The sequence below is a fragment of the Panicum virgatum genome, chromosome 7K (assembly GCF_016808335.1).
Source record: "Panicum virgatum strain AP13 chromosome 7K, P.virgatum_v5, whole genome shotgun sequence".
Classification (NCBI taxonomy): domain Eukaryota; kingdom Viridiplantae; phylum Streptophyta; class Magnoliopsida; order Poales; family Poaceae; genus Panicum; species Panicum virgatum.
Genome location: NC_053142.1, coordinates 31,606,252 through 31,711,977, shown reverse-complemented (window position 1 = coordinate 31,711,977; position 105,726 = coordinate 31,606,252). Strand labels below are relative to the sequence as shown.

Sequence of the window (105,726 nt, the reverse complement as noted above, 5' to 3'; positions counted from 1 at the left end):
AGTCATCTACGAGAGCTAAGGGGTTCATGACCTTCTAACGAGATCTCCAACCGGACCATGAATAAGCCTGCACTTGCTTATGTCTTCTCCTTAGCTTCTCGCTGCACACCTGCCTCCAGACGGCTAACAGACTAACTAGTGGGGTTTAGACTAAGCCCTTGCCACACACAAGGGTTGAGTGGTTGCACGATAAATTGGGTTAGGCAAGATGACACATCGACTCAGTCCTTAAACGAGACAAGGCGGACATCTTCCATGCTCAACCACAAAGGCACGAGCCAAAACTCCCAGGCGTCCCACACAAGGAACCCTGATCCGCCCCATCTCTGGGTAATCACCAACACATAGCTGTTCATTAACACTTTCTCAAAGTTCCAACCCATTTTTACACCAACAACACACTCACACATTTTCTTGTTTGAAAACAATTGTATTATAAAGTGAGTAGTAAAGTTGTTGAATAACAGATCCTAAGCATCTAGCTAATATCAAGGAGTTCACATAAACATAGCGTATCATGTCTTGTGATAAATCCTAGGTTTTGTATATCATCAGCGAGGTAATGGCAAACAAGGAGTGGCTATCCAACCGGGTTTAAACTAGATCAAGTAGTAAAATAATTCAGGCATATATGTATATTTATAACTGGATGCAAATCATATTAGGCTTCTACGGGTTGTGTTTGAAAACTGGGATAAATATGATCAAAAGGGAATAGGTTGGACTTGCCGTCTTCAAAGCCTTCAAGAAGCTCTTGCTCGCGGTACAGGTCTTCTGGCTCCGGCTCGCGGTACTGGCCTTCGTACTCCTCGGCGCGTTCCTCCTCAATCACTCCGTCTTCTACGGGCGGAAACGGCACAACCGACAAACAAACACAAGCAAGCACAAACATAAAATAAAATGAGCTCGGAAGAAGATGAAAATAGAAGGAATACATAGTGTGTGATTTTAGAAGAACTTAGAAAAAAGAATTGATTGAACCGGAGCTTGGATGACTGAGATATTGTAGTTGTAAGGTGCCAAACTAACTCCGAAAATGGATTAACATGAATGGGAATGGGAGGAGCTGCGCGTGGGTGGTGCTTGGGTTGTTGGTTTGGGCTTTGCGGCTAGTACTTGGGCTGGTGTTTAGCTCATTTAAGTGGGCTTGCTGGGCTAAACAAAATAGAGGTGGGAGAGGGTCACGGAACGGGAACAGAGAGTGCGACGAGGTCCCTGGTGGCAGCGGTGCAGCACCCACGGTTGCTGCTCGCCGGAGCTTCGCCGGGATGGCGCTCCCGGCATCTGTTCTCGAAGGCGAGGGCACAGGGAGAGAGAGGAAGGTGAGGGGTTCCACTTTGGGCACTCCGGTCATGGGTGAGGGGGTGGAAGGTGGTTGGCCACGGGCGGCCATGATGGCGGCCATGGCAGCTCGTGGGGAGCTCGGCCTAGGTAGGGAGGGTGGATGGCACTAGTTCGGGAAGGTAGAGGAGGGTATGAGGATGCTCACCTCGAAAGGAATTGGACCAAGATGGCTGGATGGGGGAGATCTATGGGTGGTCTATTCTTGGGAAAAAACAGAGGAGGGCGAACTGAGCGAGGGAGGAGAGGCGGAGCAGGGCGGCTGGGCGAGCTTGGGCTGGTGGCGGAGCTCTGCGCGGCCTCACCCTTTTATAGGCGCGGCGGACAGCGGTGGCGTTGCGCAAGGACGGGCGGCAAGGACGACGGGCGTGGGTTGCCGCAGCTCGGCGTCAACGTGTACAGCGGCGAGCTTGTAGTTGAGGCGACGGCGGCGTTAAAGCGCGTGCGACGAGGCGGGCTTGGCCGGCGAGAAGACTGCAGCGAGGTGGGGGCTTGGCGGTGGGCGGCACGGCGTGGTGCCAGCGGCAGTGTGCTGTCCTGTCGCGGGGCCGGCGTGTCGCGCGTGCGGCGTGCTGCGAGCGCGAGCAAGGACGGCAGGAGGGGGGCCTGGCGAGCTGTAGGGGCGTGGACGCGCCAGTGAGCTGCTCGAGCATGGTGACTGCTGCCAGGCTTGCTAGTCCGTGTGTAACTTCCTAGCTGATGAGCTTGTTCGCGTGTATGCATGGGTGTGTTGCCTGGCGTGCTGAACTGCTGATGCTATTTGTTTGCTTGCTTGGGTGCTGGGTGTGTGTGTGTGCAAGCATGCAGGTGCTGCACGGTTGGACTCAACAGGAAGAAGAAGGATTAGCAAGAAGGAAGCTAGCTGGCGTGATCATGGATTAGAGGAAGAAAATAATTAGGTGATGCTTAGGCCAAGGAGAGATTAGATGACACGGGAGTTTGAGCTCAAGAGATCAATTTTGCAATAAGTTTTGAAAATAGTTTTTGAACTCGAGTGATTTTTCTAATGTGAATTTTCGAGCTATTACACGGCGTGGGCCTGCAGCCGAGGCCTGCACGGGTCCTCGGCGGCGGGGCACCGCAAGAAGACGAGCCAGCGGCGCGGAGCCGCGTGAGGACAAGGCGGCTGGCTACACAGGGCCGCGGGAGGTGGGGCGGCGCGGACCTCGAGGCCAGCTGTCCGCGGAAGGTGGCGCACGGGGCCGCGGGAGGCAGCGGCACGCGGAGCAGACGCAGGCACAGCCGCGTAGGGGAGAAGAAAGAGAGAGGAGAGGGAGATGGTGCTGACAAGTGGGCCCAGTGCCACGTGGCGTCCACGTGAACGAAACCGGCCACCAAAACAGTCTAATAGTAAAAAATGAACGGTTTTCATAGTTGAGTGGTCAAAGATACCTGGTTTTGAAGTTCAATGGCCAAAACCAAACCGAGTCAAGAGTTGGATGGCCAAAAATAAATTTTTTTTTAAAAAAAATATTTATTTAGAATAAACATAAAACAAAAGAGGGAGAAAAAAACATTAAGAGAAACCAGCCGAGGAGGTCTTATATCGGGTATCGCGGGTCCGAGGAGCCAAAATACTTGATTTTCAAGTCCAGAGTGGAGGCATAGACTCAGCTCATAGTTTAGGAAGGTAAATAAAAAAAATTTTGAAGAAAAGAAAAGGAAGAAAGGACTGATCCATCACCACTAACGCTCAGAAAGCCAGCCCACAAAACATGTTTGCGAGCGTGGAAGAAAGGCCTGAACCATCACCACTTGTGCCATATTCTAGGGAAGTCCATACACTAGCGGGCTCTTTCTCAGATTTTGTTCAAGGTCACCAACTCACCATGTTTGCGAGCGTGGAATTTTATGAGTCTTCGACGAAAGCCCCTTCATCTGCGGTCGTCATATGGCACTGACGTTTTGGGAATTTTCAACTCCAGCTAGCCGGCTGATCACCGGAAAAATCCACGCCAACTTCGCTCGGTCCAACTCGGTGATTTCTGTGCTTGCATCAACTCGCGCTCCCAACGTCAAGAGGAGGTGCTCTCGATCGATTCTGCAGATACCCCCTGCGCTAACAAAATCCCAATTTTACGCTGATAGATTCCGCCGCCATGGCTCTCGTCCTCGTCGTACTGCTCTTCGCGCTCGTCTCCTCTCCGCCGTCACGCGCTGCTTCTGCAAGGGACACCATCTCCCCCGGCGAAACGCTCGGTGGCAGCGACGAGCTCGTCTCGAGCAACGGCAGGTACAAGCTCGGCTTCTTCCAAACCGGCAGTGAGTCTCCTCGCAACGCGTCCGGCTACTGGTATTTGGGCATATGGTTCAATAGGGTCCCCACCATGACCCCGGTGTGGGTCGCAAATGGGGACGACCCGATTGCTGATCCGACTACAGCGGTGCTCACGATCTCTCCGGACGGCAACCTCGTCGTCCTAAACCCGGTCACCGGATCCACCATCTGGTCCTCCCAGGCCAACGTCACAACCAACAACACGATCGCGACGCTGTCAGACGGAGGGAATCTCATCCTGCAGAAATCTCTGGACCTCTCAGGTGTGCTATGGCAAAGCTTCGACCACCCCACGAGTAGTCTTCTCCCTGACGCGAAGCTCGGTCGGGACAAGGTCACCGGGCTGAACCGCCGCCTTGTTTCAAGAAGAACTCAGTCGACCAGGCTCCTGGATCGTACTCGTTGGAGCTCGACCCCTCAGGTACTGCTCAGTTCATCCTTGTAGAGCTAAACTCTGGCGTAACATATTGGTCCAGTGGAGTCTGGAACGGCCGGTTCTTCAACTCAATACCGGACATGGGTGCTGATTCTGAATTTATCAACAACAGCAGAGAGGTGTACTTCATATCTCCCATGGGGGATGCAAACGTCGTTGCGCGCCTTTCGTTGGAGGTTTCTGGTCAGATTAAGTCGTTCATCTGGTATGCGCAGTTACAAGATTGGGTAACTGCTGCTGTCCAACCAAAATCTCAGTGTGAGGTCTATGCACTTTGTGGGCCTTACGCAGTCTGCAACGATAATGTGATCCCATCTTGCAACTGTATGAAGGGCTTCTCCATCAAGTCACTTAAGGATTGGGAGCTAGAAGATCGAACAGGGGGATGTATAAGAAATAATCCATTAGATTCCAGTTTTAACAAGACCACGGGCTCAACAGATGGATTCTACTCCATACCATGCTTCAGATTGCCCCAAAATCCTCAGAACACAACAGGTGTCCTGAACGAAGGTGAGTGTGCCCATGTTTGCTTAAGTAGTTGCTCCTGCACCGCATACTCCTTCGGCGACTATGGCTGCTACGTCTGGCATGATGAGCTGCTTAATGTCAAAGACCAGCAGTATAGTGACCTTACTAGTACTAAGGTGGAAATTCTAAAGGTTCGCCTTGCTGCAAAAGAATTGATAAGGTGGAAAAACCATAGGAGGGAAATGCTAGTTTGGGTTGTTACCAGTACAAGTGTGGCTTTGTTTGGACTTGTCCTGCTACTGATGATTTGGAGGAACAAAAAAAAAGCAGTATTTTCGCACGATAAACAATATTCAGGGTGGCAACGGAATTGTTGCATTTAGATACACAGACTTGAAGCATGCAACTAAAAGTTTCTCAATCAAACTAGGGAGCGGTGGTTTCGGCTCTGTTTACAAGGGGGTTTTGGCTGACTCAACTGCCATAGCAGTGAAAGTTCTTGACGGTTTCCGTCAAGGGGAGAAGCAATTCAGGGCGGAAGTGAGCTCAATCGGAATCATCCAACATGTTAATTTGGTGAAATTGATTGGTTTCTGTTGTGAGGGAAATAAGAGATTGCTAGTTTACGAGTACTTGCCATATCATTCTCTTGATGCTCATCTATTTCAGAGAAGTGCCACATTTTTGAATTGGAAAACAAGGTATCAAGTGGCCCTAGGAGTTGCCAGAGGACTGGCATACTTGCACGAGAGTTGCCGGGAATACATCATACACTGTGACATTAAGCCACAAAACATACTTCTTGATGCATCATGCACTCCAAAAATTGCAGACTTCGGAATGGCAAAGTTCATGCAAAGGGACTTTAGCCGAGCCTTGACCACAATGAGAGGTACTATAGGTTATCTTGCACCTGAATGGCTTAGTGGAGTGGCTATTACAACAAAAATTGATGTTTATAGCTACGGGATGGTGTTATTCGAAATTATATCAGGAAGTAGAAACACATCTGAACAGTGCAGTAGTAGTTGTGATGACAATGATGTTTATTTTCCTCTGCTAGTCGCAAATGGTATTCTTAAGGGAGATGTGCAGGGTTTGGTAGATCCCAAGTTGTGTGGAGATGCCAATTTGGAAGAGGTAGAACGAGTTTGCAAAATTGCTTGTTGGTGCATCCAAGATAAGGACTCCGATCGACCAGCTATGGGTGAGGTTATTCAGATTTTAGAGGGTCTACGTGAGGTCGATGTGCCTCCACTTCCAAAAATACTTCAAGCTGTTGCAGGAAGCCCACATTAATGTTTTATTTCTTTTGTGGAAATAAGTATTTGTTTTTGTGTGGACAGTAAATTTGATTTGAGAGTGAACTCTTGTAATGAATGAGCGTATCTAGCATTCAAGAATTATGGACAAATATAAGAATATCTGGCATAATTCACCCCTCATCTGACTCATCATTAATTTACGCTTGGTAATTATCGACAATTGTTCCAGCAACAAAAAAAATATTTTGGAACAAAAAAAATAGTTATTAGATCTTATGTGACGATTTGACTGTCAGTCACATGTGTGGTGTGACTCCAAACATTTGCGGAAAACTAGGTTGCCAATTTGCAAATTTGCAGCCTTGAAGAAGCCCAAATTGATCTAAGCCCAATTAGCTCGAATAGTTCATACTATCTCGGCCCAGCGAAAACGCACAGGTCGTTGCTCTAACAGCCCAGCCTATAGTAAACTTATTATTTATCTATACTATAAAGATTGAAAACAATTGAAAATCTTTTTCACCCAAATTTGGCATGTCGTACCTCTCACGCTGGACCCACTCGTCGAACTTGAGGGAGGTGGGAGGAGGTGGAGACCCATAAAAACATCAAGTTGTACCCACGGTGTCCAACTCTCTTTTTTTTTTTTTTTTTTTTGCTAGACGCCCGCGGACTCCTCACCTACGTTGAGGGGAAGGGGTGCGGCACCCCGGGGACAAAACACAGGCGGCGACCGCAAACTCCGCGCGCTCGTCGAGGGGAGGAGGGGCTTCGCCGGGAAACGGGACGCCGCGCTCGAGTTCAGGGGAGGAGGTGCTGCACTGCGAGGGCGAGACGGCGGCGGCTGCCATGAGCTCCGCGCACGCACGAGGGAAGGGGCGCATCGCGAGTCCAAGTCCAAGCAGCGCCCCGCTGACTCAGATCTGCGGCCGGTGAGCAGCTCGTCTCGTTGGCGACCTCACCTAGGCCTGCAATGCAGCGGCCTCGTGCAATTGCAGTCCAATCCGTGCAGTTGTATTTCATTTTATTTCTTTTTAAGTGAGAGGGAGAGTGGATCCAATACGAATCACTTGATTTACCCATATAGAATCACGCGAATTGCATTGATTTGGCCTCGTCTAACAGCAAGACACGGCGGGGGCATAGACGATGGCGCAAGGCCTTGTGACAGCAGCACGCCTGACGGGAGAAGGAAAAAGTCATGATCTTTCTCAAGACACTGATCTTGATGACGTGATGTAGCCACCGAAGAAGGTGAGTCTTACTAATTGTTTATAGATGCAGTGCTCATCCATACTTATTTCAAGATAATGCTTTTTATTCCACACATATTTTTTTTGTTCCAACAATTATTTTACATAAATTATTGGCTACTGATTCTGTAGTTGCTTGTCTTGCTGGTTTAGTTTACTCAGTTAACTGAGCTCACTCTGCAGACATACATGCAGTTTTAAGTTAAAATGTGTTGCTTGAGATAATGATATTTCAATTTAATACCCCAATATGTCAACAGATATGCTACATAAGATTTCAGAAAAGGATATATGTTAGTGATGCCAAGAGATGTTTTGCGTACATGGTGGGCAAACAACATTTAAAGTCTCATATGTCGTTAGCTTGCTCTTTAGATTTAGGTATGTTTAATAGATTTTTGAAATATTAATTTTCAATAAGTTTTTAAAATTACGTGCGTGTCGCACGTATTACTAGTTGAAAGAAAAGAAAAAGGAAAAACCTGAGCCATCACCCACTAACGGCTCAGAAAGCCCAGGCCACAAAACATCAGCCGCCCGCAACGATGGCCGCGCCCGCGCGCAGGTGGCTGCCGTCTCCACCCATGCCCGGGAACCTTCTCCCGAGTGCTGAGTCCAGACTCCCTGAGGCAGCAAAGGCACGGCAGCATCGTGTTGGCCGTGCAGCTGAGCAGCGCGCCGGTGAGGGCCACGACGTCGATCCGCGGAGAAGGCCAGAAGGGAACGGCCATCGCGATCGACCACGGTGGTGGTGCGCCGGTGCCGGCGCCGAGCACCGTGTCCTCCCGCTCCTGACGAGGAAGCAAGGACCAGGCGGCCAGCGGGCGGCAGCTTCCGCTGGCGGTGGAGATCCCGACCGAGAGCGGCCTCGAGTTTTTCTTAGAAACTTTTATGCATGTTTCACTAACGTGGTTTCGGCACATGATCCATGAAAAATAGTAATTTTTGCTTAGGTGCTGTAGATTTTCAGAGCTTTATTTGCAAAGCCACGAGCGAACTGGACGCTGCCTTTTGTTTTGTTTTTCGGTGGTGTTATATTTTCATGAATCCGTGTCCCCGTTTGGTTAGTCCGTTAGTTGTAGCACACCTAGCGCTACAAAAAAAATTTACATACATATAGTATTAAATGAAGTTTATATGCAAAACTTTTTCACATATGACTGCAACTTTACACGATGAATCTAATGAGACTAATTAATCCTTTTAGTTAGTAGTATCACTCCCTCTTATGACTCTCTTTGTCTCTGATGACTAAACTGTTGACAGTGATCCCTGCATCTCTGGGCTGCAACGTTCGGAACGCACGCCTGTCAAACTTTATGCTTTGGGTGTGTTTAGATCATATAAAAAAAATTGGACGAAATTCACTGTAGTAATTTTCAACCGAAAATTAGGACTAAATATATTCTAATTATAAAACTAATTACACGGATTGACGGAAAATCACGAGACGAATTTGTTAAGTCTAATTAATCCATCATTAGAAGAAGTTGTTTATTGTAGCACAACATTGTCTAATTATGATCCAATTAGGATTAAAAGATTGATCTCGCAATTACATCCGAGGGTTATGGAATAGGTTTTGTTAGTTATTCACGTTTAATACTCCTAATTAGTGCTTAAACATTTCAAGTTACTGTGGCGCTGAAAATTTTTTAAGATCTAAACACACCTTTGTCTGAATGATTGCTTGCTATTATTTTAGCAGTAACAAGGCTATAAAACAATTCAGCGCCCTGCACCTCCATTGTTTGTGTTAAACAAATGCTTGCATCTGACACGCCATGCAGTCGCCACATGCCGCTGATTTCTATCAAGAACTGGGGATTTGCAGGGTAAGGGAGTTTTGTCCTTGCCCAGGAAGCTTCCTCGATGCTTCCTTCCCGTTAATCAGGGCAACTTTATGGTTATTTTTCTTCTCATGGATCAAATCAGAGCTGGGTTCAGCTTGAAAAAACCAATCCATGCAGCTATTCGCTCTCACTTTGATTTGTTCTATGTAAAAATAGTCTAAATTTGATTAAAAAATCCGGAATATGTGTTGACATTAACAATAAAAGTTATCACATAATCCGGAATATTTGATCTTGGCATGCCAAGTTCCAGAGTAAAAAGTCTAATAAACTTTGTGCAAACACAATTTAAATCTACCAATAGTATGCTTATCCACACAAAAAAATATCACCAAAACACTTTTATGATACTGTTTGACCGAGTTCTTGATGTGGCATTTTGACCGCTGCTAGGAACTGTAGCAACTTTGACTATTAATTAGATGTATTAGTCTATCAACCCGTGCTCCCGCACGAACTAGTTAGAGATATCTAATAATTTTCTATCTCACACTCTCTTTAACTAATTAAATATTCTAATCCATTATTATAAAGATATATATTTATCATTATGTAATTGTAATAAATGTAATAGGTTTAGTTACTAACAATTTTTTCTCACTTTGCATCATACATCCATATATGTTTGATATGTATTTAATTGAACACTTTGTTTGAGATATGTGGACAACATGAAAATTAGTATTCTTATCTCTTCTCTTATACATGAATATACGGTGACACACAGTATTTTTATATAAATAATAATATAAATAATAATATAATAATGATAAAAATAGTAATTTATAATTTATATCGATGCTCTTTAAGACTTTATTATAATAATATAATTTCAATTCAAATTTGGGGTTTATTTCAATTTTTTTATTATGATATCACTGGATAATATATACGAAAATTTAGGGAGTTATTAGATATTATTTTATAATGATATAAGTGGGTAATTTACATGAAGATTAGAGGGTTACTTTAGATTATTTTTATAATGACAGAGGTGAGTAATTTAGATACATGTGTAGGGGGTTACTTTAGTTTATTTTCATAATGACAAAAGTGGGTAATTTATTAGGAAAAAGATACCGGATCCCATGGCTATTATGATTAGAGTTGCCGAATTGATGGCTAGATGTTTCTGATTTTTATGAGAATTTGTAGAATTTCTCTATTTTTTTAGACTGTCCACCTAGGATACTAGGTGTCATTACCTGAAGGATTCAAAAGAAGCCTCCAATTAGTAATAGTAAGATCAAATAAATGCAGTTTGCAAAACTAACTCCATAAGCCCTGCGCTAGGAACCATGAAGAATCTAATGGGGACTTTGACTGCGTGATTAGAAGATGGTTACTATAGCATCACTGTGGCCAATCATTGATTAATTACCGTCATTAGATTCGTCGCGAAAAATTATATCTATTCTAACAAAGATTTTACAAATAAACTTTATTTAATACTGTATGCATGCAAAAGAAATTCGTGCTAGAAACTAGCACATACAAATCAAACAAGGCCTCATCTTCCTGCGATAGCGACTAGGTGCACGCCGAATGTGATCTTCCGGCGATAGCGACTAGCACACACAAATTCGTCCATGCAAATAAACTATGGCCGTGTTTAGATGCCGTAAATACAAAACTTAAATTTTTTTTAAATCGCTTGCATGGTGTATTAAATGTAGTCGAAAAATAAATCGTATTATAAAAATGGATTGTAAATCGTGAGATGAATCTAATGAGCCTAATTAGGATGCGATGAGACACTAAATTGCTACAGTAATGCTACAGTAAACATGCTTTAATGATGAATTAATTAGGCTCATTAGATTCGTCTCGCAGTTTTCAGACGAGATCTATAATTAATTTTGTGATTAGTCTATATTTAATACTTCAAATATTAAAAATTCCCTAACAAAAACGCAAAAACGCAAAATACAAAATGATCTAAACACAACTTTGCTTTCTTCTCTACGCTCCAGATGGGTCAACGATAGCGACTAGGTGCAGGCCGAATGAGATCTTCCGGCGATAGCTGCAAGCAGCCTTGGCGTGGGAGGCATGTCTACCTCCACAAGACCTTCAAGGATCTGGACCACCCTGCCCATCGCCGGCCGGTCAGCCTCGTTGTCCTGAATGCACCAGCAGGCGACCTTGCACGCCCTCTCCACCTCCTCGACGACGGCGTCGCCGCCCAGCCTCCAGTCCACGAGGCACATCACATCCCCCTCCACGAGCCTCCGCGCGACCAGGACCGGGAAGTAGACAACCTCGTCGTCATCGTCCTCGCCGCCGCCGCCTCGACAAGCCTCCGAGTTCATCCTCCCGGACACGATCTCCAGCAGCACCATCCCGTAGGCGTAGACGTCGACCTTGGGCGTGACGGGCATCCCGCTGATCCACTCCGGCGCGAGGTACCCGACGGTCCCCCTGGCCGTGGTCAGCACCCGGCTCAGGTCCCTCGCCATGAGCTTGGCCATCCCGAAGTCGGCGATCTTGGGGCGGAACGACCCGTCCAGGAGGATGTTCTGCGGCTTCACGTCGCAGTGGATGACGCAGTCCCGGCAGCTCTCGTGCAGGTACGCCAGGCCCCGGGCCACGCCGAGCGCCACCCGGTACCTGGTGCCCCAGCTCAGGGCGGCGGCGGCACCGCCGCCGCCGCCGCCCCGGAAGAGGTGGACGTCCAGGGAGAGGTTGGGCATGTGCTCGTAGACCAGCAGCCTCCTGTCGCGCTCGCAGCAGAAGCCGATCATCTTGACCAGGTTGGTGTGCTGGAGGATGCCGATGGAGCCCACCTCCGCCCTGAACTGCTTCTCCGCCCGGCACGAGCCGTGGAGCCTCTTGACGGCGATGGCCGTGGACGCGTCCAGCGACCCCTTGAACACGGACCCGAACCCGCCGGCCCCGATCTTGTCTGAAAAATCCCCGGTCGCTCGCTGCAGATCCCTGTACCTGAACGCGATCAGCCCACCGTCGCAATGTTGACGATGATGCTGCCTTCTGTTCCTCCTGGCCGTCACCACCAGCACCAGGACGAGCACCGAGACACCCAGAGCAGCAGCGCCTGCTGCAATGGCGCCTCCGATGACCATCCCTCTGCTCCTCTTCCTCGTCTGAAACTCCTTGGCAGAGAGGCGAAGGTGAAGAACCTCGCCGTTGCCGGCGGCGGCATCGGCGACCTGCAGGTGCCTCACATTGATCAGGCCACCGAGCCACACGGAGCAACCGCCGGCGCCGAAGGAGTACGCGGAGCAGGAGCAGGTGCTCAGGCAAGCCTGCTCGCATTCGGCTGCGCTGCCCACAGGTACGCTGCGTGGATCGTACGGCAACCTCACGGCCGCCACGGCGTAGAACCTGTCCGCCGCCGGCCCGGCGGCGCTGCCGTTGCCGCCGACGCCGCAATCCAACGGGACGTCCCTCTGGCATCCGGCGGTTCTGTCGCCCTGCTCCCAGTCACCGGGCGCCGCCACGGAGAAACCCCTGAGGCAGCTGCACGGCGACGGCGAGGCCGCGTCGTCGTCGCAGAGCGCGAACGGCCCGCAGGCGGCGTGCGCGTCGCATCGGAGCTCCGGGTGCCGGTAGATCTCGATCCACTCCTGCGTGCTCTCCTGCCAGAGGAGGACCTTCCGCTGGCCGGACACGTCCAGGAAGGTGTACACGTCGTCGGCCTCGTTGCGCAGGTGGTACGCGAAGGACACCTCCCGGGAATCGTCGACGAAGGTGAAGGCGAACAGGTGGCGCGCCGCCATGCCCGGCACCGAGCTGAAGTACTGGTACTGCTCGTTCCAGTCGCCGCTGGACCAGTACGGCACGGACGCGTTCCACAGCATCCGGACGACGCCGGCGAGGCCGAGCTCCATGGAGTAGACGCCGGGGGACTGGTCCAGCAGGCTCCGCCGAGAGACGAGGCGGCGCGACCAGCCGGTGGCCTTGTCCAGCCCGATCGTCGCGTCGGGGAGGAGGGTGTCCGCCGGGTGGTCGAAGCTCTGCCACAGCGCGCCGGCGGCCGAGCCGCCGCCGCGCAGGACGAGGTTCCCGGTGTCCAGGAGCACGAGCGCGGTGGCGTTGGCGGCCGCCGCCGTCACGTTGGCTCCGGTGGACCAGACGGTGGCGTTGGTGGCCCTGTCGAGCTGCACGAGGTTGCCGTCTCCGGCGAACGTGAGCTCGGATGAGCTTGGGTCCGCCAATGGCGCCTCCCTGTTTGCCACCCACACCGGAGTGAACACGGGAATCTTGTTGAACCATATGCCCAGGTGCCAGCGGTTGGTGGTGCGAGAGGACTCGCTGCCGGCGCCGGCAGGCTGGAAGAAGCCGAAGGCGAACTTGCCGTTGCGGGAGACGAGCTTGTCGCCGGCGGCGAGGGACTGGCCGGGGATGAGTGCCTTCGTGATGGTGGCGGCAGAGCTGGCGGGAGTGGTGGCTGAAGAGATGTAGCGCCGCCACTACCAGCAGGAAGAGGGGACGCATAGCGATTGTTGGCAGGCAGAGTATAGCTTGCTGCTAGGAGGAAGATAGTTGAGCGACGGCAATGGCGTGGCTGCCGGCTGCTGCTTCACCCGGTTTCAATTCATCATCACCTCCCTGGTCACAGGATGCTGAGGTGGCGTCTGTGTGGTGCTCGTTTCCCACTTGGCGGATTGTTGGTGTAAAAAATTTGTGAGCCTGGTTGGATAGCAAATTATTAGGCATGACAAGAGGGACTGATGTTGACCTCGCTATGTACGTAGAAAACCTTCTTCGGAGATTTTGCGTCTTCCAAGGTCAAATTATTCTAAGTTTGACAAAAAAATTATAGAGAAGAGTATTAATATATGCCATGTTAAAAATCATATTAAGAAAATATATTTCATAATGAATTCGATGATGCTCATTTGATAAAAAAAAATGGAATAGTTTGACTTAGAATAAACTCTTGTTCATTGCAATCTCAAAAAAGAAAACTTTAATTCCTTGTGTCCATGGCCAGGAGGAGTATCTCTGATTCTCGATTTCAACCTTCAGCCACCAATATATGCATATGCCTATGGGATCTCGAACTTTTATGTAAAAATACCATTAAAAATTTTGATACCATTTTATTTATTTTGTTTCTAAAATCATGATGTAACCAAAACCATTTGTCAAACTGACATGTTCTCCTTGAAACGATAAAAACAAAAGAAATTGAAACGAGTCAAAGTGCCATATTCGGAAAGGACGAATAGCACACTAGAATTGAAGCGCGTGGATTGAGAGGAACGCACGCGCCGCCGGCGCTGGCTTTCTCTGACCGGCGGCGGCGCCCGTGCACGGCCTGCCGGCCGAGCGAGAATCTACGCAAAACATGCATGATGCATGGAACAGTGGCCGTCTCTGTCAAATTCTAGTCAAGTCTAGCAGCAAGTGGGCATGCGGCGGCTGCGGTCACGCGGACTTGTTGTAGTCGGTCGTATCGATTGCGTGCCCCCTCCCTAACGCCAGGGGACGCACAAATCGAAGCCCCGCCGATTTGAGCTTCTCGCAAGGAAAACGGCTCCGCAATCTGGCGCGGAGATGACCAATTGTGGCAAGGCAACACTTGAGCAATCTTGGACGATTCAAGTTTCAGATAAGAGCATGGGCAATAACCCAGCCCGCGCGGTCGGCTGGGAGCTCTGCTCTGTGCCTGCTCTGCGCCTGCTGCTGGCTAGGAGTGGGCGGCAAGGGGCATGCGGGGCCACAAGCAGAGGCGCACGCGCCCGCAGCAGCCGGCGGCAAGCGAACCGCCCGTTCTCTTCTCTTTCCTCTCTTCTCTCTCCTCCACGTGAGATTCCGCCAGCTTGTAGCCTCCCATAATACCTGCTCTAAGCTAGGACACGTAATTCCGGGGAAAGGAAAATAAAAAAATGGTGTCCCATCTGATGGCCGGGCCGAAACGTAGGAGCACATTTCACAGCTGGGACAGAATGCGCACAAGTCCGGAGAGGAAGACGAGGTGATGGAGGCGGCGGATTAAAATGGGCCCAAAGTTGGTCACTTGCAGAGAATATATGGGCCGACTAAGAATAGAGGCAGAAACAAGCCCATCTCACTGGCTGTGAATGGATTGGCCCAATTCTACTGTTTATCCCCTGAATTCTAACTGTTTACAAACCGTAGGCTGAAATCGACATCAGCGACTTGATGCCTTCACAACGCGTGGTTGAAAACAGTCAAGGCAGTAGATATCGCAAGTACAAAACCATTCAGCCATTCAGGGAACGGGACCCAGATCATTTTTCCATTTAATTCGAGTGAGGCCAACATCCAGAGCACTACCAAGATACACCAACCAGGCCGGCAAGAAACGATTCCCAGTCCAGTTGTAGCAGAGCAGACTAGCAAGGCGACAGGCCAGAGAAATCGAAAGAACGCTGACGAAGAGCACCATCGCTCGCTCAGGCCCTCTCGCCCCTGATGCGGCGCGCGAGCTGGATGTCCTTGGGCATGATGGTGACGCGCTTGGCGTGGATGGCGCACAGGTTGGTGTCCTCGAAGAGCCCGACGAGGTAGGCCTCCGCGGCCTCCTGCAGCGCGGCGACGGCGGAGGACTGGAACCGGAGGTCCGTCTTGAAGTCCTGCGCGATCTCCCGGACGAGGCGCTGGAAGGGGAGCTTCCGGATCAGCAGCTCCGTGCTCTTCTGGTACTTGCGGATCTCCCGGAGCGCGACGGTGCCGGGGCGGAAGCGGTGTGGCTTCTTCACGCCGCCGGTGGCCGGCGCCGACTTGCGCGCGGCCTTGGTGGCCAGCTGCTTCCTCGGCGCCTTGCCGCCGGTCGACTTGCGCGCCGTCTGCTTCGTGCGGGCCATGATTCGACGGCTGCGCGGGGAGGTCGGAGGATCTGGGGGATTGGAAACTGGAACACGAATGGGCGGCGGACGGAATGGCGATTCGATTCGATTCGAGGTTGGCTATTTGTAGCTGTAGGAAGCCAGGAGGGCGGGATCGCCAAAATTTTGGGCGGCGCGGGCGGCGGGAGAGGTTTTGGCCGTTGGATGGAGATGGACGGTGGAGCGCTACTGCTGGTTTGGCGATCCGTGTGATGCGCGATGGAGGCGGGCCATTGGCTGAGGCGTCCTCGGCGGGGATCGCGGGGGTCCCACATGGTTGTTTCGGCCGCGGCCAGTGGGCTGAGCTCGGCGAATGCTGGAGGAACGGGCCGGTGCAGCCCAGCAGCGGACGGCCGGCCTGCCAGAGGCTGAGGCAAGGCGTCACGTTGTCGTGTGGGCCCGGGTTGGAAATGACTTGATGGAGGACAAGATCAGTTAGATGACTTGATGGAGTTCCCTCAAAAAAAAAAAAAGATGACTTGATGGAGGATTTTACATCAGTCATCTGATACCTTCCATGATCTAACAACCTCCACTCACGGACTCACATCACCACCTACCTGATCACAAGCTAATCTTCTTTTATGAACTGACCCATCTCCCTTGTGTTAGGCACCAGCTTTCTCACGGCGCAAAAACATAGGATGTCCTTTTGAGCTAGCTTGAGTGAGACAAATCTAGTTCGTCGCCACCTCTCCACACTTTCATCAGATAAAACTGGGAGAGTAAACGGAGTCAGGTAAAACTGAAAAGAGATCCACAACGAACTTCTTTTCAATGTATATAAGGAGTATGGAACATTAAAAAAATTGTGATTGCATTGCGCTAGGTTTTACGAGAAATTCTATTCCTCACGCGCGATGCTGCGTGCTATCCTGTCGTAGAAGACGAGCGCGACCCACTGTTTATCTTCCTCACAGAGACTAGCGCATTTGCACTGCGGAACTACGACCTAGGGGAGAGGGAGAGGGTGAAGCAGCTGCCGGCGAGGGTCAGGATGGCAACGGCGCCCCGTCCCGACCCCGAATTAAGAATCGGTCAAATATTGGCCCGGTCCTAACCCCCAGTGGATCCTCGAAATCTTTCGAGGACTCCGTGGGTATGTCGGTCACTGACGTATATACTCTTTAAATCATCTTATCGCATCACACTTCGAGCATGTTTCATCACAAAACAAAAATTATCTTGAGATTCGACATACACATAATACACCATCATTTGTACAACCCTGAATTGGAAATTCGATTTCCCAGGGTCTTGGTCAGCTCTTGATGCAGATCGTTCAGAGGTAGAGCTCGTGGTCAGAATTTGCAAGAATAAAAGAAGTGCTGCAAAAAAAAACATAATCTCCAATATTGCTCGGCGTAAGCAAGAATCAAAGTGCCGCAAAAAATGAAGCAGAACCAGCACCAAGGATGCACTTAGATCGAGAAAACAGTAGCATTCTTTAAGAAAAGGAAATCAGATCGAATAAGTGCTACTTCTAGCATACTCGCAAAAAAAAAAGTGCTACTTCTAGCAGTCTAGAAGAATAGAAGATCAGGCTTTCAAGCATATGGAAACCTGGATATCGGAGTAGCAGGGAAAGCGGTCAGAGCAGAAGCCGTGGAGGTAGGCGCGATGAGAAGGATACACAGAGTGGTCCACATCAAGCGACCTAGCTGATGTATTCTGTGGTCGTTGACAAAAGTTCCAACTTCCAAGCTTAGTCCCTCAGTGTTCCAACTTCCAAGCTTAGTCCATCAGTTTAACACTGTAACTGTTGTAACACAGTGGGTTGGCGTACGTTTCGTTGTCACCGTGCCGTGGACGATCCGTCTCGCGGAACAGAAGTACATAGCTCAACCGAAACCGGCGACAAGAGGGGGTGAATGGAAGCCGATCAAAATTTCTTTCGAAATTGATCCGTCGGTCTATATCCCGAAAATCACCACAAACCCTCAAATCCTAGATGAGGTGTGGAGTAGCTTATAGAAGAGCTAAACCAACACAAATCACCCCTAGGAACGAGCGAGAGAAAACACGGAAGCTATCGAGAAAAACTGCAGACCTTACAGTCAGGGACCGGTCAGACCGCTCGCTCTGGGCGGTCAGGCCGGTCGGGCTAGATTTGAAATTCCAGACCGATCAGACCGGTTGCTCCGACCGGTCAGACCGGTTTCTGCGACCGGTCAGACCGCTTTTGCCCAGAACAGAATTCCAGCCCGCGAACTCGAGGTGATTTCAAGATTACTCGTTCAAATCATCACCAAATAGTCTCAAAATTTGCAGGGAGGTTCCTGGGATGGAGACGAACCTCTCCACAAAAAGAATTAACCCAAAACGCAAAGGAACACTAGAATTTTGAGGAGGAAAGAGGCAAAAGAGGGTTTTCCAAAAACTCTAAAAACCTCAATCCGAGGGACTCATGATTCTCGGGAGTTTACCTCTAGGCTAGATAGTCGAGAAGCAAATCACGGAGTCTCTAAACCCACCAAGAGAAAGCTTTGATCACAAAAACCACCAAAAGAGATAAAATCAATCCATGAACAAAAGATGAACGGGAACACAAGAGAGCTGCTCAAAAGGGTCCTCGATTTCATTCAAATTCATCGTGATTTACAGAGAAAATCACCTATACAAGAGCTAGACCTCCATCCATTCATCCACCCTCTCAAATTTGTGGACCTAGCTATAATCTAGACCACGTTTTCCATGGAGACCTCGGCCTAACCCTAGAACAGAGAGAGGAGCAAGAAAAAACAGAAAAGTACTCGTGGCTTGGAGGCTCACCTATCCAAGGGGCAGGTGGGATGAATTTATACGACCTCGGGGGCGACCGGTCAGACCAGTCAGACTGGCCCCTTCTCAGAAATGACCTCCACCCTGACTCGTACACTAAAACGTCCGTAGTGGCAAAACCGGAAATGGTACAAGATCTCATCCGACGGCGGAGTTTCTTTCTTCGACTCGAAGTCTTCTCCGCGATGCCGCCACGTCAATGTAGATCTGATCCGCGGTTTTGAGGGGTCCACGAAACCCGGTGAGGTGGCCGGTTTTGTGAAAACCACCAAAACTCTACGTGCGGGAAGATTCCCGCCTCCACGCCATGGCTCTAGACGCCGTTCCCGCCTCGGCCTTCTGACGGTCCTAAACGCCGCCCGACGCCTGTCACCTCCTCGCCCGCAGCGAGGCCCTAGACGCCGTCGACGCCCGTCACCTCCGCCAGTCCCAAGACCGACGCCCGTGCCTCCACGACTTGGCATCTTCAACCGCCGTCCGCTAGCTTAGTTTTGTGGCGCAAACCAAGAAACCCGCCATCCACCGGTGCTTGCGCCCTCGATCTAGGAGTGGACGCCACAGCTGCCGCCCGGCCCGAGCTCCGGTACCGGCTGCCCTTCACCGCTGTCCACCGCACGGTCCATCGGGCACAGCACCTCCACGGCAGCTCACCGTCGACACTCGACGCCCTTGTACCTGCAACCAAAGATCAAGCACACGATCACACCGTACGGTTGACAATTCACTCATCACAGACACGAGTGAGTACTGCTCATTCCTCACATCTATGCATGACTGTTGATCGTTGATCGGGCTGTACATTTGAGTGACTTTGATCTTCAGCTCCCGTTCAAATACCCACTTCCACACGCATGTTCCTTTTCACCAGAAAAGCAATGTCCTGCAGCTTCAGTTGTTGACAATTAATCAGCAGACTGTGCTGTCAGCTTTCGCATTTCCATGTCTTTAAAGCTAGCTAGAGGCTACATCATTCAACCAAGCACCATTCCTCACATCTTGCCAACACCGGCAAGGTAGCTAGCGAATTTATCTCGGTTCTTCCATTTCTCTCTCGCCATGCGCCTCCTCCAGCTCGCCCTTGTTGCGCTCGTTTCCTCCCTGCACACACCCTCATCCTCCGCCGACACAGACACACTCTCACACGGCCGCGTGCTCGTCCACGACGAGAGGCTTGTCTCTAGCAATGGCAAGTTCGCGCTCGGCTTCTTTCAAACGGGCAAAAAGTCCTCCAGCAACACTCTCAACTCGTACCTCGGAATATGGTTCAACAAAGTCCCCAAGCTAACGCCGGTGTGGACCGCTAATGGGGATAACCCAAGTGCCGGCCCTACTTCACCGGAGTTCATGATCTCCAGTGATGGCAACCTGATCATCTTGGCTCAACGTACCATCATTTGGACTGCCCAGGCCAACGTCACAACCAACGACACTGTTGCTGTACTGGCGGACAGTGGAAACCTTATTCTGAGGAGTTCCTCGAACTCTTCTGACATATTCTGGCAGAGCTTTGACTACCCAACGGACACACTTCTTTCAGGTGCAAAGATTGGTCGAAACATGGTCACGGGTTTCAGCCACCGTTATGTTTCTAGAAAGAATGTTATTGACCAAGCTCCAGGTGTGTACTCTGCAGAGCTACGTGTCGATGATGCAATCTACCTACTTTGGAAATCATCTGAAGCATATTGGTCTAGTGGGGTGTGGAACGGCAGATTCTTCAACTTGATACCAGAGATGTCAGGTCAGTCAGGTCCCAACATGTGCAATTTTACGTTCGTCAGCAACAAACAAGAGGTTTATTTCTCCTACACATTGTTAAATGAGGAGATGATCTTTAGAAGTTTTCTAGATGTCTCTGGCCAAATGCAAACTCGCATATGGTCAGATGTCGCACAGGATTGGATCACCGCCGGCGCCGGACCGAAATATCAATGTAGTGTCTATGCTACCTGTGGACCTTTCACAATCTGCACTGATAATGCAATACCATTATGCAAATGCTTGAAGGGGTTCTCTATAAGATCGCCTGAAGATTGGGAGCTAAAGGACAGGACAGGCGGGTGCATCAGAAACACTCCACTGAATTGTGGCGGTCACAAAAACAAATCTGGTATGACAGACAAATTCTACTTTATACAAGGCGTTAGTTTGCCTCCTAATGCCAACGGTATCCAAAATGCATCAAGTGCAAATGAATGTGCACAAGTTTGTCTGGGCACGTGCTCTTGCACTGCATATACATACGGCCAAGGTGGCTGCTATTTTTGGCATGATGAGCTGATAAACATAGCTGCTGATGATAATGGAGAAACTATTTACCTTCGCCTTGCTGCAAAAGAGTTCCAGAGTTGGAAATACAGTAAAAGGGCAACGATCATCGGTGTCACCATTGGTTCAAGCACTGCCGTTTTGGGTTTAATTTTTCTAACGGTTATTTGGAGCAGGTTAAGGCGTAAATGGTCAAGCCTCACGGTGGATAATTATCAGGCCGGAATCAGGATCACTGCATTCAGCTACATTGACCTTCAACGTGCAACCAAAAAATTTTCAGAGAAGTTGGGTGGAGGGAGCTTTGGTTCTGTATTTATGGGGTGCTTAAGTGACTCAGTTATTGTAGCTGTGAAAAGGCTCGAGGGTGCCCGACAAGGAGATAAGCAATTTAGGGCAGAAGTGAGTTCAATTGGAATCATCCACCATAGAAATTTAGTGAAACTGATTGGATTTTGCTGCGAAGCTGATAAGAGGTTACTTGTGTATGAACACATGCCAAACGGCTCCCTGGATTCTCATCTATTCCAAAGTCATGGTTCAATTTTGGATTGGGCCATTAGATATCAAATAGCTCTTGGAGTCGCTAGAGGGCTTGGATACTTGCACCATGGTTGTCAAGATTGCATTATACATTGTGATATCAAACCACAAAACATACTTCTCGACGCATCTTTTGTTCCAAAAATTGCAGATTTTGGTATGGCAAAGTTTCTAGGGAGGGACTTCAGCCGTGTTGTGACTACAATGCGAGGAACTATTGGATATCTTGCTCCAGAATGGATTAGTGGAACAGCTATTACTTCCAAAGTTGATGTTTATAGTTACGGAATGGTTTTGCTAGAGATCATATCAGGAAAGATGAACTCTTCTGAACATTCATCCAGTGATGACAGTGCAGACTACTATCCTGTTCAAGTTGCACACAAGCTTCTTCATGGAGACGTTTTGAGTCTTGTGGATGCAAACTTGCACGGTGATGTGAACAAGGAGGAAGTCGAGAGGGTTTGCAAAGTTGCATGTTGGTGTATTCAAGATAGTGAGTTTGATCGACCCACAATGGTTGAGGTGGTGCAGTTTCTCGAGGGGATATGTGAACCAGAAATGCCTCCAGTGCCAAGGTTACTCCATGCGATTGCAGGCGGCTCACATTCGACCGGACTATGATCTGTAGCTTTGCAGCAAATTTAGATATCCATGAGAGATATGGGATACTGCTTATAGTGTATATATAAATTAGCAAGATGGTCCGTGCTAATAGCGCCAGTAGCTAGTCTTTTTTTAAAAAAAATCTTTTTGGTTTATTTACGTTAAAAGAAGAAATGTATTTGGTATTTCATTCGCTTCTAGTTCGCCCTAGTTCAATACTATCTACAGCTTTCTATGTATGAAGTTCATATTAATTATCAATTTTTAAGTTACTTTGTTCTATATCACATTTGAATTTTTAAGTCGCGGCTCAATGTAGGATGTTGTGCTTGAGTTAGCTTGCAAAAAAAATGCACACAGAAATGTGATTGAAATCGGGTTGCAGCAGGTTCGTTCTGCTTCTAGGGAAATCCTTCTAGATAGTTCGTCGCCACCTCTCCCGACTTTCATCATATAAAACTAGGAGAGTAAACGTGAGTCAGGTAAACTGAAAAGAGATCCACAACGAACTTCTTTTCGATTAATGTTGTGCTAGTTTTTTTTATTTGTCAAAAATTCAGATTTATGTCACGGTTAAGAGACCGTATGTATGGAATGTAAGAAAATTGTGATTACACTGCGCTAGGTTTTATGCCTTATGCTAGTTCTCATCTCTAAAAAAAACTACTATTTCTCAATCCTAAAAAACTACAATATCTCAAGGTCAATTTTCAACTTTAGATACTTCTGTGAAGCGGTACCTTATAGATTATAGAGATCAACTTAGCCTAACCTGAGTGGAGCAGCAATGTAGTTGTCACATTTCTTCAAATGGAGATAGCATATTGGATAAATCAGGGGGCCTTCGAATAGTAGTAGCACCATTACTACATTCCGGGTTAATACATAAACACTGTCATTTTGAGATGCCTGCCCATATCTTAGAGAAGAGTCATGTTTTTTTTTTAGCTAGAAGAGTCATATCTGGGTATCCATGCAGTTTCCATTTTCACAGACTTTACCGTTTTGGCAGGCAACTCATGAGACTGGATTAACACATTTTAGGCTAGCTGATTCTGCAACTGCACAAGGCATTAGCAGCTAGCTGTTGGTTTTGGACTCTGGACATTACAAGATGGCATGGCCAGAAATAAATCCTCCCATCTAGCTACATGACCTGATGATGATGATGATGGAGGATGTTACATCAGTCCCCTGGATGGATGCCTGCCCACTTGGGTGTCTTTAGTTCTTTTGGTGTAAAATTTTTGAAGTATACGAACACACATTTGAAGTGTTAATCATATACTAATAACAAAACAAATTACAAACTCCACCTGCAAACCACGAGATGAATTCATTAAGCCTAACTAATCCGTCATCAGCCGATCACCTCTCTTTACCTAGGTAGGCAAGTACCTGCTCTTCTCACAGCCTGTCATGGGATGTTGCTTGAGGAAAATGCATCACAGAAACATGATTGGAACTGATATTTTCAACATAGTTTTCATTTTAGGGAAATGCTTCTGCATAGTGTGGTATCACGTACACAGAACGCCATCGAGCATTTTTGACAGAAAATCAATTCTGTAGGCACATTAAAAAATGCTAAATTCAATTCCAGAGGATCTAATCTTTTCCGGCAGAATCAGCACGTTAATTTGACAGAACAGTTGGCATAGAACGGAGAGCGAATCTCCCATGAACAGAGCCATCCTGAAATTTAAGAAACTAGCAATCGTGTTCCATTGCAGCAAGTCCAACCGGACCAGAATCTGACTACAAGATAAGCACGGCAAGAAACAAATCCCCCCATCTAATTCTAGCGCTACGACGACAGTGCAGCAGCAGAGGCTCGGCGCTCAGGCCCTCTCGCCCCTGATGCGGCGCGCGAGCTGGATGTCCTTGGGCATGATGGTGACGCGCTTGGCGTGGATGGCGCACAGGTTGGTGTCCTCGAAGAGCCCCACCAGGTACGCCTCCGCGGCCTCCTGCAGCGCGGCGACGGCGGAGGACTGGAACCGGAGGTCCGTCTTGAAGTCCTGCGCGATCTCCCGGACGAGGCGCTGGAAGGGGAGCTTCCGGATGAGCAGCTCCGTGCTCTTCTGGTACTTGCGGATCTCCCGGAGCGCGACGGTGCCGGGGCGGAAGCGGTGCGGCTTCTTCACGCCGCCGGTGGCCGGCGCCGACTTGCGCGCGGCCTTGGTGGCCAGCTGCTTCCTCGGCGCCTTGCCGCCGGTCGACTTGCGCGCCGTCTGCTTCGTGCGGGCCATCGGAGCGGGGGCGGCGGACGGGCGGCGCGAGGAGGCGGGGAGGGTTCGGCGGATTGGATTGCGAACGCGAGCTGCTGCTGCGGCGTGGGTGGGTTGGCTTCCGCGGCGTGGTATTTGAAGCGAGCGGTGGAGGCGGGATCGTGAAATTTTTGGGGGGATGCGCGGGCGCGGAGAGGAGAAGGCTGGGTCGGTGGGTTTCAGCCGTCCGATGGGGATGGACGGTGGAGATGGCGCTCCTGGCGGTGCCGATCCGCGTGACGGGTGATGCTGCTACGCCATTGGCTGATGCAGCTGTGGAGCGGATCTCAGGGCCCACAAGGTGGTCCAACAGCGGCCCAACTTCCTTTCTCCGTAGCTTCGAGAGCGGCCCAACAGTGGGACGCCCGCCGCGCATTGCAGGCCCATTCGAAAGCTTTTATTTTTTTTGTAAAGAAAAAGAATCAGCGGTCACACGGAGAGAGGCCGACCACTTGGAACGAGAGAATCAGCGGGCGGCGGACGTTAAATCAGTCGTCTTTGTGCCTGCCATGATAGATCATAGACGGACTCTCTTTGCTGAACTCCCACTTACCTACCGATCAGCTTATCCTTCAGCTCCTTTCGGGGATGAAGCCTTTTGAGTTCCATCAGAAAATTGCCACACGGAAACACCATCGGCGATGGGATTCCGGGTCCCAGCAGCATGCGCGTTGTGCACCTACTGCGTAGTTGCCTGCACGGATCGAGTGTCATCTAAGCAGCTTTGTTCGCTGATGAAGCCTAGACTACCGTTTCCTTTTATCTTTCCAGACGATTCAAAAAAAAAAAAAGTGTTCAAGTGCCACCGTTCAAAACAAAATTGCTCACTTTCCAAAAACAAAAAGACGAAATAAAAATGTGCAGGAGGCAGCACCGCATCTGGGCGAGCGATTCATTCAAGTAGCAGCAGCACTACTACTGAATTTCTTGATCCCAATTGCAGTATTGCACAGGAGCAATACTATGTCCGGGCCAAAAAGCCGTATCATCTCTGAAGAGACTAGCGCATCTTTCTTTGAGTGGGCATCCAGGCAGCCCTCCTTTTCGGCGAGCACAAGCGAAACGCATTCTCTTCTTGTTTCTCACAGCAACTCATACGAGAACCACAAGCACGGCCGAAATAGCTGATTCTCCGGAGGCACTACTAGCTTTTAGCCTTTAGAGCAAACAGACGAAAAACCACAGGCGCACCGCGCAATGGCGGCTTGACACGTCACCTGGGCTTCTATCACTGGCCAATCTGGTCTCCTGGTGGCAGCACATCACACAAAGGAAATAGCCAGCCAGCCAATGTGCATCAGGTTTGGTTGCGTGTGGGGCAGCCTCTCTCAATTCGGGGGGCACACACACATAATTGATTCATAGCCACTAAGGCCTTGCAGAAGATTGCACAGCCCCTGATATCTCTCAATAATGGCTGTAGAATATGCTGCTCCCACTGAAACCATGAACCTTAGCAGCAAAACTGCAAAAAAGCTTGATCCCCAATCACCACAATGGACTGGTGGTGCGGCACTGCCCATATCATTAGCCCTGCCAATCATGTCTCTCTCTCTCTTTCTCTCTTTTATCTCATTTTGAAAATTCACATTGAGTTGTGATTCACAAAAGGCCCAGAGCACCTGGCATTTTCTATGGCACATTCTCCAGCAACAATTGGCACCAACACAGCAAATAGAAAACTGAGGAAATCTGTACAACTTTTTTTCAGCAACAATGTACAAGCCAGATTGGCAGTATCCTAATGATCACAATTTTTTGTTTCTACTTTTCCTCAACCTCTTGTCCTTCATGTAACAACAAAGAAGCAACTGAAGAGACTAAAAATCATATGGAGTGACCAAACCTTCAGGTCTGAGTGGCACGAGGACGGAGCGGGCAGGCACAGGCTCGACCCGGCTCGACTCAGAGCAGCCAGAGGCCTTCTCCGGAGCTCCAAACAGGGACTGCCGGCATGTCGGGCACGTCGACCGCGCCAAGAGCCATCGGTCGATGCACCTGACATGGAACCCATGGTTGCACATGGGGAGGACCCTGACATGCTCTCCAGACTCAAAGTCAGAGAGGCAGATCGCGCACATCGGGTTGGCAGCATTGAGCTTCAGCCCCGCAGAGTAGACCAGGATCGGCATGGCTCGGATGGCCTTCCTCTTCAGCCCGCTCTGAGCCAAACGTGCCACCGGGTTCGGCACGGGATCAACAACTGATCGGCTCGAGCACCGCAGCGCACACCGGACTATCGAGTTGAGCCCGAGCGCACAGATCAGTGCCCAGAGAAGAACAGCCAGGATCATGACGACGTTTGCGTCGAAGTTGCTTCCAAGAAAGCCACCATCTGTGGCGGAGGCTCCATCAACTGGCTGGCTCGAACCAGAGGGATGCCCGGAGAATGGAGTGTGCAGTAGTGTCCTTCTTGGGTACTCCATGTCCTTCTTGAGCACAAACCCCGTTTTCTTCAGAATCCTGCAAGTGCAACTCTCTCTCTCTCTCTCTCTCTCTCTCTCTCTCTCTCTCTCTCTCTCTCTCTCTCTCTCTCTCCCTCTCCCTCCCCCTCCCCCTCCCCCTCCCCCTCCCTCTCTCTCTCCCTCTCCCTCTCCCTCTCCCTCTCCCTCTCGCCCTCCCTCTCTTGTCTGCCTCAGGTAGAATCATAAGCTGGGTTTGTGCTGAAGTATTTATAGGCTCCATAAAGACTGCAATAATATGGTTACTGAATTCTTTTATTTGGTACGATACGCTACCTCTTTCACCCTTGCCCCTTTCATCTCTGCCAGCCAATTGAGACAAAAAGCATTTGGTAAAGGTTGGAAGGCAATTGGAAGCTTCTTTGCTTGTGGCAAGTGGGCTGCATCTCAGTGGGTCTCTCTGGGAATCAGAGGGCCACACGCAGCACCATTTCTTGTCTGCCTGATAATTCTGTATAAGAAGTACATATGCAAAGCGTGGATATAAGAATTGCATAAAATGGAACACGCATTTTTGTGGTTCAAGGGAAGAAGCATAGCAACTCGAATACGATAAATATGTACCGACCACTATCTGTAGCTGTATCAGTTCCATCCTCTTCAAACAAGCTCTAAGGTTATGCTAGTTGGCTGTAAAATATTGTAGGCGTCTAGCCAGCTATAGGGTCATTATGTGTGGCTGTGAAAATTATGGCTGTAATCAGCTATTTGACCTCTATTAGTGGATTCATGACTTCACAGGAACTAAGTCAGGAATGTCATAAACTCAGTGCAATCCTTCTTCATTTTATATAAAGATGACTCCTAACTAACTAGGAAAAGAACATGCTGGATGAGCTAATCATTTCAATTATCTCGACTCATGTGTAAACTACACTGTTTAAGCATTAACAGATCCAAGGAGAAAACATGACAACTTAGGATAAAATACACAGCCAACAGTGACATAATTTAACATCTAGCTACAAGAAAGATAAGGACAGCACCTAATACTAAAAAATGGAAAAGGAATCATTTAAGCTTAAATGAAAAGGAAATGGAGCAGCTACATATTCCTTGCGCACTCACGAATTACATGTTTATCCCTGGTTGCTCTGTTTTGATCCCTGCCACTTTGTGTGAACCATAGCAATCTCGCAAATTGGAGGATGATTTGTCAGCTTAGAACTGCATGGGCCATCAACAGCAATCCTACTGGGTAAAGCACCTCTTGAATGAGTGGTTAGTCGACAAAAAGCGATTTAGGCACACAAAAATAAGTTACACATGTTATCTATGAAGCATTATATAAAAACTATGAATGTTGCTTCCTCCACAAAGCTGTATGTTTCTTTCATATGGTGCCGACATCCACAAGCTTAGCTGGTAGCCAAGTCAACTATGTGCTGACACCTCGTTGATCAGTGTAGTATAGAAAGGACTGATTAAGTAATATGGTTAAAACATAACCGGGGCACTCCATTAAAATAATTTTAAGGAAGTACCTTTTTCTAAATATGGATTTGTTGATAATGAGAAGTAGCATGACTTCTGCAGCATACAAATTAGACATGTGGACTCTCTGTTTTTCTTTTGTGCTTCTTTTTATTGTATCTTCACCTCTTTTTTTGATATTAATATATAACCATTAGGGGGGCAAACCCTCCTGCTTCATTAAAAAAAGAACGTGGACTTATCAGCTGTGGTCGCTTTGATGAGAAGCAAATATCATGGTGGAGGAACCAATGATTTCCAGGAATCAAGATTTGCTCAGTTAGCCGGAGGTGTAGGTGTGCACAATATATGCTGACTATTCACCACCCAAATTTGAGTCCACTTCACAAAAAAATTGGGTGACTATTTCCTTCTTAACACAAAATCACTTGGTTCCCCTAGTTAGTCTCTTTTTATTACAATTTGAACAAATGGTTGTCGCTGAAATTTTCTGCCAAACATACTGCCTCTTTACTAATTCTGATGTAATCTTCTTAGTTTCTAATTATGCTTACCTGCAAAGAGCAAAGCTGTCGTATGAGCTCTGTAGAATATGAAAATATAACAATAGTTCCAATTTCGGATATGCAGAAAATTGCTTGTCACAAGAACTCCTTGGTGAACCATTGTGCTAATGCATCTTCAGTGCGAAGTTGTAGACATCTACGTGTAAGTCATAAGATTGTTCCAGGCTATCCATAATTAAGCTTATCTCAACCCATCACTTTATGCTTTGGAGCCTTAGATCTATCTAGTCAATCTTAAGTAGGCATAGTTCAGTGCTTATCTTAAGTTAGTCAATAAAAAATGATGAAACTAAACTGGGAAAAGAAAGGAAAACAGAACAAAAGGTATGTGTACCGATCGGTGTTCATTCATAGAAAACCTTAATAAAAATCCACATGTGCAATTACATGAATGCATCTGGCCGTTTCTGTCTTGCCTGCATTCTTGCCTAACATGGCCACAAGGATTAACAAGGTGAACAACAAGAGAAAATTACCATGGTATCCTTGCTATAAATGATAGAGAAAATTAACATGCTATTGCTATCCTTGCTATAGACACAACTCCTAAATGATAGAGAAGATAGGATAAGTTGGTAACAGAGAGAAGAAGGGAAGAGAGGACATCAATAAATTCACACGCAGATCTATCTCGCAACAAGATGGGAATAAAGCTACTACAAGACAAGGAAAAGCATCATCAATTGCAAATTTGCATTATATAATGCAGATGATAAAGCCATAAATGTTGGGCATCTCATACTACAGAAGTTTTCTAAAACACTGCGTCTTTACGTCCATATTAACATGTATAAAAGACTTTTGACTGTATGGAACACAAAAGGTCAGCAAGAGCACACTCTCACTTGTCACTTTCTGCTGTACTGCCTGTCCAAAATCAAACCATCGAGAAATACGCTTAGCATTGCTGCTGCCACCTCCAGTAAGCTAGCCACCAGATACCATACAGAAAGCCAAGAGTCTGTTGAAACATGAAAGTGCAAACCAAGGCAACATTTGATGGTAGATCCAGAATAAGAAAAACTCATAGTTACATATGCAAATTGTTTCCCTAGTAAAGGCATTCTTTAATCTAATACTTTACTCGAGAAGACCCTGAAGATAAACATGTATATTGATTGGGTGGATTCATAGCATCTTTATCCATTCTGTAGCAATTACTAGAACATCACTTTATATATAGATTGGGTGAATTCATAGCGCATATCCACACTTCTAGAAAAGGGTTCATTTGGATATCAGTGTGATACACACACACAAGTAAAATATAGTGCTATCACTTTATGTTAACTCTGGTCCGCAAGTTCACCACTGCAGATAAGGCATACACAGGTAGGGAGAAGGAGAGAGCTGGTTGAAAGACACATCTATGGTATAACTCATACAGGCCTACTATCTGAGAAGTTCCACATCATTTGTATAATGAATTTTTGGCCATAATTATTGTTAAAATACAACAATTTGAATACCACTTTACAAATTTCAGCAAAGTGTTCATCAAAGAACAATCTACCAAATCTACCTCGCTTATCTTTCATAAACCTGGGACCTACATTAGCTGCAAATACAAAGGTGGTCTAACTAATGATGCATATCAAGAGATTGCATGCCTTTGTTGATTGGGTCATCCAACGACTCATAAAAACATGATGAATCAAGGTAAAGGTGAATGTGACATCTGATCAATCGAGGGATCCTAATCTTATCCGATAGATAGATTTTTTTTTCTTTGGGGAGTAAATCCGATAGTGGTTGGTGGAACTGCATGCATTACTACTAAAGTTTATTGACTTAACAATTAACTAGATGGCAGTGATCGCTGAGGGTTGCAAACAACTAGTCAATTCTGACATCTAGGCCTCAAAATGGCACTCCCACTTCTCACCTGGATCTGCAATAGAATTTGCCACCAGGGATCTAAGAAGGCGGCTTATGTTAGTCTTTGGACCCAAGTCCACTAGCACTCAGGACAGCTAAGCTGCAACACGTACAAGAGATGTTTCTGCTACTTTTCTTTTGGATGGGTATGCATCGCTTTTTCTCGCAAAAATGAGGAAATCCTAAATTCCTCCCGAAGCAAATTGGCTGAAATTCGTGACGACAATCCTGTCTTCTATCACCGAGTTCCAAAATAATAGCCTGCTAAAGCTTTGCTCGAACCAAACAAGCAGCAGGGATCCTCGGGGAGAACGCGTCAGCGCGCAGCCTGGAGAGGAACTTGGCAGGAAGCGAGAGGGAGGCTCACGGGAGCTCACCGGCGTGGCGCTGGGTGGCTGGTGCTTCCGACTCGGCAGCGGCGGTAACCGCGCCGCGAGGGCGCCGGTCTCCCTCTCGCACCTGGCCCCCAATCGGCGGCGTCAGCAGGCTCCTTCTCTTCTCCGCGCGAAGCAGGATGTGCAATGTGCTCGAGCTCCTCCGCCACCGCCGACCACCGCGGGCAGCGGCGGTTCCAGCTCCTTCAGGAGCGGTTCCGCTTCCGCCGCCGCACTGGGCTCCGCACCATTGGGCTCGTCAAACCGGGCCTTATGAGGCAAAGGCAAAAAGCCCAATAAACAAAGAACCCGCCACTTGCTGCTCGCAACTCGCAAGGCCCAAAACTTCCTCCCAGGGTCAGGAGGAGGGCCGCGAGCGAGTCTGATCTTGTAGATCCGGATGCGTTTTGAAACTTTAATTTCATTTTTCTTTCAAACCATAATTGCGTTTTGAATTCTGTTCGAACCATGATGTTACTGTTACTTAGATTTTATACAATGAAACAAGATCCAATATGAATATATTTTATTTTTAAAAAAATAAACATTTAAAATGTATTAATTCAACATTTCGATATACATTCAACATTTTTTAGATACTATCTCAACATTTCCACATAAAATGTCGAAGTAGTTTACTAAAATTGTTGAACTACATTTGAATAAATGTTGAGTATGAAGTACACCTATCACCTTTGTTGCAGGATTTTTAGGGTACCCACAGCCGGGTGGCGGAGCGCACCCACCTATTCCCAGTGAGGGAGCACTCGGAGAAGTACTTGGCGATTAGGCTGATCTAACACTGAGACAAGCACACAGGGACACACGATTTAGAGTGGTTCGGGCCGCCGGAGCGTAATACCCTACATCCACTGGGAGAAGGATTGTTCTTGATTGTGTATGAACCTATCCTCAGCCGGGCCTTGGCTTTTACCCAGCCTGAGTTTTTCTTCTAGCGGGCGCCCCTTGTATAGACCAAGGGGTGCGGATACATAGAACGTTGGGGCCCCGACAAGTGGGCCCAACGTACTGTGCAGCATACTGCGCAGAGTACTTAAATGGCTACAGTGGTTACAAATCTTTCCTCCGATATGCTTCCATGCCCTGCTGACCCTCTGACGAAAGGAGGTCTTCTCTTGTCCCGTCAGCAAGGTGCCCGTTGGGGAAACATAGCTTGCGGCGTGACCTGTTGAGGCTATTATGTAGGCGTCATAATGGGTGAAGCCGAGCCGTCGTATCCATCTGTTATGGCAGACTGACAGGCGCGGCGTGGGCGGCGCCAGCAGCTCCACTATGCATCTTGGTAATACGCGATCAATAGTGCCCCCTGGTCAAAGAATCGCCTCGGCTTCTGCTACATCAATGCGGGCGTCCTCCTACCGCAATGAATACAGTGGTAGGTAAACCTTAATATGGAGACCAAGCAGCTTTATATACGTGTCTGTGCTTGCAGACACGTGGCAGCTACGGACCACCCCGAGGCGGGGTGTCGATTCCTTCCCTTGGCGAGGGGTCCGGTTACTATACAGGGGGTCCGAGACCCCATGGGGGTCCGGGATTCCGCGGGGATCCGGACCTCCACGGGAGGTCCGGAGCCCCCGGCTGTTCGGTTGAGCGCCTGCTTCTTCCGGAACATGTGGTGCTCCCGAACCTTTCCCAACCAGGGGACGGGTCCGGGACCGTTTGTCGGGTGAACAGGGCTTCCGGACTGCAGGGGTCCGGCCGCTGAACGTAGTTAAGGATAACTACAAAGCTCTTCTCGCCTAGACACAGCAAGAAGGGGTACCCTAGTCCTGGGGTACCGACAGTGGCCCCCGAGCCCACCTCGGGAGAGGCACGAACCCGCGAGTGGGGCCTACTATCGTGGTGTGTTTCCACGCAAACTTGATTGCGTTGGTGTGCTCATGCAAAGAGCGGGTGCTCCGGACCCCTGAGGCCGGTACACCGGTTGCCTGGTTCAGGTTCTAGAGCGCTCTACGCAGGGCAACGAAGGTGTAGGCTTAGGGTGCGGAACCAAGCTAAGCGGCTACACGAACTTCGGATCGCTTAGGGAGCAAGCACCACTTCCCGGACCCGGCTCTTGGCGACCGTAGCGAGCGATCTCCGCCGGAGCGGGTCACCGGAGTGGACTTGAGTCGACCGTGGCGAGCGGTCTCCGCCGGAGCGGGCCACCGGAGTGGACTTGGGTCGACCGTGGCGAGCGGTCTCCGCCGGAGCGGGCCACCGGAGTGGACTTGGGTCGACCGTGGCGAGCGACCTCCGCTGGAGCGGGCCACCGGAGTGGACTTGAGTCGACCGTGGCGAGCGGTCTCCGCCGGAGCGGGCCACCGGAGTGGACTTGGGCCGACCGTGGCGAGCGGTCTCCGCCGGAGCGGGCCACCGGAGTGGACTTGAGTCGTTGCTGACGATCCGATGAAATATATCACCGGACCTGAGAGTAAGGTGCGAGAAACCAAGCCTTATACTAGAAGGGAGCCCGGGGCCTCTAAAGACAGTAGTCTCGGATACTAGAGTACTTGTAACAAGGTAGTGAAGTACGTAAACTTAGGGTACATTACCAGGCTAAGTTACGCGGAGCTTCTCTACCCCAGGATACGAGTACTACTTCTCCGGAGCATGTCCTTAGGGGTCCGAACTGCCTTCCAGCTTGAAGGGGTGTCCCCACCTGGCCACAAGCTAGCAACTTAACTTGGATTGTTAGCAATAAAGGGAAGATTTCGCTTAAGAGGAAAGATTTGTTAAACCAAGGCGAGTAAATATAACCAAGGTGGAGCCTAGATAAGACTGGAAAAGAAAATCTCCTTTATTATTGTGGTTGTCACGGTATACATCAGAGGTCGGGATTACGAGTTCGGACCTCTACCGCTCCGGACCGCTTTTTGCCTGTTTGTGTGATAGGGCCAGAGGTCGGGTTTACAAGGCCAGACCTTGACCGCTCTGGACTCACATGTAGGCGCCACGTTATTACAAAAGAGGAACTCTCTTAGTCCTTTCTTAGGAGTAACCTACGGCTGCATGCTATATAGCATGTTCTTCTTGGGTTAGAAGCGGTACCGCTTCTCCTGGATTCTGTATAGTCGTCGGAGGCGAAGGCGCCCTGGATGAGCCCGAACTGCATCATCCAGCATCACCTCGGGAGCTCGGGGGGCTACTCCTTGCCTAAGAGCTGTCATATGCTTAGGTAGCATGAGACAAATTCTTCGGCTTTGAATGGGAGAGGCCCCCTGCCGCCGCCGTCCGCCACCGGGTGCCATTCCGCCCGCCACTCGCTGTGGCAGGTACTGGCTTTCCGTCCTGGCGCAGCGGGAGAATGTGTGCTCGTATGGACGAGCACGGAGTGCGGAGAAGGGCGGTCGTTCGCCGGCTTGTCCTTGGTGCTCGCGCCAGGAGCCCCCGCGCCTGGCGGGGTCCTGTCTGCAGCAGCACCAAGTACCTCGGGTGGTGCCGGAGACGATACGACGACACGGCCAACTTCCTCCGGGATGGCCGTCGGCTCCAGGCGTCATGTTGAGAGAAAACCTTGAGCCGACTCCATGCTGCCGCAGAGGAAGCATGGCCGTTGCTTGAGAGAAAACCTTGAGCCGACGTAGGGGTAGCAGCACCTAGCGGCGCCTCCGCTGTGCGTTGCCGCGCCGGCTCTGAGGTGTCGCAGTGGCGACGCACAACAAACACCGCTGCCATGCGCCGCTGCACCGTGGGCATTGGTGCCCCAGTGCCACGGCATGTGGCATGGGTGACGCCCTGCTGAAAGCATCTAGGCCCATAATTCGAGTTTTTGTAATTAATGACAACGGTTTGTGGATTAACGATTTCATTTGAGATAATGAGTATAGGTTGATCCACGGATGAAAGAGATTTGGTTGTGAACGTATGGAGTTTTGGAGATGATGAGCAAAGCTCGGGCACAAGGCAAAGGTATAAAATAGGGCTTTTGCATTTTACCGGTCACAAGGCGTTTAGTGGATGAAAAGTGACCGAATTTGTTGGATAGATAGCCGTACTATCAAGAGGGGTTGTGTACTCATGCTTGATGGGTCTTTAGTGCCATTTTGCTCAAAATGTCTAGTTGCATGCATGAGGGCTAACGGCATTTTGAAAAGTTTTGAAATAGACTAAGTTCGAGAGCTGACTGGGTAACGGCGGACAGTCCGCACCAGAGGGGCGGACAGTCCGCGACTGTTCCAGAGAGCTTGCAGAGTCTCTGGTGGGCTCGCGGACGGTCCGGCCCAGATGGGCGGACGGTCCGCCACTGTATTTCAAACTTGTACCAGAAAGGGTGTCTATCGGTGTGGGCTTCAAAGTTGAACAGCGGACAGTCCGCCCATGGGGCGCGGACGGTCCGCCGGCTAATCTCAGGTTTGTACCAGAGAGGATGTTTCTCTGGTTTGGGCTCAAAAGTTTAACTGCGGATGGTCCGCTGCTGAGGCGCGGACGGTCCGCAGGCTAATCAAAGTTGTTCCAGAGACGATGTTAGTCTCTGGTGGTGTGGAACTCTTAACTGCGGACGGTCCACCCCTGGGGCGCGGACGGTCCGCCAGGGCTTAACGGCTAGTTCTGACACGCATTAAATGCACTCTGACTCACTGGTTTATAACGGCGGACAGTCCGGTTTTTGAACCGCGGACGGTCCGCGACTTCGCAGAAAAGAGTGTAACGGCTAGTTTTTGGAGGGATGTCTATATATACCCAATGCCCGGCCATTGGGTGGCTTGCTTGGCCATTTGGATAGCATTCTTGACACATTAGAGCTAAGGCATCCCTCTCTCACACACACTTGCTTAGAGATTGCATTTTTGAGAGTGTGAGAGCTTCCTAGTGCATTGCATCAAGAGTTTGAGCTTTGTGGCATTAGGGAAACTTCAAGCAAGCGTCATCAACTTGTTACTCTTGGGAGTTGCCGCTCCCTAGACGGCATGGAGAAGTGGATTTCGTGGAGCACCTCCAAGGAGATTGTTGAGGAGCCCCGATTTCGGTTGTGAGAGGTTTTGTGCTCACCTCACCGGAGTGGTGAAGAGCAACTCTAGTGGAATCGAGGTGTGGAGCGGTTCCTTGTTTCAAGCCGGCTCAAGATCAAGAGGTTCTTGATAGAGGAGCGGTTGATTCTTGGAATCCACCTCAACGTGGATTAGGGGTGACCGGCAAGTCATCGACACCACGGGATATATTTTTGTGTCAAGCTTGGTTACTTCTCTTGCTCACTTTTATTCTTGTCTTTACTTTGAGCAATTTACTTTACTAGAGCTTGATTTGTGTCTTGTCACCCTAGGTTGCAAACCCATCTAGAGATAGTAATAGCATAACATAGGGCTTTCCTTTGTTACTAATTAAATTTCTCTAGTGTTATTAGTTTTAGATTTTAAACCGCCTATTCACCCCCCTCTAGTCGGTGTTCTTGATCCTACAAGTGGTATCAGAGCTAAGTACTCCATTAATTGCGAATTTAACCATCTTGGAGTAGAACAATGACTAGTGATCATGGGATTCATGTTGGAAAGCCACCGTTCTTTGATGGGAACAATTATGATTATTGGAAGACTAGGATGTCGGCTCATCTCAAAGCCATGAGTAGAAAGTTATGGAGAATAGTAAATGATGGATATGTCATTTTGGACCCAAAGAGTTTGACACCCTTAGATGAGGAAAATGAGACACTAAATGATCAAGGGATTAATGTGCTATTTAGTGCTCTTGATGTAAATGAATTTAATAGAGTCAAGAGCCTCACAAATGCAAATGGCATATGGAAGAAGCTCATGGAAATTCATGAGGGTACATCAACTGTGAAGGAGGCCAAGTTATATTTGCTTAAAGGGAATTTTAGCGAATTTACCATGAAGAAGGATGAGAGTATAGCCGAGATGTTCAACCGGCTAAATGACATTGTGAATGACCTCAAGGGACTTGGATTTGAGGTACCGGATGGGGATTTCAACCACAAGTTTCTTAGATGTCTTTCGGAAAGATATGACACAATTGTGACCTTACTTGTAAGGTCAAATGTGAAGACCGCAACTCCTACACAAATATTGGGAGAAATCCTCACCCATGACATGTTCAAGAAATCTCAAGATGAAGCTCATGGGGGAGAAATTGATATGAAAAAGAAAAGTGTGGCATTCAAAGCTCAAGATAGTAAAAATGAAGAAGAAAGTGGATGCCAAGAAGAAGAATCGGATGAGGAGATGGCTCTCTTTGTCAAGAGATTCAATAGAATGATGAGCAAGAAGAACTTTGGCAAGAGAGGTCAATCATCAAGAAAAAATCCTTTTGTGGACAAGACTTGCTTCAATTGTGGTGAAGTAGGTCATATCATTGTCAATTGTCCAAACAAGAAAAAGAACAAGAAAAATGATAAAAAGAAGAAGAAGAAGTTCATCAAGAATAAGAAGAATGGCCAAGCTTATTTTGTTGAATGGGATTCCGATGCAAGCTCCGATGATGATGATGATGATGACAAGCCATCCAAGGGAGTTGCCGGGATCGCCATCAAGGAGGCTCCATCACTCTTCTCTACACCACATTGTCTTATGGCAAAGGGTGGTGTAAAGGTACAACAAGATGGTGAACTTGATGAACTTTCATATGATGATCTTGTTGAAATGCTTAATGATGCCGATGAATTCATGACAAAGGAAAAGGCTAAGTTGAGGGACTTGAAGTTGAAGTTTATTTCTCTTCAAGATTTCTATGAGGAGCTAAAGACTTCTCATGAGAATCTCAAAGAAACTCATGAGAAGCTTGAGGAAGCTCACAATACCTTGCTTAGTCATGAAAGAAAAGCAACATTGAGCATTGGTGTTAGTTGTGATTTAATTGATGATAAATCTTGTGGCTCTAGCTCTACTAGTTCTTTGTGCACCAAAATTGATAACTCATCTTGCAATGAATCTCTCATTATGAAAAATGATTTGTTAAAGAAAGAGGTTACTTGCTTGACTAATGATTTGAGAAAATGCTATGATAGTAGAGCAAAGTTTAATCATTGTTGGGCAAGCCAAAAGTTCACCTTGAACAAGCAAGGGTTTGGATATATTCCTAAGAAAGGGAAGAAGGCTTTTGTGCAAACCAAAACTACCTTTGTGAAGAGTAGTGGCAAGCCATATTGTGAAAAATGCAAGAAGGTTGGCCATGTTGAGAAGAATTGCACCAACAAGAAAGTCATATCTTTTGATTCAAGTTACATGCTTATGAAAAATTCAAATGGCAATGTTAGTGCAAAATTTGTTGGGATACCTATAAATGGTGCTAAAAAGAATGTCATTTGGGTGCCAAAAGTCTTGGTCACTAATGTGGTCACTAACGTTCAAGGACCCAAGAAAGTTTGGGTACCTAAAAGAGTTACTTCCTCTTTGTAGGTGAATTACAAGTCCGGAGGAAAACATTGGGTGCTTGATAGTGGATGCACTCAACATATGACCAGAGATCAAATGATGTTTTCCTCTCTAGATGAGAATATGGGTGGCTATAGTGACATTATCTTTGGTGACAATAGCCGGGGCAAAGTCAAAGGAGTTGGTACAATTCCTATCTCAAGCAATCATTCTCTTTCAAATGTATTGTTGGTTGATTCTCTCAAGTTTAATCTCTTAGCGGTCACTCAACTTTGTGATTTTGGATATAAGTGTAGTTTCACTAAAGATGATGTTGTAGTGACTAGCTTGGATGGAAAAGATCACATCTTTACGGGATTTAGACAAGAGGATGTATATCTTGTGGATTTTGCTACTAAAGAGACAAACTTGTCCACTTGCTTATTCACTCAATCATCTTTGGGTTGGTTATGGCATAGAAGGCTTGGTCATGTTGGCATGAAGCAACTCAACCGACTTTTGAAGCATGATTTAGTAGTTAGCTTGAAGAATGTGAAGTTTGATAAAGATAAGCTTTGTAGTGCATGTCAAGCCGGAAAGCAAGTTGCAAATGCTCATCCCACTAAGAGTGTCATGTCAACCGAGAGACTATTGGAATTATTGCATATGGATTTATTTGGTCCTACAACATATAGAAGTATTGGTGGAAATTGCTATTGTCTTGTGGTAGTAGATGATTACTCAAGATATACATGGGTTTTCTTTCTTCATGACAAGGCCGATACATATGACACTTTCAAGAAATTCTTTACAAGGGCCGAAAATAAATTTGAGCTCAAGGTGAAGAAAGTGAGGAGTGACAATGGAAGTGAGTTTAGAAACACAAGAGTTGAGGAATGGTGTGATGTGAAAGGAATCAAGCATGAATTCTCAACCAAGTACACTCCGGAACAAAATGGTCTTGTTGAGAGGAAAAATAGAACCTTGATTGATATGGCAAGATCAATGCCTTCCGAATACAATGTTTCGGATAGCTTTTGGGCCGAAGCAATCAACACGGCTTGTCATGCCTCAAATAGATTGTATTGCCATAGATTTCATAACAAGACCCCATATGAGTGCTCATTGGAAGAAAGCCAAATATATCATATTTTAGAGTGTTTGGTTGCAAATGCTATATTCTCAAGAAGGGAACTCGGTTATCAAAGTTTCAAAGCAAATGTGATGAGGGTTTTCTTCTTGGATATTCATCTTGTAGCAAGACTTATCGGGTCTACAACAAAACACATGGCATTGTTGAAGAAGCATATGATGTTGAGTTTGATGAAACAAATGATTCTCATAATGAACAAGAAAATCTTGATGATGTGAGAAGTGATGGTTTGAGAAATGCAATGAAAAATATGTCAATTGGTGATGTTATACCAAGAGAAGAAGATGAAGATGAAGATGGTCCTTCTATCTCTATTAGAGTTAATCCTTCAACTTCTATCTCAAATGATCAAGCACAACAAATTGTACAAGATTCAAGTAATGATGATTCTCAAGTACAAGATCAAGTTGGTTCATCTAGTGCACCTTCTTCATCAACTCAAGAACCCATTGTTCCTCAAAGAATTCATCATGTTCTTGCAAAGGATCATCCGGTGGATCAAATCATGGGCGATATTAGTAAGGGTGTCCAAACTCGATCTCGCATTGCTTCATTTTGTGAACATTATTCTTTTGTATCTTTTCTTGAACCTAACCGTGTAGATGAAGCGTTGAGAGATCCGGATTGGGTGAATGCTATGCATGAAGAATTAAATAATTTCACCCGGAATCAAGTTTGGGATCTAGTTGAGAGGCCCAAGAATTATAATGTTATTGGCACTAAATGGGTCTTTAGAAACAAGCAAAATGAAGATGGGATGGTTGTGAGAAACAAGGCAAGATTGGTAGCTCAAGGCTTCACTCAAGTCGAAGGTCTGGATTTCGGTGAAACTTTTGCTCCCGTTGCTAGATTAGAAGCTATTAGAATTTTATTAGCTTATGCTTGCTCTCACAACATAAAACTTTTTCAAATGGATGTGAAAAGTGCTTTCTTGAATGGTAAGATTAGTGAACTTGTTTTTGTTGAGCAACCTCCCAGTTTTGAAGATCCCAAGAAGCCAAATCATGTATACTAGCTCTCTAAAGCTCTTTATGGTCTTAAGCAAACTCCACGAGCTTGGTATGAAAGATTGAGGGATTTTCTTATCTCTAAGGGCTTCAAAATTGGTAAGGTTGATACTACTTTGTTCACTAAAGATATTGGTAAAGATTTGTTTGTTTGTCAAATTTATGTTGATGATATTATCTTTGGTTCAACTAACCCAAGCTTTTGTGAGGAATTTGGTGAAATGATGTCTAGGGAATTTGAGATGTACATGATTGGTGAATTGAGTTTCTTTCTTGGACTTCAAATCAAGCAACTCAAGGAAGGCACCTTTGTGTGTCAATCAAAATATGTGAAGGATATCTTGAAGAAATTTGGTATGGAAGATGCAAAACCAATCAAGACTCCTATGGCCACAAATGGGCATCTCGACCTAGATGAGGGAGGTAACCCGGTTGACCAAAAGCTTTATCGTTCTATGATTGGTAGTTTGCTTTATTTGACCGCATCTAGGCCCGACATCATGTTTAGTGTTTGCATGTGTGCACGATTTCAAGCCGCACCTAGAGAATGTCATTTGACCGCCGTCAAAAGGATCTTGAGATACTTGAAATATTCTCCTAATATTGATTTATGGTATCCCAAGGGTGCTCATTTTGATTTGGTTGGATTCTCGGACTCGGATTATGCGGGGTGCAAGGTTGATAGGAAAAGCACCTCCGGTGGTTGTCAATTTCTTGGAAGATCTCTTGTATCTTGGTCATCAAAGAAGCAAAATTCCGTGGCTCTTTCAACCGCCGAAGCGGAATATATCTCGGCCGGAAGTTGTTGTGCACAATTATTATGGATGAAGCAAACTCTTCTAGATTATGGTGTGATATTTGATGAAATTCTCTTGTTGTGTGATAATGAAAGTGCCGTGAAGATTGCCTCTAATCCGGTTCAACATTCAAGAACCAAGCATATTGATATCCGCCATCATTTTCTTAGAGATCATGTGAACAAGGGTGATATCAAGATTGATGGTATTGGCACGGATGATCAATTAGCCGATATATTTACCAAGCCTTTGGATGAATCTCGGTTTTGCAAGTTGAGAAATGAGTTAAATATCATTGACTTCTCAAATGTGGCTTGAAAACTAGCACATGTGGTATATGGTTCTTTCATGCTCTCCTTGTTTCATTTTTCTGAATTTTTGAGGTATTTTTGAGCCATTTATGAGTTTTCATGATTCTACTCGATTTATTTTTGAATTCTTGTTGAAACTTGCTCATAGGAGTCTTTTGAAGGTTTTCATGCAATATTTGAGATTTTTGGATTTTTATATGAGCAATGATCCCAAATTGGAGTTGGAATTGAGAAAATTGGCAAATTTCTGGGCTGACTGAAATTTGGTACAGCGGACGGTCCGCGGGTAAGGGGCGGACAGTCCGCCGTTCATGAGAATTGTCCACCAGAGGTTCTGCAGAGAAGTTGTCAACCGCAAAAATACACTGCGGACAGTCCGCCAAAGGACCGCGGACGGTCCGCCAGAGACTGTGCAGAATTTAACAGAGGCAGTATCAGTCGGGCTGCAGTGTAAAGATTCAAAGGCGGACGGTCCGCCGGGATGTCGCGGACGGTCCGCCGGGATGTCGCGGACAGTCCGCGACTGGACAGAAAGGTGGGGTCGGCCAGACTTGACTTATATTGGATGTCACTCTCACTCCCCTCCACCAAACCGTACACAAACATCCAAAAGCTCTCTCTCTTTCTCTCTCAAGCATGTGGGGAGACCACAAGGTCAAGGATTTTTGGAGTGGTTCCCGGACGGTCCGAGCACATCCCCGGACTCTTCTCAAGATTGTGCATCATGTCCTCTCGGTATTTCGATGAATCCCTAACTCTTGTTTTTGGTTTTCTTTATTGGAAAGAGTTAGGGTTAGATGCTCCGATCTATTTTTGGACCATGGACTCTTGAAAATACTTGGGGGATCTTATTCCTAGTGATGAGGAGATGCTTTAGTTATAATTTGGTTGGTGGATTTGAATCAAAACTCAAAATATGGGTGAATCAAAGATAAGGGCGATTTTGTTTTCCTGCGCAGAACAGATGGGTCGCGGACAGTCCGCCTGCTGGACGCGGACGGTCTGCCGTGGTAATTCATGAACCGCCGACGGTCCGCGTGCAGAAGTGCGGACGGTCCGCCAGTATCAGATTTTTCAGAAATGCTGAATTGAGTTATATCTTTATGGATTGATTCTATTGCTTTAGTAATTGTTCTTATGGTTAAATCTTGAACTCAGGCCACCTTGGAAGATCATCAAGGCCCCTGCTTCGAAAATTAAGAAGGCAATGACTTCCAAGAGACAAAGAGACAGTGATGACTCGGATGATGTGGACTATGCTCCAAATGTCAGTGAGATGGCTGCTGTATCTTCAGTGGGAGATGTTGGTGATGAGTCTTCAGAGGAAGATACTGAGGGGGTTGACAATGATGTTACAAATTTGATGGGGCTGGATCTACCTAGTCGACAGTGGACTGCAGAAAGCTATGCAAATGCAAGAGCAGTGGATCAGTTCAGCTTGCCTCGTGACACCAACATTCTCTTCTTCAAAACCGAGGTACAAAAAGATGTTTACTTTGGTCATCTAATTAAGAAAAATGTATTCAAACATCAGACCATTGACCTAGGCTATATGAGACAACATCAAGTCATGTCTGATCTAGTGGATAGATTTCAGCAAATGGGGTTAGCTAATTTTCTGCAGCATAGGTGTGATTGGAATGAAACAGTGCTACGCCAGTTCTATGCCACTCTAGAGATCAACATGGTTGAGGAAATATTTAGGTGGACAACTGGCAAAAGAACCTATGGTGCTACATTTGCACAGTTTGCTGAGGCAAATCAATTAGATTATAATTTCATCACTAGTGAGCAAAGTGTGAATGTTGTGTTAGAAAACTCACTAGATGAGAATGACTACCCCATGTTCTATGAGCCTGCACATCTTGGTATTACTAGAACTTTTGGGGGTACTCAGGGTCTGAGGCATCATCCTGCAGTGATCAATAAAATTGTCAGATTCACATTCATGCCTAAGAGTGGCAACAAGGACAAGGTTAGAGGGCACTATTGGAATGTGATATCTCATATCATGAATGGAAATAGAATAAATGTCATTGCTCTTATCATGGATCAGCTTGCAGATTTGATGCTTAACATGGAGATGAACTTGTATTTTGCTCCATACATTATGTCTATCATCAAGGTTAAGACTAGTTTCAGAGGGATATGTGAAAGCAAGCACACACCTTTCAGGCCATTCAAGAATGACAATGCTTTTCTCTTGAGGCCTTTGACTCCCTTCCCTGGAGATGATATGGATGCTGAAGCACAAGGGCAAGATGATAGTGATGATGATGCTCACATGGGAGCAGCTGCAGCTCAGCATGCCATGCCACGACCGCATCCACTAGCACAGCAGCAGTGGGCTCCTCCAGCTGGCTATTTTGACCCATACTTTACATCCATGCAGGAGAGCATGTCCTCTCAGATTGCGGGGTTGGCTAGTCAGATGCAGAATCAAATGAACCTTAACTTTTAGAACATGCAGCAGCAGATGCTCCAGCCCATGATGGCTCAGATGCAGGGGTTTCATGAGAGTTTACTCTCAGATATAGCAGCTCTTGACTCATGTTTTGAGGATTTGCCCTCTTCTGAGCAGTTTGAGCAGCTTGAGCAGAGACAGGAGCAGCTAGAGCAGCGCTTTGATGCCTTCAGCATAGCCTTCACAGGGTTTACTGACCACTTCTACTCAGTGTTTCTGGCTCCAGTGCCGCCTCCAGAGTTCTACCCGCACCAGCCGTTCTACCCACCGCCACCTCCTCCACCGCCGATGGTTTGACTTTCTTGGCAATTGATGCCAAAGGGGGAGAAGGAGCTTTGGAGTGCTTGGATCTAGGGGGAGCTCATGGACTTCTTATGGAGATCATTCGTTTTTGGCTTCCGCTTGCCACTCATGATTACTTGTGTTGAACTATTGCCACTCATGTTTATTTGTATCTTGCATGAACTCTATTTATGAACTCTATTTGAGACTTGTGTTTGGATTTGAACCTTGGTTTGTAATGTGTGATGAACTATGTTAGTTTGTGCTACTCTTATCTATTTATGTTCATCTTGTGGTTGTGAGGTTGTGCTAACCATGCTAAAGTTTATATCATATATATCTTGTATCTTGTATACCTCGATTTCCACTTGTAGGGAAAACTCCGTCAAAAGTTTCAAATATATATATCTGTACTTGGTATTCATGAAAATTTATATGCACATATCAAGGGGGAGTTCTCTCTACTCATCGAACTTGGTGAATTTATTCATACCATATTCTGAAATTTTCAAGAAAATGAGTAAGTTCTTCCAAAGTTCAATTCCAAGTCCACCTTATGCCTAGTGTATAAAGTTGACTTGAACACTTTTATCACTCCAAAATTTAGTGTTGTCATCAATTACCAAAAAGGGAGAGATTGAAAGCATCTATGCCCATAATTCGAGTTTTGGTAATTAATGACAATGGTTTGTGGATTAACGATTTCATTTGAGATAATGAGTATAGGTTGATCCACGGATGAAAGAGATTTGGTTGTGAACGTATGGAGTTTTGGAGATGATGAGCAAAACTCGGGCACAAGGCAAAGGTATAAAATAGAGCTTTTGCATTTTACCGGTCACAAGGCGTTTAGTGGATGAAAAGTGACAGGATTTGTTGGATAGATAGCCGTACTATCAAGAGGGGTTGTGTACTCATGCTTGACGGGTCTTTAGTGCCATTTTGCTCAAAATGTCTAGTTGCATGCATGAGGGCTAACGGCGTTTTGATAAGTTTTGAAATAGACTAAGTTCGAGAGCTGACTGGGTAACGGCGGACAGTCCGCACCAGAGGGGCGGACAGTCCGCGACTGTTCCAGAGAGCTTGCAGAGTCTCTGGTGGGCTCGCGGACGGTCCGGCCCAGATGGGCGGACGGTCCGCCACTGTATTTCAAACTTGTACCAGAAAGGGTGTCTATCGGTGTGGGCTTCAAAGTTGAACGGCGGACAGTCCGCCCATGGGGCGCGGACGGTCCGCCGGCTAATCTCAGGTTTGTACCAGAGAGGATGTTTCTCTGGTTTGGACTCAAAAGTTAAACTGCGGACGGTCCGCTGCTGAGGCGCGGACGGTCCGCAGGCTAATCAAAGTTGTTCCAGAGACGATGTTAGTCTCTGGTGGTGTGGAACTCTTAACTGCGGACGGTCCGCCCTTGGGGCGCGGACGGTCCGCCAGGGCTTAATGGCTAGTTCTGACACGCATTAAATGCACTCTGACTCACTGGTTTATAACGGCGGACAGTCCGGTTTTTGAACCGCGGACGGTCCGCGACTTCGCAGAAAAGAGTGTAACGGCTAGTTTTTGGAGAGATGTCTATATATACCCAATGCCCGGCCATTGGGTGGCTTGCTTGGCCATTTGGATAGCATTCTTGACATATTAGAGCTAAGGCATCCCTTTCTCACACACACTTGCTTAGAGATTGCATTTTTGAGAGTGTGAGAGCTTCCTAGTGCATTGCATCAAGAGTTTGAGCTTTGTGGCATTAGGGAAACTTCAAGCAAGCGTCATCAACTTGTTACTCTTGGGAGTTGCCGCTCCCTAGACGGCTTGGAGAAGTGGATTTCGTGTAGCACCTCCAAGGAGATTGTTGAGGAGCCCCGATTTCGGTTGTGAGAGGTTTTGTGCTCACCTCACCGGAGTGGTGAAGAGCAACTCTAGTGGAATCGAGGTGTGGAGCGGTTCCTTGTTTCAAGCCGGCTCAAGATCAAGAGGTTCTTGATAGAGGAGCGGTTGATTCTTGGAATCCACCTCAACGTGGATTAGGGGTGACCGGCAAGTCATCGACACCACGGGATATATTCTTGTGTCAAGCTTGGCTACTTCTCTTGCTTACTTTTATTCTTGTCTTTACTTTGAGCAATTTACTTTACTAGAGCTTGATTTGTGTCTTGTCACACTAGGTTGCAAACCCATCTAGAGATAGTAATAGCATAACATAGGGCTTTCCTTTGTTACTAATTAAATTTCTCTAGTGTTATTAGTTTTAGATTTTAAACCGCCTATTCACCCCCCCTCTAGTCGGTGTTCTTGATCCTACACCTGCCTTCCTTCATCTTCTCGTTCGCCGTTGCAGAGGATGAACACAGCCCCAGAAGCCTGTAGATCCAGCCAGCGCCTGACCTTCCCCACGGACGGCGCCAAATGTTGCAGGATTTTTAGCTTACCCACAGCCGGGTGGCGGAGCGCACCCGCATATTCCCAGTGAGGGAGTACTCGGGGAAGTACTTGGCGATTAGGCTGATCTAACACTGAGACAAGCACACAGGGACACACGATTTAGAGTGGTTCGGGCCGCCGGAGCGTAATACCCTACATCCACTGGGAGAAGTATTGTTCTTGATTGTGTATGAACCTATCCTCAGCCGGGCCTTGGCTTTTACCCAGCCTGAGTTTTTCTTCTAGCGGGCGCCCCCTTTTATAGACCAAGGGGTGCGGATATATAGGACGTTGGGGCCCCGACAAGTGGGCCCAATGTACTGTGCAGCATACTGTGCAGAGTACTTAAATGGCTACAGTGGTTACAAATCTTTCCTCCGATTTGCTTCCATGCCCTGCTGACCCTCTGACGAAAGGAGGTCTTCTCTTGTCCCGTCAGCAAGGTGCCCGTTGGGGGAACGTAGCTTGCGGCGTGACCTGTTGAGGCTATTATGTAGGCGTCATAATGGGTGAAGCCGAGCCATCGTATCCATCTGTTATGGCAGACTGACAGGCGCGGCGTGGGCGGCGCCAGCAGCTCCACTATGCATCTTGGTAATACGCGATCAATAGTGCCCCCTGGTCAAAGAATCGTCTCGGCTTCTGCTACATCAATGCGGGCGTCCTCCTACCGCAATGAATACAGTGGTAGGTAAACCTTAATATGGAGACCAAGCGGCTTTATATACGTGTCTATACTTGCAGACACGTGGCAGCTCCGGACCACCCCGGGGCGGGGTGTCGATTCCTTCCTTTGGCGAGGTGTCCGGTTACTATACAGGGGTCCGAGACCCCATGGGGGGTCCGGGATTCCGCGGGGATCCGGACCTCCACGGGAGGTCCGGAGCCCCGGCTGTTCGGCTGAGCGCCTGCTTCCTCGGGAACATGTGGTGCTCCCGGACCTTTCCCAACCAGGGGACGGGTCCGGGACCGTTTGTCGGGTGAACAGGGCTTCCGGACCGCAGGGTTCCGGCCGCTGGACGTAGTTAAGGATAACTACAAAGCTCTTCTCGTCTAGACACAGCAAGAAGGGGTACCCAGTCCTGAGGTACTGACGACCTTGCTTGTACATCCGTCCGAGCTAGTTGCTGCACGATTTGCTCTACTGATAGCTATTGTCCTGCATGTGCAGCTCATAGGATTCAAAATCCAAACTTTGCATTGTCGGGCTGGACGACAGGGCAAAGCAATAATGGGCCATAGAGGGCCGTGCGCGGGCCCGTTCTATCCTAGTGCTTCGGCAGCCCGGAATTGAGCACACCGAGGACGGGCCTTGCTGCGCGCACAGTTTCCGCGATCGCCACATAAATTTGGGATTTGCGCGCACAATTTCGCGAAGAAATGAATATACTTCTCTCAATTCTTGTCCTTCCTGCGTTTGTGGTGTGTAATTAAGCATTTGTGACTTGTGAGGGATGTGTGAATTTGCGATCAGTGAATTAAATCCGTGCACGTTTAATAATGTGGTTGCTAAATCCGTGCACGTTTAATCAGGCTTTGTAAATAACGATGCCAGACTGCCAGACAGACTTGTGTAAGGAGGGTTAGATGTGAAAATGGGTGGACCAGTACACCAAGTGCAGACGTGCAGTCAGTGAAAATGGTCTACTAGTTCCTTGCTTAGCGCATCCAGATGGAGTGCTGATTCTGTTGATGAGTTACGTACTCTGTTAATTTTTTTTGTGTAGTCGATGGTCAATTTCTGTGGATGGCCTTGATTTTCGGGACTAGCCAAATAATATGGCACCAAGATGTTTGGGGTTACATGGGTTTACATTTAGCTTACATATTTCAGAGATTCTGTTTCCAGCACTAAATAGATCTTGCGTTTTTATTCATGCTTTGTGAGTTGTGATGATCATTCTTGATTAGAAAATTTGTTATGATGTTTACCCTAGGACATGCTAATATAGTCTTGCCTCCTGATTGATATGGTGTATAAGACAACCCCGAACATGACAAACACACAGCAATATGTATTACACCATTTGCAGGCACACTGTTTTAACTTTTAACACGTAGGATCCTACTGCTTAAGTTCCGTTGACAATATCTTTGCTGTTCTCTTATGGAACTTTGTAAACAATTAGTTCATCGGTTATGTATTTTCCGCTTTGATCTGTTTCGGGTAAGAATATAACATAGGAGATGATCACTGATTTGTTCGTGTAACAATATGATTGTCATGCTCTCAAGCACTTTAAGTTTGCATGATAAAGTTTGACCTTTTGAGCTTTCATATGTTATGTTAATGACTAAGCTAAATTCTGTTGTGCATTTCTTATAGAGGGTTATAAACTTATAATTCAGCAGTTCGTGAGATTTCTGTTGCTGGAATCATCGACCAGGCGAGTTCTTTTTTTTTTTGCTACTTTAGTAATCGTATTGAACACTCCCTGCATGCATCTCTCTTTCTTTTTGGGAAGGGAGAACATTTAGCATGGAGTTGTAATTCAATACGCTTTACAAAGTTTGAGCGAAATAATGTAAAAGAAGTGAAATAATAGTTCTTATGAAACAAGTCTTTGTTTATATTTGTGCTCACTGATTGAATCAACTTTTGTAGTATGATATCGGGTGCCATAACTCGAAATTTTACAATGGAGCCAATTAAGGTTATTTTTCATGTGATGTTATCAGTAATCATCAATTAGGTTAAAGAAACATATAAAATTTACTTGAACAATTGGAGAATAATGTCGTACAGGATCAAGGACTAGGAACTTTTGTAAAGTATGGTTCTCATAACATAGACACCAACTGACAAAGATACATTCTGATATAGGACTCTGACAAAGATACATTCTGATATAGGACTCCAAGAACAACATGACTTCAAGAGGTACATAATTGATTAAGTAATCTTCTTACTGGAAATGGAGAATAACGGGAAAAAAAACCAAGGCTGCCCTCAGAAGTAGCTATTGAGATTTTGATCTCTTGTGCAAAGTTCAACTGCAATCATCTTACTAATAACTCAGGTAAGTGTGTATGTGTATGTCTTGGTTCTAGCGTCAAACATACCACGGAGGTGATGCTCCATTTTGACCTGGCAGAGGCGCGTTACTAGGGGCTGCATGGTATGGGAGCTTGGGAGCTTGCTCAGATGGTGGGATGGCACTGTAATCAGCAGGTGAGGGTGCTATAGCTGAATATGGTGAACGCATTGGTGGCAGGAATTTCCTATGACCATGCGGTGGCGGCGCCTTGCCATGAGAAGGTGGTGGCGGCGACTGCTTGTGCGGTGGAGGTGCTGGGACATGCGGTGGGTAGCGGGATGGAGGTGGGGGTGGCAAGTGGTGTGCTGGGGGTGACGACGAGTGGTGAGGTGGTGGTGGTGGTGTGTGGTGGGCAGGGGGTGAAAAATGAGGTGGTGGCGAGTAGTGAGCAGGGGGCGGTGGCGCATGGGGAGCATGGGGTGGGGAATGAGGCGGTGGCGCATGGTGAGAAAGCGGTGGCGTGTAGTGAGCAGGGGGCAGTGGAGCATAGTGAGAAGGTGGTGGCGGTGAATGATGTGTAGGGGGTGGGAAATGGGGTGGTGGCGCATGGTGGTGAGGGGGCAGTGGCGCATGGGGTAGGGAATGAGGCGGTGGCGCGTAGTGAGCACGGGGCGGTGGAGCATGGTGAGAAGGTGGTGGCGGTGAATGATATGTAGGGGGTGGGAAATGGGGTGGTGGCGCATGGTGGTGAGGGGGCAGTGGCGCATGGGGTAGGGAATGAGGCGGTGGCGCGTGGTGGTGAGGGGGCGGTGGCGCATGGGGTAGGGAATGAGGCGGTGGCGCGTGGTGAGAAGGCGATGGCGCGTAGTGAGCAGCGGGCGGTGGAGCATGGTGAGAAGGTGGTGGCGGTGAATGATGTGTAGGGGGTGGGGAATGGGGTGGCGGCACGTGGTGGTGAGGGGGCGGTGGAGGGTGGTGAGACGGGGAGGGGCTTGGCGGAGCTTCATGGTGGTCGCGGTGGTGATGGCGATGGTGGCCACGATGGCCATGGTGCTTGTGGTCAGGTGAGCCGTGGAATGACGGTGGTTCTGCCGGCGCCAACTCATGGGGGTGACACTTCCCGTGCTCGGTGCCATGGCACCCTGTCAGCGGCGCCTCGGCATTGGGTGCCTGAGCTGGTGCTTCCGCCGGCGGAAAGGCACGGTGCGGCGACGAGGCGCCGCAGCACGAGGCGAGCGCAGCAGCAAGAGCGACGAGGAGGGCGATGCCCCTCATGCTTGTGGTGCTCATGCTTTGCTCCCTCGCTTCACTGGTTGGTTTGCCTCTCGGTGTCTTCCTTCTGGCGCCTTATATAGTGGCCGTTTGAAACTCCAGTTTGATGTTATACCAAACCCATTATCTTGGGTTGGGAGCTGCTGGACATCCGGAGACTGCGCGAGCGCCGTCTGGGCCGTGCTGCGCGGGGCCGCAAAGTCCATGCTGCTGGACTTCCGAGCAGGCACTTTAGCAAATTTCGAGCTTGGCTGCACGGCAATTAGCAAGGCTGTCTCTTCAAAGTGACTTCGATCTCCTGAATGAACATTAAACCTGACCTGACCTCGATACTCTCGGTACACTGCTGCAGATTTTGAAATTTAGGATTTGGATTTCTTCCTGCGGTAACATGGTAAAAAAAGATGCTTGAAGCTTGCGTGTTGGTTTGAAGTTAAATGGGCGTGATAGTCAGTAGTAACAGACCAACAGCTTTTTATAACGTTTCATTAGGATTGAAAAAAAATGCCATGTTTTGGACAAATGAAGTTGTGTACAAAATCTCATGGAGTATCTTGAGGGTCGGTTAGATTTGACATGTACCCCTGCATGAGCCCGAATGACTTGGTGCACTGAGCCACTGACGATCTGATGGGCCTTGGACCTTATCGACCATTCGACCGGTTCCGTGTGTTTGGACCAAACTGTATCCGGCTGAGTGGGCTTCAGCCTCAGTGGTCTCCGGACCGAAGAAATTTTGTGGACGTAGGGCGACTGAATGGCATGCTCATCGTCGGCGGCAGTACGGCAGGAAAAAAAAACAACTTTCGGGTGCGCGTCCAGGAAATTCTGGCCTGGTCGTCCCCTTTCCGTCACTACTGTGCATTTGACTTTGTGCTTTGCTATGCCCGTTTCCCTGGCACGTTTAGCTTGCTCCCGTTCCGTCACACAGGCTCGTGGATTATTAGCACCATCAGAAGCATGGTGAGCTCGTATCTACTCTGAACAAGAAGTTCGGCGGCCTCCAGAAATCTCACTATCTCAGACCCGCAGGTTCCTGCTAGCTAGCGCCGAATCTTATCCACAGGGGAAGCATCCAGCTCTTGATGACGACCACCATTCACCGTGTTCGGCAGACTGGAGCTGGAGGTTGGAGCTGGAATGATATGAGAGAGAAATAAGCTGAAGGGCTGGAGAGCAGATTGTTTGCTGGGACTTTGAGACGGGATGGAGGTGCTCGTCAACTCTACAGGGCTGAGGTGGGTTTATTTATTCATTTGTTATCACCACTGAAGGGATTCTTTGTAACCGTTGCCGCGTTTTGCTGTCGACGGCAAGAGCCAAGCAGGAGGGCAGTTCGGTCGTAATAATACTATAGTAGTACATTTGTAATACTAGCTAGCTAGTGGTTATGCTGGAAGCCATGTGAGGAGCACGAGGTGGCTGGTGACTGTTAGGCGGGGCTAGACACTCGTAGCTAGGAGGCAGTTCCGGCATGGACGGCACTGCCCGCCCGCTGGCGAGGTCAACCGAACCGATCGAGAAGGCATGCACGCACGCGTAATATTAGTGCAAGTGCTTTAGGTGGATGAGATCGATCAGATCGACAGATCGCGACTCATCACGACAGTAAGATCTGAATTCACACTTTCCGCCCCCAATTAATACTACGTGTCCCATGCATTCATCCGTCCGTCCGTGGTCCGTCACCGTCGCCGAGCTGTCGGCTTCCCCGCCATCCACGCGCCTCCTCCTAGAGTCCCAGCCCCGGAATTTGAGTCCAACCCAATCAGGCTCTGTTTGTATGAGAGTAGCACAATTAGCACAAAAATTTTGACTAATAATTAGAGATATTAAATAAAGATAATTTACAAAACTAACTCCACAGTCCTGTTCTATTTCGCGAGACGAACCTAATGAGACCTTTGACCGCATGATTAGAGGATGGTTACTGTAGCATCGCTGTAGCAAATCATCGTTTAATTACTATCACTAGATTCGTCGTGAAAAATTACACCCATCCGTGAAAAAGTTTTGCAAATAAACTTCATTTAGTACTCTGTGCATGTAAAATTTTTTTCTCGGGAATTATGTGCTATGCTTTACTAGAGAAAACCAAACACGGCCCCAATCAATCATCGCGGCGGGTGGGGGGCGCGCTGGCTGGCTTCATCCTCCGCATCCGCGCGCGCGCTGGCTGGCTTCATCCTCCGCATCGCACTCCCGTCAACCCAATTAATAAGTGCCGGTGCTCCCGCTCGGCCTCATCCGCGCGACCCCGCCGTGTCCCCCGGGTGGCGTCGGCGCAAATGGCCCTGGCCGCCGCCTGCCAGTCAAAGCGTCGGCTCGGCTCGCTCATCCGTGCTCTTCCGATGTACATATGCAGCAGTCAATGGTGAGTGGGCCCGCCGGCCCCAGGGCGTACTAGTAGCTCTCCTTTGCATGCGGTGAAGATGTGGAGCCGTGGCCAGCCACTGGCCGAACCCTTCTCGAGCCTTCTCACCCGTGCTCCCCCCGCCATGGCCCCCAATCGACTGACGACCGGGGTGCAGCGGCTTTTCAGGGTAGAGTACGCCAGCGTCTCTGTACACTGTAGCTGCCCCATGCCTCTGCTGCCCATGCATGGGCGGCACGACAAGTCACGCGCCGAGTGATTGGGAGCAGGTTTCATTCGGACCGGCCAAACCGTTGGGGTCCGGTACCGGTATACCGGTCCGGTTTAGTCGGAAACCGGTCGGTATCGGTCAAATTTAAATTTGAATTCAAAAAACTTAGTTCAACCGGTTCGTACAGGTATACCGGCCGGTTTGACCGGTTTACCGGTCGGTTTAACCGGTTTGAATTCAAATCTAAATTTAAAATCGCATGTGTAACCGGTTTGGAACGGTATACCGGCCGATTTGACCGGTTTACCAAGTGGGTTTTAATGGGCCGTCTCATTTTTTTCCTTTTCTTTTTTGGTTTAACTTTAAATGCCCGAAAAGTATGTTAAACGAACGATTTTTTGAGAAAATTTGACACCATTAGATTCGTCGCACCTTAAAGTATTTTTAGGATTTTTTTGAATTCAAATTTTAATTTTGAATTTGGGCCGGTTTGGTACCTGCCCAAATCGAAACCGGACCGGACCGGTTTGACCAGTAACCCCGTGGGAGAGCCCTCTAGAATATAGGAGCTGCTTGCTAACCGTGTGTTTAGGCCTGCGGCCTGCCTGATGATGATGATTCGACGCTACTTGCATCAGTCGGTCAAAACACACGCTGTTACGTGAGATGATCCAGGTGATCTACGGCGCGGGCTTTTCCGCATGGTAGGGTAGGTACATACACACAGGCGCACCGGCACAACCCGCTATTGCCCTGCCTGCACGTACGGGTCCTCTTTCCCCCCTTTTTTTTTCTCATTGGCAAAAGCTGTGGCAACTCCTGCCATGAATGCACGCTTGCCTTTCTCGTGCAATACATATGGATCGGGGCGCTAGCTTCTTTACTTTTCGTTTCATTTCGCCACACAATAATGGGTGTATGCAGCCCGTTTATGTGTGGCGCGCCACGCCACCAAACTGCCTGTGTTTATTCGTTCTTCCCTGGTTGCGCTGCTGCTGCTGCCCATGCCAGCCATTTCTTTTTTATAAAAAAAACACCGCGACGACGTATACGACGACCATGCCGTCGATCGAACCTGCACAGTAAAAACCATTTGCAGTTTCATGACGCGGTGCAAAATGACAGACGGTAGTGGGGTGGCGCTTATGGAGAAGCAGGGTGGTCGAGTAGTAACAGAGCACACGGGAAATCATTCAGATAAATTTGCGCGATGAGAGTGCATTTCCTCATCGGTTACGGCACCTCTGAATTACATTACCTCTCGGTTGTGAATCCTCTTGGCTCATCGAACAACTGCCACGGAGAGATCAAGTTTCTTAGGCCCTCTTTAGTTCCCAAAAAATTTCCTACAGTATGTGTCACATCGAATTTTTTTAGCACATGCACGAAACATTAAATAGAGTTGAAAAAATAACTAATTATACAGTCTAACTGATTAGCACGATATAAATCTTTTAAGCCTAATTAGTCCATGATCAGATATTATTTGTCAAGTAACAATGAAATGTGTTACGGTACCAAAACCCAAACTTTTTCGCGAACTGAAACTGCATCTGTATGCCATTTTGACTCCACATCTTTTTTTGTTCGTTCTTTTAATTTGTTTGCACGAAACATTCTTTTCTTCGTTCTACTTTTTTGCATGTTTGTGCCCTTTTTGCAGTGACAGAGGTATGGGTAGGACGTAGGCCCCGTTTAGTTCCCAAAAATTTTCACTCAAAAATTTTCACTTCCCCATTGAACACATGTATGAAGCACTAAATGTAATTAAATAACAAAACTAATTACACAGTTTGGATGTACACGACGAGACGAATCTTTTGAACCTAATTAGGGCATGATTAGCCATAAGTGCTACAGTAACCCACATGTGCTAATGATGCGGTCAAAGGCCTCAAAAGATTCATCTCGTGGTTTCCAAGTGAGTTCTGAAATTAGTTTTTTAATTAGTGTCCGAAAAACCCTCCCGACATCTGGTCAAAGTACTGACGTGACATCCAAAATTTTTTGGGGAAGGAACTAAACGCCCCCGTAATATAAGGTGAAGTTCTTTTTTTTCATCAAGCTAAAGGACGTAATATAAGGCGAAGTAGTACTTTTTTTTCTCTCCGGCTGTGTTTAGATCCGTAAAATAGTGGTAAAAGGGTCACATTGGACACTATAGTACTTTTTGTTTGTTTGTGGTAATTATTGTCCTTCTATGACCTAACTAGGCTCAAAAGATTCGTCTCGTCGTGTATATCAAAACTATGCAATTAGTTTTTTATTTACCTACATTTAATACTCCATGTATGAGACAAAAGATTTGATGTGATAGGTAAATAGTGAAGTTTGGAGAGAAAAATTTTAGAACTAAACACAGGCTCAAGTTAACTTTATTTCGCTCTGACATCCATCGACATGCCCACGTGGGCATGCGGCCTTAGGTAAAAAGACGTCTCATCCGTGCGAACTCGAGGTGACCGTGAGCAGCATACTGTACTAATTAACTGTGCGAAATTATGATTAGTTTGAGAAAGGACGAGAGCGTCGTGGCCACGTGGACCAATCCGCTGGTTACGGCACCAGCATAAACATGTGCTTCATCGGTTTAACGATTCTACTAATTAACTGTGCGAAATTATTGCGTGGGAGCTGGTAAAAAGACAGACAAGAGATTAACAACGGAGCATGGAATTTTATTTTTAAAATTTAGTCTTAGTTACATATCTACCTCTCCGTTCCAAATTATACTAGAATACCAATATAGAAGGAGTAGAACACAAGATTGCTCGTCTTTTTATGAACTCAATACGCGCTACAACTTTATAAAAATATTTTCTTTTAATGAAAAATATGTTCAAACACGGTCGCGAAAAAAACTTCATAAAAATGTTTCCATGTAGGGCCTACTTCTAGCCTCGTTATATCTCCATCTCATAATAATATCATGCATCATCGGGTTATCTTTCTTTTAATAGGGCCTAGCAGTGTAATCACGGCTCGCTTTTGTATTGCACTGCTAGATAGAGCAATGGATGCTCGTAGCCAGGGTTTTAAATTTCGGCGAAATTTCGCCGAAATTCGGCGAAAAATTTCGTTTTCGCTACTTACCGGGAAAAAAAATTTCGGTATTTTTCGGAAAATTTCGTTTGAAAATTCAAAATTCAAAAAATTTCGGCCAAAAGTCACCGAAATTCGCCGAAATTTACCGAAATTTCGGAACGAAATTTCGTTTCCGCTAAACACCGGGATTTGCAACGAAAACGAAATGATTAACCCTGCTCGTAGCTGGGGGCACTCTTCTGACCAGTAGACAGTAGTACGTGTTCTTGCTTATTTTTCTCCCCAGAAAGAACAAAGTAAAGAAAGGTAGTGCTGCTTTTGTCTGCTTTCTCTTGGCTCCACGCGTTCAACGTACTGTGAGTAGATTTGTTTTTTCGAAACCTCTCATCTGAATACATGCAGATGTAGTATCTGTTCGTACAAATTTGCACACCTACACAACACATGCACCGTACAAACAAATCTACACCTATACATAAACAAGAACCGCGATCTTCTTGAGATCACCGGATGACTCCGTAGACGACGGGCGCGTCGCAATACTTTTGTGGCTCCACGCGTGAGAGGCAACGACTGCAAGACGGTCCGCCAAAGAGGCCACCGAAACTCCTGCACAAGAACTCGCAGACCCGACACCGGCACCGGAGCACACACCGACGAAGGAGAGAACACCTTGTTCGGCTGGGAGATTCAGCCAGCCACAACAGTATTTTTCTCTCACGCCAAATCAGCCAGCCAGCCAGCCAACAAGCAGTATTTTCCTCTCACGCCAAATCAGCCAGCCATCCAGCCAGCCAGCCGAACAAGGCGGAAAAGTCTGGAGTACCTTATTCCATAAAAACGACACCGTCTCCCCCAACCGAGCGCCATCGGGAATCAAACCCCACAAGCTCATCGCCGACATTTGAACGAACGCCGACGCGCGACGCCGCGATATCGCCGGAACCAGCTAGGAGGACCAAAAGCGCACTGTCATGGAACCGGAGCCATGAGCAACACAGCATATGTACACCCTCACAGGGCAAACCACGAAGAACACCTCGTCGGAAATCGCCATGGAGGACTAAAAGCTTGGCTCGGCAACCGGAGAAGTAGAAGACGTCCGAGCTGAGGGCCGCACCGCCGCCGTCAGCACGAAAGAACGCCTCACGACCGTCGGAGCCGAAACCAAGAAAGCCAAAGCTCCACTCAGCTGCTTTGCCGGAGCTGACGCCGGTTGCACCGCCATCACCACCGGAGAAGAGCTGGAAGCACTTTATTGCCGGACCGGTGGCGGCACCACCGCCGGAACCTACGCATCTCCGCCATCGAGCAAAAACTAACCTACTAGATAGTACACCTAGCAGCTACTACCTACCTCGGTCGTCGATCCGCCCCGCCCCACACGCGCTCCGGCGCCGGAAAGGCCTCCAGAGGGTGGGGAGCGGACGGATCGACGCCGGAATCCGGCGTCGCCTCTGTTCCGCCCTCTGCTCTACTGTAGCGTCGAGAAGGAACGGGAGGGGCCTCAGTTGGTGTGAGTAGATTTGTTTATTTCAATCACTGGGATTGCAGTTGGTGTGAGTAGATTTGTTTATTTCAACCACTGGGATTGGGAAATCAAAGGTCATGGCCCTTGCATCAGGCTACTACCGTAGCAGTTTTCACTGAGGTTTTGACGATCACGTGACGTTTCTGAGCTAATTGCTGGGCTGATTGGCGATCGAGGAACATCGCCAAGCTTGATGCATGGCCCCCTGAAACAGGTTTGTACTACCAGATTAATCAAGTTAGCGTTCATCCAGGCACAACTGTGCACTAGCTAGCTGGAATGCACCCAGACGCATTTGCATGCCCACAATCTATCTTTGGGTCAAAGGGGTGGCGCTGGCGTCACGGGAGCTGCGAACCATGATACCAGCTCAGGCTCGCGTCGCCGCAGATTAGCAGGCACGCAGGCATGCTGCTTGCTTGCTTGCACCAGAGCGAGCAGAGGATTCAGGATTGGGTTCCGTGTATTCAATGGAGTCGCCGCTAGAGCTTGGGCAGCTTGGCTCTGCGAGTATTTAGGTCCTGTTTAGTTTCGTGAAAAAGTTTAGATTTTGGTATTGTAGAATATTTCGTTGTTATTTGACAAATAATATCTAATTATGGACTAATTAAGTTTAAAAGATTCATCTCGTACTAATCAGTTAGATTGTGTAATTAGTTATTTTTTAACTGTATTTAATGATCCATACATGTGTTCGAACATTTGATGTGACGGATACTGTACAAAATTTTTTGAGAACTAAACAGAGCTTATCATCATCTATAGATACAGTGGATGAGCGGGGGTAACCACTAGAGATACGCAACGAGCGCTGTCCATATGCCACTGCATGCCCGTGTACACCGAGCATCTCTGACATGGAAAAGTCACATCTTCTCGTCACGTGGAAAATGCGGGCTTGTTTGTTTTTAAAGACTTTTTTATTGTCACATCAAAAAAATCTTACTATTTTTATTATTTTAAAGTATCAAATAAAATCTATTTATAAATTTTTTTAACAGCTGAGTGATGAATCTAATGAGTAATTAATTCATAATTCGCTACAGTGATGCTACAGTAATCATTCGCTAATTATAGATTAATATACCTCATTGGATTTATCTCGCAGTTTAGTCCCAGAGTTCTGCAGTTAATTTTATAATTAACTTTTATTTAATACTTCTAAATATAAATATTTTTTTGATTTGACATGGACTAAAGTTTAGCCCCTAAAACCAAACAACCCGTAGACGAGATCAAGGGGCTATTATGCAGTGAACGGAGCAGGAGAACACAGTAAACATACTAGCTTTCACTTGCATTTACATGGTTATTGGTTTTACTTTCACAGTAAACCTCCTCCTGATGACACCAATAGTAGCAATACCATTACCCACACACAATACGGCTGCTAATTAAGACAGACGACACTGGCGACGAACACGAATTAAACAGACAACACAAAACAGATGGTGCTGCAGAGCTCTGCTTGCATTATTCTCTCCTCTCTAGCTAGGATAGATGGACGGCAGCGAACGTAAGAGGAGGATCAGGGAAGGCCTCTCATCTTCAGCTCATCTCTCTTGGCCGGCTGGCTGGCACAAACTCTTCCATCACCTTCGTCTGCAACACAGCAAATAAAAGAGCACCATTTTGTTAAGCAAAGATATTTCAGATGAATGAACAAAAAATACATCTGACAGAAAGGTTAGAAAATGTGTGCATGCTCGTTTCTTGTACGTACCCTATGCTCCGAGCTCGACACAGCTGAGCAGCAGAGATGTCACTTGTAGTAGGGCGGCGGCGGGCTGGGGGTGTAGGACACCGGCGGCGTCGGTTTGGGAGCCGGCTTGTAGGTCGGCGGCGTCGGCTTGGGAGCAGGCTTGTAGGTCGGCGGCGTCGGCTTGGGGGTCGGCGTGTAGGTCGGAGGAGTCGGCTTGGGGGTTGGGGTGGGCGTCGGCTTCGGCTTCGGCGACGGGGTGTAGGTCGGAGGTGTCGGCTTGGGGGTGGGGGTGGGGGTCGGCTTCGGCTTCGGCGACGGGGTATAGGTTGGCGGCGTGGGCTTCGGCTTCGGCGACGGCGTGTAGGTCGGGGGAGTGGGCTTGGGCGTGGGGGTGTAGGTAGGCGGCTTGGTCGGCGGCTTCGGCTTTGGGGCGTAGGTCGGCGGAGTGGGCTTGGGCGTCGGGGTGTAGGTCGGCGGCTTGGTCGCCGGCGGCTTGGGCGTCGGAGTGTACGTCGGCGGCGTGGGCTTGGGCGAGGGAGTGTACGTCGGCGGTGTTGGCTTGGGCGTCGGCGGCTTGGTCGCCGGCGGCTTGGGCGTCGGGGTGTACGTCGGCGGCGTGGGCTTGGGCGTGGGAGTGTAGGTGGGCGGCGTGGGCTTGGGCGTCGGCGGAGCGGGCTTGGGAGTGGGAGTGTACGTGGGCGGCGTCGGCTTCGGGCTCGGGGTGTAGCTGGGAGGCTTGTGCTCCTTGGGCGGCTTCTCGCCCTTGGGTGGCTTCTCAGGCTTGGGGCCGTGCTCCTTGGGCGGCTTGCCGCCCTTGGGTGGCTTCTCCGGCTTCGGGGTCGGGGTCGCCGGCGTGGGCGTCGGCCCGTAGCCGCCGCCGTAGCCGTAGCCGGCGTCGGCGTGGATCTCGACGGCCAGGCTCACGGCCACCAGGGCCAGCAGCAGAGCTGCCTTGCCACCCATCCTCTCGCTCTCCCTCCCGATCACTCTCACTCTCCCTCACTCACACTCCAAGCTCTCTCTGGTCAGTGTGGCTGGTGGTCCGAGGAGAAGCTCACCCTGCCACCTCTTATATACACGGCGGATAGAGTGCCGAGGGGGCCTCGGATGCCCGCTAGCTCGTGATGGAGAGGATAGGCATGTGGGGGACGGAGGCGACGCGACGCGACGCGAGGCGCCGAGGCTTCCCCGTTGGTCCCTTGGGTTCGCCGGTCACTGGTCGAGCACGGGCTAGTTACCGGGGCGGGCCCTCGCGGAGCAGGTCTATTTACGCCGCTGCATATACAAAAGCCCGTTTAGTTCCCAGACAAGAAATTTTTTTTGGTGTCACGTTAATATTTGACCAGATGTCGGGAGGGTTTTTCAAACACTAATTAAAAAACTAATTTTAGAACTCACTTGGAAACCGCGAGACGAATCTTTTGAGGCCTTTGACCGCATCATTAGCACATGTGTGTTACTGTAGCACTTATGGCTAATCATACACTAATTAGGCTCAAAAGATTCATCTCGTCGTGTACATCCAAACTGTGTAATTAGTTTTGTTATTTAATTACATTTAGTGCTTCATATATGTGTTCAAAGACGAGGCCAAAATTTTTGGTAACTAAACGGGCTCCAAGTGTTCTTTTTTTTTTCCTGCATCGCACTGTCGACTGTAGTGACTACTACTCGTAGTGGGTAAGCGCTGTTCAGAAGACCCATGTGAGACGTTTGCGCGGCCGGGGCAGGTCGCCGGGCTGCTGAGAGATCACGCGGCGTGGATCGAGCATAACTGCAGAGCTAGCAGAGAATGCTGCGTGGAAAAAGGGAAAGGAAGTAGGGTGTGTTTAGTTCGCGAAAAAGTTGCTGTAGTACGTTTTGATTTTATTTGGCAACTATTGTCCAATCATGGAGTAATTAGTCTCAAAAGATTCGTCTCGTCATTTACAACCAAACTGTGCAATTAGTTATATTTTTAACTATATTTAATACTTTATGCATGTATCGTAAGATTTAATGTGATGTGCGTCAGCGAAAATTTTTGGAAATTTTTCGCGGAACTAAACACAGCGGTGGTTTCCGCGGTTTTCTTTACTACTACTCAATGTTTCTTTTTTTGAAGTAAACTACTACTCACTCAATGTAAGTAGTTTCCTTTTTAGGAGTTGATGAACCATGGTATACCTTGATCTTGTGCTGTTCTACAGTAGTAGCTTCAGGGCTGTGGTCACAGTGACATGCTATTTACGGGCAGGTATATGGACAGCCGGGAATCATCGTGGTTCTCATAAAAATTGTTTTTTTTCTGCACGTATCCGTACGGTGGGACACCGTTTTGAGCATGTTAAGCTAGCCAAAGAAAGTGTACGCGCAAGTAGCCTTTCTGTTACGACGACGTTTCTAGAGCATTGTCTACATTGGTGATAGCATTATTAGACAGTAGCTAAAGTAGAGCATGCATGGAAGACATTTACTCGCCCACACCGCTCATCTAGTATGTTTCGAGCATGCCAGCTGACTAATCTATACATCTCATTACTACCCTAGAGTATTATTAGAACCTTCATCAACGGAGTGTTACCCTTGCTGCAGCATAATTCTACAAGCAAACTCCAACTTACGGAATTTTTCGAGATGTTTTTGTCTGTAGGAGAAAAAAGTGGCCACTGCAGCCTCAAATTGTAGGTTTGACACTGGAGATATAATTAAGCAATGAATTGATGGATCAAGATGGGACAGGAAAACACACATCTCCCACCTTGGAAAAAAACATTTTTTAGCAAATACCGGGGCTTTTTGGAACATGAGCTAAAGTAACTAGAAACGAGGCCCAACAAATCGTAAGCATGCATTAGCATGCTTTGTGCATTTCGGTTTTCGGCACTTGTTTTATCTTACCAAGAGCATTTCATCACATTCTCGTTCTGCCCAATGCTAACAAAGCTTTAGATACTTAGCACTGTACCTAGCTGTTAAGCACTCCAATATATACTGACATCCACTAGTCCTGCAAGAAGGGCTCGTGTGGTCAGTGTGAAAGGGTTTAGGGCTACACGCGGCTCTGCAGAAGGAAAGCGAGAGGTGGTTGCCCAACCAATAATGCCCACAAACGGGGCTGACGAGCACATGTGCTTTCATCTGAGCACCCCCCCCCCCCCCCCCCCCCCGAAATCGAGATGCAGATGCCTCGTGCTCAGCTCGTCCTTACTGGTGTGGCCACGAACAGTCCCCGGAAAAACGCCCGGCAGTCGGCACTAGCGTTGCTCGCCGGCCGCACCATCAATACTTCCAAGTTCCTGTTTAGATCCCAAAACGCAAAATACAATTTTTTTATAAATCGCTTGTATGGTGTACTAAATGTAATCGAAAAATAAATCGTATTACACAAATGGACTGTAAATCGCGAGACAAATCTAATGAGACTAATTAAGACGTGATTAGTCACCTAATTGCTACAGTAATGCTACAATAAACATGCTCTAGTGATGAATTAATTAGGCTCATTAGATTCGTCTCGTAGTTTACAGACAAGATCTGTAATTAGTTTTTTGATTAATATATATTTAATACTTCAAATGTTAAAAATTCTCTTCCAAAAATGCAAAAATACAAAATGCAAAGTTATCTAAACAAGGCCCAAATCCAGTGGTTACAAGTATCTGAGGCTACATAAGGCTGTCTCGGTGAGCTGCATCTTGCATTGTCGGTGGGAGTCGTCGTATTATTAGCGCCATTTTTCTAACCTGGTATTAAATATACTAGAAAGAATATTCTAGTTTCAGAAAGATGTAAGAGTTTGTCCGGGGAAAAAAATATGTCTGTTAACTCTTTCTGCAATGTTTTCTGAAATTCCTGTGTTTCAAATTAATGTGCCGCCTTGTATTATATTAGCACAGTGGCTTGGGATTGAATTCAGAAGAAAATTTTTTACATGCACAGCAATGCTCGAGTGAGCACCGTCATCAGCAGGCAATAATCGCTAATGAAACTTTGTGTGCCTCACCTAAACTTTTTCATCTGTTCATCTATGATCTATTCCACCGCCGATCTAGCTAGCAAGCTCTTTGTCATGGCTCACTACACTGTACATCACAACACATAGATGCTCATTGCTGCTGCTGCTGCTGCTGCTCAATCAGCTAGGGTTGGGCATGTCGGTGCCCCGAAGATGACAAGCAAAAGCTTCGTGCCCTGGCCAGCTAGCGTGCCAATGCATGGTATTTGACAAGAACTGGTGGCGCTGCTGAAAGGATGCCCTCGCTGCACATGCATACGGCCACGAAAATGTCACCCGCGCTTTGCCAGTGCCGCTTGTATCGATATGGCGAGCACATTCCCGCATGGCTGCTTTTCTCTTAGCCTTTTGCCAATTGCCATGCTGCAGAGTTGCAGTCTCTCATATATACCAGTACCTGCTAACATGGCCATCACGGTTAGTTTTGCTAATAACGAGATAAAATTATTGAGAGGGTGCAGCGTTTGCATATGCCTGCACATGAAAAGGTTGACTACAAAAGCATGACATCTTTCAAGCGAGGCGACTGCGATTTAGCAGTGCTTTTCTTAGATCCATCAAGGGAGCATTAGGCCGAGAAGGCACGTGCTAGTGCTTTGGATCTATTATCAGTACCTGCAAATCTACTAGCTAGTAAAATCTAGTGTACTAACATACCATCTGCTAATACTATGTAGATGCATAATTGTACTGTAAATTTTTTTAACCCATCTCTCCTGCGCTGCAGCAGACGACTGCAGGCAGGCCATGCATGTCTGTCCTTTTGGCACCGGTGAAATTCTTTCATCCGAGCAGATGAGATTCTCTCGCACTTCTAGAAAGTTCGTGAGAGGCCAATTCTCTACTAGCCCCGTAAAAAAAAAAGAGAGAAGAGAGAATGAAAGAAAAGGAATGGTAAGCACAAAGCGTGACGTATTTTATGGTCGCTTCTAGCAAAGTTAGGCGCGTGGTGATGATCATGTCCCGGGTACTTTAATCAGTGCCGTAGCGGCTAGCGTGGTCTCGCTCATGGATGCATGCATGCCTGCTTGCAGGTCGATGCCGCGATGTGTAGCTAGCTAGCTAGCTAGCTATGGTGGTGACGATAGGGGATCGAGCTCCCATCTTTGGCAAACGAAAGCACGCGGCGCCATGATTCGTGGTGTGCTTTTTAGGAGCCACGCATGGGAGGGGCACATGATGTGTGTCTCTCCGGGTTAATAAGGCCAGTCTCAATAGGAGTTTTATGGACACAGATATCTGGACTGGTAATTAGATAATCGTGCCAGATGAGTTTCATGGTGATGAAATTTTCCTCACATCCCATAAAACTACATCATTCTTTTTCCTTGCCACGTCAGTAAAATTGATAATATTTAATGTTATGAAACTCTATATAAAACTCTCATTAAAACTGGCCTAAGCAGCAGCTAGCAGCGGTAATTTCAGTGCGTCCGTTGCAGTTTCGGCACGGTAGAGATGTAGGGTGCGTGATGTCAACTACTCACCTCGGTATTTCACTGGCTATTGTGAAGAAAAGAGGAGCAGAGAAAGGGTTTTTAATTTGCCTAGCTAGGTTGTTACGGTTTTATATTAGCATCATAGCATGGTGCTGAATGTGCTCTGATCTGTACATGGTTTGAGCTTGTTACGGTTTTAGAATGGTTTCTGAATTTCACTGCCCGTTGCTCTGAATGTCACGCGACTTGCATGAAGCAGGTGCTTATTTCGCTGAGCACAAGGTAGGCTACCTAGGGTGAATGGATAATCTAGTCCGCACCGGGAATGGCCATGGGCAGGAATGGTATTCTGGGACCGCTTGTCTGACTTATTCTCTCTTTTTTTCTGACGATCAACTAGTAACATTACCAACAAAGGGCTAGTATTTCATTACTGCTAGTAGTACACTTAGTGTCAAATTCTATTCCCAGTTATCCACCGCTCTAGATTCCTGAGTGACGTGCCTGGATCAGACATCTAGTTTTTTTTTTTTTTTTTGAGATAGGCATCAGACATCTAGTAAACGGTCTGGGAAAGGAAAAACAGAAGAGAAATTCAGAGCGATGGTGTTGGATTGGATCAAGCTGCGCGTGAATGATGCAGGAGGCCGACCTGAAGGAGTTTGAGCCCAGCCCGATGCACGCTGACAGCCGGGCCGCATCCGACCCAGAGGGACACGAAGGAAGAGACCAGCCCATCTTACTAGAATTGTGGCCCATGATGAAATGACTCCGCGCCGCGCCACCTCGTGGGCTTTTTCCACCACATCATCAAGCCCCAAGGTCCTCGTCCGCCAATCCTACCTATCTTTCACAAGATTTTTTTCCCCACCATCCAGTATTTAAGATTCGTGCAATCAATCACAATCCTTGATTCACCTCAAACCCTACCCCTCTCCCCAAGCTTCTCTCCCCGCCGCCGTCGCCATCGGCCGCCGGCGCCGCACGCCCGCGGGCCGCGGCTCCCACTGCACCTACGGCCTACGGCCACTACGCGCTGCATACCCCGCCGCTGTGCGCTGCCTGCCTGCCATTGCCTGCATGCGCACTGCTTGCTTGTCGCTGCTTGCATGCGCGCTGCGCCGCGGCAGCTCGCCGCCGCCGCCGCTCACGCGCTGCTGCGCCGCCGAGCCGGCGCATGCGCTCCGTGCAATCACTCACCACAGAAGAAGCTTGGCCGGTCGCTGTTCAATATTTCGAATCTATTATCAAATGTTGAACCAGTTCAATAAAATATTGAATTAGTCATACCAAAATATTAAACATAGTTGCAAAAGTTTATATAGAATAATTAGGCCAAATGGGCTTTATAGATGGATGACTTATCTATCCTCCACAAGATAGATAGAAGCCCCCGTCCTCGTCGAGTTCCAAGCAATCTCGCAGTATGTATGGGGTGGAACTCCGGTAAAAATGAATGTGGCATAGGTTGGGGCAGTTTTATTAAAACATGCATCTAGTACCGACCCATAAGGAATTCCAATGCCGTAGGTGAAGTATGACATGCCATGGTCGGATAAAAGGGTTGTTGTAAATTAGAATCAAAACCAACACTTCGGTTATCTCTGCTGTGATTTGGCGGAACCCAAGTCGTGGTGGTAAGGATTAGCAGTGCTATGCGAGAAAATAGGCACAAAATTATTGGTCGAGTCTACAGTGTAACTCTTGCCGCTTTGGTTATCATGTAAAGATGCACGGGGCAACATAGCACTAGCCGATGCACCGGGTACACTAATACTCAAGGAAGTCGTTTTGAATTTGTCTTAAGTCAAATATTTTAAACTTCAACTATAAATAATTTTTTGTATTGAGTTTGAAAATATGAAAGCGGTGTAATTAGATTCATCTTGAAATTTAGTTTCGTAAAAATATATAGTGACTATATTGTATAGTTTTTTAATAGCAAAAAGATAGTGATGGTCAAAGTTATTTTTGGAGACTGTGTCGATGTATGAAACGACTTTATTTACCAACCTAAAGTGAGTACTTTGTATGGAAATAATGAAGCAATATGTCCAAAATGTTGAAGTACTTGTTCAAAATTTTTGAAGTATTACAATCCAAATGTTGATTGAAAAAATATATTTACATTAAATCTTATTTTGTTGCATTAATTCCAAACAACATGTTGGTTCAAATGGATTTGAAACGAATCTGTCACATTAAGAGAAAATCGTATTTTAAATTTGAAACTCACATCAGATTTTTCATCCTCCCCTCCACTCAGATGTTGACACCTATTCGGCAATCCTCCACTCATGCTCCACTCAGATGTTGACACCTATTCGGCAATCCTCCACTCATGCCGCGAACCAGCTCCGCACCTAAATATTCCCTCCATACCTACCTCTTGGCCCCTTCTTCCTTCTCCACCTTCCCCACCATCTGCTCCCCCTACCACTTGCGGCCTCGTCGTGCTGCCCACCCGCCCCCGCAACCCAACCCTTCCGAACCACTCCGCCACCCTCGGTCCCTCGCGCCCAACCATCTCTTCCCCCGCTTGCCTACCCAACCACCGGCGGCTGGCAACGATCTCGCTGTTGTGCCGACCGCCCATCGCCTGCAGCCCTGTCCTGTGTGGAACTAGATCGGTCATCACCCCCGCACTGGCCCTCCCCACAAGATGTCTTCCATCGCCCGACTAGTGGCACCCTTGCTGTCTCACCTCCCGCATCGCCATCCGCAATCACTACTTAGTTGGTCGCCGCCCTGGCCATGACTCTATGACTGTCGGCACCCCAGCGTCCCGAACCCTAAACACCTAAATCGAACCCTTCTCTTTTTTTTTATTCTGGCAGGTAAGATCTAGTTCACTGTGAGAGATGAGGGAGAACAGAGGAGGAAGGGAGAGTGAGAGTGGAGTGGGGTGTGTGTGGTGGTGTCGTCCTCGGCGCCTCCAGTACGACTTCCCCTCGCCAGTAAGGCACGTCGGGGCGCCGTCGCACGTACTGCCTCTATGAGTCCGGGGTGGTAAAGGGTCCAAGATTTTGAACTAGAAAATCTAAGGGCCAGGCTCTAAAAAGACCGGGATCTAATCTTATATAATTTTGAACTAAATAATTTAAGGGCTTTGTTAGACTTTGAAGAGGCCACTAGGGCCATGGCCCATTACCACCCCCGTGAGTCCGTCGTCGTGACGTCGTCTCCCCGCCGTTGGCGGCAGCACGCAGGATCGTGTCGTCGGTTGTTGGGCTTGGATCGGCGTCGTCGAAATCAAAGACAGATTGTTCCGTGTAGATGGGAACACACACGAGCCTAGCACGATCTAATTAAACTGGGCACGCAGTTGTTTGCTCCACTCGTGCACGTCGTGTTCAACCCCATTTGCCTATTATATGTGATGGCTGTCGTCGCATGTACTTGTGTGCTCCAATTTTATCATCAATCCTATCATCGTCGTGTTCAATCCCATTTGCCTAGGATCGGACAGGAGTGAACTCGCATGCATGCTCTAACTCACCATCAGCTCGTGATCATGTAAGTGCATGAGCACCCAGGCAACTTGCCAGCATCTCTTTTGCTAAGAGATGGTACATACATATGACCCAGGCAACTGTATTTTTTGTTTTGTCGATTCGTGAATCCTATTCGCCGACGAACCACCCTCGTTCGTTCGTCATGGCAACCTTGTTCTCCATCCTGTTGCAGGCCGCCCGTGACACATCGGCTGCGCGACACGCGCCCGCGCAGCGGCCGCCGCCGCATCCACTACTAGAAAACGGGCCTTGGGCACCGGCTGAGAAGGGCCAAAGGCACCGGTTTCCCAACCGGTGCCCCGCAACCGCGACCAATGACCTCGTCTTAAGACATCGGGTTTTTCAACCGGTGCCTTAGACTTCCATTGGTACCGGTTGGAAAGACCAACCGGTACCAAAGCATTTTTGTCAAACAAAAAAAAAAGCTTGTTCCCTCCCATCCCCTCTCTCGTTCCCCTCGCATCGCTCACCAGTAATGCCAAATCATTCGAAGAATCAACGAAAGTATATGAATCGATTGATGCAAAATCCATAGATCCCACAAATCATTCAAAAAATCAATCACAAAATAGATATAAGCCATACAATCCCACATGCTATCTCTATTTCAGGAAACTAAGGAAAAAAATCACCACGGCCGGCTCCCGTGCTCCTCAGCGGTGGCCCACGCGCTCCACGGCTCCCGCGGCGGCCGTCGGCGGCCCGTGCGCTCCACCAGCGGCGGCAAGCGGGCAGCTGCCCGTGCGCCCGGCAGTCCCCGCGCTTCATGGCGGCGGCCAGTGCCCCTTGCAGCCACAAATCAATTAGTGTTGCACGAGAGAGAGGCAAATCAATTAGTGTTGCACGAGAGAGATGAGAGCAAGCAAGTACTGCGACCCCATTAGTGTATATGAAGCGCACCTGGATGGCTTTGGCTATGAAGCCGGCGACCTGGCCGGTGGTGCCGAACTCGATGATCTCCAGCACGGCGCCCGGCGCGCTCCCCCAGCAGCGGCCGGCGGCAAGCTGCCCGCGCGCTCCGCTGCAGCGGCGGCTGGGGCCCACGGCTGCGGTTGGCGCACCGCGCGGCTCCGCGGCGGCGGCCAGCTCGCCGTACTTCCAGCAGACCTCGCCGTCGTCCCAGGGCAGGCTGAGCCTCCACGCGGACAGCGCGTAGCACCTGTCGCCGGTGGCGCGCTCCAGCCAGACCCGGCACCCGCCGTCCTCTTTATCTTTACCCTACTTTTCCAACCTCGACATGCTGTTCTCTCGTCTCCATGGCGTTTGAGGACGCCCTATCTGGCCTGCTGAGCCTAGGGCAACCCTACGCGTGCTTGCCCCGACGGGGTCCCTCCCGGGCGAGCGTTCGTCGGATCGTCATCGTTCTGCACGGCGACCGGTCTGACCGGTCCGACCACTCCATGCAGGAGGTGCTGCAAGGAGCTCCTCCTCGCGCCGCGCAACCTAGCGCGATCGTGTGTTGGCCCGTAAAAGGTGTCAACACAAATTGGTGACTCCGCTGGGGAAGAGAATCTGGCTATCATGGCCGATCTATCAGACTCCAGTGATATGATGGCACTTGAAGAATTACCTGAAGAGCTACTCAAGAAGACTTTACGTCCTCACTGTTATCGGGTAATGGAACAAGGCATCGTCATGGTGAAGATATATGTCATCAATGAGTTGAGGATGTACGATCTACCAAAGCACAGTAAATCCACAGCAAGCGCCATAAGTGGTTTTCTTAATTTTGTAGATGATCATATCAATAGAAATAAAAGTGTAGATCCAATTCCTGTTATTCAAAAATCGGTTATTCAAAAGCCGACTAATAATCCTTGCAAAAATTTGCCAACTTGTGATGTTGCTTGTCAAGATACAATTCGGCCGTCCCAAGCTGAAATTGTCGAACCAAAATCCCCTAGCAAGAGCACAGAGACTAAATCTAGTACTTTAACGCTCGGGGGGCAACAAAACAAAGGCAAACATGCTGGTTGCATTTCAACCGGTCTGACCGGTTCCACGACCGGTCTAACTGGTTCATCTAGGGTTTTGCAAAATAAATCAAAACCTAAGATGATTAAGCCAAAGAAACCTGAGATCGGTGTTTGGAAAACCGTTCAAGCTAAAGGTCATAGCAAGCATCAAAAAGCAAAGCCGAAGCCCATTGGAGAGTTTCCGACTAAACCTCAAAATCAAAGAGATACAAAAGATGCTAGTTGGCCTAATAAATCCAAACAACCAAGGTCATCTCCAAAATGCCAGTTCCATGATAAAAATCGGCAATGGAATAATTTTTCTACATCGATGCCGTTTCTGTCATATGGATCTCTTATGCATATGCCATGGGGTGCTGATTTTAATTTGTCTTATTCTTGTGCACTATGGTTTCATATTTCATATATGTCGTCTCTTCCTACATATTTATGCCCAAATTATATTACCTATAAGGAGCCGGCAATTAGTAAGCTATCACCTACAAATACTGGCCGTTTTGATCCTAAAAATCGGCATGTGCAGAAACAGAAACACATGGTGATCAAACAAGTTTATCGTGTCAAAAAAGATGGGCGATTGAATAAAAATTCAGATTTGACACAAGATAAAGAAAAGCCGACCCTTGAAGAAACATCGGCTAGTTCTGTTGCTCAGATTGTCTCCAATGGAGACTATACTTCAAATGATATAGCTGAACAATGTTCAAGTTCGGCTAGGAGACAAGATAAGGGCAACCATGTTGGTTCTGACAGGACCGGTCTGACCGGTTCATCAGACCGGTCTGAACCTGGGAAGTCTGGTGGGGCAAAAAATAGGATCAAGCCGACTATTGAGGAGCTTCTGGATAAATACAAGAAGATATCTGCGCAAAAACAAAGCAATCAATTGGAAGACAAACGAAGAAGGAGTTCTTCACCACCAAGATCAAGAAAGCATCATTGGTCATCTTATTGGACTTCATCATTTATCCCGTCGATGCACGCACCATGGACTGCATATTCAGGTGTGTTTAATCCGTGGTTTGATCATAATCCTTGGCTGCCATATTATGACTATCAATTTTATGCTTTACCAAGGAGTTATGATTTGTATAATCGGCCGCATTGGCCGTCCCAAGACTTTTGTTATTAAACATGCTAAGGAATATAAAGTCGAAATAGTTTGCTGATCTTAAGCTAGAAATTGTTACATTTGCTAGTTCTCTTATTTCGGCTATTTAGGCATGTTTAAAGATAATATATGGCCGATGCATTGCTAATCGTCGCCCTTAGACAATTTTGATTCAGAAGAATGTTTTTTGGCAAGCAAGCTTTACCAAAAAACAGGAGGGCATATGTTGACAGCCAAAATTGGCACCAACCGGTCTGACCGAGCGGTCTGACCGGTCGAGGCATTGTGGCCTGTCCGGCAGGGACCGACCGGTCTGACCGGTTCAGGTAGAGTCCGAGTACAACTAGGGTTTTTCATAGATTTAGATCTATAAACATGATTTCTTGCGGGATAAGTCCACCCCACCCTATAAATATAAAGGGTCACGGCCGATTAGGGAACCCAATCGAATCTATCAAAAACACATCTTTTATCTCTTTATCTTTACCCTACTTTTCCAACCTTGACATGCTGTTCTTCTCTCGTCTCTATGGCGTTTGAGGACGCCCTAGCTGGCCTGCCGAGCCTAGGACAACCCTACGCGCGCTTGCCCCGACGGGTCCCTCCCGGGCGAGCGTTCGTCGGATCGTCATCGTTTTGCACGGCGACCGGTCTGACCGGTCTGACCGCTCCATACTGGAGGTGCTGCAAGGAGCTCCTCCTCGCGCCGCGCGACCTAGCGCGATCGTGTGTTGGCCCGTAAAAGGTGTCAACAATTTCTTGAACTGATTCAGCTGCAATCTTGCTATCCTGGTCATGAGGTTCATTGCAGCAATGGTTGTGGTGGTGCTGTAGCTCGGCATCACAATCCGTTTCAGCTAATTCCTCAATCTCCCCATGGTCATGGTCATGGTCATGGCAATGTATTTGCAGTGTGCACAGTTTGCCGCTTAGTATGGCGCCGATGCTCGTGGTCGCGGCAAGCATGCTCAACTGCAGAATGTGCATGGCTGTGCTCTCCATAGTGGCTCATGAAGCATGCTCACCTGCAGAATCCGAGTGGTTGTGTTCTTTGCAGTAGATATATGCTCATGCTCATGGCAGCGGTGTGGCTTTTAGAATGTTGCCAAGTACACTGGCTTCTTTGAAGTGGCCAGGACCATGGTCATGGCAATCATGCCTGCTTGATGCGCAGGCTGCTCAGCTCTTTGCAGCGGTCAGGGGTAAGCATGGTTCTCGACAAGCACCTGATTGTCTGGCCCTTTGCGGTGGTCATGGCAAGCATGCTTTTCTGTAACCTCTTGGTTGTTGTTTGGCTCTTTGCAGTGGCCGGAAGCCATGGCGACGCGTGCCACCCGACCGTCTCCGATCCTTTCTCCACGGCCCACTGAAGCTAGCAACGCGTTCGATCCGGTTCAGAGTTTAAGGGTAACCATCACGCGCCGGAACGCGCTAGCTTGGACGAGAGCGCGTAGTGGTGGTGAGTGCTGAGTGGCAGAGGCAGAAGGGAGCGCGACGAGATAGACGGGGCCGAGGCGTTACCTGTCACCTCAAAATTACACAAAAACATGAATATCCGCATGGAGTACTGAATAAAGTCTATGTGCAAAAAATTTTCAAGAATGAGTGTAACTTTTTGAGATGAATCTAATGAGCCAAGTTTCACCATGATTGGCTATAGTGATACTACAGTAACTGCCCGTGATCATCCTCTAAGCATTTGGTCAAAGACCTTATTAGCTACAGCACATACTACAGTACCATAGTTTTGAAGATTATTTTGTGATGAGACTTTATTTAATACTTCTAATTAGTGATCAAAGACAAACATAGCCCAACTTGCGGAGAGGATCATTCAGGCCTTTGAGGTTGAGGGGGCAGGGTGGTCAAAAAGGAGTACCGAAAAAGAGCCGCAACACGTTCCGTCCTCGTCGCTCCCGCCTCTTCTTGTTCTTCTTCTATTCTGTGACGCGACGCGATCCGGGGAGTCAACTGTGACAGGCGTCCATATCCCCTAAACAACTACCCCAGCATTGACTCCTGTGGCTGCGGCCGACCGGCCGGCCTGGAAGTTTGGGCGTCGAAAACTTTACCCGGCCGGCTGGGTGGCTACACTTCGTCCGGTTCATCGGAACGGGAAAAGAAGCTGGCTTTAGAGGCCGGAACAGGGTAAAGATCGGGGCTTGTTTTGATCGAAGCCTGGCAGGCAGGAAGCTCGCTGGCTAGGCAGCTATCTCAGCCCCAGGCGATCAAAATCGAACATCTGGGAGCGCTATCTGGACCAAACAGCTTTACCACTGGACTAGGCAGCTTTAGGCTTGTTCGGTTGCCTACGATTTTATTTCGGGTCGGAAATAATAGAAACAATAAGAAATATAACAAAAAGACCCGAATTTATTGTGGGTCGGAAACTACTTGCAACAAAATAAGCTCATAATAATTAAAATAAGAGACCAGGAATCAATTCATGAGTCTAAAGATGGGGAATGAATCCGGATCTCTTGTTATATCTATTATGAGTTTATTTTAATTTGTTGCAAATAGTTTCCGACTCGAGTAAAAACTCTGATCTTTTGTTATATCTTTTATTGTTTATTTTTTTTAAAAAAATACACTTTTTATTGTTTATATCATTCCCGGCTCGAAATGAAACCCTGTGTAACTGAACAAGTCCTTACCTTACCGAGCTTCAAACCAAATAGGCGCTCCACCGGCCGGCCGCTCTGCCTCCCACTCACTCATTCACTTTCGTTGAGGTGCTCCACCGGCGCCTCGCCACCACCTCGCCCACCCCAGAACCGCCATGGCTAAATCCGAATAGCTCGTGCTAATCAGCTAACGGCTGAAGTTCTTCGCATGTTCTATTTTTCTCTGCAGCGCGGATGATCACTTAGCTGGAAAAGAAAAGAAAAAGATCAGCAGGCAAGCAAATGCCCCCGGCTTGCTCTGCTCAAGCTGCTGCTGTCTCCGGAAGTTCTTGGGCGATTCAGCTCCTAGTAGGTTGCAGGTTGCAGCTGAACACGACAGTTGCCGACCGGATGGTTCCTGCGGTCGGTCCAGGCATGGCGTGATGCGATGCGATGCCCCTGGCGTGTGGTGTGGGTGGAGTGATGCCCCCTGGTCAGACGGATCGTGAGCTCCGGTCAAACGCCGACGTGGAGGGAGATGCTCCATTTTAAGTAGATGTTTAGGCTTATCCTGGAGACTAGCGGCCATGCTGTACGCTTCTTCTTTTTCTTCTTTTTTTTGTGCTTTCAAGCTACGGATATGCGTAGATCTATTCTACAGTCCAGGTTACGACATTCTGGATTAGGTAAGTTTACAACCTGTTGCCCTCTCTCTCATAAGAACCTAGGCCCGTTTGGTTTGTAGCGCGTTAGTGAATAGTAAACTTTGACCGTTTATTACGGTGTCAAACAAAATCAGTTTGCAAAACTAAAACCAACTCCAGAGGCCTTTGACCGCGCGATTAGAGGATGATTACTGTAGCATCATTGTAGTAAATCATCGATTAATTACCGTCATTAGATTCTTCGCGAAAAGTTATACTCATCCCTAAAAAAAATTTGCAAATAGATTTCATTTAGTGCTTCATGCATGCGAGATTCTTTTTCCAGGAAGCGTGCGTGCTAGTATTCTTGCCGAACCAAACGAGGCGCTGGTACTACGAATTACGAACTGCAGTGTACTAGACCGATGATTCGGGTGGAAACAATTTGATGGATGTGATCGTCTCCGTCGTCGTGCAAGTTCTTCGGAGATTTTGGTCAGAGTAGCATGTGATGATTTTTGCTTGGAGCTGCAGCTTTATCGTTTCACAGCTCATGACGATCGATCATTCACCCCGTTCGGCTGGTGGACAGCCTCCAGCGTCTACAGTATTTCTCTCTCACATAACTCCAGCTCTAGGCTCCAGCCACCAGCCAGGCAACAGTGTTTTTCTCTCACAGAACTCCAGCTCCAGTCTCCAGCTCCAGCCTGCCGAACGGGGTGATTGTTTCTCTCAGAATGCAAAAATCATTACATGCTGAAAACTTTGTCAGGCACTTGCAATTGCCTTGGCCACAAAAAAAAAAAAAATCAATTCTTTGGGTTAAATTTGTCCCCTGTGCCTGTTCTGATCATGTCAAAACTCTCTCTACCCATGTACAGATTATTCATCCTCCTCCCTCCCCGCCATGAACCAATTCTTCTTTGTTTCTCTATCTATCGACTTACATCAAAAGAAAAGGGGGCAAAAAAAAAAAGCAGCAAGAAACATCATCACAGGAACAAGAACACCGTCCCCTCTGTTCCACGCGATTCGGTTGATCGGCTGGCTGCTCAGCTCAGAACGGCATGATGTGGGTGGTCTTGGAGTCGTACCCGGCGAGGCAGCTCTTGGCGTTCACCCTGTACATCTTGAGCAGCTCCAGCGCCATCTGCCGCGCCGCCGGCGAGCACCCGCTCTGCACCAGCAGCAGCAGCCTCGTCAGCCCGCCCTCGGCCGCCGCCGCCGCGTCCGCCGCCCGCCGGTCCCGGTACCGGTGGCACACCGCCCAGAGCACGGCCACCGCGGCCTCCGCGCCGTCGCGCCCGGCCTTCATCATCCTGCCCACCACCGCCGGGACGGCCTCCTCCGCGCCCTCGCACAGCGCGGCGCGGCCCTCGGCGCAGCCCACCGCGGACTCGAGCACCCGGAGCGCCTTCGCCGACGCGCGGGGCTCCGCCGTCGCGCGGAGCGCGCGCACCGCCGCCGGGACCGCGCCCAGCCGCACCATCTCGGCGCGCGCCGCGCCGCGCCGCGACCCGCAGATGGCGGCCAGGCACGAGAGCCCGGCGTCCACGGCCTCCCCGTCTAGGGCGCCCTTCCCGTCGACGGGGCCGATGAGCCGGATCAGCTCGGCCACCAGCTCCGACGACTCGGCCGCCGCCGCCCTCGCCTCCTCGGCGGCATTGGCGAGCAGGAACTCAGCCAGCCTCGCCGCGGCGACCCGCGCCTCCAGGCCGCTCCCGCCGCGCATCACGCGCGCCAGCGACGCGGCCGCGGCGGGCGCGTCCGCGGCGAGGCCCGCGGCCACCCGCTTCTTGTTCGCGTCGTCGATGCCGTCCGAAGCCACGATCGCGGCGAGCACCCTCGTGGCCGCCTCCACGGCCTCGGCGCCGGCCTCCTCCTCGCCTCTCCTCCGGAGCACCGCCGCGACCGTCTCGGCGGCGCGGCCGGCGCCCACGAGCGCGTTCTTTTCGAAGTCGTCGACGTCGTCGTCGGAGAGGTAGGCCGCCAGCTCGCGGAGGGCCGGGGAGGGGTCGGCACCGGAGGCCGCGACCTGGCGGACGAGGCTGGCGGGGGAGGCAGTCCGCGCCGCGGAGGCTCCTCCGGCGGCGGTGGGCGAGCAGGCGGCGGCCGAGGCGGCCCAGTGCGCGATGAGGCTGCGGAGGGTGAGGTTGGGGACGAGGTCGGTGGAGGGGAGCGGGAGCATGGTGGCGGGGCAGGTGGTGTTGCCGGAGTCGAGCCAGCGCTGGATGGAGGCGCGGTCGTAGGTGACGCCGGTGCAGAGGCTGACGGGCGAGCGCATGACGTCGAGCGAGATGGGGCAGCGGAAGAAGCTGGGGATCTTGACCTCCAGCCCCCGGTGCTGCGGGGGCAGCCGCATGGCCGTCTCCTTCCGGACCATGGGACGACGGGGGGAGCTGGCGACGGCTGCCGGAGGAAGAGGGAATGCGGCGGAAAGGGAAAGGCCGGAGGAGATGGTGGGGATTGTGGGTATATAGAAGGAGAAGCAAAAGCGGTGGTGGTGCTGTGGTCGTCGCGTGCTCGTGTGTAACGTAACCGTTACAATTTTTTTCGAAGAATTCTTCGCGTGTACCCCTCAAAAGACTGCGTATTTTGCTAAGAAGTATAATTTTCCGTGTGATGATGTATTTTTTACTCTTTTTTTTTGAAAAATTGGGCTTATATTTCATTTGCATATCTGATGGTTTACATCTCAAATCTTACAAAAACATTCCTGAAAGAAACAAAACTTATATCCCAGTCCTTGCAAGAAACTCCCGGTCTTCCTCTTCCCGACATAGGAATGTCAAAATTTTTGAGCGGCACCAAGAGTCGCACATCGGAAGCATCGACGTGTGTTGTAGTCGCTGAACACCCAGGCCTTGCATGATGGCTAGTAGCCATCTTCTCGCCGGAGGTAGAGGGGTCTGACGCTGTAAGCATCTAGGCCCTCAAGGTATGTTTCGGTGATTAATGAGAATCATTATTGTGACTAATGAGTTTGTGCAGCTTAATAAATTATTATCGCTCATTTGGTCATATGTCAAAAGAGGCCCCTCAATTTCATTATTCAAAAAGACGATCTCGGTATTCAACTCAATTATGTCAAGACTAAGGATCTTTGTAGTCCTAAGTGTCATAAGGTTGAGAAGGACACTTAGTTTAGTATAGGTTTTATAGTTTTGTAGTGATCGCACTATTAAGAGGGGTTAAGGCCAAGTAACTTTAGCATGGACATGGTCAATCAAAAATGGATGCACACTATGGTCACTCAGGTTCCTAGAAGTTCAAATAAGTGGCTTTCAACTTATATCTCAAGAATATTTGGATTTCATTCAAGACTAAAATCAGAAAAGACAAAATCAGAAAAAGTCTTTAACACCGGTTTAACCGACGCTCTCCCTTTTCTATACGTCGGTTAAACGAAGTCAGCAGAGTCTGGATAAGTCAATACACCGGTTAAACCGACGTGTTTGAATTTAACGTCGGTGCATTAGTCCAGAGTTGGTTTTTCCAAGGTAATTCAAGTTCTATACACCGGTTAAACCGACGCTGTTTGAATTGGAACGTCGGTGCAATTGGCCAGTGAGATGGTTTTTCCAGGGATTTCTGAAGTTGTTCTCACCGGTTAAACCGACGATGGTTTTGAGTTAATGTCGGTGCAGTTGTCCAGAGACTTGGTTTTTCAGTTGATCAGTGGACAACTACACTCACCGGTTAAACCGATGATACGTCGGTTAATCTGCCCAAGTTGTAACGGCTAGTTTTCAGAAGGGGCAGTTTACATTCATCGGTTAAACCGACGCTGACTATTGGAGGTACGTCGGATTAACCGGCGCTACGCAGTTTTCTGGCAGCTTTTCTCCAACGGCTCTATTCGTGTGAGCTGCCTATATATACCCCTCCAATGGGTCATTTTGCCACTCTTGACACCAGGCAACATCCAAACACTCATACTATAGTCAAGAGCCACCTTGAGCTTCATCTTCCACATATTTGATCATTCAATCAATCAAGAAGCAAGACTAAGGACTTGAGTAGAGAGAAGCTTATGTGCATCCGTTCTTGGTGATCGGTTCTTGCTCAAGTGAAAGCCCTAGCTTGTTACTCTTGGTGATTGGCTTCACCTAGGCGATCTTGGTGATCGGGGTGTTTCTCGCGGAGCTTGCCAAGGATTGTGGGAGCCCGGAGAAGAAGATTGTACGTGGCTTGAGCTCCACCACGCCGGGATGGTGAACGGAGACTCTTAGTGAGCGCCCAAGTCTCGGTGACATGGGAGGTGACAAGACTCTTAGTCAGTGTCACAACGTGGATTAGGGGGTGTGTGCCAATACATCGACATCACGGGAAAAAATCCGGTTGTCTCTAGCCCACTCTCTCATTTCAAGCACTTACTTTCATGCAATCTTTCATGTGCTTGACCTTAGAGATCATAGCTTAGCTCTACCTTGCTTAGTTTCATATCTTTGTTAGCTTGTGTAGTTTGCTTTGTTAGCCGGTTGGTGAATTGAGACTTACTAGCATTGCATAGGATAAGGTTGTTTTAATTATCTTAAAATTTTGAAAAAGGCCCAATTCACCCCCCCCTCTTGGTCCATCGATCCTTACAATTGATATCAGAGCCTCGTTGCTCATTTGGATCATTAGGCTTCACCGCCTAGAGCTATGGCCAAGATGGGTGGTTCGCCGCCTCACTTCGAGGGCAAGAACTTTGCCTATTGGAAAGTTCGCATGGCCGCATACCTTGATGCGATTGCCCCCGAAGTGTGGTTGGCAACAAAAACCGGATTCACCGGAACTCCCACCACGGAACAACTAAAGTGGAATGCAAAGGCTAGAAATGCAATTTTCGAAGCCATTAGTGAGGAAGTCTTTGCTAGAGTAAATGGCATGGATTTAGCAAGTGATATATGGAAAGAGCTAATTGAAATTCATGAAGGCTTCACAAAAGTTCGTGAACAAAAATATCACTTGTTTAGAGCAAAATATGATTCTTTTAAAATGCTTGCTCATGAAAATTGCAATGATATGTATTCCCGCTTGAATGTCATTGTCAAGGACATTAATGCTCTTGAAGTTTCTAAAATTGACAGTGGCTCCATCAACCGCAAGATTCTCATGCTCCTTCTGAAGCCCAAGTATAATATTATCAATGCTATGCTTCAAAAGGAGAATCTTGATACAATGGAAGTAGGAGAGCTTGTGGGCGAAATTCGCGCTCATGAAATGATTATTCTTGGTATGACCGAAGAGCCAACAACAAGCAAATCAATTGCTCTCAAAACCAAGGCCAACAAGCACCGCAAGCTCAAGATGGTAAAGCAAGAATCTAGCTCAAGCAATGAAGAAGAAGATCATCATGAAATCTCATCCGATAATGAAGAAGATGGGGAACTTGCTCTCATGATGAGAAAGTTCACACGCTTGAGCGACAAGATAAACAAGAAGGGTTACAACTTTAACCCCAAAAGAAGGATGTTCCGGTATAGGGAAGATGTCAAGTACAAAACATGCTACAATTGTGGGGGAAAAAGGACACATTTCTCCCGATTGCCCCAAGCCGGACAAGAGAAAGAAGGACAACAAAGGCAAACATCGCCATGATTCAAGCGATGATGAAGAGGATGAGAAGAAAAATAAGAACAAGAAGCTTGGGAAGAGAAGCTTCTTGGTGGAGAAACAAGAGTGGGTGACCGATATCTCATCAAGCGAAGATTCAAGTGATGAAGAAGACATAGTCACCATCACCCTCACAAATGAAGAACCATCGCTACCTCCACCTCCAATGTGCCTCATGGCCAAAGGTAACTCTAAGGTATGTGAGAGTGAAGATGATTGTGATGATGAGCTTGACCCTAATGAGTTTGCTAACCTCATTAATTAGTATACATCCGTTATCAAGAGGGAAAATGGCAAAGTCAAGGTTCTTGAGAGTGCTCGTGCCAAGTTAGAGCTTGCCCACTCCGATTTGCTTGGCAAGTACAATGACTTGCTCAAAAAGCACAATGAGTCACTTGTACTTGCTAAGCAAGTTGAAGAGAGCCACAAAAAGCTTAAACAAGAGCATAGGGAGTTGGCTCACAAGTATCAAGAACTTGAATTTGCCTATGAAGCAATTGACCCAAGTCTTAAGAACTTTGCTCATGAAACTATTGAGAAGGTCAATGCTTCTACTTCATGTGATGACCTACTCATTAATGTAAATGCTACTAATGCTTTGTCCGAGCTTGCACCTTCTAGGGAAAAAGAATTGATGGATCAAGTGGCAAGCCTCAAGAGTAGTGTGGAGAAACTCTCAAGAGGAGAATACATCCACAAGGAGATTCTCTTCAACAATGCCCGTGACTATGGCAAGAGAGGTCTTGGTTCATTTCCGGAGCCAAATCAAGGCACTACACCTTCTCTGGAGATCAAGACTAGCTTCATCAAGGAAGTTGGTTCATATTGCCAACATTGCCAAGTCACCGGTCACCACACTAGGAAGTGCACTTTACCATCACGTTCTCTTCCTAAATTACCCAAGAATTACTCATCAATGTTTCAAAATAACCATTTTCTCTTGAGTAAAGTGAAGGGTAAGGTGAAGTCCAAATTCATTGGCAAAATTGCTAAGGAGTCAAAGAAGAAGCTCCCCAAGCAACTTTGGGTCCCAAAAGCTCTTGTCACACATGTGCAAGGCCCAAAGCTTGTTTGGGTTCCTAAAACTCAAAAGTGAATTCTCATGTGTGTAGGTGAACTACAAAGCCGGTGGAAAACATTGGATACTTGATAGCGGTTGCTCCCAACACATGACCGGCAATGATAGCATGTTCACCTCTCTTGAAGACCCCGGCGATTATGAACATGTCACCTATGGTGATAATTCAAGGGGAAAAGTTTTAGGTTTGGGTAGAATAGCAATTCCTAAAGATTTATCTATTTCTAATGTCTTGTTTGTAGAAGCACTTAGTTTTAATCTCATTTCTATTGCTCAATTGTGTGATCTTGGACTAACGTGTGCCTTTGATAAGAATGGTGTTGTAGTAACTCATGAAAAAGATAAGTCATTGGTATTCACAGGGTTTAGGCATGGCAACATCTATTTAGTGGATTTTTCTTCAAAGCAAACAAGCACCATGACATGCCTCTTCACCAAGTCTTCTCTTGGGTGGCTTTGGCATAGAAGAATTGCTCATATCGGCATGAGCAACCTCAAGAAAGCCCACAAGAGAGGGATGATCACCGGCTTGAAGGATGCCACTTTTGACAAGAACAAGCTATGTAAAGCATGTCAAGCCGGGAAGCAAGTTGCAACACATCATCCCATCAAGACGATGTTGTCTACCTCCAAGCCGCTCGAGCTTCTACACATGGATCTCTTTGGTCCAACTACATACAAGAGCATTGGTGGTAACCTCTATTGCCTAGTAATTGTTGATGATTATTCACGTTACACTTGGATCATGTTTCTAGGCGATAAGGGTGAAACTCCGGAAATCTTCAAGACATTTGCAAGAAGAGCTCAAAGGGAGCACAACTCTCCAATTGTGAAGATCCGGAGTGACAACGGCACCGAGTTCAAAAATATGAAGATTGAAGAATGGTGCGATGAAGAGGGCATCAAGCATGAGTTCTCCGCCACCTACACGCCTCAACAAAATGGAGTGGTGGAAAGAAAGAACAAGACACTCATCACCCTAGCAAGAGTAATGTTGGATGATTATGGCATGTCCGAGAAGTTTTGGGCGGAAGCAATCAACACGGCGTGTCATGCATCCAACCGAGTGTATCCCCACCGACTCCTCAAGAAAACTCCATATGAGCTCATCACCGGGAGGAAACCAAATATATCCTACTTTCGAGTCTTTGGTTGCAAATGCTTCATTTACAAGAAGAAAAGGCTCGGTAAGTTTGAGAGTAGATGCGATGAAGGTTTCTTTCTTGGTTATGCATCAAACTCCAAAGCATATAGAGTATTCAATCAAACCTCCGGGTTAGTTGAAGAAACATGTGATGTGGAGTTTGATGAATCTAATGGCTCCCAAGAGGAGGTTGTTGGCTATGACAATGTAGGTGATGATGAGATTGATGAAGCTTTGAAGAAGATGTCCATTGGGGATATCAAGCCGGAAGAGGTGCATGAAGACAATGATCAAGGGGGAGGACCTTCCTCATCTACACCAAGCACCTCAACGGCACCCCAAGTGGATAAAGATCAAGAAAAGATGATCCACTACCTCAAGAAGATGTGCCAACACCAACACCCCAAGTCCAAGAACAAGAAGAGCAAAGTGTTCCACCACAAGCACAAGTCATATAAGATCCACCCCAACAAGCATCCACGCAAATACCGCTAGTGAAGCATGGTCGCATTTCCAAGGATCATCTAATTGGTCAAATCATTGGTAGTCCTTCCAAGGGAGTAAGAACTCGCTCTAAGCATGCTTCATTTTGCGAACATCACTCGTTTGTTTCTTGTATTGAACCCACTAGCATAGAGGAAGAGTTTGAGGACTCGGATTGGGTGATGGCCATGCAAGAAGAATTGAACAACTTCACCCGCAATGAAGTTTGGGTCCTCGAAGCTCCTCCGAAAGATAAGAACATCATTGGCACAAAGTGGGTCTTTCGAAACAAGCAAGATGAACATGGGGTGGTGATACGCAACAAAGCTAGACTTGTGGCAAAAGGGTTCTCTCAAGTCGAAGGTTTGGATTTTGGTGAAACTTTTGCTCCGGTCGCAAGACTTGAAGCTATCTGCATCCTTCTTGCTTACTCTTCACATCATAACCTTAAGTTGTATCAAATGGATGTGAAAAGTGCATTCTTAAATGGCGTTATTAACGAACTTGTTTATGTTGAGCAACCTCCCGGGTTTGAAGATCCGATGAATCCTAACGATGTTTATAGGTTGCACAAGGCACTCTATGGGCTCAAACAAGCTCCAAGGGCTTGGTATGAGAGGCTTCGTGACTTCCTAATCATGCAAGGCTTCAAGATCGGGAGGGTGGACACCACTTTGTTCACAAAAGACGTCAACGGGGATCTTTTCATTTGTCAAATTTATGTTGATGATATTATCTTTGGCTCAACTAATGACTTACTAAGCCATGAGTTTGCTACCATGATGTCTAGGGAATTCGAGATGTCCATGATTGGCGAATTGACATTCTTCCTTGGTTTTCAAGTCAAACAAATGAAGGAAGGGACATTCATCCATCAAGAAAAATATACTAAAGATATCTTGAAGAAGTTCAAGATGGATGAGTGCAAGCCAATCAAGACACCCATGGCAACCAATGGGCATCTCGACTTGGATGTGGACGGTAAACCGGTTGATCAATCCCTCTATCGTTCAATGATAGAGTCTTTGCTTTACCTTACCGAATCTAGGCCCGATATAATGTTTAGTGTGTGCTTGTGTGCCCGCTTTCAAGCTAACCCAAAGGAGTCACACCTTTCGGCTGTGAATAGGATCCTTCGGTATCTCAAGCACACCCCAAGCACAGGCTTGTGGTACCCCAAAGGCGCTAGCTTAGATCTCTTGGGATACTCGGATTCGGATTTTGCCGGAAGCCGTGTGGATCGCAAGAGTACCTCCGGGGGTTGCCACTTGCTTGGGCGTTCTCTAGTTTCTTGGTCAAGTAAGAAGCAAAAGTCCGTGGTTTTGTCCACCGCGGAAGCGGAATATATAGCGGCCGGTGTATGTTGTGCCCAAATCCTATATATGAAGCAAACCCTTTTGGAGTTTGGTGTGAAACTAGATAGGATCCCACTCCTTTGTGACAATGAAAGTGCCGTAAAAATTGCTAAGAATCCGGTTCAACACTCTCGCACAAAGCACATTGATATTCGCCATCACTTCTTGCGTGACCACGAAGCCAAAGGAGACATTTCTCTTCAAGGTGTGAGATCCGAGTAGCAATTGGCGGATATCTTTACAAAACCATTAGACGAGAGTACTTTTGTAAGGCTAAGGAATGAGCTAAATGTGTTAGATGCGGCAAACGTCATGTAAGTTGCCTTGTCATATAGAAAAATACATACATATAGGACACTTGTCTAACCATAGTAAGATAGTGATGAGCAAGGGTTTAGCTAGAGGCGGTGGTCCACTTGTTTTTCTCTAGGCTTGTAGAAAGGCTCATCATGAAGAAGCTTCCCGTGGGTTCAAACTTGACAAGTAGATCTTAATTTCTTGTTATTCATTTCTTGTCATATAGATATGCACTTCATGTTTACTTTACTTTCGCATGTGGTTGTAGTTTGTATTATCATTGCATGCGTAAGGGTCACAAAGGAGATCACTTGATGAAAATGAGACTTGTTTCATATACAAGATCTTAATTCAGGAAAAGTGAAAAGAGCAAAGTTTTAGGTGCGTTATTGCCTAGTGAGCAATGTCATGATGAGTTTGAAGCTTTCTATCTTCAATATTCCTATGACATGGCTCATACATTTTATTTGGCGCTTTGTCTCGCTTCGCGGCTTTTCCTTGTGTTTAAAGAGAAAATTATTTAAGCTAGTGTGCTATCCTATTTGCTTTGAGGGGTAAAGTCGCCTATGCAATTCCATTAACTTGAGTTTAGTTGAATTTTATAAGTTTATTGGACTTAGCATAGAAGAGTGAGCTGAGTGAGGGGTTTTTGGTTTCACCGGTCAAACCGACGCTCAACGGATCTATACCCATCGGTTTAACCGGTGTTACTAAGTTGTGTCTCAGCTCAGTCAGTTTCAGGCGTTCAACCGGCGAATACAAAAGTGACAGCATCGGATCAACCGGTGAACGTAACACAGTTTTGACCTGTCAATCAACCGGTGTTACCAGCGTTCAACCGGCGAGTTCAATTTACATATCGTCGGATCAACCGGCGTTAAGAAGGATTTTGTGCTTAGTCTCGGGTGAACTGCACCGATGCATTTGACCGGTGTTCTAAACCTAGTCATCGGATTAACCGGCGTTAAGGAAATTTGCGGGGCCCGCCTGTCATATATGAGTCTTGCTCGAGCCGCTGCCTCTCTTCCTTCTCTATTTCACCCGCGTCCTTCCATCTCGAACCGTCGCCGCGCCCTAACACGATCCCGCGCCGCCGCTCGCCTGCAAGACCACCGTCGCCGCTCCGCCACAGCCCACGCGCCGCCGCTCAGCACTCGCCCACGCTCACGCCGCCGCTCGCCTGCACGCCGCTAGCCCGAGCCGCCGCCGCCGCGCATTCACCGCAGCGCAGCCTGCGCCGCCCGCGCGCACGCCTCCTTCCTCCAGCGCCGCCGGCTCATCCACGCCACGCGCCGCCTCCACGCGCTCAGAGCCACTGCTCTCGCACCGCGTGCCTTCCACGCAGCAGCACCCCCACGCCGCAGCCGCAGCCGCAGCGCCTTCTCGCCAAGCGCTCGCTAAGTGTTCGAGTTTTTGCCTGATAGAGATGGGTCGCGAGAAGAGGAAGGGGAAGGAAGTCATTGTCGAGAAGCCTGTCCGCAAGCGGACTCGCGCAGAGAGAGAGGCCGAGAGGGCCGAGATGGTGGCCAAGGCCGCCGAGGAGCAGGCGTCAGGCCGTGCTCGTCCGTTCGCTATCAGGGATCCGCCAGCCAGGGGCAGGGCCAGAGGTCGAGGTATGGGCAGAGTCAGAGGTGCCAGGGCCACCAGAGCCACGACTGAGGCAGCAGTAGCAGAGTCAGATCGTTCACTTTCAGCTGCAGAGTCAGATGCAGATACAGAGGCAGAGCAGTCTGAGCAGTCCCAGGGGCAGAGCACACAAGAGTCACCGACTCTACGATGTTCTGGCCGCACTCGGCAGACGTCCCCAGCAGGAGAGTCTTCTCCGGCGACTGAGCGTCGCACTGGACCAAGTACGCGAGGAGGTCACCAGCCACAGGAGCCTCGCAGGTCCGCAGCAGCAGCAGCTCGTAGAGCCGAGGCCCTAGAGGCCGAGCGCGCAGTGTTCCGTATGGACACTGTTGTGCGTCTGGAGCCAGGTGTGCTGCTCCAGAACTTGACCAAGGCCAATGCGGCGAAGGTCTAGAGGTTCAGGTGGAGTGTTCAGGAGGAGGACTGGTTCCCCGTGACCCGTGACAGCAGGATCGACCGTAGGTTCTGGACGCTCCTACAGGCCAGTTTCTACGAGACCTACCAGAGGCGGGGCCACAGGATCTTCCCGCACAGAGTGCTTGACTGGGTGTCTCTGAGGACAGCCACAGGGGGAGCAGACGTCAGAGAGCACTTCGCTCACTTCATGGGCCTGCCCAGGTTACTCCAGATTGAGCAGAACAGATATATCGAGGACTGGGTCAGAGTCTTCTATGCACGGCCTGGATAGCTCCCGAGCGTCGAGCAGTACACTTTGTTTTTGGAGGCCAGGTCTTTGGTCTGTCGAGAGCGACTATAGCAGGGATTCTCGGAGTTGAATTGGTGGACGTCTCCCTGCACGAGATGGTTTACGGAGATGCAGATCCACCGCGCAGAGCTATGATTGGCGGGATTGCACCTTCTCACGAGGCGATCTCTCAGTGCTTCCGCCAGCCGTTCCCTGCCTCCTACGCCAGAGTTCCCAGCCTGCTGACCCCAGAGGCATACGCAGTACACATGGCACTCCGGAGGACTTTGCTACCGAGGAGTGGCTACCTAGAGGGGTTTACAGGACTGCAGCAGCTCCTGCTTCTACACATCCTCACTCACGAGCCATTTGATATAGTTGACTTCATCTTGGCTGAGATCGAGGATGTTATCACTGACGGGATGGGTGTTGTGCGTCAGTTTCCGTATGCTCACTGGATCAGCTATATCTGTTCTATGATCGTGCCAGCTGAGTCACCCGTCAGTGCAGTCTACCGTCAGGACGAGTCTCCCCGGTTCCCAGTTTACCGTCCGACAGCTCCACAGGACCGGAGGAGAGGCAGACAAGCCGATAGAGCTGCCATGGCACAGTTGTCACCGGAGGCACATGCCCGTGTGGCACAGGAGGACGAGGCACTGCTAGCCGCCGAGGCACAGCTTCCCGGAGGAGAGGATGAGATACACTGGTCTGAGCTTGAGTCAGACTCCTCCGAGGACGTGGAGTACTTCCATGCAGCAGCCCCAGCTAGTCACGACCATGAGGCAGGGGGGTCTAGAGAGCCAGCCCCAGAGTCAGCCGCTGCTACTACAGTCTCTGAGTCCCAGGTGTCTCAGCCGTCCGAGCTCACCGCACTTCTACAGCAGCTCATGACTCAGCAGAGAGAGGACCGGCTCGCACAGGAGGAGGCCAGGAGAGCCCATGAGGCTCAGCTTGCTGCTATACAGAGGGAGGCCGCCCGAGAGTGGGCTGCGACCGAGGAGCGTTTTGTCGGGCTTATTGACAGAGTCTCTCAGAGGACAGACGCTCAGTTCCAGCAGATGCAGCAGGGCATGATGGCGATGTTCGGGATGATCTCACAGCTTTACTCTCACACCGGACTCGCCCCGCAGCAGCCAGGACTTCAGGGTGTTGCAGCACCTCAGTTTGCGGTCACACCAACTCCTCCTCCAGCCCCTTCTGCAGCTCCAGCTACTACAGCGATGCCGGAGACCACGTTCTCGATGTCTGCACTACTTGGGTCTGCCGGTCGTCCACTGTTCTCGCCACTGCCAGCGACTACACTCTTCCAGGACTCACCGTCGACAGTCGCTCTCCCCGTCGTTCCACAGACACTACTTTCAGGGGGAGGAGGAGAGGGGTCCTTACTTCAGCAGTCGACACAGCCGGCAGCTTCAGCACTCACTACATCAGATGTTGACACTTCTTCTGCTGAGCCGGTTACCACGTCTATGGACCCTCTTCCAGGCAGTGCTAGCACGAGAGCCTCTACCACAGCTACACCCCCAGTCACTTCAGATCCAGCAGGCAGTTCTGACCAGCAGCTCCCGTCTGTCACCGAGGGTTCACCGTCCGACGACGACGACGATGACGACCCGGACCGCTTCCTTGCTGTGCCACGACAGCCGGATCAGTAGCTCGCCTTTTTGGTGCTTTGTTGCCAAAGGGGGAGAGAGTCAGGGGAGTTGGAGTCAGGGGGAGGGTAGAGTTAGAGAGAGCTCGTAGTTTTTCAGGACTTTGATTCTTTGTATCACATTTGGTGTAAATTCATGGATATGTACATTTGTCGCTTGAGTATGCCGTGCTTTGAGACATATCTATGGATTTCGTTTGAGCCATTGAGCTCTTTGGTTCTCTTTCGAGTTTGCTTGTGTTTATTTTGTTTTATCTTTTTCGCTCTCTCGTTATTTATGTTTGTGTTGTCATCAATCACCAAAAAGGGGGGAGATTGTAAGCATCTATGCCCTCAAGGTTAAACCGACGTGTTTGAATTTAACGTCGGTGCATTAGTCCAGAGTTGGTTTTTCCAGGGTAATTCAAGTTCTATACACCGGTTAAACCGACGCTGTTTGAATTGGAACGTCGGTGCAATTGGCCAGTGAGATGGTTTTTCCAGGGATTTCTGAAGTTGTTATCACCGGTTAAACCGACGATGGTTTTGAGTTAACGTCGGTGCAGTTGTCCAGAGACTTGGTTTTTCAGTTGATCAGTGGACAACTACACTCACCGGTTAAACCGATGATACGTCGGTTAATCTGCCCAAGTTGTAACGGCTAGTTTTCAGAAGGGGCAGTTTACATTCATCGGTTAAACCGACGCTGACTATTGGAGGTACGTCGGATTAACCGGCGCTACGCAGTTTTCTGGCAGCTTTTCTCCAACGGCTCTATTCGTGTGAGCTGCCTATATATACCCCTCCAATGGGTCATTTTGCCACTCTTGACACCAGGCAACATCCAAATACTCATACTATAGTCAAGAGCCACCTTGAGGTTCATCTTCCACATATTTGATCATTCAATCAATCAAGAAGCAAGACTAAGGACTTGAGTAGAGAGAAGCTTGTGTGCATCCGTTCTTGGTGATCGGTTCTTGCTCAAGTGAAAGCCCTAGCTTGTTACTCTTGGTGATTGGCATCACATAGGCGATCTTGGTGATCGGGGTGTTTCTCGCGGAGCTTGCCAAAGATTGTGGGAGCCCGGAGAAGAAGATTATACGTGGCTTGAGCTCCACCACGCCGGGATGGTGAACGGAGACACTTAGTGAGCGCCCAAGTCTCGGTGACATGGGAGGTGACAAGACTCTTAGTGAGTGTCACAACGTGGATTAGGGGTGTGTGCCAACACATCGACATCACGGAAAAAAAATCCGGTTGTCTCTAGCCCACTCTCTCATTTCAAGCACTTACTTTCATGCAATCTTTCATGTGCTTGACCTTAGAGATCATAGCTTAGCTCTACCTTTCTTAGTTTCATATTTTTGTTAGGTTGTGTAGTTTGCTTTGTTAGCCGGTTGGTGAATTGAGCCTTAATAGCATTGCATAGGATAAGGTTGTTTTAATTATCTTAAAATTTTGAAAAAAGCCCAATTCACCCCCCTCTTGGTCCATCGATTCTTACAATTGGTATCAGAGCCTCGTTGCTCATTTGGATCATTAGGCTTCACCGCCTAGAGCTATGGCCAAGATGGGTGGTTCGCCGCCTCACTTCGAGGGCAAGAACTTTGCCTATTGGAAAGTTCGCATGGCCACATAACTTGATGCGATTGCCCCCGAAGTGTGGTTGGCAACAAAACCGGATTCACCGGAATTCCCACCACGGAACAACTAAAGTGGAATGCAAAGGCTAGAAATGCAATTTTCGAAGCCATTAGTGAGGAAGTCTTTGTTAGAGTAAATGGCATGGCTTATGTGGGCTGGACTTCTGGGCCTGGTTTTTGGAGGCGGACGAGTTATACACGTCCGCCTCCGTTATTGATTAACCGAGGTGGTTGTTTATAACCACCTCGGTTAATCCATTTTGCGAGATGATTTTAACAAACCGCCTCGGTTAATAAAAAAAGACCACCTCGGTTAACCGAGGCGGTTAAGAATTTTGCCCGCCTCCGTGGCAATTTTGAAGTGCCTCGCAAAATAGAATTTTGTAGTAGTGGACAGATCCGCCGCCGATTCAGTCGAATCCCCTTCTCCTCCGTTGCCAGCAAGGCCAGCGAGGAGATCGACGAATCGACGGAGGAGACGAAATCGCCTCTCGAGTCGTCTGTCTGAACTGTAGAGCCTAAAAGCACAGCAGCTAGTATCGACACAATGTATTTTTTACTAGAAGATAGATTTTGTTAGCCTGTACGTATTAGTCATATATCACGTGGAACATCAAATGAACACATGATCACCCAAACCTCCTAGACCTAGTGGTGGTAAAGAATATTAAAATTTGACTTAGATAATTTAAATAACGAGCTCCAATCTTATAAAATTTTGAGCTAAAAATGTATAAGAATGAAATTGGATCGTGAAGATACTACTAGAACAATGATGTGTTACGATCTTTATCTAGACCAGCTGAAAAATTGCCATCCACGCAGCCCATCACGCTCACATGCAAATTTCCAGACGACAAGGCGGGTATTTGCAAACATGTGGTTGTCATCATCATTATTAAAAAGAAAAATGAGAAAAGGTCGTGGAACGCAACTAGGAAAAGGAGGCGGTGTTCAAAGCAGGAAAGGCAGGAGTGAAAGGAAGAAATGAGCGTGACGTATGGGGCGCGGGGTGGGTGGTCGCTTTCGCCCCCGCCCGGGCTCGCTCGCTCGCTCGCTTTGGGTGGTGGTGCCCCCTGCCTTTAATTTCTGGTCCACAGTCTCCACGGCAAGCAAAGAAAAAAAACGAAAACAAAAATCGCTCGCTGGCGCTCCCCTTTCGCCTGGAATTATTCCGGCCAGTCAACGGTCAAAGCCAAAGCGATACGGGTCGACGTCGACGCCGGCTGCCACGCGATACGGCTGGTGTTGGTGTGCCGTGGCACGGCGTCCTCTTCTTTTTTTGGGCTCTGGTTGTGTGACTGTGCCCGCCGTCGTCGTCGCCGTCGCCGGCGCCGGCGGCGCGCGTCTCGAGCAGTCGAGCTCCGTGTGCGTGTGGTCCTCCTCCGCCTCCCGTCTCGGGCTGGATTTTCTGGTTGCGGGGAGACTTTTTTTCTTCACGGGCGGTTGTTAATTTGTTACGTTTACCCGGGCCGTTGCATCCAAAATTCCAAAACTTTACAAGATTCTCTGTCACATCAAATTTTTCAACACATGCATGAAGTATTAAATCTACACGAAATAAAAAACTAATTGTATAGTTTGCTTATAAATCACGAGACAAATTTAATAAGACTAATTAATCTATGACGGGACAATAATTACCAAATATAAATAAAAATACTACAGTGTTTTACACCCTAAAATTTTTACAACTAAACACGGCGCCGGTTGTGAAAAAAAATGTTTCGGGTGGACTGTAACTGTTGATGGGACATCATGCGATGGCGCGTTCTGACTTTGCGCTGCCGCTGCTGCTCGGCGAAAGCTGTGCCGACAGTGAATCCGCTGTTGGAGGGAAGCGATGAGTTGTTGGTTCCTTCTTTTTTTAGCCCGTTTAGTTGCCAAAAATTTTCACCCAAAATTTTTTACCTCCCATTTGAACACATGTATGAAGCACTAAATATAATTAAATAATAAAACTAATTACACAGTTAGGATGTACACGACGAGACGAATCTTTCGAGCATAATTAGTGCATGATTAGCCATAAGTGCTACAGTAACACCACATGTGCTAATGATGCGGTCAAATGCCTCAAAAGATTCGTCTCGCGGTTTACAAGTGAGTTCTAAAATTAGTTTTTTAATTAGTGTCCGAAAAACCCTTCTGACATCTGGTCAAAGTTTCGATTTGACATCCAAATTTTTTTATTTTTGGAACTAAACGGTTCTTCATCTCTGACTGACAACAGTGAGTACGATGTAAAACAGTCTTCACGTCTTCGTCAGCTAGCCTTCCAGCTCCAACTCTGCCGTGTCCTTGAATTCGTCTTGCTCCAACTCTACCGCATGAAACATGAGCACCAGCAGAGAGAGAGAGACCTCCCAACTCCAAACTGCTAAACAGATTTTTGCGTGCAGGTCGTCGCTGTCGTGGCCGTGAAAGGACCTGTACTTCGGTGTTTTCTTCCCTCTTGGAAGCGTAAAAGCTCATGTTGCTAGTCGGGACCCACCTGCAGCTGTCCTTTGCGCCTGTGGGCCTGGTCTCGGCCCCGTGTTTTGTTTCTTCTGCAGTCCTGCATCCTGCTCAACAAAAGCTGGTAGTCCCGTTTGTCTCCCTGGCATTTGTTCTGTCGCGGTACGCGGTAACCAGTTGAATTCCAATTTCACCCCAAAGAAACAAGAAGAGTGACAGGCGATGCTGTGCAAAGGTATGGCCATTTGCATCAGCTGGGGCATCAAAGTACACAAACGGGACCACACGTCCGTATCGATTCCTCAGACCGGCGACTGATTTTCCTTGGGTTTTCATTTCAGTCTGAACGAGGAGGACTCGCGTTTGCATAAGTGTTCTAGTCAAGGCACAGGCACCCGATTGAGACCGAGCTTACAATAATTCTGCGTCGAGCTTGCAAATAATTCTCCAGCGATGATGCCGGCATGGACCGGCATGCAGAAATGGGCGCACACACGCTGGTGCCCAGCAGGCGTCGCGGATGCAGCTCTGGTCCTCTCAAAGACTGAAACAAAGCTTCACGGTCTCTGAAAACAGCTTCCCACCCGGCAGGGCAAAACCAGTGCTAACATGGGAGTTGGACTACGACTCTGCTTTGCATCTATCCCGTTTTTCTGTCATCTTTATCCGCTGGAAACCAGCAATCTTGAAGAAATGAATTAGACTGCATAAGCATCATTGTGTCAGTCAAATCATGGACCTGATTTCTTCTATTCTATCATGCAGAGAAAACATGCCCACCGTCTCCTCAGGGGCGCCACAAGCAAGCAGGGCTACCCATGCGTGCCAACCACCGTGCACAAGCATCATTGTGCCCGGGCCTCTTTGAGTGAGATCACGGCCAATTTGAGCCGCTTTATCGCACGAACCAAAGGAAATCAAGATAGTGTACGTGTTAGTGCACTTTTGGTTGAGGATCGGAGCCGGCCGCACCCAACGCTTCGGTTCGGCTCAACCATCTTTTGTCTCCCAAGGGAGCAGCCCTGGGCAGTAGCTGATGCTGATTAAGCTAGAGCAATGTCGTACTGATCAGCTCGGATGCGCATTTTGACCGGAAAGCAGGATCCAAAAGATCGCCCAACACCTAACCCCAATCACGACCAAAGACCCAAAGTGCCTTTCCTTTAGTTTTCAAAGTTCACGCATAGCACATCATATGCATTATGAGAGACCTGAGCTTAGAGAAGAAGAGACTGTCTACCTAATGTTTTTGGCTGATCTTCATCTGATTGGAGCCGGTTTTTCAGCCAATATATACATATCAATGCGACATGTACACTGACAGTTTTGTTGAAAAACCAGAAAAATTAACTGATTCGTTTTCATCATCTCAGTCAAGTTTTGCACACCAAACAGCTAGTTAAAAAAAAGATAATGATCTCGTTTCGGCCGGCCGTGCTTTGTGCTATTGCACGGTGGTCTAAATTTGCCATCCACCTACATGCAGTATTTACTATATGGGGCTAATGGGAGCTACTATTACACATGCAAGCAATTTCAAAATTTTAAAATGTTGTTCTTATATTGGGTCATATTTATAAAAATAGATATCAGGGACTAAAATATAAAAATGTCAACACACATAGATACAACCAGAGAAGGATCGAGAGATGAATCAATCTAGAGTTTTTCTCCGATACTTCTTCATGGCTACTGTTCCTCCTCCTCTCCCAATTCCAAATCCACCACGAATACATCCATTAAACCACGCTATCTTAAACCATCTATCAAATTTCAATTGCACAATTATATCTCTTTCCAAGACACATTTCAAAACGCCGGCAGCACCCCTCGCCCTCGTGCGCGATCGCCACGCCAGGAGCGCCTCCTGGATTGCCGGGGCGCCACCCTTCGCCGACGTCCAGTTCAAACGTCGCCCTCCTCTGCTTCTCTTCCGATCTCTCTCCAAACTGTAGGGGCTGGGCCATCCTCGCCTCTGGTGCGACCAGCGTCCCTCGGCCACTGGTGCATGGTGGTCGTGGGCGCAGGAACACGATGCCATCGCCGCCGCCACGGGCAGGTAGTGGCAGGGGCCAGAGAGGGTCACGGCGGCGCTGCTCGAGGACGGCGCGCTCATCGCAATGGGTAGCGATGGGTGGGATGGGCGAGGCCACAAGGAGTCGCGACTCCGCGTGTGGCGAGTAGCGCGCCCTAGGCGGGCATGCCGACTGGCGGGTAACAAGGCCTTGCAGGCCGATTCGGCCCCACAAAATAATGTGAGAGGGGCAGGCTGGTGCATTTTGGTCGTTTCACGGCTTGGAAAATGAACAAAAAAAAATCGATAAAAGAGGAAGAATGACAAGGAAAACGAGTTGTCAATGGTGTGAGAATTTTGCAAAGTCCATCTTGATTGTGGTAATTTTGTGACCCCCCTCCCACCACACAGACACACACACACACACACACACAATTTGTAGTGGTGAAAATTTAAATTCCTCTCCTTTTCTTGTTGATGATACTATCGTATTTCGACTCCCAGCTACTGCATTCTCTACAAGCTCAAATGGGAGAGACATATATTGTCCGACTATCTTGTAAATTTTTATGTACTTTAGAGAAATCCAGCATTCGAGCTAGATGTTGCTTAGTACTAAAAAGAGGGGAAATTGATTCGGAACATTTTCCAGGGTAAACTTTTGTCAGCTAGCTAGAAAAACGGTGATACTGAAGATCAAGGCTGCAGAAATGGAGACAGCACACAAGGATGGATGGATTTTTCGTTCCCATGAAGTTGAAGTTTATGGACCAGCCATGGATGTGTGGGACACTGGGACCCATGGAATCCTCCTAATCCTCCGTACATCGACCGTTCATCCCACAAAACTTATGATCGACTGTGGCTTTTGATACACTAGGTCAACAGCGCGCTACGCCGCGCCTGGCAGCGAGCTTAGTTTGATATTTTGTCTGAATTGGAATAGCATTTTGGACTGGGCTCTTTTGAGGTCGCTTCTGGGCTGGGCTGTGTGTATGTTTGTGTACTGGGCCGCTTATACATGTTTTGTGTGCCATTAAGTTTCTGCAGGCGTTTGTTTGACTATCCAGAATGTTTAGCAACGTTTTGTTTGCCCTGGAATGGGTACTCGAGTTGAGATAGATGTATGGAAATAAAGATTTGAATTTTTATGTCAGCAGATTAGTTTTTCACGCCATGCATACCAATCTGTAGTTTATGACACAGAACGAAATACCTATCCACAAAACGAAAGGTCGTACAAAATGAAAGGAAATTGACCACATTACTCAAGCATAGCACTTGGCATAAACAGCAGCAGAGATGATCACTATATTTCAAAAGGAATACTCGTGCATATATGATTCAGGTTTAGTTTACAGGATCACATGCACCATGCAGTTCGGTGACTGTAATACATTTTCATTCAGAAGTTCCTAGCAACATCCAATAAGCATAGCTGCTATGATGAGGCCAGATGTGGTACTACAGAATAGACATCAACTAAACACACACAAAGCTAAAACCAGCAAGGAGAGCTGAGCATGTTTTTCTGCAGCAGGATACTCAGTTGACAAATTGAGTGACATAGGCAGTTTGCTACAGCATTATGATTCAGGTTTTGCTGCCAAAATAAACAACCAAAAAGATCTAGAAGTTGGTTTCTAAGTCTTTGTGTGTGAAGTTGCTGCAGAGATGCTCTCTGAACCATGTTCTGGATCATTGTTCTGAGTGGTGCTTCATTATGCAACACCCTCACAAAATAATGCTGTAGGCCTTGTAGGTCTTTCCACCTGTTAAAGTCAAGTGCCAAAAGAAAGTGCTATACCATAGTTAGCCATGCTAAGCGGTAAAGCACGCAAAAGGAACCATCAATACATGGTTAGGCTGCTGCTATCTTTTTGAGTGGAAGACAGACGTAGTAGCAGTGGGGTGGGGGGGTGGGGGGGTATATACAATGGGCTGGACGTGCGCATCCTCCTGCAAAGATAGTTCAATAACTGACCAGGTGCTTGTGAATTTAGAAGGCCTGAAGAATCCTTTCTTGCATCAGGTTGGCAACTTACAGTACGCTGTGGTGCCGTGCTTCGTGTCATCGATAATCCCGTCGCACAGGATCTTGAGAAGAGCCAAAGCAAGCTGATCAATGCGTGATGGATTGTTCTTGCTGCCACAAAAAATGAACCCAGTCTCGGTGTATTCAGAGATGGTCTGACTATCATCAATCTTTTTAAGTGGAAGGAGATCAGCAAAGGTGTCACAGATATCAGCCAAGCCATGTATCATAGTGTTGTGGCGTTGTTTCTGAACACTGCGGCCTTGAAGCAAATTTGTTATTTTGTCTTGGAGGATCTCATAAAAGAAATTATTGCTGAGTTCATCCTGTTTCTTCTTGATGAAAGATTCACTAAGAGGTTTCACCTTCACATCTTTGTTTTGATTCTTGTTCTCAACAGAAGCAAGAGCAGCGTCACGTTCAAGCAGCAGATGCATCACTTTGTCTTGCATAGCACCACAGAAAAAATTGCTGGCCTCCAATTACTCTTGTTTCATTTTCAGAATGCTGTAACTGAAATTGTCGATGTTCACATCCCTAGCACTGCAATAGTAATTGAGGACTGCTTGGCACACACTTTCATCAGCTTCATTCTGAGAGGGTTGTGGAGTACCAAATATGACAATGCTTGTATCTGTTCCTGGCCTGTTCCCACATGGGAGATCAACATGCATCCATGCTGTTTCCATATTGAGTCCTTGTAAGGTAGTGTCATAGCCAGAGCTGTGCACCTTCAATTTGAGACTGTCCATAACATGGGCCAGTATGAGACTGCAAGACACATGAACACTTTCCTGTATCTGCAACAGAATAGTGCAAAATAAGTTGTTGTACTTGCGCTGCTATTCAAATAAGTGTGCTGTGAAAGATCAGAATGTGCAATATGAGGCAATTTGGTTTTAACACGGCATGTCTGCAACGGTAAAGGCTTTGTATGTTATATATTCCATGATCATCCTGAGTATGTGGAGCATTTGAATCAAATCCAGCACAGAGCATAGATAAGAAAGACAGCAGGATTTATGATCTCAGCTCACTGAGTTCTGTGTAACGACGCGGTGTAGGTGCACCAGAGCCCAAAGCTAGAAAGGGAACTGGAGGAGCTGACCAATGATTCTGAGATGCAGACACACGTTGACGGACATTTCTATCAGAAGCACGAGGGACAGAAGCAGATAAAGTGGGCGTAGGCGCCGGTTCACAACATCGCGGAGCAGCAGCGGCGTGAGCAGCTAAAATGGCCGCATCAGCCTCCTCGCGATGCCTGCTCCGTGACTGTACCAAATCCGGTACAGAGCACCGCGGTCGTGCATTTCTTCTACTGGAAGGGGTAGGTTCCCTGCAACGTCTCCAAGAAGAACCAGGAACATCCATCTAAACAGTAACATGGCAAGTACATCTAGTGTGAGGGGCACCCAAACTGTAATGGACAATGCATGCTAACCCTTTACCAATCTACCATATTTTTTTTTCTGGGAACGGCAAGAACAGATCAAGCACAAGGACCGCAAGGGGCCAAACAAAGCAGACCGCACAGCAGGGAAACAAAGAATAGGCAGAGCAATCTGAAGGACCGGGAAACTTGCAATGAGAGGCATACTGAGCACATATCTAGTTGCACACTTGAGAGCTGAACAATGGAAAGAGCACCCACCTTATAACCTGCAGCAGGAGCTCGGCACGAGCAAGGCGTCCCACAAGCAAGCCACCTAGATATAGCAGGCGCACCATCAGGAACAAACACCAAATAAGCAGAAAATAAGAAACGAAGAATAGAGCGGGCAGAGCAAGAGGCCCAACCAAATCCAGAGAGGAGGAGCAGTCAGACAACGGTGACCGAACCAGGTGGAGCAGCACGACGAACACGCTGTTGAGACCGAAAGCACAACAGCTAACGGCAGCGGAAGCATTCCAGGCGTACCAACCACAAGATTGCAGCGGGTACCAGGGAACCGAGGAAGGCGGACACCGTAGGCACAAAGCAAGAGGGCAAAGCTCATAGGGAAGGCGAGGAAACCCGAATAATCCGTACAGGTTGGTAGATCTGGAACTCACCAAAGTCCTGAAGAGGAAGGAGCCAAATGCAGGAGAGGAGGCGCGAGCCCCGGTAGCGCGCGGCGAGGACGGCGTGGATGGGGTGGTTCGGCGCCGGCGCACCCCCGATGGGCTCCTCCGCCGCCGCCGCGCCCCCACTGCGGCGAGATCCAGCCCTCCCCAAAGCTTCCCCAAACCCTACACCGCACCCACAGGAGTCAGGAGGAGAAGGAAAACAAAGGCTGTGTTTAGTTCCGCCAAAAGTTCCCAAAATTTTTCACTGACGCACATCACATCGAATTTTACGATACATGCATAAAGTATTAAATGTAGTTAAAAATATAATTAATTGCATAGTTTGATTGTAAATGACGAGACGAATCTTTTGAGACTAATTACTCCATGGTTGGACAATAGTTGCCAAATAAAACCGAAACGTGCTACATCAACTTTTTCGCGAACTAAACACACCCAAAAAAGAAGGCGGCCAGAGAAGAGGCGCTGTCCCGTGGAAAAGGGGCGAGAAGAGGCCGGCTGGACCCACGAGCCGCGGGGCGCGGTGCGGCAGGAAGGAGCCCCACATGCAGAGAGCGAAAGGAGGCCGGATTGGGCATGGTGCAAGGAAGGTGGTGCGGCAGCAGGAGGCCCACACACAGAGGGCGACGCGCGGCGCAACGCCTGTGCGACCAATCCATAGCCCGCGTCGGCCGTCCTCTCCTGGCACGTGTCGATTGACAAGCGTTCGAGCCCTCTCGCGGCTCCCTCTCCACGACGAATAGTAATAAGAGTATTTTCTCTCTCGGTGGTACGAGAGTGATACACTGGTTCGGCCAAACCGCCACCGACTTTGTTTCCACCATCCTTTAGCTTCGTGATTGCTAGATGGGCCCTCATGACGGTTGTAGGTGATTTGGCTCTGTCCTTACTTGCTTTGGTGAACCCTTCGATCTATATGAGGCTGAATGACATATTCTGATTGGTCAGATAGGTGTTACCTTGGATTGAAAGTGTATTTATTTGCTCCTTCTGGTGTGTTTTTTTTCCTTAATATACTTGTATATACAAATATTCACCAACACTTATAAAAATAGTTAGTAATATACCCGAACTGCTAAATTAATATTAATTTTTTATATGTTTATGAAGAAATTAACGGTCTAAAATTTTTATTAAAAAAACGGTCTAAAATTGGTACTTTAAACAACGGTCTGGGTCGGGGCTAGCGTGGCGTCATGCTGGGCCGTGTAGGCCAGTTTTGGCGGCGCGTGTGGCTGGCAGGTGCTGGACCGGAGGTGCACGCACGGCGAGGTGTGGTTTAGGCCTTTGAGTCTGGGCTGATTCCGAGCAGCAGGCCGGGTTAGCAGGTTAGTACAGTCAGCGGGTGGGGTCGCGGGCCAATTAGCGGGTTGACTTAGGATCGTCTACGGGTTAGCTCTGTAATTAAATGGTTTGGCCCAAACAATTTAACTTCCAGTCAAGTTTCCACGCAAATAATTTAACTTAAATGGTTAGCTTTTGAAATTAAATTCGAAGGGCATAATTCAAATTTAGTTTCCACGCAAAATTAAATTAAAATAAAATCCAACCAAAATAGAATCACAATTCCAAATAAATCCCAAGTAGATTCATACTAACATTTTAATGATCGTTATTTCAAATTTATTTAATATTGCTGAGAGTTCGTGATATACTTACATGATCCTAGCTATTAGCACATCCACGATTTTTTTTGAAAATAAAAAATTTCGACCTATAACATTCTGTACAAAAAATAAGGGATGTTACATACTTGTTTGGCCAAGATCTGCTTCAGTTGGAACTTGGAAGTTGCAACCTAGCTGGTGACTAGGAACTGATCATGTAACCTTATTAGGCTTTGTCTGGACTGCTAGTTATTTTGCTATACCTGGGCATGGAATAACCTTACTCAGCGTCATGGACTGATGTGTTAAATATGTAACGGCCTGGTTGAATTTGTACTAATGTTATGCAACTGCTACTACCTAGTATCGTTCTCAACGGTGATCTGAACGAAAAATGCACAGACTACTATAGCTTTGACTTTTGTAATTTAGGACGTGGATGCTGTGAGCTGATCCATCTTTATTAAGAACTGAATATACAGAGCAGTGCCTATTCCTGTTGTCAAAGATGATGCCTGAATGCCACTAATGCGTTTTCTTTCTTTCTTTCTTTCTTATGATGCGGAAGCTGTGGCATTCATCAGTATCCAAACTGTTCTGGCTAGTGATTACCTTCTTCTGAGTGGGGTCTTTTTTTCTTTAAAAAAAGGAGCAGTTTCTGTACAAATGGAAACCTAACAAGCAACTCTTAAGTCGAGAGGCGCCCTAACAACCTAACAAGTTGGTTTTGCAATCCTAGTGCGTAGATTTGAGTGTTGGAATTGAGTATTATAGATATGCTCACATGACTCAACCAAGGCTGGTATGCGTGCAACGTTGTCTTACACATGGTACAGTAAACACTACACTAAAACTTTTAATTCATCAGTAACTTGTGAGAAAATAATACTGAAATCCAGCCAGGTCCAGGGCTCCAGGTCCTGCATTCCTATGATAATCAATGTTTTTCTTTCAGTAAACTTAGCTCATCCTAATATGCAACCGTGTCGCTGATGCAGAGTCATCTTAATCCAGGCAGGCGAACTGGGCATCACCAGGCAGGCGCCCAAGCACTTGGTGATGTTTGTGGTTCTCTCAAAGTTTGACATCAGTCTGTCATGGCCGGGCGTGCGCCGAAGAAGCGTCGAAGAGCCTTCCACGCTTCTTTCTATGAGAATTGAGAAGCGTACGTGGAAGGCTCTCAAGAAGGCAGACGCCATGGATAGAGCTGTGTCCGAATACTGAAAGTCTGAACTCGTTAAACTTGTTCCTCCCATGCTCTGCTAGAATTACCCACCAGTTTCCTACCTATCTCTACTCCCCTATCAAATCTCGGTGAGTTTGCGATCGATGGAGTCCGCCGCCCGCCGGCCGGGCGCGTCGGCATGACTGAGCCCGCTCGTCCGTCGGTGGGGCACGCCGCCGAGGGAGACGCGGCATGGCTACGGATGGGCGCGTCCATACCGGTGGTCCGCAGGCCATGCCAAACCCAAACCGCCGCAACGCTATTGACGCCCGCTCGTCACGTCTGCCCGATTCGGTAGCTCAGCAGCTCTAGTTAACATTCAGCGGCTCCGATGGTAGATGTGACTTCCAGGCACTTCCTATCCCTGCCCGCTTCGCTAGCGTAATCATGCGGTTGGCCGGGTTGGGCATGTTGCTGGCTTCCTCCTGGATACAGATGAGCTCAAGGCCATCGCGCGCGCGCGCGCGAGAGAGATGCTTAGCACTGGTACTTGGTAGTGGTGTGTTTACAAATGAAAAGAGGAGGATCCATCACACATGCCTGTACTCCCAAGAGATGAGGGGAACCATATCTCCATGAATGCAAGGCATAAGGCACTGCATCTCTCGCCTTCCTGGGGAGCAAACCTTTTATTTATGTGAGATTTTCAGTATCAGTAGCCCTCACTTTTGAAAATAAAAGAGCACAGCTCTACTCCTATACCGAATAGTATTGGCTTATGTACATGCTTATTGGAAGCCCAGGTGTGTCCACAGAATGTCTCAATTACGCGCAGTGCAGTGGTGGTGCTATCCCTGCAGTACCTAGTACTGCCAGTGAAAGACTGATCATCTATCTGCATTATCACTCTATTTGGGGCTTATGAGCCTATTTCTCCACCGATAAGAAGTATCATCTAAATCCATTTAAGGTGAAACTTTATAACTCTGTCTATCAATATATAAAACTTCATATAGATTGACAACACAAGCCTGCACTCATCATCATTTGAATTTCACCATAAATGTCATTCTTCCCTATCAAAGCCAAGCCATTTATTTACATGTCAATGTATGTCAGCAAAAAGGTTTCCGTACGATAATCGAGACAAAGAAATGCAGAGGTGATGGCCGGACCAAAGTATGCAGGTGGAGACTAGGAAGTCAAGGCCGTGTTTAGTTTAGGGGAGGCGTAAACACAAAATTTTTTTGCGAAAAAATCTTCTCAATTTGAAGTACTAAATGAAGTCTATTTACAAAACTTTTTGCACAGATGGGTTGTAAATCGCGAGACGAATCTAATGATGCTAATTAATTCATGATTAAGCAATAATTAGCGGATGGTTACTATAGCATCACTGTTGCAAATCATGGATTAAGTAGGCTCATTAGATTCGTCTCGCGATTTACAGCCCAACCATGCAAAAAATTTTGTAAATAGACTTCATTTAGTACTTCAAATTAGCAAGATTCCTTTTTACTTTAATGCGTTTATGGCTTTTTTGCGTTTACAGGTAGGAACTAAACAGGGCCCAAATTAAAAGCCAAGAAATTTGCAGTTGATGGATGTCTCTGTTTGCAGGAACGGCTACGGATGCAGTTTGCAGTTAGTGGCCTCACCTACCCAGGTTTTGTTTAGTTTTCAAAAAAAATTCTACAGTACCTGTCACATCAAATTTTTCGATACATGCATAGAGAATTAAATACAGTTGAAAAAATAACTAATTACACAGTCTAACTGATTAGCACGAGATGAACCAAAACTCAAATTTTTTTGCGAACTAAACACAACGCCAATAGGAATCGAATCAGACAGGGGTCCTCCATTTTCTCTCGCCCAAAAATCTTCTCTTGGATCTTCTTCTCGTCCTTGTCCTCCTCCTTTAGTCCTGTTTCTTCGCGCATCAGGCCGCACCTCCGCCCCCTGATGAGTCATGAATAAAGTCAGCGTCGTCAGCCCCACCGTGCAGGCCCCCGCGCGACCACACCGGCCCTTAGAAGCCGGGAACGCGGAACGTGGGCATGTTCGGTGTTTCGGGAACTTCGTCCCGGAACGAGGAACGGGAACGACAGGGAACGGCGTCCCAAAATGGTATGGAACGTCGATCCGATGCTGCCGGAACATGAAGACGGTTCGAAGAAGATTCAAGCCGGACATACCTCAGTCAGTGCTCAAGGGCGTCAGGCAGCCAGTGGCCAGCGGCCGGCACCACCGCCAAGGGCTCTGGACTCCGGCGATGTGATAGCACGAGGCTCGCAGCTCTCCACGCCTGGCACTTGTGCCTCGGCCCTCGGCCGTCTGCCTCCGTCATCGTCGGCTCGCAATCGTGCAGTCGTCGTGCTCCTCGCGACGGCTCAACGAGAAGCACAGCTCGCCCTCGCCCACAGCCTGCTCAATGCTTCGACCTTGCGCCTCAGCGGCTCAGCCTCGCCAGTGCGGCAGCGGCCGCCATGGAGTCCGACTCGGACCCGTCGGTCCGTCCTCCTTCGGGGTCCCGAGTCCTGACGGCAGACGGGTGTAGTAGAGGATAGGGTTTGTTGTTTGTGATTCGTAGTAACCGATGGCCGGATTTGAGTCGTTAGCATCTAAGGCCATTCCCAGTGGGAATTTCATAAGAGTTTCATGCACATTAAATAGGATGCCATGTCACAATTTTAGATGATGTGACACTGATTTAATGAGGAGAGAGATGAAATGAGTTTCATCTAGATGAAAATCATGTATGCACGGTTACCAACGCTTAATGAGTATTAGAATTAAATAGAATGGGAGCCTATGAAATAGCAAATATGAAACAATGCATTATGAGGATGAGTTTCATCCATGGTTTCATTTGTGTTTTGGTGATGTGGCACTCTTGGAAACAACAAAATAAAACCACCCATTGGGATTGGCCTAATGGACAAGTATGCACATGACTTAAAAGACCAAAAAAAAAAACAACGTTCCGGGAACATCGTTCCCATCACACTTGGAATGTGTTCCATCTCTGATTGGAACATACGGAATAGGTATAGCCCCTTGTATCATGATTTCACAGAACAATGTTCCACGTTCCACGTTCCCAATGTTCCGGGAACATGGCTTCTAAGCACCGGCCATGGCCACTGTAGTGGGTGGGCAGTACTCGATCTACAACTGCATGCGGGTAGGCCATGACGAGAGTCTAGAGAGAGACAGGTGTTTGATGGCCATGTGGATCTGTAGGTTGCACACACACAAGTCATGGCCTTCCCGGGGCCCGTTTGCCACCCTAATCTCGACGCACGGCGAGAATTATACTGTACTACTAGTTCTTTGATCATCCTATCCGGACCCTGAAGATGCCGTAGAAAGGCTCGAATTAGCGTACGGTTTCACGTGCCAAACTTGTCCCTAGGCTGGACAGCAGAAGCAGCAGCATCATGAAAACTTTCAGTATTGACTGCTCTGTCTCGTCAGCAGCACTACTGGCTAGAGGCTAAAATTTTGCCCCTGTACTACTGGTACTATTTCCACGCATATTAGCCTATTAGGTAGGGATTTATTTCGAAGAGGCTCCTGAAGGAGCTGGGCGAGATGGCTGGCCGACCGGCCCGCAGATGTTGAGAGGAAAGGGCGATTACCCCTCTTCTTGTCTTGAACTGATTGCCCCTCTTCTTGTCTTGAACTGCGTTTGCAGCGTGACGCCATGCGGGTCAACTACCGCATTTTTCATCCTCCATCGCCTGCATTTTGGGCCTGATTTAGATGCAAAATTCAAAATTCCAAAACT

At 47.9% G+C, this 105,726-nt stretch overlaps 9 protein-coding genes, 1 long non-coding RNA gene and 1 pseudogene across 12 annotated transcripts in view; 2 read left to right on the top strand and 9 right to left on the bottom strand.

Annotated features, from left to right (window-relative positions):
• The first annotated feature begins 3,410 nt into the window (after nt 1-3,410).
• Nucleotides 3,411-5,862, top strand: LOC120640958 (annotated as a pseudogene).
• Nucleotides 5,863-10,849: 4,987 nt separating this feature from the next.
• LOC120640116 (G-type lectin S-receptor-like serine/threonine-protein kinase At2g19130) lies at nt 10,850-15,276 on the bottom strand. The gene is made up of 2 exons (XM_039915997.1): nt 15,259-15,276; nt 10,850-13,330 (listed from the first exon to the last, which is right to left on the bottom strand). Exons 1-2 carry the CDS (start codon nt 15,274-15,276, stop codon nt 10,889-10,891), a joined length of 2,460 nt encoding a protein of 819 aa, XP_039771931.1. The 3' UTR covers nt 10,850-10,888.
• Nucleotides 15,091-15,770, bottom strand: LOC120640962 (histone H3.2). The gene has a single exon (XM_039916906.1). It carries the CDS (start codon nt 15,692-15,694, stop codon nt 15,284-15,286), a length of 411 nt encoding a protein of 136 aa, XP_039772840.1. The 5' UTR covers nt 15,695-15,770; the 3' UTR covers nt 15,091-15,283.
• Nucleotides 15,771-19,526: 3,756 nt separating this feature from the next.
• On the top strand, nt 19,527-22,114 carry LOC120640960 (G-type lectin S-receptor-like serine/threonine-protein kinase At2g19130). The gene has a single exon (XM_039916904.1). The coding sequence runs from the start codon at nt 19,553-19,555 to the stop codon at nt 21,929-21,931; it is 2,379 nt and encodes a 792-aa protein (XP_039772838.1). The 5' UTR covers nt 19,527-19,552; the 3' UTR covers nt 21,932-22,114.
• A 1,387-nt stretch (nt 22,115-23,501) lies between these two features.
• LOC120640961 (histone H3.2) lies at nt 23,502-24,256 on the bottom strand. Its single transcript, XM_039916905.1, has one exon. It carries the CDS (start codon nt 24,163-24,165, stop codon nt 23,755-23,757), a length of 411 nt encoding a protein of 136 aa, XP_039772839.1. The 5' UTR covers nt 24,166-24,256; the 3' UTR covers nt 23,502-23,754.
• Nucleotides 24,257-25,784: 1,528 nt separating this feature from the next.
• On the bottom strand, nt 25,785-26,717 carry LOC120640957 (RING-H2 finger protein ATL74-like; the record flags this gene model as incomplete). Its single annotated transcript, XM_039916903.1, has 1 exon — nt 25,785-26,717. A coding segment is annotated over one exon (714 nt), but the record flags the coding sequence as incomplete, so codon positions are not given.
• A 293-nt stretch (nt 26,718-27,010) lies between these two features.
• LOC120640956 lies at nt 27,011-31,135 on the bottom strand. Of its 2 annotated transcripts, XR_005662067.1 has the most exons (3): nt 30,901-31,135; nt 27,714-29,606; nt 27,011-27,096 (listed from the first exon to the last, which is right to left on the bottom strand). It is a non-coding gene; the product is annotated as an uncharacterized LOC120640956 (long non-coding RNA). The 2 variants fall into 2 exon arrangements; XR_005662066.1 differs by lacking the exon at nt 27,011-27,096 and having other exon boundaries at nt 27,475-29,606.
• Nucleotides 31,136-49,425: 18,290 nt separating this feature from the next.
• On the bottom strand, nt 49,426-50,919 carry LOC120640955 (extensin-3-like). The gene has a single exon (XM_039916902.1). It carries the CDS (start codon nt 50,902-50,904, stop codon nt 49,690-49,692), a length of 1,215 nt encoding a protein of 404 aa, XP_039772836.1. The 5' UTR covers nt 50,905-50,919; the 3' UTR covers nt 49,426-49,689.
• An 8,382-nt stretch (nt 50,920-59,301) lies between these two features.
• Nucleotides 59,302-60,802, bottom strand: LOC120640954 (extensin-like). 2 transcript variants are annotated; one of them, XM_039916901.1, is made up of 3 exons: nt 60,455-60,802; nt 59,771-60,400; nt 59,302-59,649 (listed from the first exon to the last, which is right to left on the bottom strand). In XM_039916901.1, the coding sequence occupies exons 1-2, from the start codon at nt 60,710-60,712 to the stop codon at nt 59,810-59,812; spliced, it is 849 nt and encodes a 282-aa protein (XP_039772835.1). In that variant the 5' UTR covers nt 60,713-60,802; the 3' UTR covers nt 59,302-59,649; nt 59,771-59,809. The 2 variants fall into 2 exon arrangements, with proteins under 2 accessions (XP_039772835.1, XP_039772834.1); XM_039916900.1 differs by having other exon boundaries at nt 59,771-60,802.
• A 14,989-nt stretch (nt 60,803-75,791) lies between these two features.
• Nucleotides 75,792-77,549, bottom strand: LOC120640953 (U-box domain-containing protein 27-like). The gene has a single exon (XM_039916899.1). It carries the CDS (start codon nt 77,418-77,420, stop codon nt 76,095-76,097), a length of 1,326 nt encoding a protein of 441 aa, XP_039772833.1. The 5' UTR covers nt 77,421-77,549; the 3' UTR covers nt 75,792-76,094.
• Nucleotides 77,550-96,341: 18,792 nt separating this feature from the next.
• The window catches only part of LOC120640115, a 19,502-nt gene continuing 10,117 nt past the window's right edge, over nt 96,342-105,726 (bottom strand). Inside the window, exons 2-6 of the mRNA XM_039915995.1 lie at nt 99,147-99,367; nt 98,892-98,982; nt 98,746-98,800; nt 97,102-97,891; nt 96,342-97,015 (exon numbers count right to left, since the gene is read on the bottom strand). Of these exons, the coding sequence (XP_039771929.1) occupies nt 97,574-97,891; nt 98,746-98,800; nt 98,892-98,982; nt 99,147-99,367 (685 nt within the window). The 3' untranslated portion in view covers nt 96,342-97,015; nt 97,102-97,573. The remainder of the gene's footprint in view (nt 97,016-97,101; nt 97,892-98,745; nt 98,801-98,891; nt 98,983-99,146; nt 99,368-105,726) is intronic.

Excerpts from the sequence above, each read along its gene's own strand:
- LOC120640962 (XM_039916906.1), bottom strand. The coding sequence starts at position 15,694 with ATGGCCCGCACGAAGCAGACGGCGCGCAAGTCGACCGGCGGCAAGGCG.
- LOC120640960 (XM_039916904.1), top strand. The coding sequence starts at position 19,553 with ATGCGCCTCCTCCAGCTCGCCCTTGTTGCGCTCGTTTCCTCCCTGCAC.
- LOC120640961 (XM_039916905.1), bottom strand. The coding sequence starts at position 24,165 with ATGGCCCGCACGAAGCAGACGGCGCGCAAGTCGACCGGCGGCAAGGCG.
- LOC120640955 (XM_039916902.1), bottom strand. The coding sequence starts at position 50,904 with ATGAGCACCACAAGCATGAGGGGCATCGCCCTCCTCGTCGCTCTTGCT.
- LOC120640954 (XM_039916900.1), bottom strand. The coding sequence starts at position 60,712 with ATGGGTGGCAAGGCAGCTCTGCTGCTGGCCCTGGTGGCCGTGAGCCTG.
- LOC120640953 (XM_039916899.1), bottom strand. The coding sequence starts at position 77,420 with ATGGTCCGGAAGGAGACGGCCATGCGGCTGCCCCCGCAGCACCGGGGG.